General features: G+C 38.3%; 5 protein-coding genes and 1 long non-coding RNA gene across 9 annotated transcripts; all 6 read right to left on the minus strand.

Annotated features, from left to right (window-relative positions):
- Positions 1–18,193: 18,193 nt before the first annotated feature.
- On the minus strand, positions 18,194–20,922 carry LOC133734133 (ribonuclease 3-like protein 2). Its single transcript, XM_062161769.1, has 4 exons — positions 20,273–20,922; positions 20,007–20,162; positions 19,510–19,886; positions 18,194–18,901 (listed from the first exon to the last, which is right to left on the minus strand). Exons 1-4 carry the CDS (start codon positions 20,660–20,662, stop codon positions 18,727–18,729), a joined length of 1,098 nt encoding a protein of 365 aa, XP_062017753.1. The 5' UTR covers positions 20,663–20,922; the 3' UTR covers positions 18,194–18,726.
- Positions 20,923–31,147: 10,225 nt separating this feature from the next.
- On the minus strand, positions 31,148–36,225 carry LOC133734135 (uncharacterized). Its single transcript, XM_062161772.1, has 9 exons — positions 35,863–36,225; positions 34,162–34,233; positions 33,830–33,919; positions 33,637–33,679; positions 33,361–33,467; positions 32,520–32,615; positions 32,174–32,364; positions 32,013–32,082; positions 31,148–31,529 (listed from the first exon to the last, which is right to left on the minus strand). Exons 1-9 carry the CDS (start codon positions 36,007–36,009, stop codon positions 31,416–31,418), a joined length of 930 nt encoding a protein of 309 aa, XP_062017756.1. The 5' UTR covers positions 36,010–36,225; the 3' UTR covers positions 31,148–31,415.
- A 27,224-nt stretch (positions 36,226–63,449) lies between these two features.
- LOC133734143 (1,4-alpha-glucan-branching enzyme 3, chloroplastic/amyloplastic) lies at positions 63,450–73,555 on the minus strand. 3 transcript variants are annotated; one of them, XR_009858106.1, is made up of 22 exons: positions 73,173–73,555; positions 72,921–72,992; positions 72,487–72,551; positions 71,437–72,114; positions 70,875–71,047; positions 70,686–70,775; positions 70,419–70,494; positions 69,765–69,872; positions 68,560–68,650; positions 68,272–68,373; positions 67,574–67,676; positions 66,801–66,938; positions 66,609–66,680; positions 66,379–66,483; positions 65,912–65,989; positions 65,733–65,843; positions 65,317–65,397; positions 65,114–65,218; positions 64,800–64,885; positions 64,589–64,643; positions 63,921–64,115; positions 63,450–63,797 (listed from the first exon to the last, which is right to left on the minus strand). XR_009858106.1 is itself a non-coding variant. In XM_062161776.1 (21 exons), the coding sequence occupies exons 1-21, from the start codon at positions 73,445–73,447 to the stop codon at positions 64,083–64,085; spliced, it is 2,697 nt and encodes an 898-aa protein (XP_062017760.1). In that variant the 5' UTR covers positions 73,448–73,555; the 3' UTR covers positions 63,450–64,082. The 3 variants fall into 3 exon arrangements, 1 of the variants encoding a protein (XP_062017760.1); XR_009858107.1 differs by having other exon boundaries at positions 63,450–63,818; XM_062161776.1 differs by having other exon boundaries at positions 63,450–64,115.
- Positions 73,556–93,603: 20,048 nt separating this feature from the next.
- On the minus strand, positions 93,604–96,790 carry LOC133731924 (uncharacterized). The gene is made up of 7 exons (XM_062159372.1): positions 96,495–96,790; positions 96,348–96,414; positions 95,757–95,803; positions 95,454–95,541; positions 94,850–94,983; positions 94,021–94,119; positions 93,604–93,912 (listed from the first exon to the last, which is right to left on the minus strand). The coding sequence occupies exons 1-7, from the start codon at positions 96,714–96,716 to the stop codon at positions 93,832–93,834; spliced, it is 738 nt and encodes a 245-aa protein (XP_062015356.1). The 5' UTR covers positions 96,717–96,790; the 3' UTR covers positions 93,604–93,831.
- Positions 96,791–101,209: 4,419 nt separating this feature from the next.
- On the minus strand, positions 101,210–106,401 carry LOC133734147 (cytochrome b561 and DOMON domain-containing protein At5g35735-like). Its single transcript, XM_062161779.1, has 3 exons — positions 105,574–106,401; positions 101,786–102,040; positions 101,210–101,681 (listed from the first exon to the last, which is right to left on the minus strand). The coding sequence occupies exons 1-3, from the start codon at positions 106,234–106,236 to the stop codon at positions 101,397–101,399; spliced, it is 1,203 nt and encodes a 400-aa protein (XP_062017763.1). The 5' UTR covers positions 106,237–106,401; the 3' UTR covers positions 101,210–101,396.
- Positions 106,402–111,773: 5,372 nt separating this feature from the next.
- LOC133734148 (uncharacterized) lies at positions 111,774–113,689 on the minus strand. Of its 2 annotated transcripts, none has more exons than XR_009858110.1 (4): positions 113,467–113,689; positions 112,676–112,952; positions 112,499–112,581; positions 111,774–112,161 (listed from the first exon to the last, which is right to left on the minus strand). It is a non-coding gene; the product is annotated as an uncharacterized LOC133734148 (long non-coding RNA). The 2 variants fall into 2 exon arrangements; XR_009858111.1 differs by having other exon boundaries at positions 111,774–112,247.
- Positions 113,690–120,013: the final 6,324 nt, after the last annotated feature.

Raw genomic sequence — 120,013 nt, forward strand, 5'->3', positions numbered from 1 at the left:
GCAAACTGACCACTTTGCAACTGCAACTGGATAAGAAATAAAAATCCATAATCCAAGTGTCCAGGGGTTGCATCAAGCAAGTTTACAGTCTGACGGGTTGAAGAGAAGCCCCATATGTTATGTGTACCAAAGAGTTAGATGATAAAAAATCTGCAACAAATAAGTTTCTACATGTACGTCCATCTTAATGAGATTATCGCTATTATTAACAAGCCTTACGCTATAACTTTCATATCAACGAAACTTAAGTGAGCTATGTCTTGATGCATCTATTTTACAATATATATATATAGGATTAAATACTTGTTACTCCTCAAACTTTTCCATGAAAAACAGTTTAGTCCCTCGCCTTTTAAATTAAACTAGATAGTCCTTATACTCTCTAATTCTCACACAACAGGTCCACAACAGGTCCAAAATGACTATTATACCCTCATTTCCTCTTTTTTTTATTATTTTTCTCTTCTTTTTTTTATTTTCTCTCCCTCTTTTTAATTCTCTCTCTCTAATTTTCTCTCTTTTTTTCTCTTTTTTCTATTTTTTTTTCTGGTTCTCTCTCTTCCCCCCCCCCCCCCCCGAGCCCACACAGCCCAGCAAGTACCCTGCATCCCAGCGCCTAGCAGCAGCGCAACACCGGCAGACCACCTCGCTGCTCCTCCGCACAGCCTAGCCCATCGCTGCCCAGCCGAACCGGCCTCACCCGCGCACAACCCAGCGCTTGGCCTCCACCGCCGGATCCCAGCACCGGAGAACCTCATCCTCTGCTTTCTTCTCTCTCTCCCCTGACCTCTCGCTCCTTCTCTCTTCTTCTTCCCTCTGCAACCACCGGAGAACACCATCTCCAGCCACCATTTCATCACGCCGCCACCTCCAATCGATCCAGCACCCAAATCCGACCCAAGCCCAAGCCTCACCATCGACATGCACCGCCTCTCTCACTCTCTCACTCTTAACTCCGGTAATCGGAACGAAACTCCTCGCCAGCTGTGCCCTCCTCCGTCTCTCTCTATCAGCCTCGTCCGGCGCAAACTCGGCAATCACATCATCGCTGGACCGCGCCGACGCCTCGACTCCTAGGCTCCGGCGCCTCTCAGTCACGATCGGTTGCTCGTCGTCCGCCATAGCTCTTCTCTCTCTTTCTCTCTTCTGGATCTGAGTGCCTGCGTCGTCGCTTTGTCTCTCTCTCTAAGTTTTTAGAGGCTTCGTTTTGATAAAAATGGTTTGGATTCGACTGGTGATGGTAGCGCTGTGAGATGGTGGCCGGAAGTGGCGGTCTCTGGTGATGGCAGAGGAAGAGAAGTAGAAGAGAGGTCGAGGGAGAGAGAGAGACCGTGCGGCCAGGAGAGAGGGAGGGAGAAAGAGAGAGAGAGAGTATAAAAAAAAGGGTGAAAAATTAAAAAAATAGAGAAAAATATAAAAATAATTATAAAAATAGAAAATGAGGGGCATAATAGTCATTTCGGATCATTTTGGACTTGTTATATGAGAATTAGAGAGAATAAGGACTATTCAGTTTAATTTAAAAGGCGAGGGACCAAACTGTTTTTCAGGGAAAAGTATGAGGAGTAACAAGTATTTAATCCATATATATATATATATGTAGGGAGGTTCTAACAATCGAGGACTTCCTTAAACTTGAATTTTGAGGATTCTCATACTTTTAGCATGCATGTATTTAATAATCTAAATTACTCATTTTCTCGTTATACATATACAAATATGAATCCTAAAAACAAATTAGCCAAGACGTTTAGCCCAAATTAGCCAAGACGTTTAGCCATGACATGAGTCTACCTAAGCACAAAACAAGCCCAAATCACTTTGAAATGTATGCGTAAATTTCATGTTAATTCCACTTGAGCTAAGATATTGATATTGTCAAATTACTAGAGTAAAACATAGTTTATATCACCAAAAAAATTACAATTTTGTCCGAAAATGTTCTAATTCTTTTTCTCCTTCCTAAATCATCATACAACAACTTATATAATCGAACTCAAAACCTTACAACCAAATAGAATTCAAAATCCCTAACTTCTAAAAACTGTACCTAAATTAATATACATGATGCCAATGTGATAATGATGTTTTCATTAACAACTTATAACCACCATGATTTTGCATTCTTATTAATGATCAGAACATATGTAATATAACATAATCATTCGATTCAAACTTTAAATTGTAAGCATAAGTAGTTGAAAATAAGAATTTTACCTCAGATGGTTAAGAGTTAGACTGTGATCGAGAGTTATAAGGGGTGAAAGGTTATGAAGGACTGAAAAACCCAATTGAATGAAATGAGATAGACAAAATTCCTAGAAGAATGAGTGTATGTGAGAGCGGCCGATCTAAGAATGAGGAGAGAAAAGACCAACAAATGAAATTTATAGAGAACCATTAGGGATTTTAAGGGTAGTTTTATAATTTTCTTGTCAACCATATCCCTTAAAAAGAATCAACTTAAATATTATACTAATTTGCATCACCAACTTTGTTAATAAAGAAATTATACCTATCCCTTCACGTATCACTCTTGTCCACACCTTCATAACTATTGTTACGTCTCGAACCTAAATTTACCAGTTTACTAGTCTTTCGGATGGTAAACGACATTTACTTTTACTTTTAACTCCGTTTTGATCTTTTAGGGGCCCTAAAATGTGACTTTTTGTTCGGATCAGTTTTTGAGAAAACGTTCTTCAGGAAAGTTATAGGGAATGTTAAACCAAGTTCGTATACATATGGTACGCTTAAATCAGAGTTCGTATGTGAAAGTTATGGCCAAAATACTAAAGTTACTGTTTATGGTAATTTTTCTATAAAAAGGCCGAGTTACTGTGGTAAGTTTCCACTTACCACCGACTCCCTCTCTATTCTCTTTCTCTCTCCCCGACCTCATCTCCTTCTTCCGGCCATATCTCCTCCGTCCGGCGACGGATTTTGACGCCACAGAGGTACTGTTGGAAAGCTCTCTTCCTCATCTTCAATTCTATAGTGGTTTAGTAGCTTAATTTGAACTGTGGAAGGTGCAGCAAGGAGAAGAAGAGGGCGACATCACTGTTTTCTCGGGTTTTTGGTTGGAACTTGAGTTTCCGGCCACCTCCGGTGATGATTCTTGTTGGGTCTTTGAGCTCTTGGATCATACAACCATCCCTCAAAGTCTCGTGGTCCAATTTGAAGTGTAGAGCACGAATCGAAGGATTGAAGATCAAGGGTTTCAATTTTCCCTACTTTGCTTTCAAGGTAAATTCCGGACTTTTGACTTGAAATTGGACTTTGTTGTAGTTATGAAAGTTGTTTAGAATGTTGAGATGATGATGTTGGTGAAATTTGGTGGCCGGCGGCACGTGGGGCCCATGCACCGCCACTGTTGGTGGCCGTTATGCGGTGTTTTGGAGTCCTGTTTTTGGCTAGATAATTTAATTGTGAGTTGTACAACATGTAGATATGATTTTTGGTGGAAATCGGAGAAGTTTAATATTGATTTTGAATTCCGAAGTTCGATATTTTGATTATCGATTTACGAGAATCCCACTATCGGATTTCTCTCGGTTCTGCCATAGAACCTTGAAATTAATGAATTGGTGTTAATGGTGAAGTTTGGGTTGAATCCGTGAAAAAATGGAGATGTTGTTTTACGAGGATTGATTTTGGAATCGTATTTATTTTGTGAACCGTTGTTTACGGAATATAATTGTGTATAGGGCGATGTACCGAGCTATTGCTTGACGAAAAAAACCGTATGTGTGGTCGCCTAAATAGTACAGTGAGTGGACATTTATTTTTAATTAATTGTGCATGCAGTACATTATTATTTTCTTATTGAGATCTAATTTATGATTTGAATTATTGAGTTTTATGATTTTATGAGCTTTGATTTATTGAGATTTATTTATGATTTACGAGATTAGTTTCGAAATTCCTTCCCGAGGGGCTTTTAGTAGATTTTCGAGATTTATTCATGAGTTATTGAGTTGAGAAGTGATTTTCGGGAAGTGATTGATTAAGAAATTATTATGAGAATTATTGATTTCGTATATCGATTTATATGATAATATACGAGTACGAATGATTTATCAAGTATTTGAGCATGATTGTATTATTGAGATTTCTTTCCAAAAGCATTTATTGATTTATCGAGTATTTGATTTATGCTTTCGAATATTTATTGAGATATTGAGTTTTATGAGCTTTGAGTTATCGATATGTTTTTGAGTTATGCTTTCGGTGATTTATTGATGATTTATTAAAGTAATATCGGTTCTTTCCGAAAGCAATTATTTTAAAGAGATTGATTCCAGTTTATTAAGGAGGTAAATAAGTCAGCGCATGCATGCATTACCTGGTCGGCAGTCCCCTCCAGGTAACAGTCTGGTTAGCAGTCCCCTTCAGAATATTACGGTCGGTAGTCCCTTCCGATGCTTTATCTGGTCGGCAATCCCCTCCAGATGGCATTAGGTAGTTAGTCGGCAGTCCCCTCTAAGTATATATATGTTTAGTTGGCAGTCCCCTCTAACCATCACCTCCTCGTCCGGTCGGCAGTCCTCTCCGATGCGTCCCTGGTCGGCAGTCCCTTCCAGGTGGAATGAGATGACTAGTCGGCAGTTCCCTCTAGTCATCGCCTATTTTTGAGATATGAGGTTTTAAAGATATTTTGAGACGGCTTTTGAAAGGTTTTACAATACGTGTTTGAGATTTCAGTAAAGAGAATGATTAAGAGTGTTTTTAAGATTTTACTGCATGCGAGGTTTTTAAGAGAATAAATTGGGAAAGCATTAAGTTTCACTTGTTCATTTGAAATTACTTATTTTTCCGACCCACTCACTCTAACGGTGTTTTTAAATGTATTTCCCTTGGGGCCTTCGGTTTCAAATGTCCAGTTTGCAGTCTAGATTAGCTTGAGGTCGGACGTACAGGGAGTTGATCGAGCCATAACTGTCATAGCTTCCGCATTATAGAATGTATCGATCCTTTATCTCTCTATTCCATCTTCAGATATACCTTATGCATTAGATTGCTTTGATAACCCATGTGATTAATATTCTTAAGTTGAGAATTGTTTGTAAAATGGGAGATGTTGTGATTTAGGGAGTAGGGTGGCTCCAGAAGAATAAGGATGGATTGTTTTAGGAGTGTATTATCTTTCCACATATTTGTGGGTAGTTCATTTTTAAAGGAAATTTCGCCAAATTTTGGTAGAATTTCTTCTAAGATGGGCCCCGCAGGGCCACTTAGGATTTCAAGGTGAAATCTGGGGCGGGTCCTGTCACCTTGGTATCAGAGCATTAGGTTATGAGGTCCTATAGACTTTCTTCCTTGTTATCCTATATACTTGATGATACTCAGTACCTCACGAGTGATGGCCCGATTGCAGCGGTTCCCCATCATTTACTCTTCGGTGCTGATGTGCTCATCAAGTGTGTAAGGTACATATCTAGTTGGTTCTTCCTTCAGGTGCTATGCCTCTTGTACGCCGACCTCATAGGGATTTCACTGTGTATTGGATTGTTTACCTGTCTTGCACCTTTCCCTGGTGATGGTAGAGTAAGAGTACTTTACATATTCGAGTTGTGCTATGAAATGTGATCTGAGGGAATGTTGTGGTTATCTCTTCCTCGATGCCAACAAGTTTGTTGGGGCAAGGTTTAAGGTGCAAGACCGGAGTTCGATTTTATGTTTGATTGTTAGAGATGAGAGACCATAGCTTTGGGCTGTCTCTGACTGCTATAAATTGTTTCGGAATCAGAATTATTGGTGGGAATGGAACTAGTAATAATAGTGGCTCTGACTTTGAACAGAGTTTTAGGAAATAGGTAATATGACGTGATCGGTTTTTTTTAAGCAGCATTTGGAACATTACTGGAAGTCGTCGGAAATTTTTTGAGAATCTCAGTGTTGGAAACCATTTGTAGAGAAATCCATATTGAAATTTCTCCAACTGGACCCCTTATGTCGGCATCATGTGCGCATCACCCTCAGGTAGACAACAGAGAAATTTGAAGAAATATTCTTGGTTGTTATGGCTAGATGCCGTGTTTTCAAGTGACTCTGGTCATCGATGATGGTAAGTGTGACGTGGAAGTGATGACAGTAAACGAGAGTTGTACGTAGAATGAAATTTTTAGAATTTGTCAGTTTTGTTTAAGGTAAAAGGAATTGATTTCAGGTACCAGGACTTATAATTTTGTCTTCCTAAATTCTGGATTGTAATAAGTAGGGAGGCGAATAAATGTGGGTTTATAAAGTTGTTTTTGCGTTTGAAGTTTGAGTATTCGGATGGATGCTTAAAGTTTAACAACGAAGTTACGATCTTAGTTGGTAAATGACTAGGAGAGTTGGAATCAACTCTTCGTAAGTGATATTGTGCAAGTGTGTGTCTTTGGTTATTTGTTTTCGGTGAAGTAGTTGAACGTAAGTTCGGAGAATGGCGGTAGTGACTTTGTTGGGTATCCATAGTAGTTCAAGTGGAATTACGTTGTGATGAGGAGCATGATTCGAGTTTTGAATAGTGGAGCCTCGAAAATTTAATTGTGTTAGGTTTTTGGTGGAGCTTTTACTAGGCAGATGGATTGTGATATTTTAGGAGTGGTTAGTGGAGTGACTTTAAGGAAATAACTTTTCCAGTTGGCTCCGGGAATGTTTTCAGTCATAGCTTGACCAGAGTTCTAGTTATACATTGGATTAAACGCATGGTGGTTTGTCTTTTGAATGACGTATTTCAGTGGTGATTAGTTCGAGAAATTGGATGACGTATTTCAGTGGTTTATTTACTTTCTGTTTTGTAACACTTACACCTCAGATTCGGCTTGGGGTGCATAAAACCAACCAACACAGGGTTCGGGGCATGACAACTCCTACCCTCCCTCAACCACCAATCGTCTTTTGCAACACAGATTTTGTTATAAACTCCATTCCTTACCAAGGTTCTAAAAATCGCTCTGGGCGGCCGCCTAGGCGCTAGGCGTGAGGTGATCTCCCCGATTTTGGGTTAGCCGACTGCCGAAATCGGGTTGGGTTTCGGCGGGCGCCTAGGCGGGTGCTGGGTGTTGACTGGGCGCTAGGCGGCCTGCTCTTCTACTTCTCAGCACAGAGACTTTCTGATGATTAAAATCAAGAAAAGAACCAGAATATCTGTTGCAAATCTCAATCCAACGCTTGAGGAAATGCAAAATAATAATTATTACAACACCTCTATCACCAACCCTCTCTAATCTCTATCACAAAATCATATTCCTGATCTGGAGCATCGAAACACAGGGTGGTCGTGTGAGCAGAGAGAAGCATACAAACACAGCGTACGAGGATGTAGAATGGTTTTCTGGTGCATTGCCATCATCACACATCGTTTTCAGAATCCGATTTTCCGATGGCTTTTGATCTTTGATTGTGGCCATGACAGATTTAGGGAATTGAAGCTGTACTCTTGGAGATTAAGTTGATTAGGGGATCGAGTCAAGAAGAAATGGAGAATATTTGATGAGTGAAATACTAGATATCGCAGATGTTGATTGAATTTTTCAATTTGCAGAATTGAAAGATAAAGACTAAGGGTTCTTGATAGAAATTGGGGATTTTATGAGTTTGGCACAGATGAGATCGAAGAAAGCTGTGAGACCCAAATTGATGTTGGGTTTAATTAGATTTTGGAATCATCTGTGCTAAAGTCTATAATAGTACATATAGAGTTGCCTAGAGACCCAATAAATAGGTGACATATGTCATATTCTTTTTTTATTGTTAATAATAAGTGTGAATATTAGTTCTTAACATTTGTTTTTTCCTATTTTAACTACTTTGAATTAATTGTTGGACTTTTAATACTATTATTTTTTAATTTTATGTCATAAAAATAATTTAAAAATTAAAAAAATAAAAACCGCCTAGGCCCCTAGGCGCTAGTCCCCAGGTCACCGCCCGACTAGCGCCTAGCGTTTTTTAGAACCTTGTTCCTTACAATCTTAGTTACTTAATTCAAGAATTATTCGCGAATTAACAAATCTTTGAAGAAAAAAAATCCCGTTTTCAAAAATATTCTAGAAAAATTGGAAATCAACCGAATTATTCGTGAATATGTATTATTCCGAATTTTTCAATTGAAAAAATGCCAAATTATAAAAAAATATATTAAAAATATATTTTATTTTTATAATTAAAAAAAGAGTCAAGTTTAAGATTAATTTTGAATTTTAAACTTTTATAATTAGAAGATATATGACTATATTTAAAAAGTTATTATTTACACTTTTCATTTATTAAATAACTTAGATGTGTTGAAGTTTTGTCTATTCAAATGGGAATATTTGAAAAAAAGCTTTGATTCACCTTGATTTTTTTCTTCAAAATTTATGTTTTAGAAGTCATATTAACTACATATAAGTAGGGCTGACCATTTGGGTCAAGCCAACTGATTTTCGGACCAACCCAATAGATTTGGGCTTAAGTTTCGGCACGGCTGAGCCGTACCAAGCATCAGGTTCGACTCGGCTGTGGTATGAGAATTTTCATACTGTCGACATACGGTATACCAACCGAGTTTGTACACATACGTACATACATATATCTATACGTAATAATATGCAAAACAAAATGAATTATGTAAGAGACAACTCAAGTCTTAACCACTAGACCACGAGCTGCTCTCATTATAGTATACTAGTTTTCTGCTCACATGCTCTGCATGTGTAAAATTTTTATAATTATTATATTGAGAAAAAAAATAAAAGTTATTTGAGAAAAAAGAAAGTGGTGTTCAAGTAAATCCCTATTTGTGTGTCTCAGTGTCTGGCCCAAACTCTAGGTTACTTGACCTAGTGGTAATATAGTTTAATTAGAAGAATCTAGAGATTATCTTTCCTTGTATGATTCAGACTCTATGCATTGTAATCCTCTATATAAAGAGGCCCCTATTATCAATGAGAATACACAGCGATTTTCTCTCAATTCCCGTTTCTCTAAAACACGTTATCAGCACGAAGCCATAACCCTGAAACCCTAAAGTCGTAACCATCAAATCTTAGAAACCTCCGCCGCCCACATTGAAGCCACAGACTCCAAGAACTCGGAACCGGCGACGCCACCCCCAGAACCGGCCGGAATCAACCTGAACCGGCCGTTGGAAGTGACTGAACCGTCCCTAAGAAGAATCCGTTGATTCCCTGCCTGGTTCACATCCTTGCCGTCCACTTTTCACATCCATCCCCTGTCAGAAGCTGCAGCGCCGTCCTAGTTTCCGGGAACCGGAAAAATCCATCCCGGAACCCGCCTGAAACTACCCGAACCGCCCCACCGAAATCTTCTGCACCGTGAACCGCCGCCTGCAAATTCCATCTGCAGATGCTCTCTCTGCTCCAAGTAGCCCAACCCAGAAGCAACAGAGCAGCCTTCGGCCCAGAAAAAGAAAGGATTGGCCTGAAGTCTAGTAACGAGGCCCACTGACACCAGCCCAAAGTCAGCGTCCACGTCATCACCTGCGTCAGCTCCGCACTGCCACGTCAGCAACTTTCTGCCACGTCATCACATACCTGCCACGTAAGCCAACGGTCAACTCCAGTCAACGCCTTCCGGCCACTTTCCGGGGACTTTCCAGGCCAGATTTCCGGGCACTTTTCGGACCATTTTCCGGCGATTTTTTCCGGCCAAATTTTCCGGCGACCTATTTCAAGGTATTTTTTATTAAACGTTCCCGTTTTTTTAGAGTTTTTAAATTCAATTTCTCTTCTTTTTCGGGGACTGGCAAACTCCCTTCTTCTACCCCCCTTTCTTCATCATAGGGGAGACCAAATTAAGCCGAATTGTGGGGGTTCGTGCTCACTCCAAGCTTGGAGCTTGTAGAGTCCTCCAAACTTAGAGTTTGTTGAGATAAAACAATCGACCGCAAACATCATTGTTTCGATCTAATCCAACCCCTCTTGGAATCAAATTTCTTGGAAGCGACTACGCTCAGAAATTTTATTTGTTTTCGTGGTAGCCTTTTTCGCTCCGAAACTAACCCTAATTTCTTCTCTTTCAAGATGAGTAACCTGAACAAATTGGACTTTGCTTCATTGGGAACAACTGGCTCTGAATATCACAGGTGGGTTCGTGATGTCCGCCAGCATCTCAAGGCCGATGGAATCCTGGATACGATTCTCGAGCCTAGCCAGGACGTGCTAACTGTTGAGCAAGCTCAAGCTTTGGAAGCAAATAGAGCAACCTTAGAGGCAAATAAGGCGAAAGCCATCATCCTAATGACTCGTCATATGGATGATTCGCTCCATTACTAGTGTATGAATGAAGAAGGCTGTGGGTCTCACTCGAAGAAAGATTTGGCAATGTCCGTGACTCCCTGCTTCCTGACCTAGAAGTGAGACGGCATAGCCTCCGCTTCTGTGATTTCAAGTCAGTTCTTGACTACAATTCGGAAGCACTTCGCATTAAATCCTTAATGGAATTCTGTGGTAAAGAGATCACAAATGCGATGTTGATTGAGAAGACTCTCTCTAACCTCCCCGTCTCTGCATTGATGGTTGCTAAGAACTATCGAATCGATGTTACTGCAAGACGGATCACAAGGTTTCATGAGCTCATTGGAGCTATGAATGTCGCTGAAAAGCATGACAACATCCTTGTGAAGAACTATAATTCAAGATCCGTGGGAACAGAGCATATTCTGGAATCCAATTATAGTCGCGCCCCAAAGAGAGGGCGCCAAGAGCGAAACCCTAATCTTAGGGATACATTTGGACGTTCTGGTCCATATAATCGCTCTACTTGGGAAGGTAACCGCCAAAATAGGCGAACACGGAACCAAAGAGGTCAACGTGGAAAGAGAGAGGGAGGCAACGCCTCTGGCCATGTTGGTGGCGCCACCAACACTAAGAGCCATCTAAATGACGCTTTCAAAGCGCCTCAATCAATGAAGTTCGAGCAAAGAGATGTATGTTCTCGATGTGGAGTGTCTGATCATTGGGCACACATTTGTAGAGCTCGTGAAGAACTTGTCACTGCCTATAAAGCATATTGTGAAGCAAGAGAAGCTCATTATGTGGAACAAGAAGATCAAGAAGATGATCTAGAGTGAACGGTTGAAGACTACAAATCTGGTTGGGATCAATAGATCACCAATTCTGTTTAAGTCTTTATTTTTCCAAGAGATGTAATAGGCAATTGCCATATATTTTGGTAGTAAATGCCAATGGTTTGGTCTTTCTTCAAAGTAGGCTCACCCAAAGTAAGTGTGATGTCTAGGAAGGTTCTCAGATTAGTGGTACTTAAGCGAGCCTTGCTCCACCGACATCTCTCTACTCACCTGGTCACATTTATTTTGGAATCACCGAAAGAAGTTATACGACTACCATTGTTTTGCATTAGCTAGCATTTTGGATTAGATTTTCTTTGGTCAAAGAAGCAATGATGTAACTCTGTTGGCTTATGAATAAAATTTCGAGTTCTTTTCATTATGACTCAATTTTGATTCTGAGCATATTACTTTGTGACTACGATGGCTGGGCCATCAGTATTAATTCAAGGACATGGAATAGCCCAAGTTCCACTTGCCAAATGGCACCTTGATTACTGTCACAGAAACTCTCTACGCTCTTAGGGCAAATCGTACCCTATAGCCAACGGATTCCATGCAAAAACGCATGTAGAGAACGAAAATGAGTTCCTTTGCAATACCTCTAATGATTGCGAACAAAACCGCATCTTAGAGAAGTTTATGTGTCTCTCTAGTGGACTCTATGTCACTATTCGAGCTATTAATCCAATAAAAGTTATGAGAGAAGATCTCTTGGATTTAGACACATATTGGCTTTGTCACGACAGGATAGATCATCCTAATCATGATATGATGATCCGTCTACTAAACACTTCACATGGACATCATTTCTTTCGAGCGAAATGAAGCATGAATCAAAAGTTGATTTCTGGACTAAGTGTGACCGACGCAGCTGCCTAGGGCACCGCCTCCGTCCACCACCAGCCCAGGGCTGGCGCAGTCCCTATCCATGACGCCATGGATGGCGTCCATCATGGTGATGGCGCCCTAGGTGATGCTGCAATCACCAACTTGCTTCAAATAGCGTTTCAGACGCTCAGGCCTAACCAAAATTCTCATTGGTTGCTTCTAAAGCCTCTCGTTCGTTTTACAAAGCCCGTTCCTTAGGGAAATTAGGACTAAGACTGTCCTATGCAAAGGATATGAAAATACTCATTTTGTTCTTACATAGAACCCATGGGGATTCTGTGGACTGATTCAACCAACTTGCGAACGTTTAAATATCTCATGATGTTGGTTGACACGCAAACACGCTGGTCACGTGTTGTGCCATTGTCCACTTGTAATGCTGCTTATGCTACACTCCTAGCTTATATCATATGACAACAGGCTCACTCCCCGAATCATCCTATTCAGTCAATTGTATTTGACTATGCTAGAGAGTTTACATCGAAAACTTTCGATGGTTATTGCATTGGGACTGATGTTGGACATCATATTCCCATGAACACACCCAAATGGTCTCGCGGAAACGACTACGATGGTAGTCCGGACATTGGTAATGCGCACCAATCTCCTTACATTCGCTTGGGGTGATGCAATATCACATGCAGCTATGCTCATTCGTCTACGACCTACCGCCACTCAATCTACCTCTGCGTTACAGCTAGTGACTGGGTACAAGTATAGTACTTACGCATATTTGAGTGTGCCATTTATGTGCCAATTGCGCCGCCACAGCGCTCTATGATGGGTCCTCACAGACGAATGGGCAACTACGTTGGATTTGAGACTCCAACAATCGTCCGCCACTTCATGCCCTTGCTAGGCGATCTCCTTACCGCTAGCTTTGCGGATGTCACTTTGATGAGACACTCTTCCCGTCGTTAGGGGGAGATAAGAACACGGATGTTCAGCAGGAACGACAGGAATTGACGTGGCCTGTCCCCACTATGTCTCATCTCGATCCCTGTTAAAGTGACGAGATCACACAAATATGCTGCAAACATGCCTGCAAGGAAGTACGTTCCTACAAGAGGACGTAGCGCCACCCTACACGGAGGTAGGCATGGTGCCAACGCCAAAGAGAGTGGCACTCTGGCGTTATAGGCATGGCCCCAGCTAGGATGCTTGGGAGGCCCGTGGGTTCGAATGATACTTTGGCACATTCCAATCCTTTGATCATCGACACTCAAAATCCGTCTCATAAGTATCTTCCGGGTTATGGTTATCGTTGGGGGACACCTCAATGCCAGAACCTAGTCCTGAGAATATAGAACTCTATGAAACTTACACTAGTGTACATGAGGCGTGGGATAGAAACTCCATCATAATTGTTGATGTAGTTGCACATTTGGTTGCGCATGAGTTTGTTGAGTCAGATGATATCGAACCACACTCCGTTGATGAATGAATGCCAACGTAGAGAGATTTGGCCTAAATGGAAAGATGCGATCCAGGTTAAGTTGGATTCTCTAATGAAGAGGAAGGTTTTTGAGCCAGTGATGCCAACACCTCCTAACATAAAACCTATTAAATAATGGGTCTTCGTTAGAAAGCGTGATGAGAAAAAGAGATGGCAATCTCGCCTTATGGCGCAAGGCTTCTCACAAAACGCCCTGGAAGCGACTACGATGAGACATATTCTCTCGTAATGGATGTCATTGCACTCCACTACCCTATCAGTTTGGTAGTTTCCGAACAACTGAACATGCAGCTTACAAATGTGGTCACTACGTATCTCTATGGGGATCTAGATATGGAATGTACATGAAGGTTCATAGTGAACTTCATTTACCCAAGTCAAGTGGCTCTAGACCACGGAGCGCGTTTACAATAAGGTTAAAACGCTCACTAAGATGACTACTTGATTGGGAAGGGATATGCCCGCGCGTTTCCATAACAAGTTTCGGATTCTATCGCGGTTCATGTTGGACATGATCTTCATTAGAAGCCCTTAAAGAGTTAAGGGAAACCGCTGAACACTTGAAATCCGAGTTTGAGATGAAGGATTTTGGGAGAACACGATTATGCCTCGGTTTGGAACTTAAGCACCGTGTTGATAGATGCTTAGGCATTTTGACAAGGTCAAACCTTCAAGCACCCCCATGATCGTTCGTAGTCTTGATCCTGAAAAGGATCCTCTTCGTCCAAAGGATGATGACGAAGATGTGCTAGAGGCAGGAGTGCCTTACTTGAGTACAATAGGCGCATTATTGTACTTAGCTCAATGCACAAGACTGGACATCTCATTTGCAGTGAACTTGTTAGCTAGATATAGCTTCGCGCCAACACGACGCCATTGGATTGGTGTAAAAGATATCTTTCGGTACTTGGGATGTACGATTGATATGGACATGTTTTATCCCTATAGAGAGATGATGGATTCGGACCCATCACACACCAGAAACGCCGCCAACACTGGCCTGCGTCCACTATCCCCATCCCAAAACGACATGTGTTTTGGAAGGTTTTGCTGATGTTGGGTATCTCTCTGACCCACACAAAGGTCATTCCCAAAATGGTTAAGTGTTCACCATGGGTAAAGACCGCGATATCTTGGAGGTCTACGAAGCAGACCTTAGTCGCTACCTCTTCGAATCATGCAGAGATTATTACTCTTCACGAAGTGGTTCATGAATGTATATGGATTGGATCCATAATTACGCATATTCGAAAAGGTGTGGTTTGAAGTCTACCACAGATGAGCCTACACAAATGAAGCAAGGCTACATCAAAAGCGACAACACCAAGGATAATCAGCAAACAACAGACTCTCCTCAAGATCAAAGTGAACTAGGCTCAATCTGAGGACAGTGTGGCAGGCTTGCTCACTAAGTCATTGCCTAAATTCCACTTTCGAGAAACATGTTGGTAGCATCGTTTGCGGAAGTTATCCGAACTCCCATGACCGTTGTCATCAGGGGAAGATGCAGACATCAGGGGGAGATGTTTACATGTATGGTCTCGAAACGTGAAGGGTGTGTTGTGCTCTTTTTCCCCTTCGACCGAGATTATTTTTGTCCCACTGGGTTTTTGTTACTCGGCAAGGTTTTTAGCGAGGCAACGAGAGAAGCACCGCGTTTGGGCGACACAAGGGGGAGTGTTCAAGTAAATTCATATTTGTGTGTCTGGCCCAAACTCTAGGTTACTTGACCTAGTGGTAATAGGGTTTAATTAGAAGAATCTAGATATTATCTTTCCTTGTATGATTCAGACTCTATACATTGTAATCCTCTATATAAAGAGGCCCCTATTATCAATGAGAATACACAGCGATTTTCTCTCAATTCCCGTTTCTCTAAAACAAGTGGGAAGTTATCTGAATTGTGGGTGGTTATTGCAGACATGGGTAGTTAACTATTTGAAAATTATTTATTTTATTTTTTATATGATTTTTAATTTTTCTATTTACTATAGTACCACTCAATTATTAAAAATTATTTAAAATTAATATATGGTTTAAGAGTTTTATTGTCTTTTCACACTCACTTTGGCTAACAAAGCATTTTCTCTTAATAATAGTATAGATACAAACTTTATATTTATAACTTCATATACAATACAAATAATGAAATAAAATAAAACAAACACAAAGAGGATTCATTAATCGTTTTTCATTAGATTCATCCTCATCTCTTTCATCCTTATCTCTTTCTTCCCGTCTTTCATCCTCTTCTTTCTTCTATTTCTTCCCTCTCTTATTTTTCTCCTTCACCATCATCATCATCATATCACCATCATCAGCGTCATCAAATCCTTATCAATAATCCCATTAACACAGCAATTCGTTGTCTGCAACTGGAATATAATCAATCATGCTTTTCTCTAATACATCTATTCCTTGATCTTCATCCTCTAATCGTCTATAATCTATGGTACCCAACTCCAATTCCAAATTTTGGCACCCCAATTTTGTCTCGTTTGTTTTCCAGAAATTGGTTCTCTCTCCAAGCAGCACCATTAGATCATCCTTGTTTTTCATCAGATTTCTTCTCCTCTAGAATTTTTCTCTGGGTTTCCATGCAGTTACCGACTTGTCGGTATACCGATTATATCAGACGGTAATGGTTTCAAAATTTGGCTACTGACAAAGGTCAGTTCGGCAGGCGGTTGACAAACAAAATGCCTCGGTTTAGTATTGAGGCCAGCGCCCTAATATAAGTACTAGAAATGGCAAATATCAGTCAGTATTATTACGTCCATATTTTTCATTACATATCGTTTTAAACATGTACATATCAAATTTTATAATATGTCGTTTTCGTATTTTATGGCCGAATTTTTCATAGTATTTTTCACTAAAAATTACTGAATTATTCACGTACGTATTTTTAATGTTTGGTTCCCGTCTCGAATATTACTAACTATGCTTACAATCATGAAAACCAAAACCTCTCTTGTAAAGTAAAATAAGATTTTTACCTTTGAATTTCGGATAGTTGAGAGCCAAATCCCAAAGGTGATAATTGTTGAGAGAATACTAAAGATTGAGAGAGCCACTTTTTATAAAACCAGAGAGAGATAGAGAGACATAGGGAGAGTGTATAAACTATAAACTATTTATATGTCAAAGCAGCGATATAAAAGTGAGAACAAAATAGATGAACTAACAAAATTTAAAGAAGTTTATGAAGGATTTTAAGGGTATGTTTGTAATATTCTTTTAAACTATATTCTTAGAATGAAAAAGTATGGCCCCACATTCCTATAAATTGATTAATTACTTCAGTTATTCTTTGAGGGTTGCCGCCTCTGGTCATCAATCTCTGGTGGTCAAGGCGGATTCACATAGAGCCCAGATTATGCACTTGCCTAGACTGGGTTTTTGAGTTTACACTGATTTGGTGTAGGTAAGGTATGTAAAAATGGCAGAAATTTGGGCAAAATCTTCATAATTGCCTCCAGAATCTATAGCTTCCCTCTAATTTTCCTCTCTTCCCCTCCTGCCATTGTCTTGCCTTACCTGAAAAAATTTTCTGGCTCCGCCCCTGCTGGTGGTCCTCACATTTTTATATGTTTCAACCCTTTATTCCACTTAGGTATTTTTCTATCCTCTTGGTTCAGCGGTAAGTGCTCTGTGTGGCCTTTTACATTGCCCAAGTTTGAATCTCCTTTGGACATTTTTGTTTCTGAGTTTTTTTTTTTTGATACATATCCTTCTTATTGGGTATTATTTTTTTATTTATTATTATTTAAAAAAATATATTCCTTAACCTACGCCACCCTTACATATGTCAATAAGAATCAAACTCATGACATTTACAATGTTGAATTTATAACTTACCAACAGGTCACAGCTCAACAGTGGTATTATTCCTTTATTGTTATTGTTTTTGGTTTTTTTTTATTTCATTTAGATGCATACGTTACGGTCTTACTAAATGAACCAAGCAAATATTTTTATATACCCAATCTTTGAATTTTATAATTATTCAGTCTTTCAATTTTAATTATGTGCTGTTGAAAATAAAAATTTTATTTCAAATGATTAAGATTTACATTGTGAGAGTAACAATAGCCAAAAGAATATGATAGACCAAAAGAGTCACTAGTTAGAAATGAGAGAGACAAAATGCCCAGAAAATGACTATATGAGAAAGCGGCGGATCTAAGAAAGAGAATAGAAAAGAGCAATGAACATTTTAATTAGAGATTTAAAAAGTAGTCCTGTAATTTCTTTGTCAACTATATTGCTTAAGAGGAAAATATGCTCTCATTTTCTGTTAATAAATAAATTCTACACTACTTCACAATTATGCCCACATAACCAAACCCCTTTCTCCTGTACACTCAACCCCACCAACCTTTTTTGGAACCACATACTTTGTGCTAAACTTCATCCCCTATTTCCCTACTAAAATCAAAATCTCACCCTAAAAACATAACGGTAAAAATCAACTGAGAACACATAAATCTTGGAATGAATGAAGTTGCCTAGATTGAATTAGCTTCGCTACACATTTTATTTCGAGTAGGGTAACACTTGAGGAGACATAGTATGCATAATGTGCTTGGATGTAGAACATACGTTGCTAGTCTAAATTGCTTGAAAGGACATTGGCATGGCACTGATGTACATGCACTTGCACAAACATAAATAGGCGGTTAGATCACATTAAATACACTCGCTAGTCATTAAAAAAAATGTGACTATAAATATCAACGGCTGAGATCATCTAGGTGCAAAGAAGAATTTCCAGGCATAATCAACCCATTGTTGTTATTCAATGGCCATTTTCGATTTCCATTTTCAGCTAAAGAACCTAATACATTGAAGAAAACGATACTAATTCGATACAAGATTTCATAAATATCGGAACTATCATGCAAACATGTCAAATATGTACACACTATCTCTAAAACAGAAGCAGAAACCAAATGTTACTAACTTACACGCCCAAAACCTAAGCACTCATGCATGAAACACAACAATTTCCCACCACAATCCATAGTTGTTCTCGTAAGATTGTTTGTCTGTTACAGATCAAGTCAGAGCACCAGTCTTGTGTATACGATTGACCCCATCAGTTCACCATGTTTTCACCTCAACACCTCTCAATCTCTGCGTGCCACAGCCATCACTGGAAACGAAACACCAATTTAGGTGATGGCCGTGGTGAGTAGAGCTCAAGGGTTGTTACGGTAAGATGGGTTTGAACTGTAAGACTTAACTTTAGATGTAATTTACAGTCTAAAGAGCAATGAACTATAGGAAATGGTTGTGTTTCATCCACATGGGTGTCTCATACATAATCAGACTCTTGCAAAGCACGGATCATTAAAGAAGCTGCAGAATTCTCTGCATCCTTTACTCTCGACATTTCATCTCCCGTCATACAAAGCACACCATCAATAGTTGCAATTTGAACTGTCGATACAAACTTCTTCTCATGTGAAGAACCTTTGTCTTGCTTGATGCTACAATAGAAAAATAGGCAAGGATTTGTTTACACCTAGATCTGCAAAGTAAGGTCTTTACATAACCAAAGCAAAGCAGGAAGATTTAAGCAGGTTGGTGAAACAGATCCAATCCAAGTAGTCAAGTACACGGTAGAATTACACTACTCCAACCAAAACACGAACTGGAAAGACCTTTTTTTCATTCCTAGAATATCAACAGGCCTATAAGAGGCAGAAAAATGGAACCAGGAATGAATTGAAGACACAGATGAGTTGAACCATGAATGAGGTCACAAAGAAAGCAAAAGGAAGAAACATCAAACAGAATATCTTCAGCTTATGAAGAAAAAAAGTATCAGCAATGGCACTCTGCTTTTGTACTCGGTTTTTTGAAACCATATAAGAACAATACTCCAGCCACCAATCTACTAGTCCCCTGTGTTTACTCCAACCCTCTTTAACAACCAACAAAATCTAATGTGCATTAGCTACAGTGCTACACCACATATGTTCACGACTAAGCAATATTAGTGTTTTATGAAGTTCGCAAATAATAACAGGAGAAAGAACAAAACAAAGTAGAAAGCATATAACAAAATTAAATTCATCAAAATAAAAATTCGTACTTGTAGATTGGTTTAGGCCACTTCTTCTTTCCACATAGCTCATGCAACTTATGTTTTGCTCCTTCAATATGAAATGACCCATCAATTCCAGCAATAACTTCAATCGACACATCATCTATGCGCATCAATTTCGACAACTTATATAGAGCTATCTCAGCAGCATTGACCTTGGCAACTTCTTTCTGTTCAGAAGAACCCGAGGCAACAAACTTGCCATCAACATACACACTCGCAATGCTTTTCGTCTCATCCCTCCAATACTTAATGTCGACATGCTTCCCATGCTTTTGGCAAACCTCAAACAACTTTGTCACGGGTTGAGGTTGTTGCTGCAAGTCTTCGAGCGTCACTATAGGCTCCAAAACATGCCTAAAGATCTGCAAATGTACAGGCAAAACAGCAATAACTAGAACTAATAGGTTAATATCCAAAACAATTCGAAACTTATCAACTTTCTTAAACTTCTTATATCAAGTTAAAGAAGCTCAAGTACATACCATCCAAAGTTTTTCCAGATCAAAATTCAAATCAACATAAATAGCAGCAGCCACAGACTCCACAATATCTGCAAGAACTTTTGGGGCTTTTACAGACCCTCTATATACAAGTGGCATCTCTTCTTCTCCACTGACAACTTCAGTAAACTCCCTAACCTGAACAATGACATCTGTTTAACACTTTGATCCTTCCAAAAAAAAAAAAAACACTAAATTCAAATACACAGGCAGATTGCTTGGAATACAGATCAAATTACAGGATTGACCTTATCATCGAGAACAGGTGCAGAGTGGCGAAGGAAGCGAAAAAGCCCGTGTCGTACGGCAACACGTGCGAGCTTCTCGGTACTGACGTTAGCGGAGCGTAGCATAGAGAGGTTGCCTTGGTCAATTCTGGGGTAAGCAAGAAAAAGGTAGTTGCTTACAGCGAGGCTAAGAACGGCATCGCCTACGAACTCGAGCCGCTGATACGACACAGCGTCGGAATGGGAGGGGTGGGTGAGAGCCTCCTCTAGAAGCCTCTTGTTCTTGAATGCGTAGCTTACGATCATCTCCACGGCTGCCACGGCTTGTTTCATTTCCGGCGAGGGTGGTGGTGGTGCGTGGAGGTCGCGTGGTGTTTGGGTGAAGATTTTCATGTTCAAGTAAGGGTTCATGTTGAAAAGAAGACTGGTGGGTTTGATGAGTTCGAAGGTTATGAATCTGAGAAGACTAAGGTTTGTGCTTTGGAACTACTACACATATGCATTTGTAGTATGGAACTACTACAAGAGTGTGGGAAGGTGGGAGAATATTTTGTTTTTGTTAACAAAAGGAAAATGGGGAGTGAAAGAAGTAATATAGCCAACATCTCCATTTCATTCGTTTTTTGATCATATCAAGATATGAAGCATGGTCTTCATTGCCCGCCTTTTTGGTTCGTGATGTTCTTTTTGGTCCCGGATTCCTTTGCTTTGAGTTGGGTGATCAGTACTAAAAGCATGTTTTCTCTTTCTTGGCAGTTTTTTCTTTTCCTATTTGAATTTTTTTTTGAGTTAAATATGTCACAGTTTAAGATAAACTGAATTGGCTTTTTTTATCAAGTCGTTGTAGTATAGTGGTAAGTATTCCCGTCTGCCGGTGAGCTGTGACCTGTTGGTAAGTTATAATTCCCACATTGTAAAAGTTATAGGTTCGATTCTCACTGTCATATATAAGGGTGTGGTGGGCTAAGGGTTATTTTAATAAAATAAAATTAAAAATTAAAAAAAAAAAAAGATAAACTGAATTGGAAGAATGAATTGTGTATTCCATTAATAATCAGGGTCTCTTTATATAGAGGATTACAAGATACAAAATTTGTATTCTACAAGGAAACATATAATCTTACATTGAATGAAAGTAGATATCTACCCTATTACAACTTAAACAAGTTACTAGAGTTTGGGTCAAACACATATAAACACTCCCATTTTTGGTTTGTGATGTTCTTTTTGGTCCCGGATTCCTTTGCTTTGAGAGTTGGGTGATCAGTACTAAAAGCATGTTTTCTCTTTCTTGGCAGTTACCCGTTGGCCCCTATGCTTTGTACTTTTTTCTTTTTCCTGTTTGAAAAATCTGCTGACGTTCTCTAAAAATGTATTATCATTCTTTAGAAAAACTATTGTCATTCTCCAGAAAAATTATTACCCCCCTCTCCGAAAAAACTATTGTCATTCACAAAATTTCAAAAAGTTGCTACCTCGAATCAGAAAGCTACTATCAGTGAATTGAAATGCTATCGTTGGCAAAGCGTAAAGCTACTTACCCCATCTATATGTTATTAGCTCGTTTTCAGGCCAGATCTTCGTTATCTGGCTCCGACCACCTTTCAAATGGCGGACCGATGCAGTTGTGTTCCTCTTGCCGGCACTAGTCTACCCATTCTCATTTTGTCCATTTGATGAAGGATGACAACAGATTGAGCCTCAAAAGCTCATGGTTCTCTAGCCGTTTTTTAATAATTTTGGTCTTCTTTAGCACTGATCCAAGTATGAACATTGTTTCTCTCGTCATGATCTACATATTCCATAACTTGAGTTTCATCTTTAGTTCATAGATGGAGAATATTAATTCTTTCTCTCTAGTATTTCATTTTTTTTTTCTTAACCAAAGAAAATATATAGGAAAATCGTCCACACGGTACCTGACCTTTTGTCGTTGAGAAAATCCAGGAAAACTTTAGTTCAGCCAATTCAGCTCAGAAGTCTCATTCATTAAATATAAAATTGATGGGTTAGGATCAATTGACACATTATTTGACATGATTTTTTACACTTCTTTGAGCCCTTAGATATAAAAGCATTCAATGGTTTTGATTTATTGTCTTTAATGACATGGCATTAAATTTCTTCCCAACAAAAATTAAAACTAAATTATTTTCTTTATAAAAAAGAACTAAAATAGAAGATGGGATTATAACACGATCAAAATCTAATAAGAACAGAAGAATAAGAACTCCAACTTTTGAACAAGATTACTATTCTTAAGGGCGAAAAACCAGAATTAGAGAAGGAAGAGGATTCTATAAGTGAGAGATCAGAGCACAAAGCCAGTCCAATTGGGGATTCTACTGATAAGCAAGAAGGTTAGCTAGTCTGGTGCTTCTTGATTTAGCATTGACAATCGGAAAGGGTATTCCTGGGATGGTGCGGTATTTAGATTCTCAGTCACTGTTCTTGCTTAGATGAACAGTCATTAGTGGCCACTATTGTTTTTCTTAAACATACACTGAAGAGAAGATCCCCTAGGGATCAGTCTATAGAGTTATCAAATGCTAACAAAGGCAGCGCTGCATTGATAGAGAAATACTTTTTTTTTCAGGTGCCAACGAGTCTGATATTTCACCATTGAAGTTACAAAAATGAAAAGACATTCTTAAGTGGTCAATTGGATCATTCTGAAGTTGAAAAGAACTCTTCCATTCGTAGGACTATTAACCCCAATTCAAAACCTAAACTATAAAATATATAATAATCTACAACTCTAATTCGATGGATATATCAAGTTATCATCCCCTCTTATGGTTTCATAATTGGTCTTTGATCTGTAAGGAAGACGAGTTCTTGTTCTTCTCTTACGTTTTTTTTTTTTGTCCTTGACCCAAAGCCCCAAAATCAGCTAAAATTGTCCCACTTACCCTAGCAACAAATTTTTATTCCCACTAACACAATTTGAAGCAAAATGACAATTTTAGCCTTAGCCTAATTAAAAAACTACCTCATCTCTCTCTCTTCCCCACCTCGTCCCCAGCACAATTCTCTCTCTCTCTCTCTCTCTCTCTCTCTCCCCGCCCGATGCAGCATTGAACTCCGGCATCATGCCTGAAGCTCCGGTTGGAGCTACCTGAAGACAACGAAGAAGCTCCGGCTTGCCTGAATCAGTTCCGGCTTGCCTAAATCACAGACGAAAAGTACCGGCTTGCCTGAAGACGACGAAGAAGCTCCGGTCAGAGCTACCTCGCCGGTGGCGAACTCAGATCTCGATCCGAACATCGTCGTTTCTCTCCGCTCTATCTCCAGCACGACTTCTCTCTCTCTCTTGCAGATTCCGACGATCCGGCATATTCCGACAACCCGGTCTCCGCGCAACAGGAATTGAGGGTTTTGATCTAATATTCAGACATCTGAGTGCGCTGAGAATCTGCAACCGAGAAAAACCGACGAAGGAAGGTGCAGCGATGGGTGCCCGGATCATTTTCTGGGTGCCCAAATCAGATTTTTTTTTTTTTTTTTTTTTTAAGTAATGGGACAGAAGGGAAAAAAAAAAATTAATGTCTGTTGGGGGGGCAATACACGTCTATTGGAGGACAATAGACGTTTTTAAATTGATATAATATCTTCATTTTTTTTTATGTACTCAGTTTTATTTGTCTAATTTTAGGAAGATTAGTTATCATTCCGGCTACATAAAGATCTATTGGGGGGGGGGGGGGCCATAGACGTATATTGGGGAGCAATAAACGTCTATTGGGAGGCAATACATGGCTGATAAACGTCTATTGGGGGGCAAAAGACGTCTATTAGGGGACAATAGACCATTGGGGCAATAGATGTCTATTAGGGCAATACACCTTTCCGGTGGGCGGCTGCCAGTGACCGGAATCCGGCGACCGGTACTGGGCTCCGGCGAAGTCTCCTATGGTTTCTCTCTCTTCCATTTTCTCTCTCTCTCTCTAAGTAACAAATGGGTGACGGGTAAAATGGTATTAAAAAAAAATTTAAAACAGAAAAAAAAATCTTAATGGGATATTAGGGAAGACTCCCTTAGAGTGTATTGGGTAAGAGGGAATTAAAAAAATTTAATGGGGTTAGTGGGAAAAAAATCCCTAGAAATGGGGTAAATGGACAAAACCCCTTTTTTTTTTCCTCACCTAAGTTTTTACGTGTTTTTTTACAAAAGAAAATTTAATCTAATATTATTTTAATTTTTGTTAGGAAGAAACTTAATGCCATGTCATTAAAGACAATTAATCAAAACCATTAAATGCTTTTATATCTAAGGGCTGCAAAAAAGTGTGTCAAATAATGTGTCCATTGATCCTGACCCAAAATTGATAGGTTACAATGGATTTGGCAAATTTAATAGAAAACCCAATCACGTGAAAGCCAATAAGATCTGAAAGTATATATATATACCTAGAGAATTGTCAAATGTCAATTATTACCGTTGGGCATTTCACTTGACTTCTAACACTTAGGGTGGAGCATTTCTATAACACTTATGCATCCCACCAGATGTTAGGCTTTGTGTTATATTACCTGTCATATAAGGTGAGATGGATGTGGTACTCAAAAAAATGATTTATCTAGCATTACTCTTAATCTTTAAGTCTACTATAAGTTTTTCTAACAAAATGAATTCTCTTTCAAAATCTCAAGTCCTTATAACGACTTCTAGACTTTGAAAAACAAGAAAGAGAATCAACAACTAATTTGCATAACTAAGAGATCATCAAAACCAAACAAAGAAATAATCAAATCATAAAAAGGAATCACACCTTGAGTCTTTCTCTTTAACTTCTAAGATATCAATTCTCTCTCTCTCTCTCACTCTTTTTTTTTTTTTTGAGAATAAGATCCTTTATTAAAATGAAACCAAATTACATAACACGGGAATGACCTGTGGTGGACAAGAATTCCCCACTCTCCTCCCTAAAACCTAAACCAGTTACGAGTCCATCACCATAAATGACTTCCATGAGCCGAAAGGGCCCAACCCCTAACCACCTATATCGCCCAACACCTCGGGCTACCGAGAATCCTGAGAATATCGATACCACCTCATAGACAACCGCAACAACAACCAACGCCCTCTTCCACACCGTGTCCCAAAGATGCCAGACCACGTGCAAGGATTGCTCGTCAGCACATTGACCATAAGATAAAATCGACAATAAACCCATTCATCCCCAGGAAAAACACCACATCCATGGCACCTCAATTTGACGGTTTTGACCCAACCCTAGCTCAATAGAGTAGGGATATGCTAAAAACCAGAAAAACCTAACAAAAACCCTAATCGAACTCCTAACCAAGAAAACTACTTTAAACAAAAACATAGACCAGTCGCCGCAATCATCTTCTTCCTCTTCAGTTGACCCACCTGCAGACCACCACCATAGATCTGTCCCGTCGAACTCGCACCGCCGGAAAGACTCCATCCACGCAGCAAGCCACACCAACCTCACCTTTTGTCAGCCAGATCCAGGCATAAAGCCAGATCTCAATGAGCCCACACCGAGTATCAGTGAGAAACTCGCCGTGCCTTGTCACCCGACTTCATCCAACCGCCAGAAAGTTCGACACCCTTGCACTCTTCGCCGATCGACCAAACTCGGAGAGGGAATCAGTGTCGTACGATCCATGGCAAACCGCCGCCACGATCCAGCCTCTGACCACCTGCTCCAACCCTGCGCCAATCGCCAACCAGCCATCCTGCCCGCCTGCACCGCCGCCTGAGAGGAAAGAAACGTCATACACGACCAAGAAGGTGACAACAAACTCGAGAATATCAAGAGGATACAAAACGATCCGCCTATTTATACTGTTAAGAAAAGAAGTGACAATTAAATCTAGATAGGTATAAAGGAAGTAAAATTAGATACTACAGCTATGAAATTTTGACCCATCTATACTAGGCTTGCCACCTCCTGCAATCTAGGTTTCCACCTCCTGCTTCATAGCCTTGGGGGATCATCAACCTAGAAGCTTGACTTCCAAGAAACACCTCCTAGGCTCCTACTTGTGTATGTTGATAGCTATGAATATTGTGCTCGTCTAAGGCGGTAAGTTTGGGTTTTCAGATTGAAGGGAATCAAAAGGATGAGGTAGATGATGAAAAGAAATGACGATGGTTTGAGTTTGGGAGGTCGGTTTGATCTTCTTTTGTTGTAGAAGAGATTCTAAAGAGGTTTAAGGCTGGATAGTTGGGCTCGGGCTTTGGACCACAAATTGGGCTACTCTCTTTACTTATAAATGCATTATGCGTATAAATGTAGCACTTTACTACATGCATACATATCACATTTAACATACAAAAATCAGAATGTAAAAGTAAAATGGAATTGGAATTGGAATTGGTCTACTCATTTCATTTCATAACCCCTTTATATAGGGATAGAATTACAATGGAAACATCAATTAACATCAATTACAATAATGATAGTAAATGCTGATTGTGATGTGATTGTAATTCCTTGATTCACTCTTCGTCAGTTTCTTTGATGAAGACACATAATATGCTTTTCCTTTAACACTCCCCCTTGTGCCAAGTCAAAGATGAAATGGTGCATGAGTTGTTGCCTCACTAAAAACCTTGCCAAGTAACAATAAAAACCTTGTGGGACAAAAAATACACCTTGGTCGAAGGAAAAGAGCACAACGCACCTATTACATTTGAGTATGACATGTGTGTGTTAGACTCCCCCTAATGTCTACACCTCCCCTTGATCCTTACATTAATCAAGGGAGCTTGGAAAGTCTTCGCATTCCTATGTTTTTCACATGTTTCTCAAATGTGGCCTTGGGCAATGATTTGGTGAACAAATCTGCCACATTCTCCTCAGACCTTACTTGATTCACTTGAATCTTGAGGAGAGCCTGTTGTTGCTGATTGTACAAAAACTTTGGCGATATGTGTTTTGTATTATCACCCTTGATATAACCTAGCTTCATCTGTTCGATGCAAGCTGCATTATCTTCATAAATGCAAGTAGGCTCTTCAGTGGTAGAACTCAAACCACTAGTCCCTCAAATATGTGTAATGATAGCTCTTAACCATATACACTCACGAACCGCCTCATGTAGAGCAATGATCTCTGAGTGGTTTGAGGAGGTAGCCACAAGGGTTTGCTTGGTTGATCTCCAAGATATCGCCGTGTTCCCAATGGTAAATACATAACCAGTTTGGGAACGACCTTTATGTGGGTCAGAGAGATACCCAACATCAACAAAACCAACCAAAACATCATTTGGGGTTTCGGTGTAGTGAGTGGCGCTTTCGCCATCAACATTTTCTTTAGGGATTGCAGTTCCATCTGCGGTCCCTCTTGTCTCTGTAGGGAAAGAACAGTCTCAGATCAATGGTTCTTTTTAGGTATCGAAAAATGTTCTTGATACCATTCCAGTGACGCTGCGTTGGCGCTGAGCTAAATCTAGCTAACAAGTTCACTGAGAATGCAATGTCTGGTCGAGTACATTGTGCTAAGTATAATAATGCGCCTATTGCACTTAGATAGGAAATTTCAGCTCCCAACACCTCTTCGTCATCTTCCTTTGGACGAAATGGGAGTGTTAGCAGGATGCGCTTTGTCCATGTTAAATCGCCTGAGCATCTTTTGGACATACGCAAACTGGTGGATTAGTATTCCACAAACTCGGTGTTCTAGTTCAAGGCCTAAACATAATCGAGTTTTCCCAAGATCATTCATCTCAAATTCGAATTTCAAGTAGCTCGCGGTTTCTCTTATTTCATCAAGAGTACCTATTATGTTCATATCATCAACATATACAGATACAATTGCAAATCCGGAACTTGTTTTCTTTATGAATACGCAGGGGCATAATTCATCTTTCTTATATCCCTTCCCAATCAAGTAGTCACTTAGACGGGTATACCACATCCGCCCGGATTGTTTCAATCTGTAAAGTGAGCGTTTCAACCTAATTGCAAACGCACTCCGTGGTTTAAAGTCACTTGACTTGGGTAATGTAAGGTCATCAGACACTTTCATATATATATATATATATATATATATATATATATATATATATATATATATATATATATATATATATATATCTGAATCTAGATCCACATAGAGATATGCAGTAACCACATCCATGAGCTTCATTTCCAGTCATTTGAAAACTACCAAGCTAACTAAGTAGCGGAACGTTATAACGTCCAATAGGGGAGAGTATGTCTCCTCGTAGTCAATTCCAGGGCGTTGTGAGAAACCTTGCGCCACAAGGCGAGCCTTGTACCTCAGGACTTCATTCTTCTCATTACACTTTCTAACAAAGACCCATTTATGTCCTACAGGCTTTACATTTGGTGGGGTTAGCACTACCGGACCAAATACCTGTCTCTTTGCCAGAGAATCTAGTTCTGCTTGGATTGCTTCTTTTCATTTAGGCCAATCTGCTCTTTGTTGACATTTTGCAACAGAGCGTGGTTCGATATCATCGTGTTCTATGATTTCTTAAGCAACAGTGTATGCAAATACATCATCAATGTGTACGGAAGATCTCTCCATCAACTCATCTCATACACACTCTCATAATCCATTGAGATTTCTTTGTTCTTTGGAATAATTTCAAACATCGGAGCGTCCTCCAGTATTGATTCATGGACATAACTATAATCAGAGACAATCTCATGAGAAGGGTTCTCTACATTGATGATTAATGGATCGGTTTATGCCTTACTCCCCCTCTTCTTCCTTGAGTGAGTGTCAATCGAACCAAGTGGCCTCCCCCTCTTCCTTTGGGGAGCCACGGCCTCAACCACACCTTCACTAAGTATGGTTGCAGTGCCTCTATCTGCGGCGCTGTGCCCCTTGTTGGGGACTTCTAACCTTGCAGGCACATTTGCAGCTAGTATATGTGATCTCGTCACTTTTGCAATATCAGTAAACGCATCAGACATCGAATCTGCTACGTTCTGAAGATTGATTATTCTTTTCACTTCACTTTCACATTGTGAAGTGCGGGGATCAAAATGAGACAGAGTGGGGACAAACCACGACAATTCATGTCATTCCCTTGGAAAATCTTTTTTCCTATCTCCCCCTAACGACGGAAAAATTGTCTCATCAAAGTGACAATCTGCAAATATAGCGGTAAAGATATCGCCTGTCAAGGGTTCCAAGTAACAGATAATTGTTGGGGATTCGTGCTGATAACGTGTAAAAGTAAAATGGAATTGGAATTGAAATTGGTCTACTCATTTCATTTCATAGCCTCTTTATATAGGGATAGAATTACAATGGAAACATCAATTAACATCAATTACAATAATGATAGTAAATGCTGATTGTGATGTGATTGTAATTCCTTGATTCCCTCTTCGTCAGTTTCTTTGACCAAGGCACATAATGTGCTTTTCCTTTAACACAGAAAAATATTTAAACATTATGCACATATCAAATGGTGAGGAAAGGATATATGTGTAAGAAATTTTAATTAACTAATTTATTTTCCTTATAATGTTATTTTCTTAATATTTTTTAAAAAAATTAAGTCATCACAATGGTGTCGTGAGTTTTCATTCTTTACAAATTGGTGGACGTCATTCTCTATTGTTTCAATGAGTCTCATTTGGACTACGATATTGTGAGCAGCACAATTATGTGCATTGGCGACCAGCAGAGTTAGTGTCTTTGTGACAAGGATAGTCTCCATCAACTCGTAGTCGCTTTGTTTTTCTATTTCCAAGAAGTGAGTTTCAATTTTGTAATTGAACAACCATTCCAACAACTTATAATTTGTTTTGCATTAGTTTTTTTTTGTTTTAACCTTCTAAGGTTAATTATAACTCGTGGTTAATGTTCAAGACGCCCATATTAATGATTGTAATCATCATTTATGATTTAAAATCATATTAATTAAACTTGTCAATTAACTTGATTTGGAGTGCATTGTCTGGCGGTGACATACTAGCATTGACAATCATCCTTGGCCTTCTAGTGGGATTGTTCCTATCTGATCTTCGAGTCAGAGGTGATGGCGATTTGGAGCATTTGTGGATTGACAGTGTTGACATTAAGGTGGCCATGGTCTTGGGTTTACTTTAGTCTCAGGTCTGACGGTCCAGCATTTCTTTTGGTCGGGTTCGAAGTCACGACTAGTGTAGACTTGGTCGATCAAAGGCAGGTCAGGAGGACTCTGGGTGGCGCGTTAGTGTTGACAAAGTTGTGTATCAAGGATTCACTGCGCCTGCGTATCTTGTCTTTACCTTTAATTGTAGTGCAAGTTAAGTCTGTAGTTGAGTCGGGGCCTTTTTGGCTCCATTAGTCAGTCATGTTGGAGTTCCAGTGTGAAGTCTAGTGGTCATTTCTGTGTATGAGATGATGCCAAAACTCATTGTATCCAGTTCATTTATTAATGAAGTTTCTTCTTGATAAAAAAAAAAACTTGATTTGGAGTGCATTGATCTTCCGAATCCGTTTAGTAACGAATAATATTCAACCTGTACCAGATCTAATAATCCAATTCAAAATAATAATAAAAAATCAGATTAACTAACGTTCGGTCCACTAATCTTGTCATCTTATCTTCCCCACTTCTATCATATCTCCAAGGCCGAGGATGAATTGCCAGAGGTGATTAGATTCCCTGTCATCTATCCTGAAGAACTAAAGGGCATGGAACGCACCCCCACATCCAGTCAGCTCTTTCATGCTTGGTACGGCGAGAATCCAATTCTGGATTTCATTACGTTGATTCGATCCTCCTGGCACACTGGGTTTTGCTAGGGATTCGATTTTTAATAAAATCTGTCATCTTTTACAGTGACACCATTTTTTATGTGACAAACTGGGACCAGAAGCGCACAAAAGTACTTGCACGCTTTGAAAAGCGCAATATAGAACTGATTTCAGAATAACTTGGCCTTGGGGATTATTGAGTAAACTGAACGATTTGAAAAGTTAATACATGAGAGTTTTAGAATGGTGAGGACTGATTTCTTCTAGGAACAAACCCACTTCCAGAAATGTCATACATGGCAGAAAAAACCTTACAAGCCCAAGTTACAGAAGTAACATTTTGTAATTTACAATAATAGAATTTGCCAATTAGCATTTAGCTAGATAAACAAGATCTAAGCAGCCCTCTCTGATGCATAAGCACCAGATGGCACTCCAAAATCAAGGTTGATTTATTTATGCTATTGATTCACCATCATATGATCAAACCCTGCCCCAGCCTGAAGCCCAGGAACCCGACTAACTCCAACATTGTGAAGCAACTGCTGCAGCCATCTCCTTGTAGTTTGATCTTCCTGAAATCATAATTTGAACCATCACTTAAAAAATGGGGCCCAAGTAAAATAGTAGGACGATATACACAGCGAGGAGTTCATGACACTGAAGATGGTACATTTCATCAGGTCCATGAAAACAGAAATAGAGAAAGGACCAGTGATGTTTGTAAAATCCAACAACTAGAATGAAGACCATATATATTCTTCAGTAAAAGATAAGGGTCATTGTTAGGCAGGCATATGAAAACACAAAGTAGAAAGCTTCAAAACTGAAAACCAAGTGGGACACTGTTCCCACATATCACAAAATACATTTGGTTCATGAAAACAAGAAAAAGAAAATAGACCCACATTTATGAACACATGTATAAATATACATTCCAGTTACTTGTTAAATATACGATGACTTGGGAAATACGAATATGCAAACCAACAAGGCTCATCTGAAGATGAAGCAGCTAATTTTATTCACATCTCTAATTTTATGAAAGAAGTGCTTACCCGAAGGCAGACACTGAAGGTAGCATCTCTTAAAATGTCAGGAAGACAACTTCTTAAAGCATCACAAGCCCTGCATGATAACAAACCATGAAGAACTCTATTAAGATCATTAACAAGAGAGATTCCAGAAAAGAAAAATGTAAAGTCTTCAATCAAGCAACCTCGGGTTTTCGGATAATCTAAGGTAACAACGGATGATATGTTTTAATAAACGCGATGAATGTTGATCAGCAAGTGATGCAACCATATTCCCCAACACTCGACCTACTGCAAAAAACCGCTCTGCTGTAGTACAAATATAATCCAAGCCCACATCATCCAACAAAATCTTTTGAACAATAAATGTGGCAACCTGCCAGAAGAAATTCCTTTGTCAGTAATTATATATATTATTACATTGCTCAGGCAAATGCAACACCCCTGTATGCATTAAGCTGTACCAACATCTTAAAAATCAATTTACAGCAGAAAGAATGAAAAGTGAAAAGATAGAAGAGTGCACTCAACTGTTTTTGACAGCTCACTGCCCATTTCCATAGTGCGAAGGCATAGGGGAATTATTTCCGTTGAGAGAAGGAAGCTAATCACTTCTGTGTCATCAACCTGGCAAAGAAGAGGAAGGAACCAACATCATTTTCTTTCAGAAGATATAGAATACTAATGTTCAAGAAAAAGCCTCCACAAATAATGAGCTAAGTAACAATAACACTATTCTCCTCTTCAGGTATCAGATGTACATGTGTAACAAAAGTGTGGGGAAGAGCAGCACCATAATGGTGTATGAAGCAAGAAACTCTTACAAGATGGCGATAAGTGATCAAAAAAATGGAAAAGCATGCAATGTAAGGCAAATACAGATCCATTACAGAATCATATATGTTCTTACTCCAATGTTCACTCACAAGAACTGTCGCAAGAACTAGAAAGCATTTCTGACTAGGTAGCTTCACTATAGTGAAATGTGTGGTACCCACAATTTTTACTAACTGATGGATATAGTAAAGAAAACCTTCCCTTCGAGATCTAAAACCTAAATAAATAGATGAAACAGTCGTCTTTCTATCCACCTGTTTTACCCCCTCTATTTGATTTGATAATAAACTAAAATAGATTCATTCTTAGATCTACCTATGCAATTAAAAACAGCAGAAGTGCATTTACTCAAGGCATGCATTAGGTTCTTCTGTTTGGACTTATATTAAATATGAGTCTCAAATTCTATGCCATTCAGCCTATCAAGTTACTTCTACATCAGCTCATCAATTAACGACATTACATGCATCATATATCACAATTATCAAAGAAAAATACAAATATATGTTCAGTTTGGGCAACAAGAACATCATACCTTCACCAAGGCGCCAATGACACCTAAGCTGGTAAGCCTTAAGTACTCAAAAGGTCTTGACTTACTTGTAGTATTAAGAAAAGGGTACAAATATAAAGGTATATGAGCTGCCAAAGAAAGACAATATCTCAGACGAAAGAATCCTTTCTTGGAATTCTAATAAACCATAAGAATAGAAGCTTCAGTGAACTGCCTGACAAATAGTGTTTCTATATACAATCACACTAGGAAAGAAATTTGAACCCTTTGCATGTATAAAAGATGAAGGCTATTTACCATTAAGGAAATACATCCTTGTGTCTGGGTGAGAAGCAACACACTACAAGAAAAAGAATAATATGAAGTATAAAATAGTAAACACGTGTAAAATATAGGACAAAATTCCATAGTATGAAAGATAACATGTACTTCATGATACAAGTCCATAATAATGAGAAGGTTATTAATTGAAGAGGTGACAGCAGTGGACCTGGAGCAGAGCAAGAGCATTGCAAACTCGATTTGATTGGGCAGGAGTTAGATTTGGTGGTGATAAAACAGGGTATATTGAAACTATTTCCTGCACACACACAGACAAACAGTGAGAACCCATCATCAGGGAGTAACACAAACAAGATTCACTCATACTGATTCTCAAGCAGGAGAAACCTACATGATGATGCAAATGCCCATGCTTGACACATAAGAAAATAATTGAAAACAGGGTTCAAGCACATGCAAAATGTCAACCTTGTGGATAAACAAATTTGTAAAACAAGTATATTGCAACACGCATAGCCTAATATAGTACTACCAACCTACCTGCAACAGAGCAGCAACGGTACCGAAAGAATTCCACAACAATGGGGCCAAATCTTGAAACAGTTCTCTCTTCTGAAAATTGAAATCAAAATGGAAAAAAGAAGGTTAACTAGGGATACCTGTAAAGAGGATCCATATGACAATCAAATTGAAACCAATGACAGACACAGGTCTTCTTGCAGCACAAAAAGTATTAACGGTTACAACTTAAAATTTACCTCAGGTGTGATAGACCTGTGCGATATGGCAATTTTGCAATTATATCGCACAGCTATAAGACAATGTTCTAATAATAAAATACTACAAAAAAAAAAAAAAAAACACTAGAAACTTCTCATGTGCATGCATGTGAGAAATGGAAGAGAGAAAATAAATTAGAGGGAAGTTACCTGCACTATGAAATTACTCCAATAGCCTTATTACAATAAATTTTCAAAGTTAAAGAAGGCAGAATTAGATTTTTTTTTTTGACAAAAAAGGTAGACAACGAAAACGGCTTTAGCTCCTATATGTACTGGGAAGATAACTTCTTTTTATATATACTGAAGACTTTCATTTTCCCATAAAAAAAAAAAGAATAAAGCTGGGTCAAATGATAATCATCTGTCTGTTCCCAAGGCATGGCATGGCTGTACTTAACATTGTCGGGGAAGTATTCGAGTTTCGTACGAGGCAATCCCTTATTGGACAGGGCAAGCACTTTCATAAAATGTGTTACAGAGGCAGTGCAAAAAAGAGTGAGGGCTTTGCTTCTCTCAGGCTGTAATTTTCTTTGAAAAGAATTCAGACAACGGACCGTTTATCTTTCTATTAAAAAACTGTCAGTAGATGCGACAACAGTTTTGTGTACTGATAGAAGGTGTTACAAAGGCAGTGCGAAAAAGAGTGAGGGCTTAGCCTCCCCCAGGCTCTAATTTTCTTTCAAAAGAGTTCAGACAACACACCGTTTGTCTTTCTATTTAAAAAAAATTCAAGTCACTCGATGAGACAACAGTTTTGTCTACCAATAGATTTTTTTGAAATTAAAAAGTTGTACAAACCCTTCATCTCCCCCTTTCACCTGATGAAAAAAACAACAATCCATCCGCAAAGACGCTACCTCCCAGCCTTAAACCTGCAGTTTAATACCACTCGATGCCTCTCTGTAGCTCTCCTCAGTTTCAGTTTGAAGAGGGACGGTAGCCTAAACCTCCGAGCTTCTAAGTAGCTGCAACCCAGTAATTTTCCCAATGTTTTTCTCTGTTATCTATTAATCATTTTCTTAACCTCCAATACATTGAATACTTAGCTATAACTGTAATGCCATATGTCAAATACCCCAAAACACAAAAAAGCTTCCAGCTTTCCACTTTTACAATAACCATATTAGGAGTTCTTTCTCAAAAAAGATCACAGAAGCTAGCTAATGAATACATACCAAACATAAAACAAATGCTAACATTTAAATTTGAGGGAAACAAAATCGAAGACCCATCAGCTCGAAAAGCAAGTACAATTAGTTTTTTCTCAGCAAATGAACGCAATCAGAGAGCAAATACATGATTCCACAACAAAATTAAGACTCATTAGAATCCAAATGACTCCCAAAAACCCTAATTTACACTCTATTAAACCCTCAAAGCTCAAAACCCTAACCAAATAAAATAAAATAAAAACCCTAACTTGAACCAATCCAATGTGGAAAACGAGAAGGAACTATACCTTGGAGAGTTCGAGGAGAGCATTCTCACGAAGCTCGGGGTTGCTGAGTTCAAGAACCAAGTGCTCCGCCGACGCCATTTCCGGGTCGGGTGGGGCTCCGGCTGAACCGGGTTTAGAACCAATCGGACCTCCAAACGGTGCGTACATGCAGACAGAGCTTAGGGCACACACACCATTTGAATGAATAGAGAGAGAATCTTCAAGAGCCTTTTTGTACTTGGAGAAGAATAGGACTGGTGTGGAGCCACGTACCAGACGTGCGCGTGGCGATGGCTGGGTTGTGACACCTCGTTTCCGCTACAAAGGGTTCGACGAGAAAGTGCGTCGACGCGCCACTGAGAGCGGTTGATGGCTTTTGCCTTAGTTTCGAAAAAGGACTGCGTTTTCCGAGGTCGGTTTTAGACCTATAGTACTCTTCTGTGCAATTCAACCGTTGGATTGCTATATTTTTATTATACAATTTGACCATCTCACGGTTCACAGAATTCTTCATTTCTCGTTTCGAATTTTCTATATAAATTGTCATTGGAAACCACAGAAAAAGAAAACCTAATAAATATGTGCGTGCGTCTATATAATACATGTATTATTTGTAATAGAGTTTTTCTTCATAATATAGTTATCTTTTGATATGTTACCGTTATTTTAAAGCCAATGAAATAGTCAGTAAAATATTCTTTATTAATTTGTGTATATTATAATACATAGATTTAGTGGAGATTTTGGGTATTATTTTATAATGTTCTCTTAATATTATTGTAACTGTGGTTCAGGTTTTATGTCTCCTCCCCCTTGTATACTATGGTGTCATTAATTAAGGCTTGAGGGAAACCGCACCAACCTCTTTCAAGAAAAAAATAAATGTAATAGACTCACTTTTGAACGAGTTTAAAAAACATAGAAAACTTTCCATCTCTAGCAGAAATTGTATATTCTAAAACTCCATCTATGTTATTGTTCCTATGAACAGTGATTTCCTTATGAATAGTGTGTTTTTGGTTTTTCCCTTCTCTTCTGTTTTGTTCTCTTGCACCGACTCAGTCTCCACGACATAGAAAGAAAGAGGACCGAGGAAAGAAAAAAGAGATATAGAGGGGAGTCGTCGCTAATTTTGATCTGCTCTCTAAGTTCAACAAATTTGATGTCCATGATTGGGGTCGAGGTCGTCCTCAGCAAGGGCATCAAAGCCCATATTTTAGGCAATGCTGGAGAACAAAGAAAGTCTCGAGAGGAAGAAGGGATGATTTTGGTTGATTGGGTATTTCAATAGGTAAAAAGAATTTGGGTCAGATAAATTTTTAAAGGTTACAACTTTCCATCTCTACTAGAAATGCTTGCTAATATCAAAATGTGTAAGCAAGCAATATAGTACAATCCAACACCACTTCATAAAAATTAAAATAATGAATTCGACTTTTGTGGGTTGACAAAGTATTAAAAGAAAAATTCTCAAAAGTCTAATTATATCACACTTGTTGCTTCTAAGTTGTACTTAAATATATTAAAAGAAAAATACTTGGTCCCTTCTCTCTCCCGCTCTCTCTGTGTGACGTATGAGAGTTAGGGTTCCTGATCGCCGGCGTTTTTTCCTGGGCTCAGGTTACAGTAGATCTCTTTGTCTATGTTTCATAACGTATGCTCAACTGTGTTCCAAAGATTTGGGGTTAGATCCGTGCGGCTGGTTCGCTGGTGTGTATGATGGAGGAAGAATTGGGTGGGCTGATAAGTAGGCTGGTTCTTTCAGAAGAGGAAGCGCAGGAGATCATCCTCCCCAATGATCTAGATCGATGGCAATCTAAGAAGTTTTTTATCGTAGGTCAATTGTTGACAAACAAGCACTATCATAAGGAGGCGCTTATGGGAACGATGAAAGCATTGTGGACGCCAAAAAAGCATAAGGAGGATAGGGCGTGGGTCATGGCGGTAGCTCTAAAGGGGAGTGATAGGATGGTTTTTGCATTCACTCATGAGTATGATAGGAATCGGGTGTTGAGCGAATGCCCGTGGCACTTCAATAAGGCGTCGTTTGCAGTTGCTGCTAGTGATGGGCGAAAAGATCACGTAAAGTCCCGCTGAATTGGCAGTTTCTCTGGGTGAGGGCTTGGGGCATTCCCCCCTTGTACATGGAGGAAGATATTGGGGTTCGTGTTGATAATGCTATAGGGAAGTTTGTGAGGATGGAGGAATCTGTGCATGGTGTGTATCTTCGGACAAGTTTGAAGGTCAGAGCTCTGATCAATACTGGTAAACCGTTGCAGAGGGTGGCGTATATTAGATTACCGGGGCAAAGTAGGGGGTCGTGTTTTGAACTTGATTATGTGTGATTGCCCTCTTTCTGCTACTTTTGTGGTTTACTTCACCACGACTCAAATAACTGTGAGCTTCATCGGGCAGGAGTCATTGCCGAAAAGCAATTTGATTTTATGCTTTGTGCTGAGAAAAGAGATAAGTGGCTTCTAGAAAAAGAGACCAGAGAAAGAGAGGAGGCGGTGGAGAATCTGAGGCGGAATGGGCGTCGCTTTGGTCTTCTGGAAAGAGGAAAAGGTGGGTGGTCGCTGATGGCACCAGAGTTTCCCATCTCCGGGATCATAAGGGACCGTTCTGAATGGGAGGAGGAGGTCCGAGAAGATCTAGGGAAGGATGGAATGCTTGTAGATAGCTCGTCGCCGCTCAATATGGCAGAGGAGATGAGGATGGGGAAGCGGAGGCGTTTGGTGGCAGAGATGGAGGCTGCCTCGAATTCGGAAAGTAATTTTTTAGGCAAGTCTGTGAATATTAATGAGTCGAAGCCAAAAAGGGAGTTGATTGCTCAATCACATTCACTAGGAGATCAAGTTCAGAATTTGAAGGATGTGATTGAGCCCAGTAATGAATGCTCGGAGTTAATTGAGGAGGAAACGTCTAGTCCGCCAAGTTTGGAACCTTTGTTGAAAACGGATACAAGGGTCTCTGGAGTTATGGCGATAAATAGGGATGTATCGTCTGATGGGCCTCAACTATTGGTCAACAGAGGGTCTGATTTTGTGGGCCTGGGCCAGGAGGTCGGGGAGGATGTGTTGGGCTTGGGTTCAGTTAATAGGTCTTGTAATAGTAATGGGGGTCATTCTAAGGTCGGGCTGGCCCCAAAGTCACTCAGGCCTGCTTCACAGAATAAAAAGACGAGGTCCAAATGGGGTGTTGTGGTAGGTGGTAGTAAGAAGAGGGGTGTTGTGAGGGTTCCAAAGTCTCCAACGAAAGCTGTTTTGAGTAATGGACATGCTCTTAAACGTTCCTCTGTGATGGGTCCGGCTCCGACCCATCACGCACAATGAATGTGTTATGTTGAAACTGCCAGGGGATTGGGAACCCCCAGACAGTATCAAGGCTCAAAGGGATTATTTCCCTCAATCTTCCCAGTATAATTTTTCTTAGTGAAACGAGATGTATGTCGGAGGAGATGGATGGGGTTGGGAGACAACTAGGGTGGAAGAATGCGGTGTCAGTGAATTGTAGGTTTGTGAAAAAGAAAAAAGGGAAGGGTGTTAGTCGAGCAGGGGGTTTAAGCTTGTTATGGAATGATAATGTCAAAGTTTCACTTCAATCTTATTCGGATAACCATATTGACGTTGTAGTTGGAGAGGTGGGTGATCCTAGTTGTTGGAGGTTTATGGGGTTGTATGGTTTTCCCAAAACAGCAGAGAGAAACCATATGTGAAATTTGTTACGACACCTGAGTCTACCAGGGAACTTCCCTTGGGTAGTTGGTGGAGATTACAACGAAATATGTGAGAGTTCCGATAAGTTCGGGGGTGCTTTACGGTGTGTAAGGTTGATGAATAACATGAAGGAGGCGCTATCCTCTTGTGAGTTGGGAGATATAAAGTTTGTAGGCCCTAAGTTTACTTGGAGGGGAATCAGAGGGGGTTTGGAGGTGAAAGTCCGGTTGGATAGGTTCACGAGTTCACCTGGATGGAGGGATTTGTTTCCAGCTTCACGGGTTTGTCATTTGGATCCTTGTACATCTGACCATCTCCCTATATTACTTGAAGTTCGGGTACAAAAGAAGAGGCGCAAGAAAAGGAGGAAAAAGAGGTTTAAATTTGAGGAAAGTTGGCTTCTTGATGATAGGTGTAAGGAGGTAGTTACATTAAGCTGGAATAGTGTTACAGGGGTGGGGCCCTTCCACACTTTGTGGAACAAAATTAAGAAGACTAGGGCTGCTTTGGAATCTTGGAGTGAGGAAAACTTTGGTTGCTTATGGAAGGAAATAGAGAAGATTAGTAGTCAACTTTCAATTTTTTTGACTCATCCCTTTCGGCCCCACTAGATGTTGATAGAGTCACACTATAATCCAAACTAAATGACCTCCTACATCAAGAGCTGGTTTTTTGGAGACAACGTGCAAAGATATTTTGGTTGAAGGATGGGGATTTAAACACAAAGTTCTTCTACCAACGTGCAAAAAATAGGAGAAAGAAGAATAATATTCATGGTTTGTTTAACTACTCTAGGGTTTGGTATACGAATGATACAGATTTGGAGGAGGTTGTGCTACACTATTTTCAGGAGCTGTTTTCTTCGTCCTAACCCGAAACTTTCTGGAACATTCTTGAGGGAGTTACAGGGTGTATTTCAGAGAGCAATAATAGCATGTTAACAAGACAGTTTGAAAAAGAGGAGGTGTATGCATCTCTCAAAAGTATGCATCATTCTAAGTCTCCAAGGTCAGACGGGTTCTCTCCTAGTTTTTTCCAAACTTTTTGGGAGTTAGTTGGGGATGATATTGTGGGGGCTGTGAAGGAGTTCTTTGTGTCTGATGAAAATTTGAAAGCTATAAACTGGACGTATGTGGCCTTGATCCCCAAGGTTGAGGCTCCTCAGTATATGCATCAACTTCGCCCCATAAGTTTGTGCAACGTTATCTACAAGTTGGGTTCAAAAGTATTGGCTAACCAGTTAAAGCCCCTGCTTGATTCATTGATCTCTCCATATTAGAGTGCTTTTGTACTGGGTAGGCTAATCTCTGATAACTCTCTGATGGCATTTGAGATTTCTCATTGTTTGAAACGTTGTAGAAGTGGTAAGGTGGGCTATTGTGCTTTGAAGCTCGACATGAGCAAGGCATACGATAGAGTTAAGTAGGGTTTTTTGGAGCAAGTTATGCCGAAGTTGAGTTTCTGTTCCAGTATGGGTAAAGTGGATTATGAGTTGTGTGAGCACTGTGTCGTACTCTTTTATAATTAATGGAGAACCTAGGGGTCGAGTCATTCCATCATGGGGATCATGGCAAGGGGATTCGATATCACCCTACTTATTCTTGTTATGTGCAGAGGTGCTCTCTAGGTGTATTTTGCATGCGGAGCAAACTGGGGTATTGCAAGGAGTTCAGATATGCAGGGGTGCACCAAGTATTAGTCACTTGTTTTTTGCAGATGACTCATTTATTTTTTTCAAGGCAGGAAGGGGGGAGTGTGAGATAGTGAAGAGCCTGCTGTAAGAGTATAAACACGCTTCTGGTCAACAGGTAAATTATCAGAAGAGTTGCATCTCCTTTAGTAAAAACGTGCATCCTCTAATGCAAGATGGGATAACGGCAATTCTTGGAGTGGAGAGAGTGGATAAACATGACAAGTATCTTGGGTTACCTACAGAACTCAACTATTCAAAGGCGAGGCATTTGGTTTTTTGAATGAGAAGATCCGTAACAGGACTCAAGGTTGGCGTGAGAAAACACTTAGCATTGCTGGGAAAGAAATTCTTATTAAGTCAGTAGTCCAAGCTATCCATACCTACGTGATGAGTTGTTTTGAAGTTCCTAAATATTTATGTGATGAAATGCACAGGCTAATGGCTCATTTTTGGTGGGGAGATGATGGGGATCCAAGAAAGATTCATTGGGTTGCTTGGGATAAATTGTGTTGTCCGAAAAGTGAGTAGGGATTAGGGTTTCAGAATATGCAACATTTCAATTTGGCGTTATTAGCAAAACAAGGCTGGAGATTACTACAATATCCGGAGTCCATGATTGCAAAGCTGCTCAAAGTAAAGTACTATCCACAGTGTTCATTCATGGAAGCTGAATTAAAGGGTGGTGAATCCTATACTTGGCATAGCATTTTGCTAGGGAGGGAGGTTTTGAAGAAGAGTTTGAGATTCCAAGTGGGGGATGGAGTTAACATTTCGGTGTAGGATGAATCATGGGTTCCATTGCCTCAGTCGTTTAAACCATACTCACCGATCATGGAAGGTTTGGAAGATCTAAAAGTGGCAGATTTAATAGACGCAGACACTGGGGATTGGGCTGTAGATTTTATGGAGGAATTATTTGCGGTGGGGGAGGTGGAGGAGATAGCTTGCATTCCATTAAGTATTCGTGGTGCCCAAGACCGTCTTGTCTGGCATTACTTGAAGAACGGGGTGTACACGGTGCGCAGTGGGTACCATGTCTTCAAGAATTCTGTTACTACGAGGAACACATCATGTACTTAGTCAGGGGATCTTGGTGGAGTGAGTAGAACGTATTGGAATAGGATTTGGAGGGCAAGAGTTCCCTCAAAGGTGAAGTTTTTCATTTGGAGATTGCTTAAGGATGCATTACCTACTAGAGCTGCATTAATGCAACGTAGAGTGGATGTGGAAGACCCATTTTGTCTTTTCTGCATGGAGGACAAGGAATCAAGTATGCATGTTTTTAAGTCTTGTCTTGCTTTACAATGCTTTTGGTTATTTGGGCATTTGAAGTTGACTCCCAATGAGCACCCAGCTAAGTCATTAAAGGGCTGGTTCTTGGATATGATGGATGTGCTAAGTGTGGACCAGCGAGATTTCTTTCTCATGGGTCTGTGGGCTATTTGGATCGAACAGAACAACCTGCTTTGGGAAGGTGCAAGTTTTAGGCCTATGAATATGATACACTGGACTATGAAGATGTTAGAAGATTTCCTACTATATCACCCAAAAGCTGTAAAGAAGAAGAAGAAACCTCTTGTGAAATGGCAGAACCCACCTCGTGGCAGGCTGAAAATTAATGTGGATGGTGCGTTTCGGGTGGATAATGGAAGTGGAGGTATTGGAGTAGTGGTCAGGAATGACATGGGCATGGGTATTGCAGCTTGCTCGACCTTTTGTACATGCACACTCGGTCCTTAATATGGAAGCGGAGGCATGTAGAGCTGGTCTTCTCCTTGAGATTCATCAACGTTGGTCTGACATAGATATTGAAAGCTACTCTGCCATTCTGATTGTTGTGATAGGAACATAAAATGCGACGTTTATAATGTTTAAACCCTATATTTTGCTAAGTTATTTCCTTTAACTTGATCAATTTAACTTAGTTAGTGTTTTTACAGGTAAAATGTAGTCTCAAAGTCCAAAAATGACTAAGGAAGGCACAAGAAGTGCAGAAATGGAAAGAAATTAATGAAGAAATGGAAGTTCTCCCAGTTTGATTAGGAAAAGGAATCTCAGTTGGAGTAGGAGTGTTACACCCCACATCCGATTTACTCCTTTTACTGAGTTGCACGAATCACTTTATGTTTTACCATTCGTGGTTATAGTTTTATCTTTTAGGGGGGTGGCTAAAAGTTGACTTTTTATGGGTTAACAATTTGAGAAAATTTCCTTCATGAAAGTTGTAGAGGACGTTAAACCGAGCGCGTGCATATGTGGTACGTAAAAATCGGAGTTCGTATGCAAAAGTTATGAGTGAAATACGGAAGTTACTATTCGTGGTAAAATTAAGATAAATAAGGAAAGTTACCGGGTAGGTTTCCAAAACCAGAAACCCACCCCTTTTTCTCTCTCCTCTCCCCCGACTCTTCTCCCTTCCCTTCGGGTTTTCTCTTCCTCCCTTCGATTCCACACTTTCCGGCCACCAACCGGCGTGCAGCCGGCCACCACAGGAGCGCCTCTTCCCTCTCTAGACCCTAGTGACCTGGGATTTTGGAGATTTGGCTGAGAAATTCCAGATCGAAGCAAAGTTCGCTCCGGCTGCAGTTTGGGGTTTCGCCGATTTCCGGCAATTCCGGCCACCTCCGGCCACCAAGTTAACGTCGAAGGTTCGGTTTTTGATGGAGATCATTTCCCCTAAGGTAGTTCGTTCCAATTTGCATTGTAGAGGTTGAATTGATGATTTTTCATTTCTAGGGTTCTTGAAGCTTCGGGGCTTTCCTTCACCGGCTTGATTCGACCACTTCGAGGTAAAATTGGTTAATGTTGTAGTTGGGAAGTTGATTGGGCTTGTTGTGTAGATGCTATTGCCGGAATTTGGTGGTCATCGGAGGTAGTGGTCGCCGGCGCGTGGACCCCACGTGCCGCCACTGTAGGTGGCGCGTGGTGGCGCGTAGAGCAGCGTTTTAATTATAGTTTTAGTTCCATAAATCCTATGTTGATTGTAGAATTTGATACATGAAGTTTGGTGGAAATCGGAGGAATTACGAATTGAGTATAAATGGTTTATTATCGATTTACGTGAATTCGATCGCCGAATTTCTTTCGAATTCACTTTAGATCTTACATCGATGAATGATTAATGTTGGAGTATTAAGGATGGATATTGTGGAGAGTTGAGGAGTTGGATTTTTGGAAGGGGGATGTTTTGAATTTACATTTCTAAGTATCGTAAAGTTAATTTCCGACCTGTGAAATATATATATATTTATGAATGCTATTCGTACAGGACGAGAGGAGTCTCCATACGAGGAAAATCATGAGCGACGTCAGGATTGACCGCATACTGTGAGTGGACTTTTATTTTTAAGAATGATGCATGCATTTATTTTCATGAAATAATAATTTATTTATCATTTTATTATCGAGCATAATATTTTGTCTTGGATTATAATTTTGAGATTGTTTTTTTTCATATAAATTTCGGATACGAATTTATTATGCTCGGAGTTTGATTTACTTGTTTTCGGGAATACGATTAAATTTTTGAAGATTAATTATGAGTTATTCTCAATTATGATTTAAGAAATGGATTTGTGATATATTTCGTGGAAACTAAGCTTTTGGTGTTTATATCCGATATATGATCATTATTTGAATTTATGATTCATGCGATTTTCGACGAATTATCTTCCGAAGTATTTCCGGAATTTAAAAGTATAATTTTATTCGTCGATTTTAAGATTTTTTTTCTGGAATATCTTTGGAATTGAGATTTCTCGAGGGAATTATTATATATTATTCATTGCTTCTTCAATTATGTTTTAGAGAATATTTTTGGCGTGTGGGACACGCCGTCGTTTCGTTATTATTTTCTCACTTATATATTTTAAGTTTTGGCGTGCGGGGTCACGTCGTTGGATTACATTTTATCTCGTGAGAAATATGGGGAAGCCTTATGGATTTACTGGTTTTTGAATGTTTTTCCTCACCATACTCGGGTCATTCGATTAGGTCTCCTCCTCACTTACTTTGTGTTTGTGAGTGGCAGTTGAGGTAGCTTATTCTCCTCCTCACGTGGGTGGCAGTCGAGGTTATTAGTTCTCCTCCTCGCACAATCTATGTGTGAGTGGCAGTCGAGGGTAGGTAGAGCCTGAGAGGCTCCATTCCCGTATGGTGAACTCTCTTCCCCGTATCCTTTTATTGTTGTTCTTGACTAGCGGGGCTAGTCCGATTTCTGTTTAACCAGCGGGGCTGGTCCTATTTCTCGAGCATCGGAATTTATATTCTTCTTCGTGGTTATTTGTGACTAGCCCCATTTCTTGAGAGGAGCTTCTCGTGGCTTGTTTTCATAATTATTGCATGCATCGAAAGTTTTTAATGAAATAATTGTGGGAAAGTATAAAAATCCATTTTGTTTAAAAATTGTTTATTTTTGTCCACTCACGCTAACGTTTTTATATACTTTTCCCCTGGGCCCTTCGGTTTCAAATGCCCAGTTTTCAGTGTTGCTGCTCGGCGTTCAGGAGTGAGCCATAGTGACCGCATCCGCTTCCGTCATCATATTTTGTAGGTTATTTATTTAGCCTACGGTACTCTATGTTAAACTTTATTCCTAGAATGCTCTGATTACTAAGGGATATGTGACCCAACACTACTACAGAAATTGAAACAGACGACGGGCAAAAACTGTCGTCTGATATGGAGGCTGACCGTCGTATATCGAGGCGCCGTCTGATGAAGGTCGATTGTAGGGAACCGTCGTGTGAAGGGATCGGCAGCATGTCGGCAGCCTGTCGACAGCATTAGCTATTGCGTGACTATTATTCAGACGTCGGGCGACTTTAGAAACTGTTGTGTGATTGCAATTCAGAGGTCGCTTTATTTTATGCCCGTTGTGTGACTTTCATTCAGACGACAGTTTTTCAAAGTATCCATTATCTATTTTACATTCAGACGACAGTTTTTATTTTTGGGTCATTGTGACTATTGTGCACATACGACAGTTTTTTTGTGGTTATTGTTGTCCTAATAGAATGATTCAATGCATTGTATATATGCTGAAACTGAAATAAAAAATGATCAAATTAACAGTAGCTGATCAATATATAGAAGAAATTGTTATAATCCACATCATGCACCAAAATAGATTGTGCAAAGGTAATCTTTCATCTACAAAAGGAGTACATCTAATACTACTCTCCTAGCAATATACATCGAGAAATTTACTTAAGGAGTCTAGCTTTGCAAGCTTTGCTGCTCTCATGGCCTCATTGGAGTCTAGCTTTACAAGTTTCTGTAGGAGCTTTTTGCTCTCTTTATGTAGTTCCAGTTGCATATGGATCAATAGTTCGCTGAGGGGTACACATGCCAAAACAGAAACACTGCAATTCAATTATACCCTTTCTAACCAGTCAATGCTAGGATCATGTACCTGAGATTAGAAAAAAGGAAACAACATACTTATTCACATATGTGGTCAATGAAATACTGAATTTATACATGTTCTCATCATTTAGGAAAGGAAATGCGTCATTTAGGAAAGGAAACAACAAACTGGACTATAGTAGTGTGATCAAGTAAAGAGCTTACACGGTTTGCACCAGCTTGAGCACAAAAGATAGAAAGAATTCATGTACCACAGCCAACATCCATTACCACCTGCCAGCCAAACAAAAGAGGTTCCAGTAATGATGATAACTGCTATTTTATGTTCTTCCTTCTAAGGTAAGATTTGTGCCTTCAAATGTTCAAAACATAATATGCTATTTTAGGCCTAATACATCCCTCCCACCCTCAGAACCGGAGCCAGGACTTACTAGCCTTGTGCATCCTTACACAAGCTAAAATACCTATAGAACGAACTTACCAATACCCATTTCCAAAAATCTCTTCTTGGATGGCAGTGGTCACATCTATAGCTTCCTGCATATAGTAATAGTATATATCAAACAACTGAAATGAACAAATGGATGTAGTTTCAACTAGGAAAAGAAAAACATCATTTCATATATATACATATACACACACACACACACACACACACACTATATATATATATATATATATATATATATATATATATATATATATATATATATATATATATAGTTGACATAATCATTTTTCTCACTGAAAAGAACAAGGAAAAAACAGAGACAGAGACAATCAAGACTTGAGTGGTTATAAGGTCAACAATATTTGCTGCAATAACAATCCAAATTGGAGCAAAACATCAATACATAACATGGCCAATAACAGCTGCAACTTATCTTCCACATATGCAATTCAAAGTTTACTAGCAACCTTAAATAAGAGTACTTTCATAGTTCAAACCGGAACGTACATGCCAAACTCACTAAGTAAATGAGCAACTTGTGAAGTTTGACTACTAACATACACTAAACAAAAAAGGAAGTGTAAGCATGGTAGAAGGAAACAAAACGAGCAAGTTGTGAGGTTGTGATGTTGACTATCGATGGATATGCATTCAAAAAAAAAAAGGCAAATTATGATGAAATGAAAAGATTGAAATTCTGAAATTTAAAAATCAATCAAGCTCACTATATTTTGTCAAATGGATCTCAATACTGGCAAAGAAATGTAGAATGTTTGGCCTAGCAAATTCCAGAACAAACTTTTAAGTCCTACGTACATTACTGGGCAGTATAAAGAACGACTAGATATGGCCACAGAGTTCTCTGAGGCTTGTACTATTTGTTCCAGTTAATAAGAGTATATGATCCTTCAATTAACAGGCCACAATTTGGATTTTTGAAAAAGCAAACAAACATAATTCATCATTTCAAAACCCATTTGAATTTGAATGATACAATTAGGAAGAATGACAAGATCAAGTCAATATAGGTGAAAAGATAAGTTACATAAATCTACTCCAGAATTGTGGGATATGTACCAAGTGTTATGGTTGTCAAAGCTTATTTCTAACAAAAGTTAGAACATGAAAGCACTTTCACCCCATCCCACCAATTTACCACACGAGGAAACATGTGCTATAGATTATATGTTAAAAGAGGAGAATACCATATCCAGTTGCTTACCTTAGTTCCATAAACAAGGCCACCTCCGACAGAAGGATGAAAACAAGCTACGTTGACCTCATCTTCTGCACTAGGGAGAATTCTCACAAGTTCCATCGCCGTTGACCCCATTCCTTTCCTTTTTAGCCATTTCATCACCATGTGATCAAAATTTTATGGGCTCATTATGGCCTGACCCTTCTTCCAGTTTCCCATTTTCCTTGGCGGAATTCTCTCCTTCAGTGACAGTCCCAACTGGTCCTTGGACCTTCTCAAATCCCAAATCTTCCCCCATATCTTCCACCAAAGAACAGCCTTACAGACCAAAGTCCTGATATAAGGGCAAAATCATGTTCTGTGAAGGAAAAACAAGGAAAAGAATACTGTAGAAAAAAGCCAGAGCAATCCAAATCAAGATTATTTCAACAGAGAATCTAACCAAGAATCACAGGATTAATCTTCTAAGGCCATTTTAATTGATCACAAGTCTACCCAAATAATCAAAGAAAAGAAGAAACACATAAATCTAAAACTCATAAATTTGCGCATCTTTCACCTAAGATCATGAGAACAAAAGACTAAAACTTTGAATCAAAACTTACCCAGAAACCTTCTTAGTTATCTTCTTAGCCCCAATTTTGACATTTTTGCCTTCAATCCCAAATCCACAGCTCCAATGTTCGAATTCAAATCTTGGTTACCCATAGCTGAATTTCGAATCCGCCGAAAGCAACACTCCACTGCCGAAAGATCTGAAAAACACTAGAGGTCTACCCATTAGGTTTTCTACAACCTCTGAACAAGAAAACCCCAAACCAATCAGTTCACACAAAAAACGCAATTTAATTCCTTCAATTTTAGGTCTCAGAAACGAAACAAGAAGACGATGAAGAACCGGCGTCAGAAATTGCAAGAGAGAGGGGGTTGTTACCGTTGAGATTGTTGGATTTGATGTTGGCCTGAACGCGGTCTGAGTAGAACTCGGAGTTGTTGGGGTCGACGATGATGGCCTGGGTGTAGAGGTCAACGGCGAGCTCAAAGTGGTCGTCGATGAAGGCCTTCGCTATTTCCCAGATCGAATAACCCATTAGGTTTTGGTCGGGGTTTGTCGAAGAGAGAGAGAGCTTTCGTTGGGGTTTGTGGAAGAAGAGATAGGGTTTGTCAAAGAGAGAGAGAGGTCGGGGTTTGTTGGGGGGGGGGGGGGGGGGGGGGGCTTTGTCGAAGAAGAGAGTAAGGGTTTTGGTTTTGGCTTTGTGTCGAGAGAGAGTGGGGAGCTGTCGAGAGTGAGGAGTGAGGGTTTTGGTTTTTGGGTGAATAAGAACTTCTTTTTTTTTGCCTGAATGTGGGGTTTCAAGCCCTGCCCTATGAATTTGGACAAGCCCCATAAAGACTCACACAACAGAATTTTATAACAATGTGGTCTGAGTACATGAGTTTTAAATTTGAAATTGTCTTCTGTCAATTTGACTTCCCTCGTTGGGGAGTTAGAGAAAAATGATGGTGGGAAATCTCCTTGCTTTCTGCCAAACATATTAATCAGACCACAGTTTTATTGTTTCTCGTTGTATGATTACTACATGTTGGGGGAAAAAAATTGGGTTTGACATGAGGTTTGGCACCACAGAAATGGTGGGAAACTTGCCGCTCAATTATTTTAGGGTCATACGACAGTTTTATCCTTAAACGTCTTCTGATCTAATTCATTATACTATATCAGACGACGGGTTTTATAAAAGCGACATACAAAAAAATAAAAATCAATCAGACGACAGAAAACTATGATGCGTCGTCTGAGAGGTGTCGTCTGATTCAATTTTTGTAGTAGTGCAAACTTGTATGAATTATATTTGAGGTCTATGACCTAACTTTGGTGATTGTAGTAACTTGTACCCCTTTTGGATAATATGTTTGACGTTGTTAGCTTGTGATGGGATTTGTTGAATTTGGGAGCAAGGCGGCTCCAGGAGTTGTGGTTGGACTATTAGAAGTGAATTTTGTTTTCCGCAGGGTTTTGGGTTATCCATTTTTAAGGGAGGTTATGCCGAAATTTTTGGTAAATCTCCTTTAAAGGTGGGTCCCGCAGGGCCACTTCGGATTCCAGGGTGGGATTCGGGGTGGGTCTTGTCAAGGAGTCTGAAGCTGACTTGGACTAGGAGTTCTACTTGGACAAGGAAACCCAATTCTATTCAGATAAGGGAACCTAGTGTGACAAGGAGTCCCTATTGGATAAGGATTACTCAAGAAGGTTCCGGAAGAGTGTAGAAGAATCTCAGAAAAGAAGTTTGTATTCGACTAGAAAACCTGATTGCATATGGAGTTCTACTTGCACTAGGAGACCTGTGGAAACTAGGAGACCCCTTGGTAGGTTCATGAAGCATCTAGAAGTCTCTTGAATCATCACATGCCGTGCACACTTGGAGGAAGTCACAAGGAATTCGGATTTCAAAGCAATGTGGAGTTTGGATTTCTAGTTGAGTTTGGATTGGAAATTGCCGTGATATTCTTGAAGGTTCTTGAAGATTCTTGATGTTTCAACTTCAACAAAGGTGTGAAGGATATGTGAGAGGCATGTGACGGCAAAGGAATCCTAAATGGACACAAGTTATGCTTTAAAGTCAAATCCATTACAGATTCAGAAATCTGCCTGTGCAGATCAGTCAACTTCAACAGAGCGTCAAAAATATCTCAGAGCTTGGAAAATTATGATCTTTATATGTTTGGAAAGCTACGGATGTCCAGTTTCTATATATTTTTATGGTTAGTCGATATCAATTTTCTAGAAGAAGTTATGATCGATTTAGTGAACTGAGGTCAATTGTGCCGGAAATCTGTTTTGTGTCAACAAAGTCCTAAATCAACACGAACTAGGAGAATCAAGTAGGAAATGGATTGGGAGAGCCTTGGGACGTTCTCCTATATATACCTAGTGTATTTCACGTCTCAAGGTTAACAACTTTCTCCACAATTTCGATTTCTCACTTGTTCTCTCTAGTTTTCAGGTTTTTGCAATCTTCAAGGAGCTTTGCCGTGACCATTCCACCTTCCTTGCCGTGATCATCACTTGTGCACCACCTTGGAGCTGCTTTGGATCTTTAGGACGTGATCAAGGGTTGTTCGACTCACCTTTTCCATGTATTTTCACGGTTTAGTCTTTCTTGTAGTTAGAATTTATGCTTTGGAATTTCTGTTGTGTAAACCGAAACTATGATGTGACAACCTTATTTTCGAATGCAATTTTGATGTTCTTTTCAATGTTTGATGTGTTTATGTGTTCTTGATCTTGATTAATTGCCGAATTAATGGAATAATAATCTGATTTTGTGGTAAACGCATGTTAACTATTCTCTTGGTTCGAAACATAGGAATACTTGCATGCTATGAGCTAGTAATTAGGTTTATGCTTTGTAACCCTAATTCGAAATAGTAGTAAAGGCTTGCTTTGAGTCGAAATCAGATTATGCATGTGATGAATTGACTTGCTTTGAGTGCTTGGATTTGCATGTTTATCAATTCTTTCTTGAACTTAATGATTTGAAAACGGATTTTCAACGCAGTTGCTTTGATTGTGTGATGTCGACTTTTCAAAATAAATTGTTTTGGTGCTTTGCTAATTCAATTGACTTAAGAAAGAAAGTTAAAAGGGACATTGGTTGCTTTGATCTTTGTATCTTGGTTGATATTGTTTCGTGGTAACTAAGAAAGATTAAGGGATGCATGAATGGATTGATCTTGAATTGTTCTTGATAAGTTGCTCTTCAAAAGTTTTTCTCTTCCCACCTATGTATATAAAATGTTTTCTTTCTTTATTGTTTTCTGAAAATTTATATTTTGATCTTCAAACCCCCCCCCCCTATCTTTACGTTTTCTTGTTTGTGTATATTTGTAAATCGGTTTTAGGTTTTTAGGATGCATAAAACCGTAAATTACTAAGTAAATAATCTGAAAATAACATAGATAAATCGTAAATAATTAATTTGTACATGTTCTTGGCCGAAATTAACTTAGGTGTTTTGTAGGAATTGTTTTGGTGGTTTTTAGGAATTTGTTTTGTGTTTTTTAGGGATTGCTAAATTTTAGGGATTCTTTTGGTGTTTTTTAGGAAAAGTAGTTAGAATTAGTTTTGTACATGGATTCCTTGTTTGACTTGGTTTAGAATTTGTTTCATACTAGTATTTGTATTCCTAATTAGTGTATGACTAGTACTCCTTGTTGTATATGGATTTTCTAATGTGATTATGACTTGTAAAATGTATATAAGTAGGAGTAGGATTTCTAAAACCCATTCTAACTTGTATTTCTTTGTTTGTTTTGAATTGTATGTATATATATGTTCTATTTCGTTGTTTTCTTATTCTTTGATCTCTAATTTCGTGTTAAATGTATGTGTCCTCTCTAGTTCTTTGTTGTTTCGAAATTTTATTCATGTTTGTACGTGTAATTCTTGTGTGAACTTGTGTGTAAACTTGTATGTGTACTTGTAAATTTGTTGTGAATTGTATTCTTTGATTCTTTAAATTCGTTTGTTATATGTTGTACCCTCAATCCCCTGCTTGAACGATCCCTGCTTATTCTATACTAACAATGATTCTTTCCAGGGTTTAAATTGGCGAATGCTTTTGCACGTATCATGCTGCTCTCAATAGTAAGGAGAAAAATTCATCTGAGGTAAGTCGAGTTTTAGATGATTGTAAGGATTATCTTAGTGCTTGTCAATCAGTTAGAATTCGACACATTTACCGTGAAGCAAATGGTGTATCGGATAGGTTAGCTCACCTTGCTAGTTGGGGTGCACTTGATAAGGTTTGGTTAGCTGAGACGCCTGCTATTATTCATGATGTTCTCTACGAGGATTATTATAGTTGTTTCTCTATAGCACGAGGTTCAGGTTTTATGTCTCTCCCATTGCAAAATTCTAATATTAATATAATAAATGGAACCGGGCGTGGGGCCGAGCCTCCCAGCTAGGCTGGGTTCCAAGGCTCTTTTCAAAAAAAAAAAAGTTGCACTTAAATATAATTTTCTCAATAAGTCTATATTTTTCCCTTTTTATTCCCCAATTTTTTTTTTTTTTTTTTGTTGATCAAACATAAGCTTTCATTAATATCAAATGGTCAATACAACCTTCGGGGTTAAGGTGGCCTCGCTAAAAACCTTGCTTGATCAAAGTAAGTAAAAATGAGCACCACCCCCTTAGAATCAATTCATACCATCAGCTACTAAGACCCCATGAAGCCAAGGTGGACATGCTTCCTTCCAAAATCTATCCTCTTCAGCTACAATCGCTTCTTTAGCCAAAGTGTGAGCTGCCATGTTCCCTTCTCTAGGCACCTTCTTCCATGAGACAAAGTCAAAGACTATAGCAATAATTCTAATATCATCAAAAACTCCACCCTCCACATTGAGGTCCTAGTTCCTTTTTGCTCAAAGCAGCAATGACTACAACTGAGTCACTCTCCACCTCTTCTTGTTTAGAGCCTTTTTGAATACACATTTTTAGCCTATGACAAATAGCAAACGCCTCGGCAACAACAACTGATGGGTTACCAGGGATTGCTACATGGCCTGCACTCCTCAAGTTACCTTCACCATCACATACAATCATGCGCAGACCATACTTCTTGTTTTGATGGTCCAGCGCTACATTCACATTAAGCTTTAGAGATGGAGCTGCTGGTGGGCACCACTTTGCTCTACCAGAAGACTTTTTTGAATTCCTGCATGCCTTTACACCTCCACTTATACTCCTCTGAAATTTCTCAACCATTTTGTTGCGTTCCAAATAATATGCCTGCAGTCCTCCACTAACCCTTCATGCTTAAACTTATTCCTACTTTTCCAAATTAGCCAACAGATAACTCCAAACAATTCAAGCTCCTCCAAAGAAGACGTATTGCGCACATGTGTAAATAGGTCAACAAAAGTGGGCTCTCTCCACTCTTTATAAACTTCATTCAAAAATAAAAACTTCCAAATTTTCTTGGACCACATACATCCCCATAAACAATGAATTGTAGTCTCCTTTTCCTTCCCACAGCGGCAACACAAATTAGAGTCTTCAATGTGCCTTATGAACAAGTTGGAGGCGCAAGGTAAGAATCCCTTACAAGCCCGCCAGAGAAAAAGCTTCACCTTGTTGACTACCCTTAACCTCCATAAGGCATCCCAAACTAGGCTACCCCCTTGCTTATTATTGCTACTACAACCAAATGAGCCACTTTGAACATTCTGTAGCTCAGAAGCTAGCCAACAACCAGATTTCACTACAAATCTACCATGCATCTTTAGTATAGTGCCATACTATAGTGTCATCTCTTCTCCCCACAACAATTGGAATTGATAGAATTAATTCAGTTTCGTGAGGTAGAAAGAGATGGAGCAAGCAATGTAGTACAATCCAACACCACTTCATAACAATTAAAAAATTAAAATAATGAATTCCACTTGGGCACTTTAGTGGGTTGACATATATATATATATATATATATATATATATATATATATATATATATATATATTTCAAAAGTAAGTCTACCACAATTGTTTCTCCTAAGCTGTACTTAAATAATATTTTCTCAATAAGTCTATATTTTCCTCTTTTTATTCCCCAAAAGTATTTTTCAGTATTTTTTGTCAGATTTCTTGATTGTCCCTCCCCCCCCCCCCCCCCCCCCAGTCGCTTATCTCCAAGCTCTAATCTTTCATTTCCCTTCTCCAATGTCATCCGATTCTAAAGCCCCATACGACACCCTCCTTCACCAACCGCTGTCGTCACCACCACCACAACCCCAACCCCAACCCCAACCACGATGTCCTCACATGCTAGAGACACTACCTAGTCCTCTTCGCCACGTGTAGTTCCGACCCAAGGTTCTTCAAGTATGGGTTGCCCGCCCCGAGCTTGACAGATCACTCACACATTGTCACCGCCCCGGAGACATGTGTCACTGTCCTCCCAACAGCTTAAAAGTTGTGACGAAGTCAAACCTCGTCGCAAAGACCAAAATCATTGGGGTCTAAATCGACTCAAGCTCAAGAACGATGAGAATAATAACACTACACATTTTCTGGAGCACATGATTTTCAAAAGGACGGAAGAGAGGACGATGCTTCATCTAGCTCCTATGCTGATACAACCGGTCCATGTACCTCCCCCACCGGACCTAGGGATCTTCTCCATAACCTTATTCTTTTCCTTAGTCAGAGCGCCATCAATCTTGACTAACTCGGCCGAGATCTCTTGCTCGACGGACCGAGTGAAATAGCTCTGGTTGTCGGGCCTGTATTGGGTTGTCAAAAACGAAACGAAATTTTTATGTCATATGATCCAACAAGCCCAATAGAAAAAAAAAATGTTCCTCAAAGCAAAAGCAAGGCTAAAAACACTAATAGAGATGGCTACCACCAAAACACTAGTAGGCTAAAAACATTAATTAGTGATTATCTCTAATTGGGTAAACAGAAAAAGTCGCTAACAAATTAAATATGTAGCACAATCCAACAAGCCCAACAACAACAAAATGTGCCTCTAGGCAAAAGCAAGGCTAAAAATTCTAGTACAAATGGCTGTCACCACCAATATGTGCCTAAAAGTAAAAGCACTTTATCCATCACCATAGATATGGAAACCTGCATTGACCTCAGCACCTCATATCCACCTTGTACTCATTAGTGTAGCTTCACAACATTTTCTCATGCTAAGATTATGATATCACACACCCTAGATCTGCTAGCGACAACCTCTAACCGACCCCGTCATGCAAATCTTCTTCTAGCAACTAAGCACTACTCAACCAATATTAGGTTGACACCCACAATGCTAGATATCATTGTCAAAGAGAAACTGCTAGGTTCATCGTGATCTAAGGACGGAGAAGTGCACCTACTGATCAGTTAAAGTCGTCATTAAGAAATCCTAACATAAACCTCATATTAATCAATAAAATTTAATTCCATAGCAATAGTTTTCCATTTTTGTATAATGCGTTCTACAAAAGACAAATTTTATAGGAGAATGAAATTCACACTCCCTAATTTGCAATCCACACTTCTTTCATTTTTTGGTTGAAATTCTACAAAAAGACAACATTTAAGTTAGGGGAAAAAAATCCATACAATACCTGAGGTAAGGCCCATTCTAACTTTTTGTACCCTAGTTATGGAAACTATCACATTCGTAGCCAAGATATTGAGCCCGGCCTAACTTTCGTTCATGTCGTCAATTACAAAGTTAAGTATCAAGCCACGCGTCAAATTTCGACGGGTGTTTAGGTCATTTCCTTGCAAAGCCCTTATCCATAACCTGAATCGGTCTCTGTCATTACCTCTCACTTTACTCTTTCCACAGCCGAATTCACTCACATTACCCTCTGCACTCACAAAGTGAAATTTCATAGAATCTAGGTGAAAACAGAACTGAGTCAAGGAGGTTTTATTCCAAAATCGTGGAGATTCGTTGACTATGGCCATTTATTGGCGATATTTCAGGCTCGATGGGGAACCACGCGTATTTGGAGGTGAAAAAATATTCCCCTTTTTATGCTTTTGTTTGTCTTTTAGGGTTTATGGTCTAGAAAGTATTGTTTGTTTATGGGAGTCAAGATTTTTGTGTAGGGTTTGATGTCATTGGGGATCCAATTAAATAGAGGGTTCTGGATTGGTGGTGATATTAAATTCCTTTTGCTGGGTTCATGATGTTCAAATAATGTTTTAAAAACAGAAGGAATGAGTTGAAGAATATTAACCCATATGATGTTGGGTTGGTTTGTAAATGTAGTTGGATAAGACAAAATGTGGTTGGAAAGTGTTGGTTTGTTTGATTATGGATTGTGTTTCCTATTTGTGTAGTAACATTTATTATTGCTCAAATATAGGTAACCTATTCACTGTATGTATACATCATGGAGGAAGATTTTCTTCTCGTAATGGAGTTGATAGGGTATACAGAGGAGAGGAGATTATGTTTGTTGATGGGGTAGATACAGACAAATTATCTGTGACAGAGTTCAATATTGGGCAAATGATTTGGGATATATGTCGGGTCATATTGGTTATTGGTTTAAGATACCTGGAACCGAAGAAGGGACTGGTTATTTACCAATAGTGACTGATGTAGATTGTATGGACATGGTGCAATTCATACCTCAGGTTGAAAGGGTATTGCATGTGTACTTTGTCTGCTTGTCTGAAAGGAAAATATTTCAAGAGTGGGAGTAGAACACTTTGATGATGAGGTTCATCACATTTCATACTTTGGACATGTAATTGATGATCTGTGGTTGGAAGATGCACAATCAGAAGATATACAAGAGGATGTAGAAGAGGACGTAATTGATGATGGGTTGAATTTTATGCCTGAAGAAGATATAGCTGGGCCACACACCCAGCAACCTGCAAATGGTCCTGAATAAAGTAGAAGTGCCCCACAGCCCACTGAAGCATCAAATGGACCTGCAGTTCAATCAAGTGGGCCTAGTCATGCATCCACTTCAAGGAAGCAGAAAGGGAAGAAGCAAGTAATTGAGGAAGAGGAACCAAAGGCCAAGAAAAAATATGGAAGACCAAAGAAGGACCTGAATAGGAGGTATCCGACTAGGAGCAGTGGTGAAGGATCTTCATACCCTGTGTTTTATGATGATGATAGTGATGACAACACTGATTCAGATTATCCAAACTTTGAGGGAATTGTAGACAGTGACTTTGACCTGGATAAGGAGGATGATGAAGTTGACTTTCAAACCCATGTTGATAGTGATCAAGACAATGTTGAAGAATAGGAGGATATGGGCTTCAAAGGAACTATTTTTGATGATGAAGGAATGGCTTTTGATGGTTTTTCTAGTCTACATGGTTCCTCATATGAAAGGGGAGAGGATGTGGGGTTGTTACCAGTTAAGGGTAAGAAGAGGTTTTCAGAGTGGAAAGAATTTAATCAAGTCACTTATATAAAGGATCCTAAGTTTAAGCTAGGTATGATCTTCCCCAACTTAGTTGTGTTCAAGAAAGCAATGAGGAAGCATGCAATTCTTAGGAAAAAAAAAGGAGTTGAGGTTTCCCAAGAATACAAGGAATAAAGTGAAGGTGATATGCATTACTTCACCTGGGTGTTCGTTCACTATATATGCCTCTACTCTAGATCAAGACTCCCCAAACATGCAGATTAAGACTTTCAGACCAGAACACAAGTGCTCAAGTGTTGAAGGTAGGGTGTATCACCTTCATGCACCCTTTATTACTGATGAGTATGAAGACTTTTTCTTCAATGATCCCAATTGGACAAGGGAAGGGATCCAAAATGTTGTGGGAAAAGATTTTGGAATGGATATAGGTTACTAGATGACTTATAGAGCTAAGAGGAAGGCTGTCAAGGTAGCTCAAGACATTCATGAGGAACAATATAATATGTTAGAGAGTTATGCAAATGAGTTGAAGAAGAAAAACCCTGGTACTTCTATATGGATTCAAACAAAACTAGATGTTGAAGTAACGAGGTTTAAGAGGATTTATATATGCTTGGAGGCTTTGAAGATTAGATGGAGGGCAGGATGTAGATGGATCATTAGTCTTGATGCTTGTCACCTAAAGGGTATTCATAAAGGGCAATTGTTGTCTGCTTTAGGTATTGATGGTAATAATGGGATGTATCCCATTGCATGGGCAATAGTTGAGATGGAAAGCAGAGATAACTTGACTTGGTTTTTGGAGCTGCTGAGAGTTGACCTTCAACTTTAGCACAGTGTGCATTATGCCTTCATATCTGATAAATAGAAGGGTCCAGAGTAGGCTATCAAGGACTTGTTCCCATTCTCAGAACATAGACATTGTGTAAGACACTTGCACAATAATTTCAAGAGTGATGGACATACTGGGATAAAGCTGAAATAGAAACTTCGGGTAGTTACAAGAGCCACCACAATGAGACAGTATGAGCATGAAATGGAAGAGTTGAAAAAAGCATCTAATTTGGCTTGGATATGGTGCAAGGATAGACCAGCATATTGGTCTAAGTCCCGCTTCAAGGTGGAGTTCAAATGTAACATACTTCTCAACAACCATAGTAAGTCCTTCAACAAAAGTGTTCTACAAGCTAGGAAGAAGCCTATTCTAGGGTGTTTGCAGGATATCAGAACATCTGTAATGGTCAGATTAGCTAATAGAAGAAACTCAAGTCCTAATTAGAAGTGTAGGGCGGGGCCTAGAGTGGAGAAGTTGTTGAAAAAGAATGATGTTTGGAGCCATGAATATAAAGCTCTTGAATCCAGTGGAATGAGGTTTGAAATTCAGGGTATGGGAGTTGGTTGTCAAACTGGTGTGATTTCTCAGCACTCAGTGCAGTTGGACAAGAAGAGTTGTACTTGTAGAAGATGGGATGTCAGTGGCCTTCCTTATAGCTAGGCAATTGCAGCAATATATTCAAAGGGGTGGTCACCAGATCAATTTGTGGATGAGCATTACACTATGGAGAAGTATCTGAAGGCATATGAGCCTGTCATCAACCCTATTGCTGGGTTTAGGGAATGAGAGATCATCCACAGGCCAATTGCACCACCCTTATATAGGGCGCAACCTAGAAGGCCCAAGATGAACAGAACCAAAGAACTAGGTACCCTGTTTTCATTTATCTATTGAGTATGCATTTCTTAGAATCATTCATTTTGTCTAACTGCATTTCATATAATCTTAAATGTGTGTAGGTGAAGTACTACAAGCTATTGGTATCGATAAGCTGCCAAGGAGTTTCTACTCTCAAGTCAAGTGTGGAAGATGCCAAAAAAAGGCCACAATGTAAGGACATGTCTAAGAAGGAATCAGGTATAAAAAGAATGCATTCTGGATACATTTATCAAGATATGAAAGATCATTTTATGTACAAAATTCACTGACATAGTGTTTTTTGTTTACTCTCAATAGAATATGAAATATGAGCAGCCACTAGCTGAAAATCAAAATGTTCAAGTGCCAAACCTTGCAGAAGAACCCAGGTTGCTAAGGACAATATTCATGTTCCAGAAGTAGCTGCACAACCACAAAATTTATGAGAATATCACTCCTAAAGCTTCAGATTTTAGTGCAATGCATTCACAGACTTCAATCAATTATGTTCAGTAACCACAGGTAAACTCTTGTGACATTTATTTCCTTAAGTGAAGCATCAGTTTCAATAAGCTTCAACTAGCTCTAAATTTTGTGAAAATGTAGTTTTACTGTATCAACAGCCGCAGACCTCCTCCTAGCCTCTATTTTCAGGAAAGAGGTTCAAGTCACCTGCCAAAAGAATCAAACTTCCAAAGAAGACTACACAAGGTTCTACTTCTAGTACAAGCTCTGGTACTGGAATTAAAAACCCCACTTAGAAGTACTGAGTGAAGCTTTTTAGTCTATAGCCTACTTATTTGGGACATTTATATAACCAACTGTTATTTTGGCATTTTCTTTTGCTTTTGAAACATTGAAAAATGTCTTAGATATTGCTTCTTCTAAGCATTTTGTTATAACAGTTTGGTTGTTGGAATTTGGACATGATTATGATGCAATATATGCAGGTTACCTTTGGATGGAATGAGCAGTTGTCATCTAGCATGTTTTTTCATTTTCTGGATGGAATGAGTTGCGGCAATTTACCTAGGTTTTAGATGGAATGAGTTGTGTGAATTTATCTAGGTTTTTCATGGTTGCTTTATAACTGATTTCAGAGGCAATGATTTTGGACTAGCCTCTGTTTTTTGCGAGAATAGCTCTAACATTGACCTTTTAGTTAACATTAGCGGTAAAGACAGAGGGGACGGATTTACCCCTCAAACTTTGCCACGTGGCCTGATACTTAACTCCGTAATGGACGACATGTAAGAAAGTTGGGTCAGGCAGATATTGGGTATGATTGTGATAGTTTTCATAATTGGGGTACAAAAAGTTAGAATGAGCATTATCTCAGGTACTGTTTGGATTTTTTTTTCTCTAAAAGTTACTAAAAAAATGAAGGGAAAATTTCGCAAACAGTACACCAAGTAAAGGCCACTAATAATTCTTATACATAAAGTTCCAAACCAAACATTTCGGTACACGAAATCTGAAACTCGACCCACTATCAGTACACAACGTCAATTTTTGACACCAAAATGTCCATTATGCCCTCAGTTCTTTTTTTTTTTAATAAATTTTTTTTTCTGTTATTTTTTTTTTTCTTCCTTCGTTTTTTTTTCCTTCGTTTTTATCTCTTTCTTTCTTTTCACATGACTAAATATTGGCTGAGTTACAAATATAAGCTGTAGGACCATAAATCTCACCAATTGGAGGGCAAGGGCGGCGTTGGAAGTGAGCGTGGAGGTGAGGAAGGCGGCGTTGGAAGCGAGGGAGTGAGCTCGGAAGAAGGAAGAAGAAAGAGATAAAAACGAAGGAAAAAAAAATAACAGAAAAAACGAAGGAAAAAAAAAATAACAGAAAAAAAAATTTATTAAAAAAAAAAAGAACTGAGGGCATAATTGACATTTTGGTGTCAAAAATTGACGTCGTGTACTGATAGTGGGTCGAGTTTCAGATTTTGTGTACCGAAATGTTTGGTTTGGAACTTTATGTATAAGAATTATTAGTGACCTTTACTTGGTGTACTGTTTGCGAAATTTTCCCAAAAATGAAAGGATTGTGAAATGGAGAGTAAATTTCACTCCCCATTTTATATATATCACTATTATATAACTATTCGGGGACATTTATGGATTTTCAGATATTTAATTATCGTAAAGACAATATATAAATCCCTCCATCTTTATCCATGTATTCTCCTTTTTACCCCTAGGTTATGCTAGTGAATTCACCTCATGCAACTACTGGCATCATCCCGGAAGGAAAAAAATTACAGTCGTTTCAATTAGAGTCTTTCTAAATGTACCTAGTAAATTTCTATGTAGACCTAGCAAATCAATTTTGCATGAAAAGACAGTTATATCCTCGTACGAAATGACAGTAATAGTCATGGTGAGCTTGAAAGGCCTCGTCGATGTTGAGTTTCAACCTTCCTGAAGGTGGGCAACACCACTTAGCACCAACTCGTTTTGTTTTCTTTGAATGAGTCGGTATCACTTTCTTATAATCCTCCAGAAATTTACAAGCTCCATGAATCATGAACAAAGGGTTAAATAACCCTTGCCTCCATATTATATTGTTTCTGTCAGACCAAATAACCCAAAATATGACCAAGAATAATTCCAAAGACTGACCATGCAGCTTCTCGAACATCAACCTAACCCAATCACCAAGTGATAAATGCAAATAATCAGCCGGAATGAGTTTAAGTGGACTATGATACCAAAACACCTTAATTGCAGAGCACCCATGAACAAATGTTTCCCATCTTCGACCAAGTCAGAACAAAATACGCAAGCCAAATCTGGGAGCTGCACTCTTCTAGAAAGCACCGCTCTTGTGGGTAATATTCCCTTCACCAGACGCCAAGCATGAATATGGATTTTTGGGGGAACTTTAACTTTCCAGAGCCTCTTCCAAAACACATCAGTTACACATCCTAACATAGGGTTTCTAGTTTCTACTCCAATGGGTGTGAGATTTGCTATATGCAATTAGAAAGGGTATTATTGGAAAAGATGTTGGGTGCAATTAGAAATTCTATCATTTTATTAGGTGTAAAAAACTTGCTGGGTCTACATTTATTGTTGGGTACATTTAAAAAGACCCTTTCAATTATCATCCAGAGACATTGCCTAAATCCCTAGAGTCCAACTTTACCTCCACCTCATTGTCACCTCGCAACTTATAGCACGAGGACAATTTGGTTACAATATACTAAAGAAATGCACAATTCTAATTGAGATACGACTCATACGAGTGGCAAATTTTCAGCTGGTTCTGGGATTAGAGATATGAGTATAGGCAGTTGGGCACAAATGCTTCAGCTTCAGAATCTTCTTCCGATTAAGATGGTCACAAGTGCCCACAGTGCTCCTTAAAGGATGTCTTCATTCTCAGAGACATCCAACAGTTTTGGTTCAGATCGTAAGCATTTCATTTCCACACATTTAGAGGGAGTCTAATATGGTACCAGACCAATTTCCAAGTTGAGGTGAAAATGTCGTTCAAAATTGTATGTGGTGTAATAATTTTCCTCATAGAATTGTAAATTTTAAGAATCTGTATAAGAGTTCTTACTGTTATTTTCAAGTTCAAATTCCATAAAAAGAAATCAAATTTTTTTTTTTTAAAAAAAAGGGGTATACATCAAATTCCTTATTGTAAAAAAGAGTTGATTGCTATCTATAATTTTCCATTTTCATACAAAAAGGGGAAGGGCATAACAATTCACAACTATGTTCTTATGCCTCCCTACTTTCATTGCCTTACCTAAAATAAGGACGCCTGCCTAATTTATACATGTTGCATGATATTTCCCTTTCCCGCCGAAAATATACATCCACCAGTCAAGAGGGAGGATCAGATTTCACTTCAACAGAGGGCTAGTAAGACATCAATATCTCTTCTCATGTGGCCATCCCTTCTGAAAGTCCTACTTGAAACATCTTGCTGCATCATAATACCCCAGTTCTGTGAGTTCAGTTGGACAAAATCGGATCATCCCAACTCTTCCAAAAGAAACAACCATGACAAATGGAGAGCTTAGAAGCCTTAGATAAACCAAGCTACAACCTTTCATTTTGAACTCTGCATCTCCTTGTTAAATTATGAGCTTCCCGTCAATGCACCACTCAGGGGAGTGCTTAATAACTAACTACATAGACTATGTAGCTTGATGAGGTATTAGCTTTCATTCTTTAAAGTCTGCATGCAAGTAATTTCTGAGTGCACTATTTATATTCTTAAAATCCGACTTAATTTGTAAACCTGCAACAGATATCAAGAAACACATGTCAAATTGTATTACTTCATCATCACAAACGTTGTCAAAGAGAATTTGGTCCTTTTGATCCTAGACAGTATTAGTGATACCAGAAACAACAGAGCAAAAAGCAAGACTGGTTAGGACTGAGAATACAAGAGCACAAACCTTAAGATGCATCAGGATCCATAAGTCTTTGCAAAGATTTGAACAGATTATTTCTTAAGGTCACAGAACACATCATTTAATATGTATCTATAGACTACAGTAGATCAAATATAGTAGCAGTTTATGAGGTTATTTACAATTTAAAACAATTCAGGGTTGTTTAGAAGTCTACTTTTTTGGTCTAAGTGGTTTAGAATAGTTCTTCTATCCTTTAGTCATCTAAGTACAAAAAGAAACCCAACCTATAAGCCACTTATCCCCAAAAAAGGAGAGAGATACTGATAAACAAAACCTAAAGGAATTTACAAACCTGGGCAGTCCTACTAGGCAGAGGAACTTCTAAGCTGTTTTGGAGGCCATCACTTCTGCAAAAACCAAACACAGAGCTCTTAGATTGATAGTAAAAAAAAACAAAAAGAATTGAACAAAGGAACCAACATTCAATGCTAACGCGTATACAAATGTAAAACACAAGAAAATTTTGCAAAGGTAGTGGAAGAGTAAACAAAGTTGGTGATTACCTTTGGCTAGTAGTTGTCCTAGAATATTGGTCATCCTTCAAAAGCCCTTGACCTCCGTACTTCCTTTCATCCGTATTTAGTACAAGCTGTAGCCACAAAAATCCAAACACATTCATTTGCTTTAACCATTGGAGTCCTTACATACATATAAATATCCATAAAGGCGTAAAGACTAGACTATCTAGTTTCTAGGTTCATAACCATGAATCCATGCAAATAAGGCAGCACACCGATATAAAAGAAAACATACAAAATTAAGATTTGGAACTATATTTCTGACATAAAAGTACTAAATGCTGTTTGCCATAACCTACTTGATACTCTCCAGCTTCTTCTACACCTATTCGGTATCCTTCATAAGAATCTGTTGGATGAAAGTTAAATACGAATAGAAGAGGCCCTCTTATGTAAGCAATTACCTGTAATTAGCAAAAGAGTATCTTGATCAGTAAACAAAAAAGTTTTCTCTCCAATGCATGGAAGCACACAAAGTAAGTGAATGGAAGAGTCACCATACCATGCTATTGTCATTCACATGGTGAATGCTGGGTAAAACTCTTGGAAGTATTCTTTCATTTTCATCCAACTTCATCAAGTCCTAGGACAGAGGAAAAATGGAAATCATTTTGCTATGATGTCAACGAATGTCTTCCTCACTCAAAAAACAAAGAACTTTTAATAGTTTATAAGAAAAATCCCCGATAATAGAAACTTCAAGTTAACATCTTAATTTTACAACCAAGAGGTGAACAGAATAATTATAGAAACAGCAATTATGGAAGAAATAAAAAATTATTAGGAACCTAAACAACTTTTAGCAACTTTCAACAACAGCTAGAACAATTACAGAGCCAGATGACACAGAAAGAGAGCCAGAACAAGATGTAGCATGTAAAGGTAATAATATGGAAAAAAATTGTTAGCAGTTGATACCTTATCGAAGGTAAACAAGTTGAGATGCAATCCCTCGTTGGCAAGAAGATCCCACCTTCGGTTGGCAAGAGAAAATGAGAAATTGTTGCTTGGCATTGGGAACTCAACCCTCTGGAACATGAGACGATCATTAGTCATATGAATAAAATTATTGAACTTGTAGGGACAAGTAACCTCACCTCTGGATGCCCAAATTCATTGCCCATGAAGTTGAGATAAGCACGGCCACCAATTGTCATGGTAATTAATCTGATCATCTGTCTCAGTGCCCAAAAATGAAAATATAAATGACAAGAATGAACAAAAACATGTCCTGAGATTACAGCTCAACAACCATACATGCACACACTACATGTTGAATGTATTGCAAGTGTTTCCTAAACTGCAGAGTGTGTACTGCCTACAAACTGCACCTATTTCATACAGATGCAGATTTATGCATAGAGATAACTAATTCCTCAATCATTTTGCGGAAAGCTGATTACAAAAAAAAAAGAATAATCAGGAGCAACGACACGATATTTGTGTGTGAGCATTTACATGTGTGAGAGCGTATATGGAAGTAGAACAGTGGAGACAATCTGAAATTAGAATTTGCTTACCAAAATAATAGAAATATATTTATACCTAGTGGCACATGGCATACCTTGTGCAAGGAACAACCTCTGAGCAATAATTTCTCCTTGTCAGGAGAGCCCTCCCTGATTTCACCAAACAGTATCTCTGCAAAAGATCTCCCTCCAGAAATTGACTGATTGCAAGATCGTAAACAGGTTAAAGCGTTACATCAAACACAAAAAGTTTAAACCAAATAACATGTAAGCCTAGAGTATTTCAATAAAGTTCTAGATGGTTAAGACACTGAAAGGTTGATACCTGGTTATGATTTTCAGCATACATGAGCATCTTATCTGCATAATTTTTGTTGCCCATTAATGTACTCACAATCTGCAGAGTGGGTTGAACATAATGAATGTTGACTTCATGGAATAGGGACAGTGTAAATCAAGGAAAAAAGACATTAACATTATGAATGTCCACTCAATGTATGACAATCAAATGTACAACCTTACTCATGCTCCAATCATGGTCTGGAACATTCTCAAGGAAAGATGACCACATCTCTGAGACAGAAAGATTGACACAATAATCAAAGCCCAATCCGCCTTGAGAGATTGGTTCACATAGACCTGGATAGAAGGTTGCCTGGAAAATAAATCAAACTCTAAATCTTTGTAGAAGTCAGAAAATACAATACACAGCACCAAGTAAAACTCTGAGAATATAACTCTCAAATATTAAAAAAGTTTGGAAACTGAAATAACTAACAAGGACAGTAATGTCAATTTAACAAAAAGAAAAGAAATTAAAATAAAATAAAATAAATAGTAGTTGTTACTGTAGGAGACTGTTTTGGTTAAGAAACCACCCACTTTCCATTTAAAAAAAAAAAAAGCAAAAAAAAAAAACACCCAATGAAAAATGCAGGTAATCACCCACGCACATGGAGTGTGGGCACATGCTAGTGTGTGTGTGTGTGAAAAACCAAAAAAAAAAAAAAAATACCCAATGAAAAATGCAGGTAATCACCCACGCACATGGAGTGTGGGCACATGCTAGTGTGTGTGTGTGTGAAAAACCAAAAAAAAAAAAAAAAACACCCAATCTTTACTTCAATACCAAAACTAAAAAATGTAAATTTTGTAGAGCTAAGATAATAGGATCTGAAATCTGAAGCTCAGTGAAGCATATATGATATTATTATTTTATAGCTCACAATCAGCAAAAAAATGTGATGCTAGTTTCCATTACTAAACAAACATAAAAGATTAACTGCTTACATCTTCAGCAATCGTTATTATATCTGGGTGGAGAGCATGAAGTATTTCGTTTGCCAAAATGAGGTATAACAATGCGTCCCTATCAACATATTGATTGCAGTACCTGACAAAAGAGCAGGATTATTCTTACAATCATAGGCTCATAGTTAGCCTAACCATGAGGTATGGTGCTAAAGACTCAAACCAGTTGAAATATAACAGACTTTATGAGGATGACAATGAAATAGTCATAAAACCCCAGAGTCTGTCTTCCCTAAGAAACTATCTAGTTTCCAATCAGTTATGCTCTGTCATCATTTCAAAACCATTTTTCCTTGTCAACGAAATACCGCGACCCATATAAACCATAAAAACAAAACAGAAAACAATATGATTTAATTATATAAGAGCACATGCTATATACTAGCTTGTTATAGAGTACGGATGTTGACGGAATTCTTGCAGATCGAGCAGGTTTTTATTAGCTAAAACGGTAAAGTGAGATTTCACACTTAGGTGTGGTAGAACTTGTGAAAAATTTCACTCTTTCAGAGCCTTTGCTTCCCACCGAACGTATTGATAACTTTTTCATTAGAAAAGAAAATAAGCCACTCTTGGAACCCAAGATGCTTTTGTTAAGCCCAGGACAATCTAGCAGTTATAAAATTGAGAATGTGGTTTTATGTATGCAATTATTGAAGTTTCAATTGATGCCTTACTCCTCCATGTCACCGGTAAATGAAGCAAAACCATTATGAGTATAAATCATTGATGAGAGTGAATGGAACTGAAAACCATCAACTTGGTACTCCGTGATCCACCTGTTCAAAAATTGTAATTATTAAGCCAAAGATAGCACGCTCAATTTGATAAATTTAACTTCCAAATAGCAAAGAATAGCGTATAACATGGTCCTAGTTTACTGAATTAAGCAGGTACATGATCATTTCAAAGAAGCAACTCCACTAATGTCAGAATTTGAACCATTCTTTGAGCTTCACACTTACCAGTTCAAATTCGAGAGAAGGAAATGCAGAACATCCAGATCACCATATTTAAACATTCTGGTACCCCAGTGCTTGTGATGTCCCCGTTTGCCTATTTAAGAAGATAATGTCAATATCATGAAATGGAGGGCCCAACATGATATATGAATATGAGAACAAATGCCAGTGTTGTTAAAGAGAATAATTCCACATTGATTAGCTACTGCCACTAATACCAGTACAACTATCAAATGAACGTATCAGCTAATAATATAAGCTTGCAGGTTGGATGTTTCTGAGCCGGTGTTGAATTTATTCAGAGAGGTGAATGCTAGCTGCCCTGTTCCCAGGGGGTGCTTTTCTCTATTGATTAAAAAGCATAAGATTTTAGGGGGCGAAGAGAAGACCAATGTTTTGTGGTAATGCTTGGTGCTTGCTTATTTGGGTCATTTGACTGGAAAAGAATAATCAAACAATTTTTTTTTTTTTCAGAAGCTACTGAAATTTATCAACACAGACAGAAACATACATTAGTAGCAATAAGCCATCTTCCAAAGAGCAAAAGCAAAGAAAAGCTCTATCAAGCCTAAGAGATAAGTTACTATCAAGGAAACACAGACTTCCAGATTACACTTCTTTATCCGACCTGGACATGACCAAGGGTGTTAATGATAATCACCAGTAGTTACGTGTGATCCTTAATATAAGTATCATGTGAACATTACCACCTATTGAGTTGAGCTTTGGGGCTGGAAGTTCAATCGTTACGCATGTAATATATAGAACCAATTTTCAAGTTATTGCATGAGTGATGATGAAACTGGTTAGCCACTAAGTTGATTAAATATGGGGATCCAAATTCCAAAGCCATATAAGTTTTAATTTGGAAGATAAGTGATCTATCTTCTGCGTAGACTACTGGTAGTCTTTTCTATTGTTAATCTTTTCTTATAAATACTTTTCTGTTATTTGTGAGTCTAGTATTATTTTCTGAACTTGTTTCAAAAAATAAAAGTAATAATCTGGTCTCAATCCCTAGCAGAGAACCTGATCAGATCCAACCCACTCTCTATCAAGTAATCTCACTGCAGTCAGTCTCGATGTTGAGTAATCAGAGTCTATATGGGTTCCATATCATATATCAGTATGGCACTATATCCAACCTGACCAATGTCCACTTCTAGAATTGGTAATAAAGATGAGGCACTAGTAATATAAAGAAATACCAGTGTGGAAGTAGCAGTCATTTGTTCCATCAAAGAGCCCTAATCCAACCATCTCATCTGCAGCTGAGTAGGAATGGACAATCTCCAAGAAGACCAGCAGTCCTTGTCCTGTAAAGGAAAAAAAGGGTGGGTCCTGTATGTAAGCTTTACTAAAGCAATAGTCATGGAGGAGAAATTTTTTGAAGAAACACATCATTGATGCCAAACTAGTCAGGAGAGAGCACTTATTCATGAATCTTATTCCGTACAAGAGCATAGATTCAAAATAATTATTATCTAGAGGCTTATATCCACCTGCCATCAAGGTGTTTCATTTGTTTTGCTAACTGTTTTCCTTTTCTACAAAATTATAGACTCAAAACATGCTATGAATTAACGTACAACTCTATATTATTGATTCACTCTTTTAATGAATCATTTAGAACTTACAAACAAGACATGAATCCAGCTATTATGCAAAAACACCTTACAACATTAAGTGATCATGCTTTCTAGATCAACTTCAGTATGTGATGCAATACAAAAAGAATATTTCAGCAGTAAAATAGATTTTGCATAATCTGCACAGCCAAAGTCGCATAGACACCATAAAGTATGAATAATATATTTGATGGTTACTGAATGAAATAAATGGAATAAATGAAAAGTGATAACCATGTGCTTCATCAACCAACCGCTTGAAATCATCAGGAGTGCCAAATCGGCTGCTAACAGCATATAAATTAGTGGCCTGAAATTACAAAATATTGCTTGATCATATTCATAGAACCATCATACAAATCAAGATTACAAAATATTTTCTGGCCTAATGCCTCTTCTGCTAAATAAAACAGGAAATAGATGTGTCAACATGCAGAAATTTAAAAAGATAAAATTGTATCAATATGTGTAATTTGAGAATAGAAAAGTGGAAGCACTCACTCTATAACCAACAGTGAAATAATCTTTGTGCTCAATAACTCCAATCAGCTGAATTGCATTATAGCCAGCCTCCTTTACATGAGGAAGAACCTACAAGAAGAAAAATAAAGAGAAAAAATGAAAAATTTGTCTGCCATATAAGGAATAAGATTTAAGTCCCTAGTTACACAATCCAGGAATAGGAGTTGCCTTCTCTGTGAAATCACTGAAAGAAGATACTTTAGGCTCTGATCCACTTATGCCAACATGACATTCATAAATGCGCAGGGACTTTGACACTTTAGGGCGTGCATTCTTCCATTTGTATGCAAGTTCTGGGGGTGGTTCCCAGTGGATTGCAAAAGCTTGTCCTCCATCTGCGTCTGAAGGTATTAAACAAGGTTCAGATGAAGAAATGATACACCAATATGCCAATATAATATATAATATACACGACAAAATATTATGAATAGAATGATGATAAGGCACCACGAAAGGATAAAAGCATGTGATGGCTAACAAGACAATCGTAAAGCAACCAAAACAGTAGGAGGGAGGGAGGGAGAGGAACCAATGAGAGCAGCCATATAGTCTACATAAGGCCTAGGCCAGGATTCTGCGAAGCATGTCTGTAAATAGATATCCTATTTACCTGATGCAGACTTGATGAGAATTCTTGCACATTTTTAATGAAAAAATTACAAGACAACAAAAAAAAAATTCTACATAAGGACTTTCAAAAATTGCATAATGCTGGAGGACCAATGACTACCTGCTTCCACATAAGTTGCCCAAGCAGGTACTCGTTCCAGTGGCCCACTAGGAGTATTAAAATAGACCCTGTACTTGCTCCCATGAGGAATGCACGGCCTATACTTTTTCAACCATGCCTTCCTTCCTTTACGTGTCTCGAACCAATATGGCAAGGGAGGCTTCTTTGCTTTAAATTTCTCTTGTGATACTGGATCAAGTACAACATTGTAAATGTCATACTCTTTTCCATTGTCAATCACATCATAAGAAGGTAAGTTACTAGGCGGGTCATCTTTATGCTGTTCTTTCCACGCTTTATATCTTGTTTCTGCATCTGGTATTTCTTCAAGTTCCTCTAACGTTTGAGGTCCATTAGGCCCAAAAATCTGCTCATACAACTTTGCTGGTACTTCTAAGCGGTTTTTCAGAAACCGGTCTTCTCCAGGTTCCCAATACTCATCATTTGCTTTCTTAAAGACTTCTTCAATGGTAACACCACTGTCACCTTTATCGTAATCATCTACATAGTTATACTGTTGAAAGTACAGCTCATCTGGTTTCTCTCCATTCCTCAACTTATCTTCAAGAATGATGAACCAGTATCCATAGTCATCATGTCCAAAATGACCCTCTTTTGCACAGTTCTCTGTGGGAGACCACCCATTGAAATCACCAACCAGTGCGCAGTAGCGAGCACCTGCATTTCGCAAGCTTATCTTAGACATATGATCTGCTAGATGTAAAGTCCAGAAAACAAGGTATTTGATTTATATAGAAACATTACGAAATTATAACAAAGACCAGAGAAAATTGTCTTTCTTCATGGTTCAAATAATTGGTGACTAGTCAAAGACAAGCTGGCCAGAATGTAATTCAGACAGGAAAAAAAAAACCATATAAATCTATAGAAAATGAATTAACAGACGAAGAGGTAGAAGGAAAAATAAAATAAAAGAAAAGCTAGTCATCTTGATTTTATCGAGGAAAATAATTGGCTAGGGGATCAACATTTAGAATCACACTGACCATAAATTGGAAACAAGAAAAAGAGTTTAGGCTTATATCAAACCTGGAGCCCACTCCATATAATCCTCTCTATGTTCTGGGTGTCGATGCAAACCCAATATCTCATATCTATAGGAAAAAGATAACAACAGCAATTACAACCTGAACTGGTAAATTCAAGTCTCAACCAGCAATGTAGTGTCAGCTATATTAATATTTTATTCTTCTTCTTTTTTTCAGTAACCAAAAGCTATTGATACAAGATAAACTGAGGCTATCACATGGACAGTTTCACAATGAAAATTAGTTCTTTGGTCATTCAAAATGTGAATTCTACTTACTAAGACTTAATGAACAAAGCAACAATTAGACCAACAGACCTATGCACTAAATTAACATCAAAACTAGAGGTTAACGAAAACAACCACAGATGAAGGGTATCAAAAACCAAAAGTTGAAATGAAAAAAGAAAGGAAATTTGGGTTTGGAAGAACAAACCCAGAAGACATATCCCTGAGGTTAATGTGCCGATTTAATATTTCATCTGTCAGGTCCTTCAAAGCTTTATGTCTGCAATATAAACCAATGGAATAGATATAAACAACAGCTCACAGTAATTCTTACTAGCATAAGATAAAAGCCCTCCACAATGTACTACAGTAATTCACTAAACCAATATCTAAGTATCTCAAAGCTTCAAACTTTACTACTTTCGCATGTTGTAAGATCAATGAAGTGAGAATGGGTCACCTTTCACGGAGGAACTGAGCAAATTGCTTATGGGAGATGTCGAATTTGGAGAGGAAGCCAACTGGGTCGACGCCTTTGTCGCCGTCGGTGAGGGTTTTCTTCTTCTTGGGGGGTCTTTGTTGTTGGTGGGGTTGACCTGTGGCAGAGCAGCCTATCTGGGTTTTCTTCTTGATAGGAAAGGTGATTCTTTGAGGTCTGTTTGGGTACTGGAATTGGAGAAATGTGAGGTTGGGGTACAGAGTGAACTTGGTTGAAAGTGAAAGTGAAGCAGCCATGGTGAAGAGTTGAGGATGGTGCAGAGAGAGCAGAGAAGGGTTGGGATAAGAAGGCGGGTACTGGAAATTGCAGAAGGGGTATTAGAGAGGTTTATGATGTGTGTGATTTCTGTGGGCACCTTCAAGTCCTATTTGGACACCCCGGCCACAAAAGGTTTAAATATTTTGCATTGGCAACATTACCCCTTCACAAAATGATGAAAATTTTAGATTTTTTTTTTGAAAAAAATCAAAATAGCCGAACTGCAACTAACATTTCTCATGTTTGTCAATTTATGCTTTTTATTTTAGATAAATTTAATTTGCAGCTAGTTAGTTTAACAGTTACAGCGAGTTGAAAACTTAGTTGTTATTTGTACCACAATGGCGTGCTGGCAAATTAGACTAGATGAATTATTTTTCCTTAGAATAGCGAGTTTGTTCTGACTCGTTTTAGGCTTGCTTTCCGGCGAGCGTCCCTTTAGACTTTAATGAGTTTAGTATTGGCTTAGATAGGTTTATCCGATTCATCGGATTCTTATGTAAGTGTATGTTAGACTCTGGCCTGTTTTCATGGCTTTGATATCTAATAACATCAAATCCTATTAAAAAAAAAACAGTTACAGCTATTTTTTTTTTAGGAGAAAGGAAGATACATTCATGTGATTGAAAATATCATACAACCGTACAAGGTTAAGTTAGAGAATTTGAAGATCACCCATTATATTCGTTGCTCAATTGACTACAACCAAAGTCAGGCTACCATCCAAAAGGATGTTGCAAAAACTAAAATCCAAAAAGGAAAATGCAAAATTAAAATCCAAAAGGAAAATACCAAAAAATTAACAACTAACAACTAAGTTTATTCTGACATAACCCTAATTCTCCGCATCTGCCTTGATTAGCTTAGGGCATAAAGACCATCTGGTGTACCCCTCCACCTGTCAATGCAGTGAACAGCCTCGTTGTAGGGTCATGCTGAGACCAAAGTGCGGAAATTAAAAACTCCCTAGCCCATCACTGCCCTAGAATGGAAGTATGGAACCACTGTTCTAAACATCATGACGCCTAAGACCCAATGGTGTACGTCACAATATTCAGCACAGCCACAGCACCGTACTAGGAACAGGTACAAGCCAAGAGCAGGACAAGTCACCTCCTAAAAGACCAGCCCAAGTGAGAGAGAAAATAGGGGAATTGGACCCGCCTGAGCCCAATTCACTAGTCCATACCACAGCCCAGAAAGCAAGAGGCCCACTGCCTAAACCCTATCGTCCCCATCACCCGTGCCGGCCAAATCTGGTCATGTCGAGAAGCCACCATCACCCATCACCACTCTGGCGGGCATCTGCGCCCTTCCACTATCAGGGCAACCGGAAAGATCCCCACCTTGGTCGGTCTTGGAAAAACTCAAAGCCCGCTGGAATCAGGTCAGCCTTGGGTTGACTTCGACCGAGCCAGCTACGTTGCCGATCAAGCAGAGCTCGCCGCCTCCAACCCTGAAGTCGCTGTTACGACCGCTGGTCTAGAGAGCGCCTTGGATCACCGTCAAAGCCGCCACACTGCGTGGAAAAGTGACTTGGAACCGACTGCAAACGGATCGCTAGCGTTGCCAATTCACACCCGTTGCAGGGAGAGGGCAGCCCCACCCTCTTGCTTCTCTAACCGGAAGGAACGACGCCGCGGCGTCCTGCAGCAAACAGAGATCCTTCGGGGTTCACCGCCGCTTGCTTCACAAAACCTAGGTTTCGGAATATTGCTCTGTGAAGACCGGAGCCTGATGAAGAAATGTTAACAGTTGTAGCTAATTTCATAGCTAAAAGTGAAATATAGCTGGTTAGTTTTTGAGTTATGCTCCAGCAAGGTAAGCTAAATCTGAAGTTAAATTAACTTGAATGTTAGAAAATTTAGGGTGTGTCCTGTAACGTTTTATGAAATTATTTTTGTAATACTGGATTGTAGAATGAAAACAGGGAATTAAACTACAAGTTTTTAAGATGTAAATACATGTTCGGCACAAGTATTTCAAAATTTGAAATATTAAAAACATATCTATCATTTAAAAAAAAAAAATTGTAGCTCTCAGTTTATACAATCTGAAGCTCTATGTTTTTTTTTCTTCAGTAATCATGAAAGATTGACTATTTTGTTTGTATTGATCATGAATCCTTTATTGGTTGTTATGAGCTTTTAAACAGAGTATTGTGAATGAGATTGAACAAGAAGAACCAAATCCCTCAATTTTGTTTATAAAATATATCATATGAAATTGCAAGCTCCTGAATCTTTAGTTCAAAACGATAATTCAATCAAATGTCTCAACCTTAGTTGTTAATTTCCCTAGCCCATGAGATAATCTAATTATATTGAAGCATAAAATGCCGAAGCTTTCACCCTAAATCATCCATATAAATTAGATCTGACACATGAAAGAGGAATTTTCTAAATCCTTTCATTCTTCTCCACTGCATGATTCTGCAAGTTTCAATTGATTGAAAAAGATGGGGAAGAAGAAAGTTAAAACAACAGATAAAGTAGATGAGATCATGAGAAGAGAGGATAAATCTCAATGGAAATTGTGGAAGAGAAAGAGAGAAAGATCGAAAGAGAGGAGAAGAGTTTGTGGATCTATGTGCTTAAAAGTAAAAAAATAAAAATAAATCACTTTCTCTAATTGCAGGGTGGGTTGTTTTCAGGAAACAAGGAAAACGTCAAAAAGTCATTTTCCATATTTATTCATAATTCCTGAATTATTTTCTAAAATTTGTTTTCCCTGTTTTTCAAATTTAATGCACCGAAAGCAAATTACATAAGTTTTTGAATTCGTAAAATAAAAAATAGTATCGCAAAATGATACCGAACGGGCCCTTAACTTTTAGTTAAATTCTCTCTCCTCTCGAGCTAAATATAGCTAGACAATTTAGTAAAGATTAAATTTAATTTTTGTTTAAATATTCTACTGGAGTAGAATTTTATCCTAAAATTAGCTAAATTTTAAATCTATTTTGAAATAAGTAGTCTGTTTTTTTTTTTTTTTTTATTGTTCAATCACACGGTAAATTAGCTAAATTTTAAATCTATTTTGAAATAAGTAGTCTGTTTTTTTTTTTTTTTTATTGTTCAATCACACGGTGTCCTCAAAGGCTTCCTAGGCCCAGAGAGGGATCTTGTCAAAACGCTTCCTCCCCCTGGCCACCAAGAATATATTGGGATTTAACTCCAATAAGCGTCGGCGGGATTTGAACCCGGGTATGGGGGTTCCACACCTGGAGGCTCTTACCAACTCGACCACCTGTGGTGGTTAAATAAGTAGTCTGTTGGAGATGCCTTAATCGTCAACTTTTAGTAATTCTATCGAAATTTTCTATTTAACTAATCTCACGTGTTAAGCACATCAGAGCATCTCTGACATATTCGTAGTTTCCACCTCAGTTACTGGAAAATGTTTCAAACATTCTTCATTGATGAAGTGAAAGCATGAAAATACCGTGTTGGAATGAAATATATGAAAATAGGAGAAATGATAACTAAGGTCATTTCAACACGTGTTATATTAGATTAGGTCATCTAACAAAATAATTTATGTTAATTCAGTCCATCTCTTAGCAATAATAACATATGTTACAATTTATGTCATTGTTTCTCTCCAATCTGACACCAAAATCTCAACATGTTACGATCGATGTCGAATAATTTTGTGCGCGCGTGCTGCTTTGAAAATAGTATCTTATGTTATAACTGAATCAGTGATGACTTTTATTTGTTAACCATTTCTTGCTTAAACCTGGTAATTTGGCTATAGAATAGATTATTTGAGTGCTCCGCATTGATTCGAATAATACCTGGGTCATTTACCTTTTCTTTTCATTAAAACATTGGACTTTGTATTCTCTAACTGCTTATGCATCGCCGTCTCGAATTTCACTTGCAGTTTATGAAAGCCCTGACGTTGTGCTGGATCCTCTGAGACGAGCTTCAATTGCTGGAGGTATATAACTTGAGAATTAAGAGTTGGTTACTAATGAGTAATGCCGCTCTGTAAAGTCTAAGTCATAGAAAAAGGTCTGTTTTTTTTTTTCTTTTTTTTTTCTGTCTAATAATGTTTTTGTAGTGCTTTGTGCTCATGGTGGCTGGAGCAGCTGATACAATGTGACAGCCACCATGGCTATATTTATACTAGTGTATTGTTAAATTGTAACCTAAACCAGATGCAAGCTAGCATATAGTTGTATAGACTATAGACAACATATAGCTTACATACTACTTCGTTGGATGCTAGCTCTCTAGTATCTCATGGTATTATTAATGGGATCAAAATGCTTCTGGTGTACAGTATCACGAATTGGCAGCAGAAGCTTTCTACTTGATGGCTATTGTCTTTGACAAAATGGGAAGACTAGAGGACAGAGAAGAGGCTGCGCGCAGCTTCATTTAAGAATCACATTTTGGCCCTTGAGAACCCTCAAGATGAGGAAGATCCTCTGATCGACATGTTTTGAAGGACAACATTGATGCATGTATATTCATGTCTCTATAGATTAGACGCTTTTGAAGAACAGATATTTTGAGGACAATTTTATTTAGATGAGTCAAGTATCCCCGGGTTTTAGGCCTTTGGGCGAGATGATTTCTCACTAGCAAGGACAGGTCATTTCTAAGGATCTTCCAACCTTTTGGTACCCTATTTGGGATTTGCTTCTGCAAAGGGTTGTTTATCTCTAGCAATTATGTCTAGTATTGTATCATCTGATGATCATATCTTAAAGAGTTGAGACCAAAACCACTTTTTTGACCAAAAGTCAAGTTTAGTTATTATGTGTTAAGCTAGGTTCTACTCTTTGTCACTCAAGTGAATTGAATTGAAGCGTCTGTTTTGTCATGGCATTGTTGACATCACTTTGCTGGGAAACCTAATACATACAAATGCTAGCATACAGAGTTTGCCAGTGTCATGGTGATGACTTATCATCCACGTTGATCATACTGTTTACTATGCCAATACATGTTTTATAGCTTATATTTTTATCTATTCATTAATTACAGCTAATGCAAACAAAAGCATATTGTTTCCTGTTCAAACTTGTGGAATTGCCTTTACGTACTCATGGTTACAGTGACAATCCATATCCTGTTGATTAAAATGAAACTCTAATCAGGGTAACATGAATTCGGAAAAATACGTAGGGGAATTATATGTTATTTCTTTTTTTGGATGAAACCTCGACGAAACGAGGAAAATTTAGTACAAAGTCGCAATTCCACTGAAAATTAAGATACGTTATATAGAGAATGCTACAGAAGTTTGAGATTGTCCTGGACTAAATGGATTTGAAATGACTCGTTCCAAAAGTTTCCTAGCTAAGCAAACAGAAGGGTGACCTGTATAAACATTGTTGGTGAATATAGAGTAGGAAGACAGAAATTTGCTAGAGTCCACAGGCAGTCAGGATCATGAGTCTGCAGTATTCATGGAAGACTAACTAGTTCCCTAATCAACCAGTTAAGAAAATGACTTGCTTTGCTAAACACTAGCTTCACCTATCTTCGTTCTTTAAATGTGGCACAGTGTGATTGAAGGTGGCAAATAGTATCAGACAACCAAAGCCAAAATTCCAGATTTGTTATGTGACACCTCAGATGTGGACATTGAGGATAGCTAAGTGCATTAATCACACATCACTTTTCTAATGACTTGCTTTGCTAAACACTAGCTTCACGTACCCATCTTCATTCTTGAAATGTGGCATAGTGTGATTGAAGCTAGCAAATAATATAAGACAGTCAAAGCCAAAATTCCAAATTTCTTATGTGTTACCTGAGATGTGGACATTGAGGATAGTTAAGTGCATTCACACATCACTGTTCTAATGGCATTTCCATTTCTGCCTCATAAAACAAGTAAATGAGTATTAAACTCCCCTTTCACTACTTGGTGTCCTCATTTGTTTATTATTCCTGATTACTTGAAGCAGAATAAACAATTATGCAGTACATATAATTGATATAATATATTAATATTTCATTTCTAAATAGTTGGCCGCGTATCCCGAATGCTCTTCTACCCCCTATATTTTACTACATACAGTGTTATATTTCTACAGTTATCTTCTACCCCCTTGAATTGACCAATGTCTACATCTGCTTCCATGTAAATCCAAACCCTGGCATTTGCTTTGAAGTTTGATGGGTCATTCTCTGAACATGAGATAGAGTATGATTTCAGTTTGGTCAATATGGATTCCCCCGTGAAGCTTTCTTTTCTTATATTTTACAAACCAACATCAATTTCAGCATCTGTAATTTTTGTGTCTTATTCTGTTACCACCACCTTCAAAACTTAATCTCCATTGTTAGCCTTAATATTTATAGCTCTTTGAGGCATCCGCTTTAGCCTAATATCTTGGAGGTGAATCCTAGGCAGGCAGCTAAGACAACTAAGTAGAATTGTAAGAAATTATGGGGAAGAAAGTAAGCCAAACATCAGCGAAAATATCTAAGAAAGAGAAGAAGGAGTTTAACAGTTTGATTAGACTCTTGAGGCCTAAAGTCTACATCACTGACTGCTCAAGCTTCAAGACCCTTGTGCAAGACCTCACCGGCAATGGAAGCTCTAATATCTCAATCGCTACTTCCTCATCACACCCTCAGCAACAGCACAGAGTACCAGTTGTAGATGTTGATGAGTATCAATTGGTAGAGCCTGAAAGGAGTACTAGTGTTAGTAGCGTGGATGTCTCAACTGATGCATCATTTGATTCTTCCGAGCTGTGGAACCAAGAAATGTTTATGAATGACCAAGAATTAAACCAACTGTGTTACCAGATGTATTCAGACGATACTACAACAACAAATATTTTAGAAGGTTCATCACCTTCAACAGCAGACCAAATGGTGGATGTGTTGCCATTTCAAGATCTTGAGTCATGGCTTTTGGGCACTGAGCCTTTTGATCCTTTCAACATTTATGGTCATGGTCAGATTGATCAAGAGGTCAGCATATTTGACTTTGAGCTGTCAGGGCTACTATGATCAGATTGTTTGTTCTTCGAGTATTCGTTCTGTAGTCTGTAGATCGACTGTAATATTTTATTATTTTTCACACTTCAGTACATTTACATGTACATAGCAATAGATTTATTTACTCAATGTGTATTATTTCTTTGTACAGAGAGCCCATTTGCGCTTTTACAAATTACTGTTTTTGTAATTTGTTCAATCTATACTTTATCCCATCCGTGTTCAGTTCCAGATACTTGTACATTAATCAATATGACTGCTATTTTTGAAGATTCTGTGGGGAAAATCGTATGGTATAGTTCGGTAATTTGGTGAATTTTGTAGATTCACAATTATAATGATCGACTCCATATTTACCAAAACCATTGCTGGTGCTTTCACCAAAACAAGCATTCATTGCATCTTGATGATAGAATTGATTCCTTATGCTTTACCAAGTACTATGAACTTAAATGATCTCTTATTAAATGTTAAAAAGACTTGGAATTGTACAACAGAGGGAGAGTACAGTGCATCTTAATTTGGTTTTAGAAAAATTGAGTTTATTGATCTGAAATGAGAGCACCTTTTCGATCAATCAGCACGTTTGAGATTTTGCGACTTCTAGTTGCTATTCTACACATATTTCTCTGCATAATCACAAAGATAAACTCATCTGCACGTCGATGTTTGTTTGGTCATCAATGCTTCTCACATGAACAGAACATTTCAACAAGTGGCGTGTTTGATACTAACAGTGATAATTCTCAAACAATTTTTATTCAAATTAATGTGCAATTACAATGAATAACAATCTTTTTTTTTTTTTTGAGAAACTGTCAACGTAAATAAATTAAGAGGTAAACTCCTTGGATAGTACATCAACAATACAAGCTGGAGGCTCTAGGCCCCAAAATAAAGAACTAGAAGAAGAGCAAGCAAAACGAGCTAAAGTGTGAGCCACAACATTGGCTTGACGATAAGCATGAGTAAAATAAGAACCCGGCATCTGCTGCAGATGAAAGGTAATGTCATCATACACACGACCAATGAAGGAAGTATGGGGAATGACTCTCTGCTTAGTAGCATGAAAAAGAGTAAGAGAATCGGTCTCAAAAATAAGTTACATAATGACTCTAGCAAATAAAGTAGTACAGAAATACTTTTGTAGTTACCGTTTTGGTCACAGGGCATTGAAGATTCCCTTCAGGAGAGGTGTTTTTTGTTTTTTTTTTAGGGTTTTTGTCCATTTACCCCATTTCTAGGGATTTTTTTCCCACTAACCCCATTGAGTTTTTTTAATTCTCTCTTACCCAATACACTCTAAGGGAGTCTTCCCTAATACCCCATTAAGATTTTTTTTTTTGTTTTTAATTTTTTTTTAATACCATTTTACCCTTCACCCCTTATTTACTTAGAGAGAGAGAGAGAGAGAAAATAGAACAGAGAGAAACTATAGGAAACTTCGCCGGAGCCCGTCACCGGCCGCCGGAATCCGGCCAACTTTCGCCGGATTCCGGTCACCGGTCGCCGGATTCCTGCCAACTTTCGCCGGAATCCGGTCACCGGCTGCCGCCCACCGGAATTTGTTGAAAATCTCACCGGAAAGTTTTTTTGCCCCCAATAGACATCTATTGCCCCCTAATAGAGGGGCAATAGACGTCTATTGCCCCCTAATAGACGTCTATTGGGGGCCAATAGACGACTATCAGCCATGTATTGCCCCCCAATAGACGACTATCAGCCATGTATTGCCCCCCAATAGACGTCTATTGCCCCCCAATAGAACTTTCGTTTGCCGGAATGAAAATTAATCTTCCTAAAATTAGACAAATAAAACTTTAATTAACGAAAAAAAAAAAAAAAGATTACATCAATTTAAAACATCTATTGCCCCGCAATAGACGTCTATTGCCCCCCAATAGTCGTCTATTGTCCCCCAATAGACATTCAAATTTTTTTTTTCTTTCACTGTCCCGTTACTTAAAAAACAAAAAAAAAAAAAAAAAAAAACTGATTGGGCACCCAGAAAATGATCTGGGCACCCAATCTTCTTCTTCCCCAATTGACCGGAACCCTCTCTTCTTGCTGCACCAAATCCCCCAGTCTATCGAAAACCATACTCTTCGTTTCGGCCTCACCTTCTAAAGCACCGGACGTTCGTCCACGACTCCTCCTCTAGCGCTGAAAGGATCGAATTGGAGACGAGGCCTGAATCGAATTCGATTTGGCCGGTCACTGAAACAAATCTGAACTCACCGGAGCCCGAGGCTGAAATGACGGCGGCTGGTGGTTCTGCAAAACGGAGCTGAGGCCCTCGCTGGATCGGGTCTTCGGGTCGAGCGGTGGAGATCGATCTCATCGAAGCCGGTGATGACCTCCTCAACGATGTCTCGAGTCGGACAGATCCCTGCCACCGTTCTGCAAATCCTCCGGTCCAAATCAGACGGCGTCGAACAGTGTAGAGCCATGGGTCTTCTGCGTCGCCTCCGCGGTTGAATTAGTCGCCGTCCGGGAAGAATAGATCTCCATTTCACCGTGAAACTTTCTCCGGTGAAGGTGGTCGGTGATATGTACGTGATTATGGAGAGAGAGAGAGAGAGAGAGAATCGTGCTGTGCTGGAGAGAGAGAGATGAGAGAATGGCATAAAATGAAGTTGTTTAATTAGACTGAGGGTATATTTGTCATTATACTCTGAATTGGGTTAGTGAGAATAAAAATCTGTTGCTGGGGTAAGTGGGAAAAGTTTGGCTCATTTTGGTGCTTTTGGGCAAGGACCCTTTTTTTTATGGAGATCACACAGTTCTTCAAAGGTTTTCTAGATCCAGAGACTAATCCATGTCGGGGGATCATGTCAAAACGCTTCCTCCCCCTGACCACCAAGAATAGATTGGAATTTAATTCCAATCAGCGTCAGCGGGATTCGAACCCAGGTGTAGGGGTTCCACACCTGGAGGCTCTTACCAACTCGACCACATGTGGATTCCCTTTAGGAGATGTGTTAAGTTCATGACATTGGATCTTCTCTAGTGGTATCGCAAATGAGGAAACTCTTCCTTCAACTTTTGAAATCCTATTTCCAATTTCCTCAAGTACTTGAGACGCAAAATTTCCACTGTCCACCTCTCCCCATGATCCAAGCTAGCTATGATTCCTATGAAGCTCCCCACCCCTTACGTATGGCTTCTTCAAATTCTTCAGTTTTCTCGGGTTCAGCCATTGTGGTACTTTTGCTAGAGGGATACCTTGAAGATCCAATTTTTCTAAATCTAGTGGAAACTCCAAGGACTGCAATGCAAGTTCTACCTTTTTCTCTGGAATAACCACCCCCCATGATATTTCACTACAAGAGAACTTGTCATTGGCGACAAGCCAAAGTTGTCGTAAAAAGTCTAAATTTCTCGCTGAATTGAAAATGCGCCAACTTTGGGTTGTCGCAACTAGTTGTCACCTTATGTATTTTACTGATTGTCAAAAGCGACAAAATTACATGATTGTTGCTTTTTTAATATGCGCCGTAATTGGTTCCTCACATATATATCACAAATTGTGAGACACACAAGTGTGTTACCAAAAACTATATGCGAGACTTTATATTTGTTACTATTTTTAATATACGAGGCTTCGTTTACGTCGAATATTCCATATGTGGGGCTTGTATGTTTGTCGCTTTTTCAATAAGCGACGCAATTCGTTCCTCGCATATGACATCTTGCGAGACACATAAGTGTGTTATAGAATGTTATACGTGAGACTTCATGTTTGTTACAATTTCTAATATACAAGGCTTCGTTTACGTTGCATATTCCGTCTGCAAGGCTTGTATGTTTGACCAAAAATTTATATGCGAGATTTATTTTTGTTGCAAAAAATAACTGTGAGATTTCATTTTTGTTGCATATATTAATATGTGACACATATGCATTTGTTGTAGAAAATTATATGCAAGACTTTTTGTTTGTCTCGTATAATTTCATCAAGGAACCAATTGCGTCGCATATTAAAAAAACGACAACCGTATAATTTCATCGCTTTTGACAATCAATAAAACACAATAAATGATAACTGGTTGTGACAACCCAAAGTCATTGCATTTTCAATTAAGCGAGATTTAAACTTTTTACGACAACTTTGGATTGACAATGATATCGATGACAACCCTAAGTTATAATTGATATCTATTAGCTAATTTGGATACAGAATTGAATAGAAACTTGAAGCACAAAAAATATGCTTTACACTATAAAATGCATAAGAGGTTCATAAACTATATGCATGGCGGATATTATACATATAATTTCTTATACAAAAAGGGTAACTATCTAAATTAATGGTTCTTGAAAAATACTGCTACTGGCCACTACATCTACCATATCATTCATCTTCTTCCTGCTTCTAATCTTCCTCCATGACTAGACTGCTCCACTATGATTAGGATCCCTTCGTCCACTATGCCTCTAGATTAGACTCACCTTGAGTCCTCCATCTTATTCAACTTGTCCTTTAGGTGGGGATAAAACAAGAGATAGAATGTCATCGATAATATAGAAACCTCCAAAATTCAATCAGCGCCCAAATAAGATGCAATCTAAGATAAAACCAGCAGACCAAATACACAGACACAATATAGCATAAAGGAGTAAAAAAAATATTACAGAGGGTTGTAAAGAAAGAGAGAAGGAGAAAATTAGTCTTTCATTATCAATCAATATGCCCAAATTACAAGAATCCACAACAAAATCAGGACACACTGACAAACAGAAACCAAGAGATAGAATGTCATTGATAAGACTAGCGGTTTGCGACGAATTTTGGGTTGTCACAATGAAATTCCTCGCTTTTGCTATTTTCTCTTGTAGTGTTTTGAGGCACCGATCAAGGAGATGAAATTTCTTTCAAATTCATTGAACTCCGCATTTTGAAATTTCTTTTCAACTGATGATCTCTGCCGGTGCCGGCCATCATATTTTCAGTTTGAAGGAATGGCAGAGGACGCTTTAAAGTTTATCTTCTTTAAGTCCATTGAGGAGCTAGACACTCTCAATTATCCAGAAGATCGAGTTCCTTTTTCTTACTTAGTTGAGTGTTCTCTGCTAATCGAACAGATAAAAACAATAAAGCGAGATAAAAATCGGATGATCCAACAAGGACGACAGCAAGCACTTCAGCGTCTTAGAGAACAGCTTCTTAGTAACAAAACTATGTCATTGTTGTATGAGCTCAAATACGCATTGGCAGAGTAGCGTCGTGCCTACGTACGTACGTAGACACTACCAGTGCTACCATGCATGCAGATCGAGCTTTGAGGAGTAGCGGTTGGCCGAAATCAAATATTCGACGCCGGTGACTATGATGAAACCTTAAGCTCCACTCTCGTCCTCAGCCTCCTCCGATCGCCTCCCACACTGATTCAATTCTTTGATCAATCTGCGGCGATTCGGCCGCCACCTACGTACCATGAGATCTTGGAAAAGTAAAACTGTAAAGTTGATCTCTGGGGGATGGACTAATGCTGCAGATGATAGAACAGGAAGAGATTCACTTACTGAGAAAGGAGATGATTCCAAGGGCTCAGCTCATGCCGTTTTCGATAGACCTTTCATTCCTCAAAAGATGGATTAGGCTTGATCTTGACAAGCCAATTACATAAGTTTTTACTTTTTGAAAGAGTGAACGTCTGATCTACAACTGGTGAAAAAGGAGAACTAAATGACTTGTGGAAAACAAGCAATTTTTAACGGTGCCTAATTTAGTACTGCCTCTCAACTTAATTGAGGTATGACAAAGCTCCTCCGTACTTCTGTAGGATAAGTGAACATGGTTAATGACATGGTTAGTGATGCGGACAAGTTCATGTCACAGTTTTTTGATTCACGTCACAGTACATGTCACAATCCAAGTTGTTGACCATGTCACTTTTTGAAGCCCCAAGTCCAAGTCATTGACTGAAAGTTGACCAAGTCACTAACTAGGAATGTCACAGTTTATGTCATAGTACATGTCACAATTCATGTCATATATATCACAGTTCATGTCACAGTAAGTCACTAACCATGTCACTTTTCGAAATCCAGGTGTCAACTTCATTAAAGAAATCAAAGCTTTGATTCTATGATCAAATGAATCAAGCAAGTACTTCCTTATAACCACCGACATTACATACACCTTTATTATACAGCTCTAAGAGATCACATTTCTCTTGGGCATTTCATCGAACACCTCTCCTGCAGCATCAATCAAACCCACTTTCGCATATGCATCTATGATGGAATTCCAAGATAGCAAATCTGGTTGGGTAATTTCATCAAATACTTGGCGTGCAAGCATCAAATTGCCACAAGCCGAGTACATGTGAATGAGAGAGATTTGGACAAAGGGGTCCTGATCGAACCTGAAGAGAAAGACAATCATGGATTCGTTTTCTGATTGGAGGTAAGGAATGGATTTGAAGAACAGGAAAGGGAATGTGCGGTTATCACGATCGGGTAGTTGTCAGCCTCTGGTACCTGTTCAACATCAAGCGAAGTTGTGAGGCAGTAGAGCCTCTTAGTTGGAGCATTGAGGTCTTGATAGGGGTTGTTGAGCTTCGTGGTAGCAGCGGTGATCTGATCATCGACGACGGTGGTGGGATAGGTTGAATCAGCCATGATCAAATTGCAGAGAAAAGGGAATCTGGGTTTTGATGAATTTAACAATGACTAAAATATCGAATATTGAGGAAATATCGATAGTCTAAAAAATGAAAATTTCGATGGAAATTTCGATCTAAGTAATTTTTCGAAAAAAATGATGAAAATTTAGAAAGTAACATGGAAATCATTAATGAATTTTCATGAAATGTTTACATGATCAGTTACCTATAGTATTTAAAAAAAAGTGTTTGATAAACTTAATGATTGTAGTAATTTAGAATATAATAAGATACACTGACATGACAAAGAAATGAAACTCTACATGAGAAATCTCAAAAATGACTTAAATAGGAGATTAGGAGAGTCAATTATTAATTATAATAATATTTTACAATTAAATAGATATGTTAAAATAAACATCGGTCTTCAAACAAATAGAAAAAGAAGTAGAGAATGATCCATAGAAATACATAGAAAAGTTTTTTCTTTTTTTAATAGAAACAAATGTTTACTAGTTAGCAAATTAGATAATCAGAAGATTTATAAGCATATAGGGAAAAGACTCAAAAAGCGATACATGATCCTATAAATTTTTTAAGTTTTCCTCTTTAGATGTAATACAGTTTAGTCAGATTGGATAAGGACAGAGGCTAGTTTTCATGAGATATCAGGTTTGAACCCCAACCGGCCTCTTCAAAATTTGGCTTCAATTTTGGTCAAATTTCGAATATTTTCGGAAATTAATATCGCGAAATTTTGTGAAAATTTTGAATATTTCCGGAAATATCACAAAATTTCAAAAATTTCTCACGCTATTGTCTTGGTAAGTCAAAGATATATCGAGACCCTAAAAAAACGGAAATATCGCCGAAATTTCTAGGATATTATCGATTTTTCATTCCTTGAAATTTAACCGTGTAGTATTGGAATCAAATTTAATATTAGGTGGACTAATTTAACATAAACTCAAAATTTTATGAATTGAATTAGGATCATAGATAACTTACACCTAATTTATCATTTGGTTATCTAATATGGAGTTTTTTTTTATCATTTATCCATGTCCTCACACATGCTAGCATGAGGTGAGCTTAATGAAAACTTTTGATGCGATTACTAAAATTTGACGATGAGTTAAATCAGCAGAAATTGGAAAATATATGATGCAATTTTATTGATATAAAAAAGTTTAAGGGTACATCGACAAACATGAGAAAAGTCGGGAGAGCGGGTGGTAATTTAGCTACTTTTTTTTTAAGGGATAATGACCATTTACACAATTTGAGGATAAAAATTGTCCACTTACCCAAACACTCTAAGAGATTGCCCATTTACCAAAACACTCTAAGAGATCATTTCCCCAATACGCAATTAATTATTTTTTTATTCCTTTTTATTTATTTTTGGGACAATTTTGCCCTCTCCTTCTTTGTCACTTAGAGAGACAAGTCATCGGAGACCTTGCCGGACTCCGGTGACCAGTGGCCGGCTGCGGACTCCGGCGACCCGTGACTGGAATCCCTAATCCGACTACCGAATCTGATTTTATTGCCCCCTAATAATACCCAGTACTCATATTATTGCCACATAATAATCATATTATTGCCCCCCAATAACAAGTTTATTAGGGATCAATAATTAATGAAAAATGAAGATGTTTATAATTTTGAAAGTTTTAGTAGGTTTATCCAAATAAATAATCTTATTATTGCCCCAATAAACATTTTATTGCCCTCCAATAATCTTTTTACTGCCGCCCAATAATCTTATTATTATCTTCCAATAATCGTTTTATTGCCCACTAATGACATTATTGCCTCTCAATAATATTATTATTACCCACCACGTCGTCACCAATTTCGTCAGGCCCACATCATCATCCATCAATTCATGGGAGGGAGAATTGGAGAAATGATCTAGACTCGAGACCCAAAAGGTTGAATTTGATGTCAATATTATGGGGGACGCTCATCCACCTAAAGCCAACTGTGCCGGCCTCGTCAACGGGCCGGGCCGAGCAGAGCCGGGCCTTGCTATATTTTTAAATAATGGCGGGCCGGGCTTTATTGTAAATCGAAGGATCCAAGCCGTCCATATAATGCGGGCCTTGCGGGCTTTTTCGGGCCGGGCCGGGCCGGACCTTGCGGGTTTTATTTATAAATAAATATTTAAAGACACCAATATTTTTTATTTTTTTTTTAATCAAGCTTTGAAAATTCATTGGATAATAATCAAATACAACCAAAGGGTGTCTATATTGTACCAAAAAAATATATTTATATATAGACACTAATTTTGGAATAAATAGACACTAATTTATTTATAAATAAATTTTTAAAGACACTAATTTTTTAAATCTATATTTGTATATCACACACTCCAAAGAGCAACCTCTAGAAATTTAAAGAAAATAGGAAAACCGACCGGTGGATGTGATTATTACAATAAATTATGAGTGTGGTAAAAAATTTAGCCAATTTCACCATATTTTCGAACCCGATCGAATTGGTCAACCGTTGTCACTTGCATATCTTCTTGGTTAACCGATGACATGATGACCGCGAAACGTGCTTATTTTTTCACATCACATATGTAAATATTTCATCGATAGATATGTGTGGACATAAAATAAAAAATTTCAATTTTAATTACAAATACGTTGGCCTATACCAATTTGCCTCCTAAAGTTGTATGACTTATACATTGCATTTAAATTGTTGAGGTCCATTCTAAAGCAGCCATGAAGTGAAAGATGAATTTGGAGAAACCAACCGCTCGATGGAGAGATTGTAATATTTCATGGTGGTTGTAAAAAATCCAGCCAATTTGGTGCTCGTTTCGAATTCAATCAACTAGGTCAAACCTAGTTACTCTTATAAACCTATGTTTATATATCACACACTCCAAAGAGCAACTTCTATCAATTCAAAGAAAATGGAAAAACCGACCGTTGGATGTGATTATTACAATAAATTATACATGTGGTTAAAAATTTAGTCAATTTCACCATAGTTTCGAATCCGATCGGATTGGTCAACCGTAATCACTTGCATGTTTTCTTGGTTGACCGATGGCGTGATGACCGCAAAACTTGCTTATTTTTTTACATCACTTTTGTAAATACTTCATCAATGGATGTGCGTGGACATAAGATAAAAAAATTCAATTTTAATTACAAATATGTTGGCCTATACCAATTTGCCTCCTAAAGTTGTATGACTTATACATTGCATTTAAATTGTTGAGGTCTATTCTAAAGCAACCATGAAGTGGAAGATGAATTTGGAAAAACCAACCGCTCGATGGAGAGATTGTAATGTTTTATGGTGGTTGTAAAAAATCCAGCCAATTTATTTCTCATTTCGAATTCGATCAACTAGGTCAAACTTAGTTACTCTTATAAACCTATATTTATATATCATACACTCAAAGAGCAACCTCTATAAATTCAAATAAAATGAAAAATCCGACCGGTGGATGTGATTATTACAATAAATTATGAGTGTGGTAAAAAATTTAGCCAATTTCACCATATTTCGAATCCGATCGGATTGGTCAACCATTGTCACTTGTATGTCTTCTTGGTTGAACGATGACATGACGACCGCGAAACGTGCTTATTTTTTCACATCACGTATGTAAATATTCAATCAATGGATATGCATGAACATAAGATAAAAATTTCAATTTTAATTACAAATACGTTGGTCTATATCAATTTGCCTCTTAAAGTTGTATGACTTATACATTGCATTTAAATTGTTAAGGTCCATTCTAAAGCAACCATGAAGTGGAAGATAAATTTGGAGAAACCAACCGCTCGATGGAGAGATTGTAATATTTCATGGTGGTTGTAAAAAATCCAGCCAATTTAGTTCTCGTTTCGAATTCGATCAACTAGGTCAAACGTAGTTACTCTTATAAACCTATATTTATATATCACACACTCCAAAGAGCAACTTCTATAAATTCAAATAAAATGAAAAAACCGACCGGTGGATGTGATTATTACAATAAATTATGAGTGTGGTAAAAAATTTAGCCAATTTCACAATATTTTCGAATCTGATCGAATTGGTCAACCGTTGTCACTTGTTTTTTAGAATATATATGCACATATTCTATATAGAAGTATGAGAATTTCCACACACATATATATATAAACACACACACACACACACACACATATATATATATATATATGTATATAAACATACACAATACACACACACACATATCTAATTATATATATATATATATATATATATATATATATATATATATATATATATATATAAACATACACACACATTTATATCTACATATTTATAAACACACACACACACACACACACACACACACATATATATATATATATATATATATATAATAGTTTACGGGCTTTTACGGGCCGGGCCGGGTTTTTGTGGGCTTTTTGGCGGGCCTCATCCGCCCACCAAGGCGGGCTTTTTGACGGGCCGGGCCGGGCCAAAAGCCCTGCGGGCCGGCGGGCCTCCATCGGCCCACTTGATCCGCGGGCTTTTTGATGAGGCCAGTGTGCCCATTAAATGGCTTTTGTTTATGGTGCAAGCTGTATAAGTAGGACTAGTTTAATGGGTCGTGATAACTGGGACGCATACCAAGTGCTTGGGTTTTGCCCATTCTTCTTCTTCTTCCACAATTCCTATGCCATCTGTCAAACTCTCCAAACCCAAAAGACGGGTCTTTTTCACAGAACTTGGTCGACAGAGAAGAAAAATATAACAAACTCCTTCAAAAGTCCTCATGGAAAATCATAGCATGTAACTCCTGGTGAGTCATACCCCCCCTCTTGAAGAGTCCTTTCTTTTCCAAAACGCGCATCCACAGCAATCAATCCCGGGACTTCAAAACCATTCCAGACTTTCCCATTCAATCAGACCCAACAATACCCAACTGTCTTCTTCCTTTCCTAATTGTTTTCCATGGCATCCGCGGCGATATTCTCTTCGTTACGGCGGCGGAGGTCGCCGTCTCTAGAGGCCTTGTTAGCTCCCGTGGACGGTGGACCAAAAGCTGCCGGAAAAGTTCCGTCATCGTCATCGACTCGCTGGGGCACATGACTTCTGCAGAAAAGTCTTCACCGTCGTGAATCAGACTCTGGTGCTCTGAGGCTCCAACGATGAGGAGGAGGAGGGGAGAGAGAGGGAGGGGGGGGGAGAGAGAGAGAGAGAGAGAGAGAGAGAGAGAGAGAGAGAGAGAGAGAGAGAGAGAGAGAGAGAGAGAGAGAGAGAGAGAGAGAGAGAGAGAGAGAGAGAGAGAGAGAGAGAGAGAGAGAGAGAGAAATCGATGAGGATTTATTTTCAGTTTAATTGATAGGGCAAAACTGTCATTAAATGCTAAATTGGATAAATGAGAGTAAAAAACTCTTTGTGGAGTAAGTAGACAATTTTTAGACTCAAATTGTGTAAATGGTCAATATCCCTTTTTTTAAAAGAGGCTCATCCCCACGCTCATGTTATTATTTATTATAGGTTGTCGCATCGGGGGGGGGACATAATACCTGAACCCCGAGCGCTCATAGAAGCTTTACAAAAATCCTCGTAGAGAACATCTGGCAAAAAATCAGAAGCCTCCTCTAAAGATAGATCAATAACATGACCTAAACTAGCAAAGTGGGCTAATCTGTCTGCCACACTATTTACTTCTCTCAAAACATGTCGAATTACAATAACATCAAAAGCAAGTAATCTTTGCAATCATCTATAATTCGACTGACCTTTGAGTTGTCCTCTCTTTAATGGTTCAGACCATTCACCAAAAGAGAGGAGTCACTTTCTATTTCAACCTCTCTCCAACCCTGGTGTATGGCTTGTAGCAAGTTTGCACGACACGACTCAGCTTCACAATGAAGTGCCGAGCCTACATAAGGTAGGAACCTTGACCAAACACCTTTGATGCTCCAGCATAATCTCTCACAACGATACCCAAACCACCATGTCCAGAGTCACTCCTAAACGACCCATCTAGATTGATCTTGAGTCGACCTCGAGGAGAGAAAACCCATTTAGCTTTCTCTCTCTTATTATTCTTTCGTACCTCTTTAACAGGGTGCAAACGCTGATACTCTAGTAGGAGTTGTGTTGACCATGCAGCTGCATGCAAAGGATTAAATGTGCCACCATCCCATACTACGTTATTTCTTTCAACCTATATACCTTTGCCCTTCAAAAATGAAAAGTGGAAGAGAAGAGAATATAGGAAACAAAAAGAAAAGGAAGGATCATGAGGAGGAGGAGACCGCCAACCCTCCTCCCACAGTGTCTGCCTCTCTCTTGACCAGTACAGATCTCCCTTACCTTTCGTGGTGTTCGGAGAAAAAAAAGACTTCAACATATATACTGTTCTCTTTTCCCCGTATTAAGTTTACCTTTGGGCTTTTGGAGCTGGGGAGGGCTGTTTATTCAACAAGCTTAAGTTGCCCCATTAAGTAAACATCGCATAATCTACCTGCTTATTGTTGTTTTAAACACAACTTCTGAAAGTAGAGTCTGAGGATGACAAGCATACACCCTTAAAAATGATTTGGTATTGAATATCAGGAAGATTCTGTGGTACATGATTTGATTACATGCATATGAGCATATCAATTTCAAAAATAATAGTCATTTGCTAGTTGCTACATATGGTGATGAACATAATGATTGTTATTTGTATCCTATACAACTGAAAAGAGGCCATTTCTGCTACAAGCTTTGCCAGGATCTACAAAGAAACACTCAAGGCATCAAAGTATACTAATTTGGTTGTTTCTTTGGATATTCCCTTGGCCCAAATATGGTGGATCCAACTCTGACATTGGTGCTGCCCATTTCAATCTGCAGGGATCAAGAGTGTTGAACATTAGGTGTGCCTAATCTCTATCGAGCACAGTTGAGGGATAAAAATTGCAGACAAACGTTAAAAGGACATGGGGCAGTCCGTACCGCTTGCTCAAAATCACCAGACATGCCCATTGACAGCTCAAAGTTCTCCTCTGCCATACCAAGCTCCTTGCATACCTCAGTTCTACACTTAGATAGCATCTGTGGAATTAGAAGATATAAAATAATGATTTTACGGAAGTGACAACTAAAAAGGACATGGAAAGAACAAATGAAATGCTCATGACATTATACAACTATAGTAATAGGGCCTTCCAACATTAATTGGATATACAACCAACCCTCATTCCGAAGTTGGTAATAGCACCTCTCCTCTTTTACAAGGAAAGGTCTGGGAGTGAAAAAGGTTGCCTCTACATTGCAGACCTTCAAAGTTACCATTTTTTTCTATTAAATTTGATGAAGACATTGAGACTCAATATGCTTCAGTCAATTAACACAATTGAATTAAGATAATATTTGCCTCCTAACTAAGCCAAGATACAAAATCAGAATCAATTTGTATGGCTACTCAAAGAGGCACTAATAATAATTACAAACAGACAGTCAATCACGACAATAGACTAGATTGATATGATCAATTCTCAACAAAGAGAGAGGCCGAAACTGAGACCCACAGAGGTACAACAAGCCTCCAACCATGGATGATTAAAAGTTAGTGAACATGAAGTCGCTCAATTCTAGTTTCAAAAGTATTTAATCAAAGCAAATATATTAGGAAAAGGAAGGCATTTAATATTTAAAACATATGGAATTCATCTATTTGGGTGACAGACAAGCTATCCTGAATGTCCTGGGAAACAAAAGAAACAATAATGTCTCTTTCATGAACAAGCACCCCGTTATCATCTTATGCAAGTATAAAGTTTACCCTGAAGTTCTCTGGAGTTGATGTATAGTCACGCATCCCTATTGTCATTAAGCCAGAAAGCACTAGATTTGGACACTGCAATTTGACATGTTTTGCAAGTTCAACACAACCAGAAGGATCGACACCAGATTTAGCTGCAAATAACCAAATATATCAGCAAAATACATGATGTACGCAACGTGGATATAAATTAACCCAGAATTACTGGAGAGATTATTCAATTCAGTGGTAAGAAAGCGAGTAAACCTCCTTTCCACATGTGACAAACTATATATCTAATTTCTTGACTGGAGACAGCTTTGAGTTAAATTCAATTGTTGAGGCCATGTATTTAGATTAGTCTAGAGACATCAAGATATAGGGATAGGACAGATGAGATTGATTTAGTAACTAAACATAAGAATTTAGGGTAGATTTGTTCAAGTAAAATTTTTGTTGGTTACGTGAAAACCACAAAGATAACCAAGGAAAGATCAATGTACATATCGCTAAAAGGTGGAGGGAACAGAAAGAGTCAATCAACTTGAATGCCTCTGAGGTCATATTAATGCTGACCAAAAGGATAATTACTGCAGGAAGGAGTGGTGATTTTCAAATTACTTACATTCTTCTCCACTGGTATTAACTTGGACCAAAACCTTTAAAGGATTTCTTCCGAGGTTGGAAACTGCCCGATCAAGATGATTTGCTAGCTGTGAATTATGAAGACAAAGTAACGAATGAACTTGGTGATTGATAATACAAGCACAACTTCAGTTCAATGATTGATTAACTGAAAGCCTTGAAGTTTTTCATTGCATCATACCAGTAATTTTGAAAAACCAATTGCATAAATTTTCTTCAAATAAGTTCTTCAGAATAAATCACCAAGTTCAACAAATAAAACAGATATTGAACTCGTCTTTACCTTCTCATTGTCTACGCCCTCAACCAATGCCAGATTCGGCACTCCAGCTGCACAGAGTAACTAAATTAAAAAAATGAATCCCAACATAACACTCAGAATGAAACATTATCATTGTATCAGAGCTTATATTATGATGATGAAGTAAACAATCTCGGACACTGCTTCATTTGTGCAAGACACAAGACACCAAACTCACACACGATGAAACACAAAAACAGCATAAATTCTCTTAGTAATTAGTATTATGACGAGTTTGAATTGATATTACATGAAAGGTAAACATATGAACTAGAGAGATTTGTTGCAGCTGAAGATTCTCGGAAGTATTATAATAAAGAAAACGCGGAAAATTAAGCTCTATAATAATAAGCATTTGTGACTAAAATGATCAAAAATGACTTCTTTATCAACACCCAATCTTATTTTGATACACTCGATTCTTATTTTAAATTCCGACTCATTCCAATCTTGATTCAGTTCCATTCCAATGTTCAATCCCAGCATCCAAACACCGCAAATTTCAAAAAAAAAAAAAAAAAAAAAAAACCATTAAAACTGAAAGAGTCGACGAAAGAAGAAAGAGAATGATACCCAGAAGCGATTTGACTTTGTTGCTCTGCAAATGCCCAATAAAATGCCACTCTATATCTTCAGGAAGCTGCAGAGACACACAGGTTTATTAAAACGCTGCGTTTCGATCCCACATACTTAGAGACGGAGACAGAGACAGAGATAGACCTGAGGAGCTTTCTCCAGGATTTCTTGGACGTAATTCTCCCCAAAACGCCGGTGGCCGGCGTCGTAGACCTGCCGGATGAGAGAAATGGGCTTCGTCTTCGACACCGCTACCAGCCTCACCTGACCCGGATTCCGGCCCGACCGCTCCGCAGCCTGCCGGACTCGGAGAACGACCGACCGGAGCGCCGATACGGCGACGTTTTCGACAGCCTGAGCAGCCATGCAGTGGAAATTTGGGAAATGTGGACCGTTGGTTTTTGCAGTCTCTGCTGGGGTTTCCCCTTCTTTTTAACCATTTCCTCATGTTGTGGTCTCTATTTGCACCAATGATCTCTCAAAAAAAAATTTCATTTTATTCTCGTTTTTCTTAAAACAGAAATTTCTATGTATCTCTGAATTTTACTTATTTTGAAAAAAAAAAAATTCACCACGTATTGATATATAGTAAGCAAATAAATTTTTTATCCACCACGTATCCAACAAGCGTCCAATACATATAGATTTAATGATTTATGGTCAATTGGCAAAACACATCGGTCTTATTAACTAGTTAATATTCAGTTTACTTCTAAACGGTCGGACACTTTGCTTGCTATATATATAATTCCGTTACTAATTACTTACATGTAATATTATCTCAATTTTATATTCATAGCGAATCTCCCCAACTCTTAGTTAATCTCTAACAAGTAATGTATGTGTGCATAATTAAGCAATAATCACTTTTTTTTTTGTTACATTGGAGGGAAATGACTATGACCTAGTTTTATTCGGATTGTCTACTACACATTCGTGTACGCCATCACACATAGATCCGACCAGTGGTGGAACCAGGATCATCCGACGATGTGTGAGCATTGTAAGGGATTTCTACTGTTCACTGTAGAGACTGAGTTGGATCAATGGGTACATGGCATACATGCATGTACAGTAGAAGTTGTGAGTTTTGTTTTATATAATCTAGTTTTTCACCTTTCCTCACCAGTTAAGTTTGTTGAAGAATAGTGCCGGATGGGACAATCTGGTTTAAAACACCACATTTGAAATGGTGGTTAACTTGTGGACAATATTATTAATTATTTACTTTTCCTGTTTCTTTTTAATTGTATGTAGATTGCATAATTTAGACCAAAAAAAAAAAGATTACATAATATAAAATGCTCAGTTCGCAATAATAATAACAATAATCTTATATATCTCTTATATATTAAGCCAAATTTGTGCTTGGAGAGCTTGTAAAAATCTACTTCCAACAAGAGTCGACCAACTAACAACTAAGGCTATGTAGATGAAGTTCATTGCCTCTTATGCAATCATCAATTTGAAGGCAATGCTTATTTGTTTTGTAAGTGTCCAATAGCCTCACTTTTACTATCTCAAGCTCCATTTAATTTTACTATGCTTCCTCATATTAATTTTAAGGAGTGGATGTTAGAACAAGCTTTACATCTCACACCTGAGATTTTTGAAAAGCTTTTAATGGTTATTTGGGGCCTGTGGAAAAATAGAAATAACAAGCTATGGGAGGACAGAGTTCAATTTGCCACTCATATTTTCTTAAGCCGCATGACATGGCTTGAGGAATTTCAAAAAGCCAGAATGGCAGGTTCAACATCTAACAAAGCTGATGTGCACCGGTGGAAGCTTGCTCTAAATGGTTTCAAGCAAAATGTAGATGGAGTCTTTCTAATGCAAGTACCAAAGCGAGGACTAGGAGTTCTTCGTAACCAAAATGGCAAGGTGCTTGCTGCATTTGCTCAACCTATACAACATGTGACCTCGACATTATAGGTAGAATTGCTTGCTATTTGAGCTGGACTTGATCTACTGCAGCAACTTCATATCTCTGGAGCTACTATTGAATCTGACTGTAATCAGGCTGTGCTAGACATCAAGAATACTTCAATGGCATTGTCTGAGTTTGGTAACCTTTTGGATGATATTCATCAATCCAAGCAAGCTTTGCACAATGTAACAATTAGCTTCGCTCCTTGTACTTGGAACAAAGTGGCACATAGACTTGCCAGTATAGGCTTTGATTCTATTCAAAAGGAGTGTTGGCTGCATTGCACTCCCAGTTGTATTCTTGACATTGTTTGGCATGAGTATTCTTCTGCTCATTAACTTCTATCAAATACCAGTTTTTCTTTCAAAAAAAAAAAAAACTCCTAGAAGAGTGATTAAAATTTTGAACTACCTATTATACCCATGGTTTATTAATATGCAGAAGGAAAATATTTTTATTAAAAAAAGGATAAAATATGAAGAATTGCCATTAACCACAAAAGGTAGAAGAAAATCTACTTTTTATTAGAAAATCTTTTTTTATTAAAATAGTTTATTTATTATTTATTTACTATTTTAGATTTCTCTAAAAGAAAGTGGAAGATCAATAATACACACGGAGTGCGTGTCAAGAGGTGAAGAGGCTAGAAATAATAATAATAATAATAATAAATAAATAAAAGGGGCCATGACCACTTACCCAATTTTAGACTAAAAATTGCCCACTTACTCCACTAAGAGTTTTTTAACCCCATTTACCCAATCTAACAGTGTTTGACAGTATTGCCCTCATACTCCCTCTATCTCTCTCTCTCGACTCCCCTTCTCCTCCCAGACTCCATCTCTCTCTCTCTCTCTCTCTCTCTCTGTGCCATGGCTGCTCCGGCGCCCCACCTCCGGCTTCAGGTCAACACCTCTATCAAGTCAACACCGCCAGGTCCCCCAAGATCGGAGCACTGCATCCGGATTCGAATTGAACCTCCGAGCGCCGCCGTCACCCAAAACAGACTCTCTCTCTCTCTCTCTCAAACCAGACTCTCTCTGCCATGGCTGCTCCGGCGCCCCACCTTCTGCTTCGGGTCAACAACTCGATCGATCCACCTCCGGCGTCGCCGTCACCCAAACCACAGATCCAACGATCCAAGGCCCATTGCAACAACTCAGCCCCAACGCCGATCCGACTCCGATCCCAGCCTGAATCGACTCCACTCCAACGTCGCCGTCACCCTAAAACACGCCCCGACCACTCCTGCATCGGCCTCACACTTCGGTGGGTGGCCAGAGATTTTTTTTTTTTTTTTGTATCTGTAATGTATTCATTTTGGTTCACTTGAGGGCAATAATATGATTATTGGAGGGTAATAATATGATTATTGGGGCAATAATATGATTATTAGGAGGCAATAATATGAGTATTGGGGGGCAATAATATGATTACTGGGGGGCAATAATATGATCAATTGTGTCTGTAGTGTATTCATTTTGGTTTTGGGAGTTTATACAATTCACTGGACGGCAATAATATGATTATTGGAGGCAATAATATGATTTTTGGGAGGCAATAATATGAGTATTGGGGGTCAATAATATGATTACTGAGAGGCAATAATATGGTTACTGGGTATTATTAGAGGGCAATAAATTCAGACACCGGAATCCCGACACCAGTCCCGTAGCCGGATTCCGGTAACCGGTGGCCGGATTCCCACCACCGGAGTCGGCGGCCGGCCACTGGTCACCGAAGTCCGGCAAGGTGGAGGATGACTTCTCCCTCTAAGTGAGAAAGAAGGAGAGGGCAAAAAAGTCCAAAAAATAAATAAAAAAGAATTAATTGGGTATTAGGGAAATAATCTCTTGGAGTGTTTTGGTAAACGGGGTTAAAAAAACTGTTAGTGGAGCAAGTGGGCAATTTTTAAGCTAAAATTGGGTAAATGATCATTTCCCCTAAATAAAAATACTTAATAAACTACGCATCGTGTTTAAACAACTAAACCAAAAGTAGAATGAATAAGTAAGTCCCAACCAAACCATTCTCCTTCGACGACGCTCTTGGTCTAGGGTTTGCAAATTTTCTTCCTGTCCGGCGGCAGTGGCTCGCCTCACCGGCTAGAGGCTGCTGCCGGACGGGAAATTGAATACTAGAGGTCTGGGAGCTTCTTGGAGAGGGATTTGACTAGGAGCTGTGGACGGGATGGCTTTAGCACGAGCACTAGACGCCGATCGGTGAGCTCGGTGGGCAGCGGTACAACGCGAGTCGCGTCATCGAAGCACCTCCATGATCGAGGACGTGATGGTGAGGTTAGACGGTGGTGGCGGCGCGCTGGATTGGACGGCATCAGACTGGTTTCGGCGTGGCTCGGTCGGGTTTCTCCGTGGTTTGAGGCAGCGAGGTTGGGTGGTGCGTTGAGGCGGTGAGGTCTGGCGTTAGATGGCAGCGGCGAGGGCTGGCATCATTTTGCAGCAGCGGCGTCGGTTGAGGCGGTCGACCAGTGAGGCTGCAGATGGACTGTGGATTGGGTCAAGCCATTCTTTGTTTGCCCCTAGGTTAGGTTTCTTTCTTCAAGCTGTTGGGCTGCTATTTTAGTTTGTCTTTTTTCAATAATTCCCTTTGTTTAGAGGGAACTCTATTTCCTTGTTTTTAGGGCAACTATAAGTTTTTACCTTTAGGCTTGCTTATTTACTATGTTATTTCATAGTCTGTAGACTTGCTTAAATAAGTGAGCATGGGTACCGTCAAATGATCGGACCTAATTTATGTATCGCTGTGGTTTTCCACAAACTCTTTATCTACCCAGAGATGGTAGCTAGAGGGAGGATGGTCCTTTCTGGCCTGAGTATTAATATATATCAACATGATATTCTTAAAAAAAAAAACTAAACCAAAAGTACCTCAAAGTGTTATTCTATTGAAATAATAAAAAAAAGGTACATAAGATTGGCTAATTGATTTAAAATCCAAGCCAGAGTGGAAAATAGAATCGGAAAAAAATAAAACGATTTAGTAGATAGCAATGTAGGTGAATTGCGACTTGAGAGTGGAAAATTTGCCGAATTTCCTGATGAACAAATACACCTGCCCTAAGAGGTATGAGACTGACTACTAGGTTGAACATGAGACTAACTACTAGGTTGAACTTCTCTGGAAGTGTCTGGTTTCTTCATTTTGGAATTCATGAATTTACACCAAGTATAAATCTCCAAACCCAATGTGATGGAAGCAAGCACTGCAAGGATTCCAATATAAGCCCATAGCCAGGTTTTGTCTGGCTTCAAAATGGCAATGCCATGGAATATATTCAATATGATCACAGCCAGAAGTGCGTAGCCCAGAAAATGATGGTACATGTCCCAGTATTTCCGGTAATCATCTGTTGGCGTTGGCCTTAAACGCAAAGCAATCATCTAGACAACATAACAAAAACAATGTCACTCTTCTACAATTGCAAGCAAATGAAAAACCATATGCATTCAAAATTTCTTGATCGAAAGAGAGTTGAGTGAATTACTTGTAATGTTGTAAATGCAAATATGAACATGGCGAGAATATTGTGAGTGTGGAAGTGATATTCTTTGGAAGCATGTCCGAGCCATATTCCGATTGCCCAACCAATTGTGCCGAGAATGTAACCAACGATCTGACAAGAGACGTGCGATAAAAACCAATGTGCACAATGAAAGGGATATCTTCTGCAGTACCTCGCTATAATCACTCCAAAGGGCAACAATGTTCCCCATCCCACAATATTCAGAATCCCATGCACCTGTTAGAAAAACAAAGATATTTGATAAAGAACAAAAAGAAGTGATTACACGTATTTATATGCGTGTAATTATATCTAAAACACTAAAATAAGTTAGTCCTCAAGTCAATTATTATGTAATTAATCTATTGTTATTATTTTGTAGAAAATAAACGGAGTTACGTAAATCGAAAGAAAATGACGCGAAAATTGAGCAAAATGGAGTTTCCGACAAAAGGACGAAATGGTCAATGCGGGTCAACCGTAGTCAACACCATCAAGGGAGCGGAATCCAATTACCTCTAGTAGTATTTGCGGAAGTGCATTGAGAAGAGAGAAGAAAGAAAGAAAGAAAGAAGGAAAAAAAAATTGACTTTGCTGACGTCAGCATCAGAATCATGACGTCAGCAGCAGAAACACATTTGCACGTCCATCCTTTTCTTTTCATTTCTTTTTATTTTCCCTCTCTTCCTATTATGTGTTGCCACGTGGCACACATCCTCTCTCTCTTCCTCTACAGCCACACATAATTGCATATTGGCATTGCATTAGAATGATCCCATTCTTCGGGGAGGCCGAGACCACACACCAGAGTTCATTCCATTTTCTCTCTCTTGCCTCAAAACACCGAGACCCTATTAATCCCATTCTTCCCCTTCTGCCGCACACACCACAGATCCCATCATTCTCTCTCTAACCCCAACAGCCGCACTCCCCATTCCTCTTCTCTCTAACACTCCACCACACCACCATTTTTTCTCCTTCTCATATTTTCACCTCCTCATCAAGATTTATTTTCTTCCTCACCAAGATCCACCATCACCTCACCAAGATCCATTTTCCTCCTCACCAAGATTTATCTCACCAAAATTCCATCAAATCCTCATCAATTTCTCAAAGGGATTTCAAGGAGCTTTAAGGGATCTCATCTACATCAAGACTTGAGATTGGGTATAGTGGGAAGCCATAAATCAAGGCTTGTCATAATTGATCCATAGCAATTTGTGACTTGTTCTTGTCACTTCTCACTCCTCTTCACCTTTACCTCTTTAATTGATGTATTTTGTTGTTGATTTGTGGATGGGTTGTGAGTAGTCTATTTAGGAAGCTAGGGTTTGAGCCCTAGCATGGATTTAATGTAATAAATATGTTTTGATTTAATGGTTTTCAATTTCGTGTTTGGCATATGTTCTATTCTATAATATTTGGCTTAGATGCATGCTTAGGAGCTTGATTAACTCTTGAATGTGTAGATAAGCATGTCTAGAACAAATTAGAGGACCTAATCACTTCTCTAATTTATGGCTAGGACACTTGTTTAGAACATGGTTAGTTACAATACCAATTTCGATTGCTGTATTGGCTAGCTTGAGAACCTTGATTCTAGGACTCTTCGCCTTTTGGTGCAACTAGATGCCCTAACAAGGCTCTAGATTGTCCCAATTGAGTTTCTACGACCCTTGATCCGGAGTAGGAATACATTTTAAGGAATCTATGACCCATGAGCCTTGAAAAGCCTTGGGTACGGTTCTTGATGCCATTATGAATTGAATGACCATTGTCGGAGCATATTTGTGCATTAAATTTGGCTAGTAGGATACCCTAGTGACCTAATTTCCATTTATTGATTAGTTTATATTATCTTTATTTTTAGTCGCAATTTTAATTTTCAATTGTCAATTTTATTTTTTTTCGCAATCAAAATCAACTTTTACAAACCACTTTCTTTGTCCATACCATTTGGTTGTGAGTTTCCGCATTCACTTGTGGTTTTCTCTTGACCAATTTTAGGCTTGGTTGTTCCGAGCCGGGCATGTAAATAGCTTGGTGCTATTTTTAGATTTTGTTTGTTAAATTGTTGGTGACTTAGTAATCGGTATAACCAAGGATTGGAGTTAGCTTTTCAATCCCTGTGGTACGATAATTTCGGGTTTACATATTTTCCCTTTCAATCCCCGTTGCATTGAAGCACCCAAATCAAGAAGTTAGTATCTGTATGGTTCTAATTACAGCTATGGCAAGGCCTTTTTTGCATGCACACTCAGCGTTTAATATGGAAGCTGAGGCGTGCAGAGCTGGCCTTCTTCTTGGTATCCACCAAGGTTGGACGGAATTTGATATTGAGAGCGACTCTGCCCTCCTGATTGCTGCACTCAATGGTACTGGGGAGAATTATTCGGAGGTAAATCGGGTTTTAGATGATTGCAAAGAGTATTTATCTTCTTTTCAATCAGTTAAAGTTCGGCATATTTTCCGTGAAGCAAATGGTGTTGCACAGCTAGGCTTGCACACCTTGCTAGTTTTTCTGGGTTAGATGATGTTTGGATAGATGAGACTCCTGCTATTATTCAGGATGTACTCTACGAGGATTATTGTCAGTGTTCTCTTATAGCACGGGGTCCAGGTTTTATGTCCCCCCGTTGCAAAATCGTAATATTAATATAATAAATGGAACCGGGCGTGGGGCTGAGCCTCCCAGCTAGGCTGGGTTCCAAACCTCGTTCAAAAAAAAAAAAAAATTCTAATTAGTTTTACCTAAGGCTGCCACTTGGTTTGGTAATTACCAAACCGACCGAATACCAACCGATGTTTTAAGTTTGGTAAACCGACTTTTTTGTAACCGAGACCGATAAAATCGAAATCGAAAATTACCGAAAAAGTTGGTTTGGTTTTGATAAATACCGAATCTACCGATTATCTAAATATTAGCTTTATATACTATGATTTTCAATACACATACATGTATATTAAGAAATAAACATAAAATTTTTCATAATAGTATGAACATTACTACTTATACTACATTAATAGTATATATATTTTATGTAACCTAGTCAAATATGGTTAAATAACCTAGTTTTATTGAAAATGACTCAAACTTGATGTCATATATACAAAAGAAAGCTATTATTAGGAGATGAGTACAAAGTTTACGACTATAAAATTGAAGAACCTAGTTTTGTTCGTTCTAATTTTAATTACAAAGAATTAGTTGTTCTAAAGTTGGTAATACCGAAAACCGAAATACCGAATTTGGTAGTTATGATTAAAAACCAAAAATTTTGGTTGGTAATTGATAGCTCAATTTTGAAACCGAAAACTTTGGTTTTGAAGTTGGTAATACATATAACCGATTCGAACCGACCGAGTGACAGCCCTAGTTTTACTTTTACCAGAGGGATTGATGTATAACAAGTGTTTTGGCCTTTTTCTAGCTTTTGAAATAAAGAAAAGCGAAGTTTATTAATATTTTGTTGGAGAAAAATGTTCTACTACTAAACTAAACGCTAGTTGGTACAAATTATGTTAATTTTGTTAACCTAAGTTCTGATTTGACACATTCGCAACTTCTTTTTAATTAAGGCATTGATAAGTTCTATATAAGCACATGTCTATCTTTCTCATTGGCGATGAATTATGACAGAAATAATTTACATAATTCAATAAAAAAATAAAAAATAAAAAATAAAAATAAAAAACTTTCTTCACCAGCTAATTATATGTATTTATGTAATATTACTTGCACCATATTTACTGATATTTACGCATCTTACCGTTCTAAGATGATGCCGGCGATGTCCAGTGCTGATACCTTTCCAACTGTACAAGTTTGTAGTCTCTGTGCTATCCACGTTCTGGAGAGCCGTCGGGTGCATCTTAGGCTCCAGAGCAACCTCATCAGCTTCATACCCAACTTGCCACACATGGTTCAACCTTGCAATGTCGTACGCAGCTAAATCTGGACGCAAAATTAGCGTCGCAAAAATTGACATGTATCTGTTAGGTTTCACATCACCTGTCATGTTTTGGACGACGACATCCTCGAACTCTATGGAAGGCTGCAGAGGCTGCAAACGACATCCCAGCTTGGTGTCACTGGTGATGTTGTATCTGCTGACCTTCAAAGTCCCGTTGGCCTGTGAAATGGCGATAATGGCCCTGGTTCCGATCATCCGCGGCCTTTTCCGACGCGGGTTCACACCCCAGGCGACCCATTTTGGTGTGTCGTCCATAGATATTGGAATAGTGAACAAGATGTCAATGTGGGTTTCGTTGTGGATGTTCCAGCCGAGTTCAGCTCCCAAAGTGAGTAGTTTCTTGCAGTTGGTGATGTTCATGGGGTTGATGGGAGTACAAATTTTGGTTCTCTTATGAGCAGTGGTGACGAGAGAGGAGGAGGACAAGGTCAGTATGAGAATTAATGCACACCAGTACATGTCGGACGGTTGGGAGGAAATTCTCTGCAAATGCCAAATCTGCTAATTACTATGTATCGTATGTACTTGTGTTTGAGGAGATCGAGTGGATTTGTTCCTTTTGGTCTTTGAATTGGGTAAGATTGAGGAACAAGTAAAGCATATATAGTTGTTTTTTATACTATTTTTACAGCATGTTGGGTCATGTTGGGTCACAATCGTAGGAACTTTTTTTCAATCTAGCTACTTGGAATATTAATTTGCTATCTTCGCAATTGCCCCCGTCACTTTTGTTTTGCTAGCTGTAAAAAAGTGAAACCGTACGTACTATGTGAAAATCAGATTCGTTGTGCTTCCGATCGAGTAAAACGTGACCATGCATCCACGATCCATCTCAGGTTTTGTTGCTTGTAAAACGCTTCAAGAAATATGCGTACGACGTCTTGAAGGTAAAGCTAGCTAGCTAGGCTTACAACTAGGAACAATTTCAAACGAGAGAAGTAATTCAGAATTTTTTTTCGGGAAAACATCACCAATGGTCACTGAGTTATGACTTATTCGACACTTAACTCACTGTATTTTCAACAATATCACTTAACTCACTCAGTTTTACATCCGTCTTTCACTTAACTCACTGTCGTTAATTTTTCCGTTAAAAGCTATTAAAATTGAGGGTATATTTGTCTAAACAGTAAAAAAATGCATTTCTAACTTTTAAAAAAAAAAAAAAACAATTTTTTTTCAAATTATATTTAAGTTAAAAAAATCATTTTTTATTAGAAATCTCATAAATTTAAAAAATTGAAAAAAGTCTAATAAATGTAAATTGAGGGTATATTTATCTAAACACTAAAAAAATGCATTTCTAACTTTTTTTAAAAAAAAAAAGACAATTTTTTTCAAATTATATTTAAGTTAAAAAAATCTTTTTTTATTAGAAATTTCAGAAATTTAAAAAAATTGAAAAAAAGTCTAATAAATGTAGTTTTTTTAAGTTAAAAATGATTTTTAAGTGTTTTGACAAATATACCCTCAATTTTAACGGCTTCTAACGATAGAATTAACGGCAGTGAGTTAAGTGAAAGACGGATGTAAAACTGAGTGAGTTAAGTGATATTGTTGAAAATACTGTGAGTTAAGTGTCGAATAAGTCATAACTCAGTGACCATTGGTGATATTTCCCCTTTTTTTTCTTATTAAAGATGAGATGAAAAAGCTCAAAAGAAATTTAGGTTGTACTGCCTCTCCTCTCTGAGGTATTTAATAGGCAGCCTCGCTCTCATCTTCAACGAAATAAGCAAAAATCCAAAGAAACAATGAGCTAGCAGCTATTTAAGCAATTGAATTGGCAAACAAAATGTTAGAGCAACTCCAACAGCTCTCATCTTCCCTATATTTTGATCTTTCTCTATTTTAGGGAAAAATGAGTCTCTTTTGCTCCAACAGATTCCCTATAACTCTTCCTATTTTAGGAAAAGTGAGGAAAGAGAAAACCAAATTTCCTAAATTTACAGCAATCTCTAAAATTTTAAGGAAGAATTATGGAGATTTTAGAGATTAGTGTAAAATAGGGAATCTGTTGGAGTTTTTTTTTTTAGAGAAGGGAATCTGTTGGAGTTGGAGAACTAAAAGAGGCTAAAGCTTTGACATTTACTTTCTTATAATACAAAAATTATAGAGAAGTTGTTGGAGTTGCTCTTATATGGGATCGATTTTCGTCACTCGCCCCTCATATGAATTCGCTAGTACTATTGCACTTCAAAATTAAGTTCAATCTTGCATTCCATATTCTTTTAAATTTTCTATAATTTTTGCTACACTAATATAGGCATTGATGAGATAGATCTTTATTGTTGTTTCCAATAAATTGAATAGATTGGTTGTTAATTAAGAGTTCAGAGTTCACATTGCATAGTTTTTCCTTCCTTGCCATGAGGCTCAGTTGGGTTATAAGGAATTGAAGATAGTGATCGATGGACGTCATTGTGGTTTCTAATTACGTATTTAATTAGGCCTTCATACCCCAGCCAGCTACTCATCTCTCCGATCAATAGTCGGATATCGAGATCAGTTCTTGTTGGACGTTCAAGGGTCTCCGACGATTCCAGATCTAGTTGCGAGAACGTTGGCGCTTTGGCATCAAGTCATGAGGAAGCCTGTCAATCAAAGTGAGGCAATGACCCAAGTGTTTCGACAATTAATGATTTAAGAGTTAATTACTGGTTACTCCCTATACTTATAGGGTTTCGTCGTTTCAGTCCATGACCTTCGAATTTCACCTAAAAACTCCTCAAACTCTCAATTTCTTAACAATTAGTCCCTGCCGTCAAGCTCCGTTCAAATTAACCGTTAAATTGCTAACGTGACATCCATTTCACTTCAAAATGTCTATTTTACCCTCAATTGTTTTTTTTTTTTTTTTTTAACTCTCTCTCTCTCTCTTTCCTTTTGACCTCATCTTCTTCCTCCAGGCTGTCTTTCCTCCTCCATTTATCTCCATCTTCTTCTTCTAAAAGCAAACCCCAACCCAGCTCTCTCTTTCTCTCTCTATCTCTTCTTCTTTGGAGATGAATATGTCTAACAAACATTGCCGGATTTCACTATGTTTTTCTCGCCTTAATTTATTCAATTTCATGGCAACAACCACATCTACTACTACTTCTCTCAAAGCTCACCCCCATCAACAGCCAACCATCAAACCCAGACGCTGCAACAACAACAACAACCTGACTCGAAAGCTCGACCCGCCGACGATTGTCTCTCCCGAGAACTCCTGGTGCTATCCTGCCTCAAAACCAATCCCGACCCATTCCCGCCGCGGCGGACTACCCATTCCAGAAACAATCAGAGCTCTCGATCCGTTTCTGCTTGTCGACGACCCGAAGCCACGACCCGGACAAAGTTCCTCCGTCCGGCCACCTCTCCAAGCTGGACCACCGGCATTCTTCTCGTCTCGTCTTCGCCGACGTGCCTATGGTGATGGATCATCCATGCACAGTTCATGAAGGGAGATTCGAAGCTCAGAAGGTGTGAAGCTCTTTCGGCAATTTCTGATTTTCCGGCGACTCCAGCCACCATCTGGGTTGTCTGAGGTACGAAACGAAATCCTCTTGAAGATTTCTGCATCTGTGTATAATTAGTTTTCAATTTTGGTTGGGTTTGATAGACTGATGTTTTGGGTGTCTTCGGCCTCGTTGGCGTTACCGTGCACGGCGGCGAATTCTGGAACATCTGGGCTTTGTTTTTGATGATGGTTCTCGTCCTAGAACACTAATCGGTGCTTGGTCCAGTTAATCTCACGATTTGGGCAGTGGAAGAGTAGCCGAGTTTTTTATTTCTGGTTAGGATGCTTCTGCTCGGAGTTTGTTTCAAATCGTAGGTAAATTAAAGTACTGCTTGGCTTTCATTTAGTATTAAGGTCAGTTGGGTTATGTTTGGAAATTTTGAGGATCATGAGAGTGTTTGAAATTCTGGTTGTTCATGTTGATGCTTACTGTAATTTGTGTTATGAGATTGAGGAATTGGACTTGGTTTCAATCTTGGATAACTAGTTATAACATGCAGAATTGAGAAATTGAGTTGTTATGATTTTGAGAAGCATAGTTGATGTACTGTTGTACTGATTGGAATGGAACCAAGTACTTCAGAAGCACTTCAGATCCACCAAAACAGCGTCGCGCCGCCGCCGCAGAGGACTACCCACATGGGAGGTCGTTAACATTAGTTTAGGGAAGAGAGAGAGAGAGAGAACAGAGAGAGAGAGAGAGCGAAGAGAGAGCCTGGAAGAAGACGAGGTAAAAAAGGAAAAAGGTAATTGAGGGTAAAATAGACATTTTGGCGTGAAATTGATGCTAAGTAAGCAATTTAACGGTTAATTTGGACGGAGTTTGACGGCAGGGACGAAATGAGAGGAAATTGAGAGTTCAGGGACTTTTTAGGTGAAATTCGAAGGTCAGGGACTGAAACGACGAAACCCTATAAGTATAGGGAGTAACCAGTAATTAACTCATGATTTAATATCTATACTCTTATTAAAGGAAGAGGATTTATTAGCTAAAACTGAAAAATTGTACCAAAATAACCTTGAAATATTAATAAACATTTACACTCATAAAATATGTGGGGATAATATAGTCAAATTACAAGAGAAACAGAAAAAAAAGAAGAAAAAAAAAGGAAATAGATAAATACGTGAGAGAACTACCAACCTCATGGATAACTATCCACTGAATCCATTTTCTCTGCAGATAACTTTCTATCTTTTTTATTTTTTATTTTTTATTTTTTACAACAAAAGTTTTTCTTATACATGCAGAGCATGTGATCGCAGACTAGTATTGATTGTTTGCTCTGCGGTTCTTCGGCCTCGATCTGTAGGCCTATGTCTTAAGGGGGAAATTATTACATGGTCCTGAACCATAGTACACGTGGTGGTCCCGAGTGATATTATTGGGCCATGTGACTCGTAATTATTTCTGATTGGTCTCTTAAATTAATTTTTCTTTTCTTTTCAAGTGATATTATTAGTTGGGATCACCACATGGCAGTGCTACGTGGTACTCCAGGACCACAGAATAATTCCCCGTCTTAGGGTGCCAATCTAATGTAGGTAGTCAAGTCATCCGATTTTTAATTTAATTACCTTTTAGCTAATTCTAATTTTGCGACTTGTAAGTGCTCATTAACTACTTCTATGAAAAAAAAAAAACAAAAAAAGTGCTCATTAACTAACTGAATTACGAATTTTTAGAGTATCTTTAACCTTTTTTTTTTTTTGCCAATATGTCTATCCTTCATTAAAGCTACTTTAAACATTCAACAAGCTAAGATATCTTCTTAGCTTTTTGAAGTGAAAGAGCAATTGAAAATCAAACCTTGTGGAGTGTTACATTATTGATTCCTAAAAGACAACGGCTGCTCAAAGGTCAAAGCTAATGAAGAAATATATAGGGTAAGGGGCACCTAATGACTAAAGTGGCTAACCACTGGCACAGCTTAGCTAGATTCCTAATTTTAACGTACGTTTGCCAAAAGTTGGAGCCAGGTGGATTGATGCGAGAAGAGCTCCTAGTTTTTTAGGGAAGATAAGAAAATCGAGCTCGTGTTTCATGTGATGTTCATCTTCCCAATATATTCTTAATCCAACGGACTGAGAAATCCTCTTTGCCCTTGCCTTGCAACACGTACAGATTCCCCATGCTACGGCTATAGCTTTTCTTTTCCTTGTTTGTGTCTTTTTTTTTATTCCTCTTTCATATCAGTGTTTTATAACGTTTTAAAATATTGAAATTCCAACATTACGTGTAGCTAAATTACCTTGTTTGTGTCTTTTTTTTATTCCTCTTTCATATCAGAGTGTTTTATAATGTTTTAAAATATTGAAATTCCAACATTACGTGTAGCTAAATTATATTAACTAGAAGGTTCACCCGTGCGATGCTGCGGGTTTGTATTTTTTTTTTTTTTTTTTGCCTTATATTTTAACAAATGTTTGCCGAATATGTTGTCATTTTACATGTTATAAAATCTGGTATTTTAACCAAACTGGAATATATACATATTTCAAAAATGGAAGTATTGGAGCTGGCATTATATTACACTCCTCTTTCAAGTATGACATCATACATGTCACAGCCTTTTTGATACTCATTTACATTGAAGAGCTGCTACGTCAGTTTGGTGTAGGTAGAAGCAGTAGGCAAATATCCAGATTCTTTCATACTATAAAAACAGATCAACTCTAGAAACATCATTCTTTCTCAAGTAATAATCCAGTAAACATTCTTATCAACAAAATCTCTTTTCTTCGTAATATCCAAAATCTCCAAAGCATCTGCAAATCTATTAGCCCTGCACAGTCCTTTCACCAAAGTCTCAAAATACCCGGGAAGAAGCATAACCTCTTTATTCTTGAGCTTGCGAATATGTTCCAACGCTTCTCTGATTCTACCAAAGATTCAGAAATAATTCAGGACACAACCATAAACCAATGGAGCTAATTGCATTTCAAACTTCCCACTACTCCCTGATCCCTAACCAAACCAAAACAATCATGACTAAGCTCCGGAGCAGTACAAATTAATGCCATCTTTTCCCAAAAAAAAAAAAAAAGCTTTATTTGTTTGCTGCCAGAGGCAAAGAAGAAAAAGCATCTCAAGGTTTAAAGTTTTCCAACTTTAAGACATTAGGAAGCTAATTAACCCAATCTTAAAGTGAGCCAAGTACGGGATGGAGATTAGTGTATACTAAAACCATACAGCAATGACATGTATTTGGATCATACCCAAGAAGATTTCTTTGAAGACGAATGTACGACATAACCTTCTGCTCCCCTTCACCCGGAACATTTGCATCGTAAAGAATACCCTGTAAATATTAAAACATTTGGTGACAAACAGTAAACTTTTGAATTCCATAAACAAATTTAATTAGACCAATATATTGGTGAACGATGAGCTACCTCTGGTCCAAGGGAATCAATTATCTCATAACTTTCAAACACCTTACTGACTTTGAGCTTTTATAAGTAGCAATTAACTTACTTGTCTTCAAACACCTAATATCACCACTACCTTCTTTAGCTTTTCAGGACTCAAATCCACCAGTCCTTCCACTATGCTCAAATAGTTAAGATCAATAACAGGCAGCTGATCTTGAACATGTTCACTGTCTTGAATTGTATCTTCCCATTCTTCCACCTTACCACCTGCCGGTTGTTCATCATATTCAGTTTCAACCTGCCACAGAAGCATCATAATTTAAATATTTCAAATCCATGTCTAGGGTAAGCTGATAGTTAACATTATATTGTGTCATAGTCAATTTGTAGCCCATCTGAGACTCCAGACATCAAGGTGAGAAATATAAAACATGTTGATACACTGTATACTTGATCAAATTCCATAACATGCAAATCAAATCAAGAATTGAGTGACTCAACAGACACCCAACCTATGGTTTCAGGGTTTCCATTCGAAACCACGAACTTGAGCATTTAGTAAACAACAACAAAGGTAAATTCATGTTTGCTGAAAAGAAAAAGAAAAAAATCAATTTGAAGAGGTATTTGCATACAGCCTGGAATATCAAATATTATAACTGAAAAATAAAAAAGCATACATCAAATCAAAAACATTCTCAGCAAGGTCTTCATCACCAACAAAAGCAATCGCAGAGCCCAACCCCAAGTCAGTAAGATAAGAAGATTTACGCTGATTTAAATAAATTTTTTTGAAGAAATCAAGCAAATACCTCTCAAAATAAAGACCCCTCTGCTGTCAGCCCACATCCATTTTGATTTGTCATACCTGCAAAATCTGAAAGATGATCTTCAGAAATTTGGGGCTGTAATCAAAACACAGATCCCTCTCCCACTTCTCTCTGTGTATCTGTCTGCTCAGTCTTGAATATCACCCCTCTCTCTCTCTCTCTCTCTTTGTGCGACGCGAAGAAACACCCTGTGGACCCTGGCTCTCTCGATCCTTCGACACATCACCATGGCATAGACGTAATAAAACAAAAAAGAAGGGCAAACAATACGGACGTTACTGTTCACGGGGAGATAGCGCTTTTTTTTTTTTTTGGAAATTAATGAAACTTCATTAATAAATACCACTGAGAGTAAACTCAATGGAAGGAGCCCAAAACAGAGCCCAATTACAAATAAACCCAATAAGGAAAATTACAACTCAACAATAATCCACATGGACAGGCAACAGAGTGCAACCCTAAAAAATAAAATACATCAACTCCAAACACAAACACAGCCGGCGTCGCCCAAACGCTTCCGCACAGCAGCCGCTGCAGTCGCACCAGAAGCCAAGAGGATGCGAGAAGTGCTGAATCGAAGTGATGAGTACCGAATAGTCGTTGCCGGAACAAACCCAAAAAGCAAATCCAGTCAAAACCAGCATAAAGGGGGATGAGAGAAAGGAACCAATACCACACACTGACTCGTGCATCTCCACCAGAGAGACTCAAACCGGGAAGGGGAGAAAGCCACCGAGAAGGGACAAAAGCCAGTAACAAAGAAGAAAAACAGCGGATAATGGGGGGTGGAACACCCATGCGTGAGCACCCATAATCCAATTAGTAAGTGATTCTCACTTTAGAGCAGTAGCCACGAAATCCTTCATGGAGAAGGTCATTGGTAGAAGCAGGGGAGTTGATGTGAGGTGATGGGTGAGGGGAACCATGGAGTTTTTTGGATCTGAAAATTTTTTGGGTTGTTCGGCAAAGAAGGGATGAACAAAGTCCTCTAGAGTTGGACATAAGCCAGAAAACGGAGGAACAAAGTCCTCAAGAGCTCGACATAAGCCAGAAGATCACCACAAGATGGGTGTGGTTCACCACAGGGGTGAGGGAGAAGCAAAGGAAAAAGATGAAAGGAAGAGGAAGTGAGGAACTAAAGAGAGGGCCGCCCCCAACTGTCAAGCCAACATCAGGGCAAGAGAGAAGGGGGAGGGAGATGAGTTTTTCTCAGATCTGTTTTCTCTCTCTAAAACCTAGAGAGAGACGCTCTGTTTTTTGGGGAGATAGCGCTTTAGTATAGGTAATATAGAGATTTTTGATTCCGAAATTTCAACATTAATATTCTGTGAGTACTCTTACATGCTGCCTCTTGTGGAACAAGTTTTCAAATTCTGTGAGTGTAAAAACTATACATATTCTCGCCCACATGCATAATGTAATTAGTGGGTTGATGGGGGCAGATTAGGCGCGCAAACTGGGTTTGGATTTTGGGGCTGCACCAAGTGTATAACAAATCTTGAGGAAGATATGTCAAAGCTTTCATTCTGACTAACGCAGAAAATGCACATCCTAAAGTTCTAGATGTTGATTAAACATAGTGGAAATTACTCTATTTGTGTGGAATGTGGCCAAGGTTTATCAGAGTCTATTCAATATCCAAAATACTTCATTGTTCACATGAATCCCAAATTCCTAGTACTATCTAGTACGAAATTAGATTTGATTATAGTAAGTCAAAGATTGGAGAGAGATATGATTTGGCCTCAGAACTAAAATATGTGAAAGTGTTCTATAATCATAAGCTTCTAAACCTATGCACAAATTACTTGGTTTTTTTTTTTGATACTTGGTTTATATATGTGTGGTGTGATCAACTCGTAAAACACGCATTAAATATGTGTATTACATGTACGGATTCAGTTCCTCTCAAGTTAATTTTTTATAAAATTGTGTGATATTTAATAAATTTAAACGAACTTTATAACCTAAATCCTAAATGTATTCAATATATGCCACATCAACATCAAAGTTTTTTGTCTCTTATGTAACATCAATTTCACACTACTTGGTTTTCTTTTGATTTTTTTCCCCTTCTTCGTTCTATTTTTTCTGATTAAGAATCTTTCTTATTCACCATGAAGTCAAAATATTCAAAACTCGTTTGACGTAGAACGGATGGCCAAAGAGATTGAAGAACACTTGAGTGTAGAAAAGGCAAAGTTGGCACTTTGTAGATTTGGCGTTTGGTGTTCGATTGCTGATTATTTTACCTTTTCAAGAAGAGAATGGAGATAGGAGCAAAACTCGTAGCATGTATGGGCTTTTTCGGGCATCCGAAATCATTTAGGGCCACAAAATTGGATTTTTCTATTTCTGTCAAATTTTAAATTTTTAGTTATTTTTGGTTTTATTTTTATTTTCATTTTTGGCCTTATTAGGATGGTTGTTAGAGCCCCCAAGCGCACGTTTATTTTGTACTATTTAAGTGACCTTAAACAGCCCTGCAGACTTCATCTTTTACATTACTATCAATCAAAATGAGAGTTTTACTCAAATTCCCTGGTGGACTTCATAACTATTTATTTTAGGATTTATAACTTGTAAATCTAGATACTCCGACTATGTCATCGTTTAGGCCTTGTATTATCTATTATCGATGTGAACTAGGGTGGTGCCTAGTACAGTCGCACATAATGATTAATAAGATAAACTTTTCATAAATCACATAATGTTTTGGTATGATGACTAATGTAGTCTTTTTACAAGTCAGAAGTGTCATTTTTGAATTATGCCTAACTGTATAAGTGTTAATTATATTGATCATTTATATGCAGGTACGTATTAGATGTAACCGGGCTCTTCATTTTAATTGCACTTCTGCACATAACCGCATTCCTATTGTTTGACATGTTCTTCTTTATGATTAATATTCGCACATGTTTGACATTTGAATTGACTAATGAGGACCTAACTTGGCTGCAGTTTTCATTATTCAGAGTTGGTTATTTATTGGTATGTAGACCACTCCACTAAGCTCGATCAGAAAGGGAAAACCTGCATGTAAACTTTACTATAAAAACCCACCTCCATTGTCACCCTTAATCAAACCATTCCCATCTTAAGCCTCTTCCCTTCCAACAACATACACAAGACCTCTCTCTAGCGGCAACCCTCTTATTTTTTATCCATGAATTGAAGCTCATCATTACTAATTGTTTCCTCATTTCTATTCTCCTCTTTAGTATTTTACTAATGACTATCGAAGCAAAGCCCACTGTACAGGAAGAGAAAGATGATCATCAAGAAGTCGCCATTGATGATTCTCTGAACTCTCCTGACAATGAAACTGAATCAAACTCCTTCTTCTTACACAGAAATTAACGACCGCTCTCTCAGGTAAAAGATGAGAACACATACGGTGCGGTTGACCTGTAACAAGTTCCCCAGGATATGTTATACTAAGGGAAGCCCAGGACCTCACTGCTGCAAGAAGAAGTGTGTTAATGTTTTAACAGACAAGCTTAATTGTGGGAAATGTGGAAAGAAATGCAAGTACAGTGAGGTTTGCTGCAAAGGGAAATCTTTCAACCGGAGTCATTGTGGTGGATGTAACAATAGGTGCAAAGATGGAGGGTTTTGTGCATTCGGCATATGCAACTATGCATAATCTTTTTTTCATTTTCTAATTTTCTGTACATTTCATTCAAATTCTTGAATTCTTTTGGCAAGTGTAACCAAGAATGATGAGAATATAATTTATTATAAATTTATTTTGAACTAATTTTATGCTCAGTTTATGTTCTTTGATTAATTTGAATACAGCAAGACAATGAATACCAATCAATCAACATTAGTTAATGAACTATTGATATATGTAGTATTTTCTTTTTAAATTAAGTAAAGAACTAGGCAAGATCGATCAACTCCTCAAGATCCTCCTCAAAAAAAAAAAACTCCTCAAGATCGAACAATTGGGGTTGACTTACTTGAATCTAAAAAGAAAGAAGGTAATCCCCAAAAGAAAATAAAGAATTGGGGGGGGGTGGTGTTGGGAGGTGTTGGGGCGCGAAAAACTCCACCCCACCAGAAGGAAAAGTAAACAAATTAACCAACAGAGTTAATTAGCAACAAATAGATCGATTAAATCTATATTCCGAAAGCCCGGAAAATGAACGAATGTTGATTATTTTGATTTGTAAATATGCAAACATGTTCATGGGGATTTGAAGGATCTTCCCTCTACACATAAAAACTATTCTATCATCAGATTACCGCCCAAAGTAATTGCAAGAAAACTGTATTAGTGGAAGCTAGCAGGCACGTACTAATTAATTAAAATTATTTGATTGTTCAAAAATAATAATTAAAATTAAATTAAGATCGGATAAGCACGCATATAAAATTGTGGATGGAAAATCTTTTAGCAGAGTGAAGTGCATGCCATGAAAGATAATTAATTGTCTCTAATGGTTCATGGTTGGTAATGAAGGTTCTATGAGTATGAGAAGAATAGGGATTTTGTCGATCACATGGCCAAAATGGAGTAATATTTCTTATACTTTCGACTAGACACGTACCCCTGTAATCAAAGATTGATTGAGTTTGATTAGGTTTTATAAATTGCTAAAACATCGATCAAGACATTTCTTATATCCTTAAGTATACAATGAAGAGACATCTGGAGCAATTCAGTATCAACTGAGATCTCACCTTAGACACACTAAACATCTGGGTTAATTCTTGAAGACCTTCTAATTTATATTTTTTCTAATTGCCATCATGTCTCCTCCTGTTTGTTTTCTATTTGAATTACGGAATATATGAGAACCAAACTTTCCACTATATGTAGAGTGATTAATCAATTAGAACCTACTGTACTTCACCTACAACGAGCTTCCTAGAACTTGTCATATATCAGTTGCCTTTGCAATTAGTGTGAACAAGAACTACATCAATCGGAGCTTTGTTATTTTGACTTTGCATTGTGCTTTTTTTTTTCCCCTAGCCTCTTTCTTTTGAATCGGTCCTCGGGGGGTTGAGAATTCAATCGATTTAGAAGGTTAGGCCCTATGCCCTTATATTTGTTCAAATTAAAATAACAAGGGAGCAAGAAAAATTAAAACAACAGTCTTCAAAAAGTACATCCTTATAATCAAAAGAAACTCATTCATCACCAATTAAACACATTTCTTAATTTACTACTTTTTCCCCCTCTGTATCCTTTTGCCCTAGCTAATTTATAGTACTATACCCTCTATATTCGTTGGTGTGTTGTTGTTATCATGATTGCCAAACAAATTGAGGCCGGCAAACTCTCAAATTGCATCTGAAAAGCTAGTTGGTAAGGTCACTTGATGACTGTTGAGCTCGTGCTGCTCATGTGGTTATTCAGTATATAATGGTAGCCCCAAATTTAATGGGAGACTGGAAGTCAATAACTTTTTTTTTTTTTTTTTGAATAAAGGGTGGTGCGGCTGCCTTCAAGCCTTCATTAATGAAACTGTCGAATACAAGGGGGGACAATGAACCAAAACCCCTGATTACAATACTCAACTAGAGAACATCCTGAAATACTATCATGAGTCTCTACTAAACAACTGTATTCAACTAAGCACCAACTAGCAAAGAGCGCTCTACTGACGACTCTATTTGCTTTGACATAGGTCACACAACGATGACACAACGGAACGATAACGTGATCTGCAACTCGATTACAGCTTAGCAGAATTGTCATACGCACAGCTTTCCCATCATGTTGCCACTGGACAAAACATCCAGTGACACTAAGTTTCACCCTGCCACTAGGCGGCAGCGACCATTTGACCAAGCAAGGAACTCGCCGCCTACCTAGAGCAAACACGTTACTGCCACTAGGAGGTTGTGACCATTTGCTAATGCAAGGAACTCGCCGCCTACCAAGAGCAGACAAAGTACATAAAGTGCACAAACAGGCACCAAGCCCGACTAGCCCTACGTACACTACTACTGTAGGGAAGGTCAATAACTTATATCGCTCTAGATTCAATGAGAAAAGTCTGGATTTTTTTTACCATCAACATGCTTAACTGATTGCGAGAACAAAAGGATTATGAAATCATTCATTTTGATCGTCATTACTACTCTATTAATATAAGTTAGTACATGCATGACGCTAAACATGTAATTGAGCAAAACCTTGATAATTTAGTTGGGAAAAACCTTATCACCATAAAGTTTGGTTGTTTATGATGATGAAGTAATGACGATCAACTAATGGTGAGAAGCAATTATAAGACAACACATGAATTAATGGTAAGCATGCATCAACAAACAAGGGATGGTATGGTCTACAAGGAATTGATGGCAGAGGTCGTAATATATTTTGTGTGAATTTTTTTAATATTTCTAAAATTTAGACGATTTCTGCTTTTCATTTCTGCACAAGAGAGAGATAATTTTCCATATAGATAAATTGGATCCAATAAGATATATACGTACCACCATTTGGTCCAATGTACTCCAGTTTCTGACAGAGAGGAATGAAGAATATGTGTTTGCATGTCTACGT

Source organism: Rosa rugosa, chromosome 2 (genome assembly GCF_958449725.1).
Source record: "Rosa rugosa chromosome 2, drRosRugo1.1, whole genome shotgun sequence".
Classification (NCBI taxonomy): domain Eukaryota; kingdom Viridiplantae; phylum Streptophyta; class Magnoliopsida; order Rosales; family Rosaceae; genus Rosa; species Rosa rugosa.

Coding starts and splice junctions, on each gene's coding strand:
- LOC133734133 (XM_062161769.1), bottom strand. CDS start 20,662: ATGAACCCTTACTTGAACATGAAAATCTTCACCCAAACACCACGCGAC. Junction 20,163..20,272: donor CACCTGTTCTCGATGATAAG/GTCAATCCTGTA, acceptor GTCATTGTTCAG/GTTAGGGAGTTTACTGAAGT. Junction 19,887..20,006: donor ATCTGGAAAAACTTTGGATG/GTATGTACTTGA, acceptor GTACATTTGCAG/ATCTTTAGGCATGTTTTGGA.
- LOC133734143 (XM_062161776.1), bottom strand. CDS start 73,447: ATGGCTGCTTCACTTTCACTTTCAACCAAGTTCACTCTGTACCCCAAC. Junction 67,677..68,271: donor TTTACCGGTGACATGGAGGA/GTAAGGCATCAA, acceptor CTCTTTTGTCAG/GTACTGCAATCAATATGTTG. Junction 66,939..67,573: donor TAATAACGATTGCTGAAGAT/GTAAGCAGTTAA, acceptor TTTATTTTCCAG/GCAACCTTCTATCCAGGTCT.
- LOC133734135 (XM_062161772.1), bottom strand. CDS start 36,009: ATGTACGCACCGTTTGGAGGTCCGATTGGTTCTAAACCCGGTTCAGCC. Junction 34,234..35,862: donor CTCTCCTCGAACTCTCCAAG/GTATAGTTCCTT, acceptor TTCAATTTTCAG/AAGAGAGAACTGTTTCAAGA. Junction 32,365..32,519: donor GCAGTGAGCTGTCAAAAACA/GTTGAGTGCACT, acceptor TTCTTCTGGCAG/GTTGCCACATTTATTGTTCA.
- LOC133731924 (XM_062159372.1), bottom strand. CDS start 96,716: ATGGCTGCTCAGGCTGTCGAAAACGTCGCCGTATCGGCGCTCCGGTCG. Junction 96,415..96,494: donor TCCTGGAGAAAGCTCCTCAG/GTCTATCTCTGT, acceptor GTGTCTCTGCAG/CTTCCTGAAGATATAGAGTG. Junction 95,542..95,756: donor AGGGCGTAGACAATGAGAAG/GTAAAGACGAGT, acceptor CATAATTCACAG/CTAGCAAATCATCTTGATCG.
- LOC133734147 (XM_062161779.1), bottom strand. CDS start 106,236: ATGTACTGGTGTGCATTAATTCTCATACTGACCTTGTCCTCCTCCTCT. Junction 102,041..105,573: donor GCCGGCATCATCTTAGAACG/GTAAGATGCGTA, acceptor TTTTTCTAACAG/GTGCATGGGATTCTGAATAT. Junction 101,682..101,785: donor TTGCATTTACAACATTACAA/GTAATTCACTCA, acceptor TATGTTGTCTAG/ATGATTGCTTTGCGTTTAAG.